Source organism: Cydia strobilella, chromosome 7, assembly GCF_947568885.1.
Source record: "Cydia strobilella chromosome 7, ilCydStro3.1, whole genome shotgun sequence".
NCBI lineage: Eukaryota > Metazoa > Arthropoda > Insecta > Lepidoptera > Tortricidae > Cydia > Cydia strobilella.
Window position 1 is genome coordinate 4,434,281 of NC_086047.1, and position 144,179 is coordinate 4,578,459.

General features: G+C 36.1%; 13 protein-coding genes across 13 annotated transcripts in view; 1 reads left to right on the forward strand and 12 right to left on the reverse strand.

Annotated features, from left to right (window-relative positions):
* Nucleotides 1-18,280: 18,280 nt before the first annotated feature.
* Nucleotides 18,281-20,508, reverse strand: LOC134742965 (endocuticle structural glycoprotein ABD-5-like). The gene is made up of 3 exons (XM_063676199.1): nt 20,381-20,508; nt 19,496-19,602; nt 18,281-18,874 (listed from the first exon to the last, which is right to left on the reverse strand). The coding sequence occupies exons 1-3, from the start codon at nt 20,390-20,392 to the stop codon at nt 18,691-18,693; spliced, it is 303 nt and encodes a 100-aa protein (XP_063532269.1). The 5' UTR covers nt 20,393-20,508; the 3' UTR covers nt 18,281-18,690.
* A 22,647-nt stretch (nt 20,509-43,155) lies between these two features.
* On the forward strand, nt 43,156-44,513 carry LOC134742962 (endocuticle structural glycoprotein ABD-5-like). Its single transcript, XM_063676195.1, has 3 exons — nt 43,156-43,182; nt 43,535-43,656; nt 44,202-44,513. The coding sequence occupies exons 1-3, from the start codon at nt 43,171-43,173 to the stop codon at nt 44,407-44,409; spliced, it is 342 nt and encodes a 113-aa protein (XP_063532265.1). The 5' UTR covers nt 43,156-43,170; the 3' UTR covers nt 44,410-44,513.
* Nucleotides 44,514-46,477: 1,964 nt separating this feature from the next.
* LOC134742710 (endocuticle structural glycoprotein SgAbd-5-like) lies at nt 46,478-48,280 on the reverse strand. Its single transcript, XM_063675900.1, has 3 exons — nt 48,198-48,280; nt 47,799-47,914; nt 46,478-46,687 (listed from the first exon to the last, which is right to left on the reverse strand). Exons 1-3 carry the CDS (start codon nt 48,207-48,209, stop codon nt 46,495-46,497), a joined length of 321 nt encoding a protein of 106 aa, XP_063531970.1. The 5' UTR covers nt 48,210-48,280; the 3' UTR covers nt 46,478-46,494.
* Nucleotides 48,281-48,971: 691 nt separating this feature from the next.
* Nucleotides 48,972-58,263, reverse strand: LOC134742711 (endocuticle structural protein SgAbd-6-like). The gene is made up of 3 exons (XM_063675901.1): nt 58,108-58,263; nt 56,550-56,668; nt 48,972-50,222 (listed from the first exon to the last, which is right to left on the reverse strand). The coding sequence occupies exons 1-3, from the start codon at nt 58,120-58,122 to the stop codon at nt 50,033-50,035; spliced, it is 324 nt and encodes a 107-aa protein (XP_063531971.1). The 5' UTR covers nt 58,123-58,263; the 3' UTR covers nt 48,972-50,032.
* An 11,567-nt stretch (nt 58,264-69,830) lies between these two features.
* LOC134742956 (uncharacterized) lies at nt 69,831-73,965 on the reverse strand. The gene is made up of 4 exons (XM_063676188.1): nt 73,806-73,965; nt 73,144-73,256; nt 70,941-71,187; nt 69,831-69,941 (listed from the first exon to the last, which is right to left on the reverse strand). Exons 1-4 carry the CDS (start codon nt 73,830-73,832, stop codon nt 69,870-69,872), a joined length of 459 nt encoding a protein of 152 aa, XP_063532258.1. The 5' UTR covers nt 73,833-73,965; the 3' UTR covers nt 69,831-69,869.
* A 3,004-nt stretch (nt 73,966-76,969) lies between these two features.
* LOC134742713 (endocuticle structural protein SgAbd-6-like) lies at nt 76,970-78,756 on the reverse strand. The gene is made up of 3 exons (XM_063675902.1): nt 78,628-78,756; nt 78,356-78,492; nt 76,970-77,248 (listed from the first exon to the last, which is right to left on the reverse strand). The coding sequence occupies exons 1-3, from the start codon at nt 78,634-78,636 to the stop codon at nt 77,023-77,025; spliced, it is 372 nt and encodes a 123-aa protein (XP_063531972.1). The 5' UTR covers nt 78,637-78,756; the 3' UTR covers nt 76,970-77,022.
* A 6,533-nt stretch (nt 78,757-85,289) lies between these two features.
* Nucleotides 85,290-90,911, reverse strand: LOC134742714 (cuticle protein CP14.6-like). Its single transcript, XM_063675903.1, has 3 exons — nt 90,903-90,911; nt 90,022-90,143; nt 85,290-85,519 (listed from the first exon to the last, which is right to left on the reverse strand). The coding sequence occupies exons 1-3, from the start codon at nt 90,909-90,911 to the stop codon at nt 85,300-85,302; spliced, it is 351 nt and encodes a 116-aa protein (XP_063531973.1). The 3' UTR covers nt 85,290-85,299.
* A 1,539-nt stretch (nt 90,912-92,450) lies between these two features.
* Nucleotides 92,451-93,169, reverse strand: LOC134742961 (endocuticle structural protein SgAbd-6-like). Its single transcript, XM_063676194.1, has 3 exons — nt 93,063-93,169; nt 92,863-92,978; nt 92,451-92,790 (listed from the first exon to the last, which is right to left on the reverse strand). Exons 1-3 carry the CDS (start codon nt 93,069-93,071, stop codon nt 92,565-92,567), a joined length of 351 nt encoding a protein of 116 aa, XP_063532264.1. The 5' UTR covers nt 93,072-93,169; the 3' UTR covers nt 92,451-92,564.
* Nucleotides 93,170-100,438: 7,269 nt separating this feature from the next.
* Nucleotides 100,439-107,385, reverse strand: LOC134742957 (uncharacterized). The gene is made up of 5 exons (XM_063676190.1): nt 107,303-107,385; nt 106,172-106,218; nt 105,567-105,648; nt 100,992-101,096; nt 100,439-100,604 (listed from the first exon to the last, which is right to left on the reverse strand). The coding sequence occupies exons 1-5, from the start codon at nt 107,336-107,338 to the stop codon at nt 100,449-100,451; spliced, it is 426 nt and encodes a 141-aa protein (XP_063532260.1). The 5' UTR covers nt 107,339-107,385; the 3' UTR covers nt 100,439-100,448.
* A 1,053-nt stretch (nt 107,386-108,438) lies between these two features.
* On the reverse strand, nt 108,439-110,939 carry LOC134742778 (endocuticle structural glycoprotein ABD-5-like). The gene is made up of 3 exons (XM_063675965.1): nt 110,677-110,939; nt 109,338-109,474; nt 108,439-108,640 (listed from the first exon to the last, which is right to left on the reverse strand). The coding sequence occupies exons 1-3, from the start codon at nt 110,677-110,679 to the stop codon at nt 108,439-108,441; spliced, it is 342 nt and encodes a 113-aa protein (XP_063532035.1). The 5' UTR covers nt 110,680-110,939.
* A 1,909-nt stretch (nt 110,940-112,848) lies between these two features.
* LOC134742779 (endocuticle structural protein SgAbd-6-like) lies at nt 112,849-115,510 on the reverse strand. Its single transcript, XM_063675966.1, has 4 exons — nt 115,487-115,510; nt 114,670-114,800; nt 113,882-114,077; nt 112,849-112,890 (listed from the first exon to the last, which is right to left on the reverse strand). The coding sequence occupies exons 1-4, from the start codon at nt 115,508-115,510 to the stop codon at nt 112,849-112,851; spliced, it is 393 nt and encodes a 130-aa protein (XP_063532036.1).
* A 9,026-nt stretch (nt 115,511-124,536) lies between these two features.
* On the reverse strand, nt 124,537-131,718 carry LOC134742949 (endocuticle structural glycoprotein SgAbd-2). Its single transcript, XM_063676170.1, has 4 exons — nt 131,561-131,718; nt 129,468-129,601; nt 126,766-126,920; nt 124,537-124,829 (listed from the first exon to the last, which is right to left on the reverse strand). Exons 1-4 carry the CDS (start codon nt 131,567-131,569, stop codon nt 124,687-124,689), a joined length of 441 nt encoding a protein of 146 aa, XP_063532240.1. The 5' UTR covers nt 131,570-131,718; the 3' UTR covers nt 124,537-124,686.
* An 8,478-nt stretch (nt 131,719-140,196) lies between these two features.
* LOC134742948 (endocuticle structural glycoprotein ABD-4-like) overlaps nt 140,197-144,179 on the reverse strand; it is an 11,267-nt gene continuing 7,284 nt past the window's right edge. Inside the window, exon 3 of the mRNA XM_063676169.1 lies at nt 140,197-141,412. Within this exon, the coding sequence (XP_063532239.1) occupies nt 141,275-141,412 (138 nt within the window). The 3' untranslated portion in view covers nt 140,197-141,274. The remainder of the gene's footprint in view (nt 141,413-144,179) is intronic.

Below are 144,179 nucleotides of genomic sequence, written 5' to 3' on the forward strand. Positions count from 1 at the left end.
TTAGGTTCGTCGTCTATAGGCAGACAAGTGGACGAGCTCTGCAAGTTTGTGTCTCCTAAGCATGAGACGTTACTTTCGTCTAATGACATATTTGTCTTCTCTAAAAGTTGTACCTGTCTGCAGGAGATGCAGGTGTGCCAACGTCACGGCGCCTGCGCGTAACGTTGTCACATTTAGATAGATGTATGTAATGTTACTTGAATGTTCATGTCAAATTTTTAAAACTGGTCGTTAATAAATTCATACCTGTTGATATAGTCGATGACTTGGTTCAACAACTGTCAGCCACTGGCAAAGGTGAAATAAGGTCCAAGCTGCCTGCCGCACCATGCCTCTCAAATCCTTGGAATCTTAGAAGTAAAAATATTTCACCTGATTGAAGTATTGGACAAAGAAGAATTATGTTACTTAGTAGGCCAAGCAATAAGGTATGGGAAATGCTTGGAACACAATTTTTGTCTCCGTAACTTTGTTTGGACTAGTTCGAGGTAAACATTAAAAGTCCCCAGCCGGTAGCCCTTAAACCGGGGGTGAGGGGGGTTTGAAGGTCCCATTTTTCGGTTTTTCAAATATCTTGTTATCTTTGCGTCTTAGATAATTTACGATATTATAACAGAAAACACTGGAAATTCTGATTTTTACGTGAGTCGTGAGAAAATTTTTGTTCACAATGTTGACATTTCTGTTCTGACGTATGAAATGTCAAGGATGCGTTTTGAAATTGCATCGACTCAACTTGTGCGTTCAGAATTATATTTAACATCTATAAAAAATCTAACCTTTCTTATGGAATTTGCAGGTTTATGACTTAAAATTATTAAATAAAGCTGAATTTGGTATTTTTTATTAGATTCTCAAACCATTTATTTAATGATCTATACATATAATAAAGCGGAAGAGGGTCGAAAGTCTGTACATGGAAGATATTCGAAAAAAAATTGGCTGGGGATACTTAGAATCGATAACAGAACACATTCCAACAGTTTTTAGAATTTTTGTCTGTTTATCTGTTTGTCTGTTTATCTGTTTATCTGTTTATCTGTTTATCTGTTTATCTGTTTGTCTGTTTATTTGACCGCGCTACAAATGAAAACGGCTGAACGGATTTTGATGCAAACTTTACTAATCTGTCCAAAAAATTCACGGCCAGGTTATAGGCTATAAAAATTTGAGTAATTTTACCCCTAAGGGGGTTAAAAAGGGGATGAAAGTTTGTATGGAGTTCAAGATTTATTTTAAGCTAGCAATTTGAAACTTCGTAAGAAGATATATTATTGAAATACAAGAAAACTAATTTCAGCGTTTTTGAAAATTCATCCCCTAAGGAGGTGAAATAGAGGTTGAAAGTTTGTATGGAGTTCATTTTTTTTGAGTGCGTTACTTGAAACTTTGTATAATGGGCATATTATTATAATACAGGAAAAGTAATTTTAGCGTTTTCAAGAATTCGTCCCCTAACAGGGTTAAAAGGGGGTTGAAAGTTTGAATCCATTACAAATGCTTTGAAACTTCTTAGAAATGTATGATAGACGATTACAAAAAAACTAATTTTGACGTTTTTGGAAATTTAACCCCTCAGGGGGTTGAAAAGGGGATGAAAGTTTGTCTTGGGGTGCAAATTTTATTTTAAGCCAGGAACTTAAAACTTTGCAAAACGTTAATTATATTAAAAAGCAAGATTTTTTTTTTTCAGCGTTTTTAAAAATTCATCCCCCATGGAAAAAACTTTATCTTGATAACTATATCATTTTAGCTACTAGGCCAAGTTAGGTATCGTTTTTGTATAAATCGGGTATGCCGAATTCATTTATGATATCAAAATGACACCATTCCCGAGTGAAAACACCAAAAATATGAAAAAAACTTTTTTTAATTTCTCTTTACGCTTAAACCGCTAAACCGATTTAGATAAAATTTGGTATAGAGATAGTTTGAGTCCCGTGGAAGAACATAGGGTAGTTTTTATCCAAAAAATGGAGACTGCGTTTGCATGGAGAAGCGGCCGTGCCCTTTCCTCTTAATAATGGTCACGAAGGTGGGTACTTTAAAAAAAAAAACATTTTTCAGTAAATGTCAAACGATTTGGGACTTATACGCGTTACCATGCCTTCTCGAAAAAAATCGAATCTTTCGCGAAAGTCTCGCAATGCATTGCGGCCACAAGGGGCACGGTCTCAGGAGTCTAAGAAAAACCACGGTGAGAGACTCAGTGGCGCTCTAGCCAGGCAGGTCGCTTCGCTTTCGGCTGAAACGGCAAGCCAGCGCGAGTCTCTATTGTGATCCCAAATACATCGTACGCAATACATATGTAGGCGCAGATCCTGACGGAGTGTGGCGCCGGAGAAGCCGTGTTCATCCTGCGTATCCCCCTCATTCCGAGCAACTTCCCGTTCCGCTTTAAGCGCCTACAGGTCCCCGTGAGCGTCTGTTTCGCTATGACTATCAACAAGTCGTAGGGGCAGACGCTACGCAGTTGCATTTCCCACTCCAAAAAACAAAAAAAAAGGGGCAGACACTGCCCCATGCATGCTTAGACTGATATCACTGGAGGACCGATTTGGATGACATGATTTTGATGGGAACACCCAAATATTCCGAAAAGCGGGTTAGGTTAGGTTAGAACTGCGACCCCCTAGAAAACGAACTGTTGCCAAAAAAGTGGAAATTTAAAAATTGGGATATTTAAAATAGGAATCACGTTAATTCGGAATAAGGGCAATTCCGAATTCGTGATTTTGAAAATCGTAAATGTTAAATTCGGTGTTTGCCACCATCGGAATTGTTATAGTCGGAATTATGTAGTTCGGAATTTACAAAATTCGGCTTTTTGGGTTTTCGGAAATATAAATCTTCGTGATTTTCATCATTCGTAATTATGACAGTCGGAATTTTGATGGGTCGAGCATTTAAAAATCGGAATGATAAAATTCGACATTCTAAAATTCGGAATAATTTTTTTTCGGAAATATGTAGTGTACCCGATTTGGATAGGTACAGTCAAGGACGTAAAAATACAAAAATGGTACTGTATCGTTCGATATACACCTACTATAGGTACTCTATGCCGTTTAAATCACGTCAAAAATTTGAATAAGGGAAAAAAAAAAAACATTTTGGAGTGTAATTTTATTTAGTGGTAGCAAAGAGGATGTAATATTATAGAGCGGTACTGTCATAGTAAATTTTGTAACCACACTAAATTCACTGCCATGTATCGACACACTTTAAAACTAAAAATGAAGATTTATAAAAATACGATAAAATGTATTTAAATATGGATAAATGTTTTTTATTTTATTTGCATTAATTATTTTTATTATTTTGACCCATGTTCTTTCACTGATATGCGTTAAAATTGTTAAATAATAACAAACGAAACCGTTAACGCCCTCTATACGAAAGTAGGCAAAAGGTAGTGGCGACATCTGATCGAGAATCAAATTTTCGTGATTTTCGAGGCACGTTTTTTCCTTAGACTGTATCCATCTATTACGGAGTTATATCTATCTTTGGTGGTAGGTACCTAATTGTAAAATATTTTATCTGGACTACAGTCCTCTAGCGTATCCATTTGTCAACTTTACTTTAAGTTCCGTCTCCAGGGGACAGGGAGATAAATTAGGGGTGAATTAGCCGCTTACTGACACAGACCGAATTCCACGCAGGCGAAGCCGCGGGCACAGCTAGTAATTAATATCGAACGAACCCTTATTATGAGCGTTTTACGTTTTGTTATCTGTCAAGCTACTTAAACACGCTCCATCCAAGGTCAAATTACTTTCCCCACTAGTGGATAAAATGCGTTTTTCCCCGCTTGTTTTAAAGGATAAAAGACGGCTTTCCGAGCTAGTGAGGGGAAAAAATCTTTGTGACACAACTTATGACCTGACTAAGTACACGCCAGGTACATGCATGTTACGATTCTGGATAGGTAGGTGGTTTAACTTTAGGAAGGGTAAGTAATTTTATTAGAGATAAATGATTAAATTGATTTTACATACCAATAGCTTCCAGAAATCTGTAAGGAGTTAGAAGTGAGCGCAAAAACATCGGCATGATCATAAGCAGCAAAAAAGTACCGTCGTCCTCGTCTACCTTTTGGATTATGTCACATATTCCTTCGTAGCAGTCACTGAGATGACAAATACTTACTCTTGGATGCACATTAGTTAGACCTGAGAGATACAAAAAACATTTTATGTATATCCTATTAGATAAAGTACCTACTCGTACCTCCTCAAATAAAAATAGTGCACACTGAACAGGTATTGAAATCCATACTAATATTATATAAATGCGAAAGTGTGTCTGTCTGTCTGTTTCCTCTTCACGCTTAAACCGCTGAACCGATTTAGTTGAAATTTGCTATAGAGATAGATTTGAGTCCCGGGGAAGGACATAGGGTAGTTTTTACCTCAGAAATCATCCTTTAAGGGGGTAGAAGTTTGTATGGAGAATCGATAAAAAGCAGATTGGATAATAAATTATTTACCCTAATTGCTAACTCCACGCAGACGAAGTCGCGGGCAAAAGCTAGTTACTTATAATAAAACAGGAATTAACGCATTAACTATGTGGAACAAGCTTAATAGTATAGTCTCTAGTTTTAGTGTAATACAGTAAATTATGTATCTACTGCCTGGCCCATAGAAATAATATGACCTTTTTCATGGCGCCTCCGGTAGGAGGCCAGCCAGTAGGCTCAGCTTAAAAACTAAATACTAAACTGCATTACCTTCTAAAGACGATGTTTTCACGTTAACTATATTGGTTTTCAAGTTTTGCCTAATGTGTGATATATTAGTGACAGTAGATGCTGAAAAAGAAAATTTCCGCCATAAATACATTCATAGTTTCTAAACTATCTATGCATTTTTGCGCAAATGTTATATGTATTACGTTTACTTTAACGTATTCACTGCCAACGTTTTCGTAGCGCTATGCTCGTAGCTAGGGGTCACAAAACCGTGCATACTTTTGAAAGCCGGTTTTTCTGTTTTTGTAGAACAGCAAAACCGGGTTTCCGGTAAACGTGACGTAACATCAGAAAAATTTGTCATGTAAATCAAATAAATCGCCTGATATTTACCATATAGGTATTCAGTTTTGTGTCCATAATAGGGATGTTGACATGAATCGTGAATATGTAAAATGTTATGTATAGCATAGCAGGTCATATTAGAATGCTGGAAATCATATTTTGTAAGTGTAAATATGCGTAATAAAATCATTAAAAATAATTAAAAGTATTTAAAGTAATGCCCAGCATCACGTGACTGCAAACGGAAATCGGAGCGCGTGACGTCACGGTGTGAGAAACAGGCACAGACAAGTTGTCAAACCTTGGTCCTCTGGCACTGACAGCAGTTTGTTCATCACATCTTTACGTCATCAAGGTCACGTGAGAGCTTGGAGCGTTTTTGCGCGAAATTTGAACACTAACTAATTAGTCGATTTTTTATTAAAAATTAATAAATAAAAATTTCAATGTTTTTTGCAATAATTACGTGACCACCTATAAAATGAAAACAATAAAAATTGTCAACATCCCTATTTCCAAATTAGTAAATAATTGTAAATTACTAAAACAAAATGTACATGGTAAATATCGGGTCTATTGTTTCCCATATAGTTTTAAATCATAATGTATTGTTTGTCCACATTTTCGTTAGTCATAATTTGGTTTTTCTCAGAAACGCGTAACTTTTCGGGATTGCCATAAAACAAACCTAACCTAACCTATCTTTAGGATAGCTTGAGGAAAATCCTGAATACTTAACGGTTTAAGAATTATGACTAATGATAATATGACAATCATTATATTATGAATTTTATTATAAGTACCATTAAATAAAACTAAAACGGGATGTAATTTAAATTCAATATAAGCTATATAATCCGTTTTCATAGTTTTATTTCATAAAACTAAAAGGTTGCTTCGAAATTCGAAAAACTCGAAAAAGCCGGTTTTATCAAACCTAACTCCGGTTTTTAGAATTGGCTGTTTAAAACCGGAAAAACCGGGTTTACCCGGTTTTTCCGGTATTTTCGAATTCGGTGAAACCGGGTTTGTGACGCCTACTCGTAGCCTATCCCAGCGTTTTCTCGCTTGGTGGAGGAAAGCGACTACGAAACAGAGAACCCGTCGAGACGGTATCCGGCACTCAATGTGTTAATAAAATTATTCTCCGAAATATGTACTTAAAGTGTCTCTGTAAAACTAGGTATAGATAGAGTCTGTGCGGAAAGAGAAGTCGTGGAATGTATGGGGCCCAATACATTCCACGACTTCTCCAGACTCTATAGACGGTGTTAAAATGTCGCAGAAAGAGTTGCGAACAGAACTGATGAACCCTGAGACCATAGCCTGAGACACTATCGTTGATCTGATCCGTGACGTGTACCAACGTGAATTCACGAAAGTGTATTCGTGGTAAGTAGTAAGGCGATTTCAATAATGACAGATTAATCAATTTTAAATCGGTTACAATTTTTTATAGTTAGGTACATATAAATAAATATTATACGACATTCTTACACAGATTGACCAAGTCCCATGGTAAGCTCAAGAAGGTTTGTGTGGGTACTCAGACAACGATATATATAATATATTGGTGGTGGTTTGTTATATTTATTTGCGTAAGGTACAGGGGGGCAATTTCGACTGCGGGAAATTTCAACTAATCGAAATATCTTCCATGTTTTACATCATTAACTAGAGAGTGCCATATATGTCCAGATAGCGGAAAAGATTGTTCAAAATTTCACCACAGATGGTGTTAATTGACCGAATGCTTTCCGAGTTACGTGACCATTTTGTTTTCGACGAAATTCGTTGTGGGCACGTGCGAGTTGGCTGTTCAAATATTCTATAAAAATAGTGGTTTTTAATGGGTCTTTACAAGTTTTTCAAAGGTGAGTCCAATATTTATAGCCTATTCTACGTTTGTGTCACTGAATCTATTGTAGTTTATGTTTTACTAGTAATTTGGCGATAGTTTAAATAAACCCGCTAAAATTGTGATGTCGGCTAACTTCGACTATTTGGTAGTTGAAATTACCCCTCCATATTTTATATAAAATTGAACAAACACTTGTGATGTACACGATTCAAGATTTTTATCGACGCAAATACCTCATTTAAAAATACTGACCCTGTAAAGGACTATATTTTTATTTTATTAATTTTAGTATGCATCAAAGGAGATCGTCGATTTTCTTTAGCATTTGCCCCCCTCGTCAAATTGTATGTATAGGTACATACTGTAATATACATATGGAATAAATCGTTGTAATTGCTCTTTCACCTTTCGACACATTTACATGACTGATCAGTCACCCGTGAACAAGATGCATGTAACTGCGTCGAAATATTGGGAGCTCATAAACAATACAAAAGGTAATCACGGTCTATATCCCGGTCAATATAAGTCTAGTAAAACCAAGATAACTAATCTACAATATGAAGGCAATCAATTGCCAGTAAACGTACTGTAAATAGTAGTTTTCGGTGGTCAAAGTTGCACTTTATAACTTACCAGTCGAAATTGACCCCCTGTACCTTATTTATTTTTGCGGTGGAAGAGTGGAAACATTAATTGCATGTAAAAAATACGCAAGTAAGAATAACGGGTTAGCATTGATTGACTAGCACATTACCTTTTCGCGGATTAGCAAAGTAATATTTTTGGTATTGTTAATCATTCTTTGTAGAAAGGCTACAAGTTTAACCCTTAAATGCATAATGATGTATATATGCATCGTATATTTGATGGTCCGTGGCTCAATATGCAGCTATCCAAAATATTATTCCCTCAATCTATACAACATGACACATCTATTTCAATTTATTAAAAAGTTATACAAAAAATCATGCATTTAAGGGTTAAGCAAGTTAGTATCATATTTTTCTCAAAAATGGACGGCAAAGTCGACGTTGCCGGTTAAAAAGTAGGTCGCGAAGTGCGTAGTTTATGGTCAGTCAAAAAATTAAAAAGTTAAAAACATTGCAGTCTCGATTTCGGGACTGCAATGTTGCATACAAATTCCATTATTTGTCGAGTTCCAAACTTTTTAAAAGTTGAAGTCGCATATCAAATGAAGGCATAGGTCCATGAAACAGCCAAACAGATGATCAGTACTTATTATTATAATGTTGGTACCGCGACTATTTAGGTGTCTAAAATAGGTTGGCGTATTTTCGGCAGAAAAATACACTTCTATTTTTAATTAAAAAAATAAAAAGGCGGCAGAGCAAATCTTTTCACTTTTTTCTGTGAAAATATATACATAAGAACGTTGCTTCTGTAAAATATTTCTATTATATTTGTATTTATTGCGCCATTTTTGAGAAAAGCACTATATATGACTCGGCTGGAAGGCTACTTGCTGGCTTCGGATTCAATTAAACGGACTCCCAAGGTCGTCCGTTTAAAAAGAATCCTCAGCCAGCAAGTAGCTACTTCCGAGCCTCGACAATAATGTACTATTAAGTATCTTATGATCGTACATAAATTCGATGTAAAATATTTAAGATGTGTTTTATATTACACTTACATTCAAGCCACGACTGAAGTTCGTCGTTGAGCATACTGAGCGTGGACTTTATTTCATAAATAATTAAACTCCATTGCAAAAGTGACAAATTGGTAACAAAATGTTGATACCAGATGACAGGCTCCATAGCATTTAATAACGCTGAAAGAACAAATACGCCAGTGATTATTTAAACCTTTTCCAGGTTGGTTTACATGAGTCTTATAGCAATATATTATTTCAGACTAATTTAAATAATAATTTCAAGTTTTTTACTTACAGTAATTGAACAAATTATTGACAAAAATCAAAATTATCGCTTGGATTAATTGCCATGCAATATATAGACATAGTAACCACATCTCTAGTCGTCTACTTTTTGTCACATAAGTGCATTTGAGACTTTTATTAATCTGGAAATAAAAACAATAAAATTGAGTCAAGAGTCATACTCGTACGAACCCGCCGCCAAAAAGACGCTCCCATACAATCGAAGTTACACTCTTATCCAATACGGGCAATACAAACCAGATATAGGAAGAATTTATCCGTGTACTCATTAATTAAGAAGTTTTCTTAAGTTACACTTAATTATGACCCCGTAATTATTTAATTTACCGAGCAGCAATACTGTACATTGCGAAGGCAAAAATATCTATCCAGACAAATGGCTCAAAAACATGTGAACACGACTTTATTGTCTAAGGTGTAAGAGCGTACACATATTTTTTTAAACTTTGGGAATTTATGCACTTGACTGTACCTACTGCAAGCATTACGAGACATAATATCAACTAATGAAAAGGCGCAGTTAAAGAGGTATTCCCCATTAGATATGAATATTACGTATCATTTGTGCCATTTTCAACCAAACTGGTACTTATTGTCGGTTGTCAATAATAATAATAATAATAAGCCCGCAGGGCAGCTTGTGGCGAGCTGTTGGGGAGTGACGACCCCACGGACCCGAGTGCTCCAGAGAGTCGGTCAGGGTCTCCGTCTCCGGCGTGTCTTCGTCGGTCGGAGTGGACCCCAAGGGGACCCGCATGACTCTCAGCTCTGGCTTGCCTTCATTGGCCGTCCAGAGGGGAGTCGTAAGAGCTATATGCTCCAGGGGTGGAAGTGAAAGATGCATAAGACGCGAGTTGGCACAGTGGCTGTTAACATCAGTCACTGGGTAGAAAGCGGCGCACACCTCTCGACACCCCTGAGCCGCTCACACCGGTGTTGCTCCTGGTCGTCTTCACGACGGCAGTTTCAGGGGCCCATCTAGTCAGCGGCAAGTCACCACCTGCCTCGATAACGTGTGTTAGCATTGTTATGGCAGGTGTCCGGACTTCTTTTCAATAGCCCAGTCTCATTATCCACCCAAACTTCAATCCATAGACCGGTATACTGTTCACTTTTTCTACAATAGTCCCAATGCCTGCTGCGACCGGTTCATGGGTGTCTATTGTTGCACCTGTGAACGGGTTCCAGCAGGCGTTCTACATGACATTAAAGCTCTCCAAGGGGCCTCTACGTGTTGGATCTATATCCCCACGCAAGCCTATTCAAAGACCGGGATTTATAGACCCGTGAAATCCGAGGAGATACAAATAATAATAATAATAATAATAATGCGCTATTTCCATAAAGCTTAAATTTGAAATCAACCTTATCGACAATCGACAATGTGGTACCTTTTAGTTGAAAACGTCGCATTTTATGATTAATGTGTACCTTATCTGCAGGACAGCACCTTATTGTGTCACTTTGTAATATAAAAAAAAAAAAACAAAAAAAAATGCTTTCTTGGGGTTAGATATGAGGATATCACGTATCATTTTGTGGTATATTGTACAAAAAAATCAGTCGTATCGTATCTGGAGGAGCCCGAACTTAAATTATTTTTGTTTTAATTGAAAAAAAAAATGGCTGAAATGTTATGATGTGGTATATTTTTAGAATCGTCTCAAAAAGCCCTATAGTATGATACCATACACGATAGGTTTATGAAAAAAAAATTGTTTTGATTTGAAATTGGGCCTTGTACGGCTTGAATGGTGCTTTCCATTGCCGATCGAATTATTTACTATGGCTATTTATCTCAATATAACTACCTACTTCTTAACCACCGTTTAATTATTCGCCCGTATTGAATTTACATATTGTATAATATATTGCATTGTATAAAAATATGTTCCGTAATATCAAAATCGAAAGAGGAAAATGAGGAATATGTTTGTATAGAGAAGCGGTCGTCCACTATCCTCTTAATGACTCAACCGATTATGTTCAAAATCATTTTCGTGGAAAGTAATGAAGTTATGCTCTAATTTCTTAATTAATTTGCAAGTTTTATAAAGCCAACGTTCAAAATTTAGAGAAGAGACGAACACAAATGAAATGAGACAATATTTCAATCGATTTTCAATCGAATTTCAATATTTATTCGAAGCGATTATTACAAAAAATATTCACTGATTCAAAAAACGCTAAAGCAACCTTAAGAGGATACATTACCTACTGGTAATTTTTCCATAAAAACGTTCTCGACATTTTCCTCTCTGGATTTTGGTCCTAGATAAAAAAATATACGAGTTCAATATTACCAGTATCTGTGTTTGTATGTTTTGCTTTTTTTGATATACTTGTTTTTATAAGAACTAGGTTTTATTTATTTTATTTTATTTTACTTTTTTAGGTAAGTAACTAAAATAAATAACATTACCTTTTGTATTTGCCGCAACAGCGTAATATGTCGCATAAGTTTTCCTGGTGAATAAAACATTGCAAGGCCATAGGCCAACATAGGGAGAATCACGAGGGAGAAAATAGCCATATTATTGCATAGTAGTGTTGCCTCTTCGTTCACTCGAAGATACTGATGAATTACTGTTGGCATCAATACAACAGCTGGAAAAGTAAAAAAAGTTTTTCATCAAAATGTTTTATTTTTGACGGCTTTAAACACCACTACAGCCTATTTTTCTAACTATAAAATACTACGCCATACATTTTCTATTCAAGAAAAACATTTTCTATGGACAGTAAAAAAAAAACTAGGTACTAAACTATAGGCATCGCTATGTCACGCGTGCTTTTTAACTGACTATGACTGCATTGCACAAAAGTGGCCATATAAATTGTGTCATTCCAGATCTAGAGTAGAGCCCAACTGGGGAAGTACCAAGTTCCTTGCAGAAAACCGCAGCCAAATAACACTAGACCCTAGTCATAGTGTTGTGTTTCTGCCGGTGAGTAAGTTTGGCAGAGCTCAACGAGGTTGTGAAGTGTTAGGGTCGGCAACGCGCATGTAACACCTTTGCTTACCATCAGGCGGGCCGTATACCTTGTTTACCGCCGACGTAGTTTAAAAAAAATAAGTATACTTACTACATAAAAAGACAAGTAGCCATTGGAACATGACTAGTCCAGGATGTATTTTAACCACTGCCCAGCGACCATAAGCTCTGCGCAGACGCACCGGCGCCAAAAATAACAGTTGTGAAAAACGTAGTACTATGCCGAGCATGTCTGGTATGACGTATTCTGTAATTTTAGGATGTACATAAATATAGTATTAGGACGAACCTCGAAATCTCTGGAACAGTCCTGAAATTTTGTATGTATGTTAATTAAAGGCACCTTTTTCATGTCCACACCATTTGACATTTGGGGACCATGAGGAACCGCCGCCATCTTGGAAAATGTGTACCATCTTGGAGCTCAAATTTTAAGAAACGTTATAACATGGATCCCAGAGATTATATGTGTCAAATTTGATTACTGTCTGTGTTGTTATTTGAACCCCATTATAAAGCCTAAAATCGGTTTTGCCATCACATTATTCAGCCCTATGTATTTCTCAATCATTAATTTTAGTAAATTTGTATTGCATAGTACTGGTGTATATTGGTACACCAGTACTATGCAATACAAATTTAATGATGTATCTTTTATTGAAATGCGCTCAATAGTTTAGGCAACAGAAGAAAAAATATGATTTCATATTCGGCGTCCTCCTAAGGCGGTCGTATTGTTTTTTCTTTAATAAAGCCAGAGTAAACATGCTGCGAAGGTCAAGAGGAATCTACCGATAGGTCATTTAAAGAAATCCATCCGAAATTCAAGGCTACAGGATGTAAGGAAACATCAGTTCTTAAGCCCATTACTCTTCTTTCTAGTTAAGTTGCAGTCAGTCGAGTAAAATGTTGATATTGGGGTAGATCATGTACAAATGTATAGACAAAAGTGTATTTCCTATTCTTCCAAGTTTAATATGAAGAGAATGTCCCCTGGAAGAGTATTTAGAGTATATACGCTAAATCTGTATCGAGCAACTATTTTCTATAACAAGATGTATTTTTGTCGTAAAGGTGTATAGAACTTTTTTGTGTGGAATTTAATAAGCTTTAATGTTGCCTTATACCATATTTCATTAGAGAACGTAGCTTCAGAGTAAAACGCGAATTTCTCCAAGATGGTACACATTTTCCTAGATGGCGGCGATTCCTAGAGGTCCCCAAATGTCAAATGGTGTGGACATGAAAAATAATGGTTGAAACTCTAGGTCCATGGGGTCCCAGCGCGCACAAGTTGTTTGCAGAAATCGCGAAGCGTCTGGTTGACGTAACTGGTGACCGAAGAGCTGGCGACTTCCTCGTACAAAGTATCAGCATTGCGATACAGCGAGGAAATGCCGCCAGCGTCCTTGGTACAATGCCTCAAGGGCCTATTTTAGATTTAAGCTAGTTATTAATTTCGTTTACGTAATACCACTGTATATATCTTGTATGTAAATAAAGAATAAGAACAGTAAAATTTCAGGACTGTTTCAAGGTTTTCGAGTTTAGTCCTAATACGATTGTACTAATATACACAGTGGCTAAAAAATAAGTGCATTCAGTGCGATTTCGTGGTTGGTCCCATAATAAAAGTTGCTCAGTATAATCCCAAAACCTCCCTGGCAACGGGAATGCACTTATTTTTTTGCCATCCGGTATATGTTACTAAAGAGGAATCAAGTTTGTTACAATACTTCTGAATATGTATTTTACACTACATAATATATGGTGCTTTGTCGTGCATATGTTGAACTATTAAAGGGCCATATGTACCGTAAAACGTTGTACGATACAAGTGCGAATAAGTAATTCGCAACTGGTGTCGATTTAAAACAACTACGTTCGGTCGTGTTATTAATAAATAGATAAATAAAATAAAATAATTAAACTCGTTGTGAATATCCTGTTTCCTGTAAATAACTATTACAGTAAGTAGGTACATATATAGGTATTATATGGTGCTACGTTACTTTACCGCACTAGTGGGGTAATTAACACTTTATTGTTTGTAGTATATGTAAGTACAATTAACCTAGTTTATAAGAAACTGAGTAAGAAATGTGGACTGTATTGTCTTAATAAAGAAATTATTTATTTATTATTATTTACATGTCTATTGCCGAATATTTAAAGGGCCACATGAACTGTAGAACGTTGTAGGTACAATACAACACGTCCTTCAATCGTATTGTTTTAATTTATTCGCACTTGTATCTTATTTTAAAGTTTGTCATGTACTTAATTGTAAACCCTTTTTCTAGATAATTCATATCGATTCTTAATCGATTATCAATTGATATATTTAAAAGTGGCTTATAGTCGGTTATTACATTAAATATTATAGAAAAGGCGTTTAGGTATACGTAGGTAAAGAATACCAGTTCCGCAATAATTATTATATGGCAAATAAATGTCATTAAAAACGTACATAAAACTTGGCATGTGAATCTGACTCATAAGTTTAAGTACGTGTTTTGTTTACCTTCTGTATTTTCTCCTGGGCTTTCGGCTTCGGAAACTCTTATCACCGGCATTTTAAACGTCTTAAAGAAAATGTTACGGCTAATCGGCTACATAAGCTAAAATGGAAAATTCTACCCAAATATTGATATTTTCTTATGATGCATAGTTTATGTGATGTCCATGTCGATAAAGGGGACACAAGTATTAATAATATGACTTTAACGACGAGTGTAAATAGCCATTAAGAGTACATTAAAGATCACAATTTTGGGGAAGCGGTGGTTTGAGTTATTATGGCTTTATTTATTTAAAATTTATTGCCATGCATGTTAATGCATGTTGAAACCAGTTTCACGAAAGTAGTTTCGATATATGCAAAAGTAATTTCGTGAAATAATTAGTGTCGAGAAATTCACAGTATCGCCACAGTATTACAATTATTATTCCCTACGCTACTGTAGCGCAACGCCTTTGATGTCGCGCGATACCGCCGCCAGTGTAGGTACTTACGCTGTCACATGCTAATATGCTAGGGTTGTCACAAAATCCATCCATACTTCCATACTAATATTATAAATGCGAAAGTCTGTCTGTCTGTCTGTCTGTGTGTTCCCTCTTCACGCTTAAACCGCTGAATCGATTTAGATGAAATTTGGCATAGAGATAGGTTGAGTCCCTGAGAAGGACATAGGATAGTTTTTATCCCGAAAATCATCCCTTAAGAAAGTAAAAAGCGGGGTGGAATTGAGATAATTAATGAAGTGTCTGCTAATTTGTGTGCATAATATGCTCAAATTGAATAATTGCTATAAGATTTTCTCCAGGCGCTATTCTTACTCTAGCTGGGGTTACTAAGTCCACGCAGACGAAGTCGCGGGCAAAAGCTAGTGGGAAATAAAACAATTGTGATTATTACTATTCTGATGTAATCAGTTATTCATATGTACATTCAAAATAATTAATTCATCGACTTAAAACAAAACAGCAAATATAATATCTTGACCTTGAAAAGCGCCACTTTGATCCCTCCTAGCACGGAAGAAAAAGTCCTTTTCCGGATAGGTGCTTGCGCATCTCACACTGATAATATGCGGCTTTTCACATTGTAACTGCGGATTATTACAATCTTTAAGCAACTAATGCCTGTGAAAGAGCCTCGCCATTTGACATGCACTAAAGGTTACAGGTTGCAACACGGTTTTGTGAGAATTTTAAACAAATCTGATATAAGTAAGGTCCTCAAACAGCTGCCACAATGCTCAGCATTGAGCAATATTTGTATAAACAAGCGTCATTCGGTCGTGCAAAAATATTAGCACGGTGTTTTAAGGATTATATTATCTGCAAAAGCCCGAGTCACTTATGGATCATTTAGAAATTTTTATTTATTTGTTTATTTTCAACTTTATTACAGTTAAACACATAAAAAAGTACAACAGGCGGACTTAATGCCTCTAGGCATTCTCTACCTACCAGTAACAAGTGTAAGGTACTTATGTAGCAATGTATTATGGCTGTAAGATTTTCGATTTGTCTGCTCAAATAACGACATGCGTATTTGATAAGAGATGAGCACTAAGCAGGCGGCACATGCGTGCGCATTGGCATTTGTGCGTTTACGATTCGTAAATTACGAAACATGCTTAACCCACCGCAGTGTGAAATTACTAATGCGTAGGTAACTGATAAACGTAAAATGGCCCTTAAATGGTTGAACTGTTAAAGACAGCCAAGCGTATTCTGATTTTAATAACAGGCTGTGAATTAGATCTGGATTAGTTATGGATTTGATCTGTCATTTCGCCTCAAGGTCTTAATACGACAAGCTTTAAATACGACTAAAATTGTACGGTTAGTACAAGACAGTAAGTATACGGTGATTTTATTATCTCTTGTAAAGCGATAGCTGGATTTTACAAGAAACACGTGGGCTACCGGCCATAGACTCCAAAATGGTACGCGCTTCAAGATTAATTCTCCATCCACTGCACACTACCATATTAGTTTACTATACATACATATAATAACTAGGGAACGTACAATTCATAAACACACGGAATGTTTTCAAATACGTAATGACAGATAAAGTCTAGAGTTAAACCAAGAAAAATTTGCAGCGCTCAATAAGAAGTAGTTTTGTACAATCAGGATGTGACAACACCACAGAAAATGGATCCAATGGTCTTGATACTTTCGAAAGTTTCTACCATATTTACCGTCTATGAAAAATGTAAGCTGCGCATTATGATTAAATAGATGTCACTGTTATTATTATTTTTGATAAATAATATTAGGAGAATAGGCCGCACACGAGGGGTTAAACGTCTTGTGCGTGACGTTTAATTTGACTTAAGTTGTTATGGTATAGGTTAACATGCATTTTATTCAGTTTTTATTTGACTACTTGTAAAGAAGTAAACGAATATTGAGTTCTGTCTGACTGACTTGAGTTTAAGACGCGTGCAAGCAAACCAATTGGGTCTTCTTCTTTGTCCTACCCTTATCCCAGTTTATCTGGGGTCGGGTCTTCCCGTACATTCAACGGCGGTCAACGGCGGCGCCCACATTTAGGAATAAATGAAGGCCTTGGCGTCAGGTGGCAACCGGCCGTAAAATCATATAGCCAAAACAACACTTCTCGTACAACATGAACCAAAGCAAACCAATTGGGTAGTTGACAAAAAAAAAAATTGTTTTGAGGATCAAATGTCTGTATGGGACTCATTGTCTTAAAGAAATACAAAAGTCACAAATGATGGTCAAAGTCTGGCACCCGAACTTTACTGAGCAAACGCTCTAATAAAATGGCAACACATCGTGACGTCACTGTGTCACCACTTTGCTTAGAAGCCGTTTCGATGTATGGAAAACAAGGAAATTGCGATTTTGTCAGTGAAATATTGCGTTTATGTATATTGTTGCGACACAATATTTTTTTTTAAATAAAATGCACGGAATCGAATGGTACCGTTATTTTTTCCTATTTGAAAGTTTAAAAAAAGTTTTTTTCGAAACTGAGGTATTTTTTATTATTCCCATATATTTTTCAAGTTTCTAATTTATTGTGATAAATTGTTCATTTTTACACACTTTTTATTATTACACACTTTTATTTAGCTTCACTGCGTATATACCTACCTTTGTATGTATATATATATATATATAGTGCTTCAAAACTTGTAACTAAAATTTGAACCACTTCCCGGTATCTGATTCAGTTGAAATTTTGAGTACTGTCGTAATTCCGGTGACAATGCAATAATATGCTAACATGGAGGTGTTCTGATGATGCAGCCGGTAGGTAGCCAAAGGAACTCCTCGATGGAAAAACACAAACACATCAAGTTTAAGCTCATTATAAAGGTCTCAAGAAGTACTCGATAGACATGCAAACGAGAAGAAGTACAGTCAGCATTAAAAGTGTGTCACAAATTTTTTTTTATATAGTTACTTGTCTATCTATTTAACTAGATTTAGTTATAAAATTCAACATGTATCAACTACCCTATTGCCACTACGAGTATTAAAATAATTTTTGCCGTGTCGCGGTCGCATAGCAGTTCCATCAAGCAATAGTTCACATGCAGTGATGAGTAGTGATGACCTTATAGTAATTGAATTCACGATTTGCCTTATTACTTACGTTTTGCTTGTGTATGTATGATTCAAGGATAATATGTATCCATTGTTGCTCCTAAAGGTCATCTAGAATGATGTTGTTCAATAACACTAGGTATTTTTATATTAACAATAATTTACGAGTTTTGAACGTTTGTTTGCTTAATGACTAAGATGATAATAAGATATGTTCATTATTTTAATTATGTTATTAAATGACATCGACGGGCGTTTTGTTTCTAATCAGGTAATTAAATACTTCTTAGTTAGTAACATACCTACTACACATTTCGGGTCTTATATTAGCAGAAATTTTAATGAATAAATACAACAAAACTGTTTAAACACTTTATTTTGAGCAAATATGCTCAAATACCGTGGTACAAAAATTAAAAAAGTACAAAAGATATCTTATGGCACAAGAATTTAGATTCAGCGATTCCTCATTCTTTATGCTTCAGCATGTATAAATGAGATCGAAAGTTCACGGCAACGTCGGCAACGTAATTATTGAGCGTTCGTTGATTGGATATTTGCTATTGCTATTTAAATTGTTGGCTTTTAAAAGGTAAAAGAGTATTTACATGGTGCTTATCTACTTACTGCAAAATCGTAAAAGAGTCATGATCAAAGAAAAGTATTCAGAATTTCAGTCACGACACTATTAAGATTTGCTGCTATCCTCAAAAGAAATGGCGGGTTTTTGCCTCCATCTAGTTTTAAGGACGACAATTTTAAAATCAGTTTACTGGCCAAGGGAAGTCTTAGGCTGGAAGCCGTTGGGTCCGGCGGTGAAGGTGACCTTGTAGTGTTTGCCGTCGGGGGCGATGTATGCGTACTCTCCGGTGACGGTGAGGGCGGCGTCTTCCGATTGCGGGTTGTCAAGTTTGCCTTGCTCCTGGCGGGAGGTGCCGTCGCTGGTTTCATACCTGAAGCAATGGAGAGTGCTTAAAGACGTCTTTTAATTTAGTCAAAAGTAAAAGTGTTACTATTTTTTGTCTTAATGAGCGTATTCAATAATTAACATGATGTGATGTGGACCCACTTCTTGGGTCTGTTTTTGCTTAAGTTTGGCGATTTACGAATTGTATGCTAATTATAATAGGTACAGTGATACCAGACCATTTTAAATTAAGTATTACGTGAGTCACTTGGATTAAATCGGTGAATGGTATCCTAAAACAATAAATAAATATGGATCACATCTGTTAGTAAGTAGTTTTTAATTTGTATCGAATAAAGAAGACTAAATAAAATACATTCTTAACAAAAAAACAAGACGCCTGTAACTTATAACGAGGTGATCCAATAAGAGAGCCGAATAATTTATATAGGACAAAAGTGCTTTTTAAATATTTAGATATTACTAGCAAAGCTTGAGTCGCTAATGAAATTGTAAACACTATAATAACTGACACTTGTTAAATAATTATTATGGTGTTTAAAAAAACAATTAAAAAAATGTTCGTCTTGTCTCGAGAAAAGTATAATTTCCCAGTTCCTGATAGAATCTTTGGCCACTAAGTACACAAACTTTTAAAGCCACTCACGCGAAGCTGTATCCATCGGGCTGTACGTCGCTGTCGAACCGCAGAATCTGCACGTCCTGCTGCGGCGCGGCGGCGCACACGGCGGCCAGCACGCAGGCAATGGTCAGCTGGAAACAGGACACTTGTTCCTTACTGTGCTTTGTGGGGTTTTCTTAGTCCAACATTCGATAAATTAATATTATAAGACAATCTTACACTAATCGACCCAGTCCAACAGGCCATCAATAAGGCTAGGAAGCCGTTAATGAGATTTTATTAATTACGAAAATCAAGAAGCACGGCAGAAGTTGGTTAAGTATCAAACCACAAGGCGTCCAGTTTTTTTTCTACTGTTAAATAAAGTAAAAGTGTAAGGGCTACTTGCACCATCCCACTAACCCGGGGTTAACCGGTTAAACCTGGAGTTACTATGGTTACCAGTACAATTAGACACTGGGTTAACGGTCTAACCGGTTAACCCCTGGTTAGTGGGATGGTGCAAGTGGCGCTGTCATTTTTTTTCTTAAATGTGTCGAGTTATACCATACCTTAGAAAATTTTCGTACAATTCACAAAAAATAAGTGGTTTTAGGAAAAATATAGGTATTATTCATTTGTTTTATAATTAATCATTTTCATTTTCCAAGTGGTATATATCTATAAGTTATTCATAAACACTTAGCTTTATACAAAATAGGTGGTAAGTACGTTATGTTTACATAGCAATTATCATAATTCATAAGTTTAGTGAGACATGCTTGAACTGCGTTGCAACTAAAATATTACGTTGTCCACATAGAATTCAAGAGTTAACAATTTAGCAATAACTAAATATTAATTATACATTTGAAACATCAAAGTGTGACCTTAGTGAATAATGATATGTCAAAAAATATTAAAACTCACGTATTTGATCATGATGCTTATTCGTGGTGAGTAGAGTAACGAATGAGTAACTAGTGTGAGATCGTTCAACTTATATATTCGGAGATGCTGCACTTGCAGGAGCTGACATCATACGTTGGGTGGTCGCTTCGTCTCACGTTAGATGTTGACTTGACACCTCACATTTCCATTTTTCAATTTTTTTCCATCCTTTCATCTGTGGGAGACCCGAATCGGGCATCAGTTTTTGCGCAATTTTAAATTCAAGATTTGAATTTCAAGGTCGCAATTTAAATAGCACATCTTCGACAAGCCACAGATGAGAGGAAGTGTTGAGTATTTAGTGAATCTATGAATTTTGCTACCAATTCCTAATACAAGATCGTTTTTTTTTTTGTAAATCATTTTTGATGGGTGATGGTTAGTTATTTTAGCATTACCTTGTTGTTGTCATAGGTACTTAAATATTGAAACGAAAATGAACTTAAGAACAAATGCAAAAATGTATGTTTTGTATTGAGTATATTTGGTATTGAGCAAAAATATTTAAAAAGGACCCCCCATACTTTGATTGGTCAAGGAGGAGTACGTGTTCAGCTAGAATTTCTATTCAAGTTATGTAACTCATTAAGGCGACATACGTTCAAGGGGACGAGTCAGAACCCCAACGACCTTGACCATAAAATCGCGTGAAAATATAACATTAAAATGTTTTCCACCAAAACAAAATATTCAAGCTAAATTATTTAGATACTAATGTTCCTGAAAATTTCACTTTGGCTTATTTATCCCGTACGAATTTCATTACCTTCTTATTTTAATTTTATTTAAAATAAAATAATACCTATGAAAACCCGGCAGTTTTAGAATATGGCGGCATATTGTTGTTTAATAATTATTAAGTAATTAATTATATACATTTTATTTATTTATTTAGGTTTGCCAACAGGTGCAATACTAAAAATACTTATAAATGACAAGTTATAAAATAAGAGTGCTTGAGTATTCACCTAATTACAGGCAAACACGGCATGCTTACATATAGACTTATATTGACCGGGATATAGACCGTGATTACCTTTTGTATTATTTGTGAGCTCCCGATATTTCGACGCAGTTACATGCATCATGTTCACGGGTGACTGAAGATAGCGGGTGGGTGTCCAAGTTGTGTAGACAGCGCTCACAGCTCACAGACAGGGAGCTCACAAATAATACAAAAGGTAATCACGGTCTATATCCCGGTCAATATAAGTCTAGTGAAAGTAACCGTGAATCATTCAAAACTCTAATAGTTGCTTACATATGTTTTTTTTATTATCCTAAGTACTAAATATAAATCAAAGTAATGCTGATATTAGGTAATGGAACACAGAAAATAACTAAGCATAGTAACTAGTGAGATTGATACTATCCATAGTCAAGATAGTATAAGTTTACAATTGTTACTTATAGTTTTAGGGAGCAAATAATGAATTCTAAACAATTACAACATAAGAAAAAAGTTACACAGATATTTTGGAATTAAGGTTTTATCTTGAATCTATGTAAATATGATTTAAATTGATTTTGTGTCATATTTAACATGTCGAGTCTGTTCTGTTTATATAATAAAATAAGTTATAATAATAATAATAATAGAGCCTTTTATTCCTTAAGTATACAATTCATTTTACTTATATTTATTTATTTATTTTTAATTTAAGGACCCCTTCTGGGTATAGGCCTCCTCCAACTTTTTCCAATGTGTTCTGTTTTGTGCTTTCTTCATCCAACTTTGTCCAGCTATTGGGACAATATCATCTATCCACCTGGTATTTGGTCTCCCTCTGTGTCTTTTTCCATGAGGTCCCTGCCATTCTGTCACCACTTTGGTCCATCTCTGGTCTTCTAATCTGGCTAAGTGGCCTGCCCACTTCCATTTTAAGGATCTTGAGTGGTCGAGTGCATCTATCACTTTAGTTGTGTTTCTTATTTCTGAGCATCTCTTCTTGTCTCTAAGTTTTATGTTGAGTACACTTCTCTCTATACTCCTTTGACACACCTGGATATTATTCTTTGTCTTTGCGTTGTAGATCCATGTTTGGCATCCGTAGGTGAGGCTGGGAAGTATACAAGTGTTAAGTACCTTGCGTTTCAATGTCATTGGTAGGTTTGATTTTAGAATTTCTTTATGACTCCAGTACTTTTTCCAAGTGATACCAACTCGTCTGTTTATTTCTTCAATATGCCTACTTTTTCTGAATGTTATTTGTTTTCCTAAGTATATATATTCTTCCACATACTCTAGGTCACTTTCGTTGACATGTATTGGATATTGGGCTCCGTTGCTCATAACTTTAGTTTTTGATGTATTCAGTTCCAGACCAATATTTTTGCTGACATTGTAGAGTTCGTTGATCATTTCTTGCAGTTGTTTCGGATTTTCAGACATAACTATGATATCATCTGCAAACCTCAAGTGGCTTAGATACTTTCCACCTATAAAAATTCCCTTTTTTGACCAATCCAGTTTTTCGAATATGTGTTGAAGTACAGATATGAACAGTTTGGGTGATAAAGGGTCGCCTTGCTTTACTCCTCGTCTTATTTTTATAGCAGTTCCTACTTTATCTAATTTCACTCTACTTGTACTTCTTTCGTATATATTTTTCAGTATGTCTATGTATGTTTGGTGAACTTTTTGGTGTTGTAGGGCTTCCCATATGCTATTGTGGCTAATTGAATCGAAAGCTTTCATGTAGTCAATGAAACACAGGTATAAGACTTTACTTTTTTCCACATATTTTTCGACTATTTGGTCCACTGCATGGATGTGGTCTATCGTGGAGAACCCTTTTCGGAATCCTGCTTGTTCAATCGGCTGTTTATCTTCTATTGTAGGTGCTATTCTTTTTTCTATGGCTGATGAGAATACTTTATACAGGGTTGGCAACAGGCTTATTGGACGATAGTTCCCTACGTCTGTGGGATCTCCTTTTTTATATAGCAATATAATGTTTGATTCTGTCCATGCATTGGGCACTGTCTTGTTTTGTATGATTTTGTTAAATAGAGACGTTAGGGGGTGGGTAAGTATTTTTTTCCCGTGCTTTATTACATTGTTTGTTATATTGTCAGGCCCAGGGCTCTTGTCGCTTTTCAACTGTTGGATTGTCTTTTCTATTTCGAAACATGTAAATGCCGGGATTTGTGCTTGGGATGTATTAAAAGAGCCGACACTTGATTTGTTTTTGTCAAGTGGGCAGGTATTGTGTTGATCCTGATCTTCTATATTTTCATACAGCGCTTTGTAGAAGTCCGTGGCTATATCTATGATGTCTCGTCTTGACTGTATTGGTTTGTCTATATTTGTCTGTTTCAGGTTTTTTATCCACTTTTTTCCAGTGTCTAGCTTTTTGTTGGCTTTTTTCAGACTCCCAGAGCTTAATAAGTTTTCTTCTATGACTTTTATCCTATGATCTGTATAGTCTCTTCTTATTTGTTTGTTGATTGTCTTGTATAAGTTAGTTAGTTCTCTCTTTTCGTCGTTATTTAATGGTTTTTTATTTAGTAGTATTTGGCGTCTTCTTAGGAGTTCATTTGTTTCTTCTTTGATGATTCTTTGATTTTTTGCAGTTTTTGGGTAATTTGCTGGGTTGAGACAGTTTGTAATCAGGTTTGTTATTTTTCCATAGTAGGTTTCAATATCATCTGTTTCCTGCAGGTTCAAATGTTTTTCTTCTTTGGATAGCATTTCCGAAAAGACTTCAAGTTCAGTTATATTTTCTATTCTTGTAAACCTTTGCCCATAATTTGCTCTACTTTTTTTGTTTTCGTTTAATATCATTGTTCCTCGTATGAGTCTATGATCTGATGGAAAAGTTAGGTTTAATATTTCTATGTTTGAAAAACGTCGGGGCTTGTTTGTGAGAATATAATCGATTTGGTTTTTGGTTTCTCTGTCAGGCGATAACCATGTCCACATGTTCTTTTGTTTCTTCTTGAAGATTGTGTTTAATATTGTAAGGTTGTTTTCTAATGCATATTTTACTAATGTTTCTCCACGATGGTTACGATTTCCATGGCAGTAGTTTCCCATCACAAGTTCTTCGCCTGGGTTGCGCTGTCCAATCTTTGCATTGAAGTCGCCCATCAGTATTATGTTTGTATCTAGTGTTTTTACTGCTTCCCTCAGTTTTGTATAGAAGTTTTCGATGTCCTCCTTGGAGGCTTGTAATGTGGGAGCGTGGACTTGGATGATGCTTACTTTTTCTTTGTTAAATTTTAGGGTTAAGATACATATTCTTTCTGAAATTCCGTAGTATTTTTCTATGTTGTTTTTTAATCCTTTTTTTATAAGGAAACCAACGCCATATTGTCCAGCTTTTTCACCTGTGTAGCAGAGTATGTGCCCTTCATCTTCTATTATGTGGCTTCCTGGTCGACGTACTTCTGATAGGCCAATTATATCGTAGTTAATGTGAGATAAGCTCTCTTTAAGTAGTATCAATCTTTCTGTAGAAAGAAGTGACCTGACATTATATGTGCAAACATGGATGTGTTCTAGGTTTCTTGTTTTGTTGGTTGGAGGGTGATAGTCGTACTTCTCCGCGGGGACCAACCGTACTGGAGAAAGGTTTTCTGTTGTAGTATTTGAGTGTTGTAGAGTTTTTTGCTGTAGTTTCCGTTCCGAGGGCTTAGTTGTCAATATGTGTGTTTTTGTCGGCCATGGAGTAGGATCTCTCACGCATAAGTTGAAAGGCATCGACCTTAGGGATTTTCTTTGCTGTGTTGTTGGGTCTGTCTCTCGGGCTTGGCGTCTCGGAGTCCCTCTTTCGTTTTTCGTTCTCACGAAAGTTAATTGCTTTAATTTTTCGTTTCTCTATAGCTTCTTTTGAGAGGTCGTGTGTAATATAACTATCCGGCTTCATTTTCTTTTTATTTTTCAAAATTTGGATTTTCTTTTGCAGGGTTGTTGTTGTTAGTAAAATGGGTCTTATTTTTTTACCGTCTGTCTTTTTGCCTAGACGCTGAGCTTTGTTAATTTCGCTGTTTTCAAGTGTTACACCCAATTCAGTAATTGTTTTCATGACTAACGTGTTTACATCTTCTGTTTTTACGCCGCGCGGGGGTTCTGGAATTCCGTGGATGAGGATGTTGTTGCGTCTGGCGTTTAAATCCATCACATATAACTTCGTATTTAATTCTTCCACAGCCAATTTTAATTTTTCATTCTCCTCTATTATGGGTTTCATCTTTTCATCCACACTTCGTAATACAGTAGTCGTTATATTTTCCGTTATTTGGATAGTTTGTTTCTCTAGTTCTTCTTTCATTTTGATAAACAGTAATGACATTTCATTTGACAATTGTGTTTCTGTAGCCATGGTGTGACGTTTGCGGAAATTACGTAGAACGGAACGGAACGCTCCTCGGTTTAATTTGGATCGCACGCAATGAACGTCGAAGTCCAAGCAGCAATGTACTTCGAAGTTGTTTCGGTTTTTATGTTGGCTAGCTTGATTTCACTTTAATATATTTGAAGCCGAAAATAACCTCAAAATTTTATTATGCGTAATGATTGTCTTTTCTTTTCACTTTTGTCTGCTTGGTAATTGCGTAAACTGATATTAGTTTTTGTTTATTGTCACTTCGCGGATATTGTTCACTGTTTTTTGTCACTGGTGCAGCGGTTTTTGCACACGAATACACTTTAAAATGTTGGAGCGGCCGACACTACGTCCATATTCTTTCGCACCGGAACCGGAAAAATGAACTTAAGAACAAATGCAAAAATGTATGTTTTGTATTGAGTATATTTGGTATTGAGCAAAAATATTTAAAAAGGACCCCCCATACTTTGATTGGTCAAGGAGGAGTACGTGTTCAGCTAGAATTTCTATTCAAGTTATGTAACTCATTAAGGCGACATACGTTCAAGGGGACGAGTCAGAACCCCAACGACCTTGACCATAAAATCGCGTGAAAATATAACATTAAAATGTTTTCCACCAAAACAAAATATTCAAGCTAAATTATTTAGATACTAATGTTCCTGAAAATTTCACTTTGGCTTATTTATCCCGTACGAATTTCATTACCTTCTTATTTTAATTTTATTTAAAATAAAATAATACCTATGAAAACCCGGCAGTTTTAGAATATGGCGGCATATTGTTGTTTAATAATTATTAAGTAATTAATTATATACATTTTATTTATTTATTTAGGTTTGCCAACAGGTGCAATACTAAAAATACTTATAAATGACAAGTTATAAAATAAGAGTGCTTGAGTATTCACCTAATTACAGGCAAACACGGCATGCTTACATATAGACTTATATTGACCGGGATATAGACCGTGATTACCTTTTGTATTATTTGTGAGCTCCCGATATTTCGACGCAGTTACATGCATCATGTTCACGGGTGACTGAAGATAGCGGGTGGGTGTCCAAGTTGTGTAGACAGCGCTCACAGCTCACAGACAGGGAGCTCACAAATAATACAAAAGGTAATCACGGTCTATATCCCGGTCAATATAAGTCTAGTGAAAGTAACCGTGAATCATTCAAAACTCTAATAGTTGCTTACATATGTTTTTTTTATTATCCTAAGTACTAAATATAAATCAAAGTAATGCTGATATTAGGTAATGGAACACAGAAAATAACTAAGCATAGTAACTAGTGAGATTGATACTATCCATAGTCAAGATAGTATAAGTTTACAATTGTTACTTATAGTTTTAGGGAGCAAATAATGAATTCTAAACAATTACAACATAAGAAAAAAGTTACACAGATATTTTGGAATTAAGGTTTTATCTTGAATCTATGTAAATATGATTTAAATTGATTTTGTGTCATATTTAACATGTCGAGTCTGTTCTGTTTATATAATAAAATAAGTTATGCTCTCTACAAATTCTAGTTATTAAACTATGAGAACCAACATTTGTTCTATAAGTATTACATAAGAAAGGCCGAAAATTAGCTAGTCGAGAATGCTTTCGCGGAACAGTCCAATATATTTTTTGCAAAAGCTGTGGGCAGTCAGTTTTAATCTAGCAGCGTATTATGGATGGCCATATGATGTACATCATATAAAAGGTCTTTTTAGGGTACCGTACCCAAAAGGTAAAAACGGGACCCTATTACTAAGACTCCACTGTCCGTCTGTCCGTCTATCTGGCACCAGGCTGTATCTCATGAACCGTGATAGCCATTAGACAGTTGAAATTTTCACAGATGATGTATTTCTGTTGCCGCTATAACAACAAATACTAAAAAGTACGGAACCCTCGGTGGGCGAGTCCGACTCGCAATTGTCCGGTTTTTTTAACACCACGCGATTGGAAGAGATGGACACTGTCATTATCACGCTTTTACGTAAAAAAATATTACCACCATATCCGTACAGATTATTATACAAAGACGCAGGGATCACACATTTTAACCCCCCAAAACAAACGTAGCATAACTGTATACGCCTTAATAAGCTATTTATTTCCTATAAATAAATGAGACATGATTATATTTACACTGTCGCCACTTTATAGTCTGTAATTTTTGGTATGTGCTAATAAGCATGTTAATATTTTAATATTCCACAACTTCCTGATTGGTGCATATGTAAAATATTATGATGTACCTACTTAGCCTATGACCAATTTAAAAAATAATTTTGATATTACCTTTTGATTATACCTAACTAGTCCAAACAAAGCTACGAAGTCAAAAATTGTGTTCCAAGCATTTCCCTCTATAACTTTTTTTGGTCATTCATTTCCTGGCCTATACGTTAAAGGTGTCATCATTGCCACACTCCAAGAACTGTACTTTAATAGTGTCCTGTTAATCGTATAATTGTAATGTTTACAACATACTGACCGCATAGCCTGAGTATTGCGTCACATGCATGACATGCATAGGTTATTGTAATTTTCAAGAAATTTTACTTGTTTCAATCATTACATTTCAATTGTCGCCGCCCTACCCTACTGGACTATTATATGTAGTTGGGTGGTTTTACGGTAGGTACTCAGTACTCTTTTACGAATATGTTTGTACGTAGAAACGATGCCGAGTTTGTAGTGTGTGCAGGTAAAATATTATGGTATTAGCTTATGTTAATGAATATTACATGTTTCACAAGAAATAATCTGCCGCATGATGAGCCTCTTCAACCAAGGGCTTTATTAAATAGTAGATTGTTAACCAAGGGATGAAAGGCAGTCATTTCTGCTGAGGTATTTTTGGCGCTCGAACGCAGTGAGAGCGCCAATAGTCCGAGGCTGAAATGATGCCTTTCACCCGAGTTAAACACTCTACTTTTCATTTCGAATACGAGGAAAGTAAAATGCATGTCTTTTTTAAAACATGACCAAGTATAATTTTTTATAGTATTTTTAGGTACCCTACCTTCAGTTAACAATTTAGGCAAAAGTGTCTCTATTTATAGAATGGAGAGTCAAATATCAGAATGGAAATTGTATAACAAATACATTTAAATTCAAATTTCAATTGCTTATCGTAAAAAAATTCAAAAAATCGTACTTCGAACGTAAAATGCTCTAGTGCAGACACGTATCATTTTCTGCACACCTTTTAGAACAACAATGACCCTCTTTCAGAGCATGAGAAATGAAAAAGTTTTTACGAATCAGTTCTAGTTTTATTACCAATCGTAGTTTCTTAGCCCGACAACCCACAACATAAACCTTATTCAGTTGTCTGTGGTAAGCTGATAAGTAGGTACCTACTAGGCTTAATGTAAGATTGTCCCGTGATTGTCCCATAATATTTAATTATTTATCACCAGTAAGAATTAGACAGTAACTTACGAGGCTGTGTTCTCTGAGGATAAGCTGAAATGATGGAATATAATAGGAAAGAGTCATTACAAGGGATCACATCTGACTCGGAACCACAACATTTAACAACATCTGCGCAGATAAAATCGCGATGACTAATAAAATTAAACTTATTGCTTAATATGTTTAACCGCCGCTTTTAGATTTAACTAACCAGGTATTAAAAGACCTGGACATTGGATTAGCGAATGCGGTTGAGCAACAGAACGAGTGTGAAAACACAATACACTCGTTTGGGCACTTCAAAATCTTGTCATGCTAAAACCATCTCTATTATTAGTGTCGTAGTCACATGGACGGTTTAAGATTGCATATGTACGTATTGCAGTGGGCGCGGCGCGGCGTTTGCTAAAGTATTTCTATTAGGGTTAGGGAAAACAGCCATATTGCTGTATGCCATTTATGGATGATGTCAATCCCTCGTTTAGTACCGATCCCTGATTTTACTGTCCTGCCAGACTACGCTAAATGTTTATCATAAACATATCGTATGATCAAATGTCGTATAATTTGATAAACAGATCTACCGCAATACTAACTACAACACTTTACTGAACACATATATAGAATATTTTTGCTAAATTTATTTTATTACCTTTATTTTCGACGTTTCGGCGCAGGTTACACTGGTCGTGGTCGCGGGTAACTAAAGTCCAAGCAAAATGTCTAAACAGACATTGGTTTAACGAGTAAAGTACTGCAAATATGTAATTTCATAAGGGGTAGTCAGTTTAACTTTAACCTTTGTTTAGCATAGTTAAATTCCAACGGTTAAATATGCATAATTTGATTAGTATTATACACTCATGGACAAATTTAGAGGAACGCAAAAAAAGTTTAATTACTAATTTTGAAATTACTTTAGGTGCTGTAATCCTAAAGTAATTTCAAAATTAGTAATTAAACTTTTTTTTGCGTTCCTCTAAATTTGTCCATGAGTGTAATCACTTTAGGTGCTGTAATCCGAAACGCTGGTGGCCTAGCGGTAAGAGCGTGCGACTTGCAATCCGGAGGTCGCGGGTTCAAACCCCGGCTCGTACCATTGAGTTTTTCGGAACTTATGTACGAAATATCATTTGATATTTACCAGTCGCTTTTCGGTGAAAGAAAACATCGTGAGGAAACCGGACTAATCCCAACAAGGCCTAGTTTCCCCTCTGGGTTGGAACGTCAGATGGCAGTCGCTTTCGTAAAAACTAGTGCCTACGCCAATTCTAGGGATTAGTTGCCAAGCGTACCCCAGGCTCCCATGAGCCGTGGCAAAAATGCCGGGACAACGCGAGAAGATGATGATGATGACTTTAGGTGCTGTAATCCAGTAATTAAACCCTTTTTGCGTTCCTTGAAATTTGTCCATGAGTATAGACATGTAAAAAAAGAGACTGACCCATTAGAAAGTTAGTTAGTTTTCTTATTCGTTGCAAGTCAAATCTATGAGCCATATATTTATTAAGACACTTTGGTAGTACATTTATAAGTTAACTATCATCATCACCAGGGCCAGGGGCCCGGTTTACTAAAGGTGTTTTTTTACTTCTTTTATTTATTTAGTTATTGTCTTTTCATTTGTTTTAAAACTTAAAAAAAATTCATTAAAACTGGCCCTTCCGCCTTCCTCCATATAACTAAAGCTCTGTTTTCCTAGGATAGCGGTGCCGGCGTCCTCATACACATAAATACGGCTAAATATGGACAAAGAGAAGAGGGTTACTGTCCTTTCCTTATTCCTGTCCTTCCAAATGTCAACTTCTTGAAATCTGTATAAAGCCCGGTTATTGCCTCAGTAAAATGTACCTAAATCGTTCACTTTCGTATTGTCCATAGGAAAGACGGAAGTTTTCCCAAACGTTTTCAACCCAATTGAACAGCGGTGATAATGAATGCGTGCTTTATTTTAATAAACTCTTTTCTGTTCTAAAGGAACCTGTACTATCTACTGTAAGTTATATGGGTTACCTCACGCAATGACGACAATAACGAGGAATGTGACTTAATAATGACGATTGTTAGTCTTTATAATTTTAATTATCTCTGTGATAACAAGCATATTTCGATATCCAAGGACATGTTTGGCATATCAAGATGAGGAGAACAAGATAATCTGCAGATTTACAATCATCATGCCATGCCGGTCATGATCACGACCACAATACTGAACACGCATTTCAACCGTAGCTACCGTAAGTGATGTTGGAGAATCAGTTTAAACTGGAAATGTATTGCATGAGAATACAGTAAACAATTGAATGAGTTTTCGAATGTCACTTAGAATTGTTGCGCGGCGGAATTGAATATAATATATTATGGGGTTTGCACTTGAGCACTAATTAGCCGGATAAACTGCGGTATTTACGTAAACCCTTTGCCCGTAATTATAATAGATCGTAGAACGTGTTATGACAATATTAATCTCATTGTTTACGGCAATAACTCATGAAAAGTTTTGCATACTCATTTGCATATATATCGTCGATGCGCTTTCTAAAGCTGATATGTGCTCGATTTTTGATTGACAAATAGTTACCTAACAAAAAATAAATTTGATTATTATTATTTATCCGTGAAAATATTATTATTGCGTAACGTCGGGTATCGATTTAATAATGGCATTCAAATTTCTTCGCCTAATGTAGATTAAGGAGGTAAGCAATGCAATTTAATTCCGTACAATATTTCATACTCAGATATAAGGTAGATGTAGAACTACTCAAATAAGAAGCTCTAGCAGCAATTTAGGATTTAGTAAAGTGACTCATATTAAGTTAAGTGATCGACGCAAGTGAGATACCGAAAAAAAAACGAATTACAACGAAGTGTTCTTACGACTGATGTAAGGCAAGTCACCTGCGCGGATCGTGTCACAAAGTGCACTTGACGTGGGTGTGTTAGGTATGTAGGTACTGTACTAGGCCAAGCAATAAGAAGGTATAGAGGGAAATGCTAGGAACACAATTTTTGACTTCGTAGCTTTGTTTGGACTAGTTAGGAGATGAACATATCAAAAGTCCCCGACCGTAACCCTGGTGCTGGGGGGCAGAGGGGGGTTTGAAGGTTCAATTTTTCGTTTTTTCGATTATATTTCGGAAACTGTGCGTCTGAGCGACATGGCCACTTATACAAAATGAAGTGATTTAATTTGTAGTCAATTTTTGTGATATCTTGTATAGTTTTTAAGATATCCGCTCTTGAAGGTTTATTTAGGGCTCTCATTTCTATCTTGATTATCTACATCAGTGAAGCTGCCAGGCCGGGTTTGGTTACGTTTTCGTATAAATCGGGGGTGCTGAATTCATTTACATTCAACATTGACACCTTTCCGAAGTAAAAACATATAAACTTTAAACAAATATGTTTTTAAGCTCCTCTTCACGCTTAAACCGCTGAACCGATTTAGTTGAAGTTTGGTTAATAAATGTTTTAAGTCCCGAGACAGGATATAATATAGTTTTTATCTCAAAAATCATACTTTGAAGGTGTGAAATTTGGTGTGAGGGAAATTCAGCTTCTTCGCCGAAGTTGGATTCCTGAGGTTAATACTGTTTAAATTTAGGTTTGAAGTCATGTTTGCTATCATTTTCAATTAAATCAAACATGTAGACCATCCCAAATATTATTTAAATAGGTTCAGCGGTTATTGATTCCCCATACAAATTTCCACCCCACTTTTCACACCCTTAAAAGATGATTTTGGTTATAAAAACTATGCTATGTACTGTCCCGGGACACAAACCATCTCTATACCAAATTTCAACGAAATCGGTTCAGCGGTTTAAGGGTTAAGAGGAGTTAAAAAAAAACATTTCTTTTAAATTTTGTTTTTACTTAGGAATGGTGTCAATGTTGATACCATAAATGAATTCAGCACCCCCGATTTATACGAAAACGATACCAAACCCGGCCTAGCAGCGTCACTGATGTAGATAACCAAGATAAAAATGAGAGCCCTAAATAAACCTTCAAGAGCGGATATCTCAAAAACTATACAAGATATCGAAAAACTTGACTTAATAAAACTTGTAACAAATTAAATCTCTTTTCATTTTGTATAAATGGCCATGTCGCTCAGACGCATAGTTTCCGTGATATAATCGAAAAACCGAAAATCGGAACCTTCAAACCCCCCTCTCTCCCCAGCACCAGGGTTACGGCCGGGGACTTTTGATATGTTCACCTCCTAACTAGTCCAAACAAAGCTACGAAGTCAAAAAATGTGTTCCAAGCATTTCCCTCTATAACTTTGTTTGGTCATTCATTTCCTGGCCTATACGTTTAAGGTGTAATCATTGCCACACTCCAAGAACTGTACTTTAATAGTGTCCTGTTAATCGTATAATTGGAATGTTTACAACATACACTCGAATAATTTTACTATGAGATAATAGCTAACTTTGATGTTGAGTTTCATTTTAGCTAGCTAATAGGGCTAATAACGCCTGCCATATGATAAGAAATTACTGTTAATTGCTTTAAGTTTAAGGCATTATAAGGTTTATAAGGATCAGCGGAGACGGATCGCTCCTTTTTTTGTTTGAAACGTTTCAATCGTGCCCAAGTACGTTGTTTCAACCGTCCCCAGGTCCCCACGTCACGTTTTACTTCAAGGACCAATATTCTTTACAAACAACACTCCATCGCTGTTTAATGGCAGTTAAAATATTTCATAATTCCCATCCAAAACACCAAAATAATTCAAGTCACTTAACTAACTTAGCGGTTTCCCTCACGTATTTTTAGTCACTCGCGCGACATGTTTCGGAGAGCCTAGGTCTCCATTTTCAAGCACTAACCTGCCTGAGTGAGTAGCGGTCACGACGGGTGGGCGCGTTGCGCGCGCAACGCGCGATGAAATAACCGGTTGAGGGACTTGAAGGAGGTCTTGCGCTGTTGTTGCACCAGCCAGCATGGAAGCTAGGGACGAAACTCCGATGCGTGTTGTGACATTGCAGGACATAGTGAGTTCGTGTTGTTCATCGCTACAAGTGTTGGGTGACCCAAACCGGCCATCGCGCCCGCCTACAGCAACAGCGCAAGACCTCCCTCAACCGGTTATCTCATTGCGCGCTGCGCGCGCGACGCGTCGCGCCGCCGTGCATGGCGCCCACTCGTCGTGACCGCTACTCACTCAGGCACTGTTAGTGCCTGAAAATGGAGACCTAGGCTCTCCGAAACATGTCGCGCGAGTGACTAAATATACGTAAGTGAAACCGCTAAGTTAGTTAAGTTAATATGTCTTACGATAGTTTAAATTCGAGAATTCAAGTAGTCAAAATACATAATAAGTAAAAAAATTAAACGAAAAAGTATGCGAGCACACCACTTTATACCGCGAAATTTTTGAAGCGCGGCTCCTCAAGACTACTGCGTTGCTCGCGCGCTGGAGTGCTATATTGGTTCAGGATTTAAGAATGACTGACCGCATAGCCTGAGTATTGCGTCACATGCATAGGTTATTGTAATTTTCAAGAAATTTTACTTGTTTCAATCATTACGTTTCAATTGTCGCCGCCCTACCCTACTGGACTATTATATGTAGTTGGGTGGTTTTACGGTAGGTACTCAGTACTCTCCTACGAATATGTTTGTACGTAGAAACGATGCCGAGTTTGTAGTGTGTGAAGGTAAAATATTATGGTATTAGCTTATGTTAATGAATATTACATGTTTCACAAGAAATAATCTGCCGCATGATGAGCCTCTTCAACCAAGGGCTTTATTAAAAAGTTTTTACGAATCAGTTTTTGCTGCGGAGATTATTTATTCGTTGGCGTTTCAATGTCATATGGGACTAATGTGCATAAGTAAATTTCCACTTAGAAAAGTGATTGCGGTAATGTCAAGGTGAATCTTAGTTATTATTAGATGCTCCCGTTGTATTGTGACCAAAATGTAACCTGTTGATCTAATTAGTTAATATCTCTATTTCAGGGGTTCCTAAACTGTACGTCGCGACGCCCATTATAATAAAAACCCATTATAGCGCCATTTAAAATGTACATGGTTCAAAAAAGTTAAAACTAGATGGCGATATTACATAATCTACCGAAAATGCTTTTATGAAGCTGTTAATAATTATTTTTTATTAATCATTCATCGATTCATTGTACAACAGTTACGAGCAGTAAGATGACAATTTTCATTCGCATAAAGCTAAAATGCTAGAATAATAAATAGCGCCCAACTAACTACAACAACGACGAGTTAGTAAGCTTACGAGTGCCCACTATATACCTACATAAATACAACTTACTTCATATTTCCTGTGGCGCTGTAGCGCTGCGAGGCTGTGGATTGTAACCCTTTGTCTCTGTGGGTCTTGGCCTCCACTTGCTCAGGTCCTTTTTGCCTCCCACCTCCTATTTTGAAACATACTCTTCCACGCAGTCTATCCATCATTTTTTGGCTTACCTTTTTGGTCTCTTTTCTTAGGGTTTCCCCTTATTTTATTATTTTAGTCGCCCTTTAACTCGGCATTATTTCTAGGTGGCCCACCCAATGCAGACGCTGTGCCTTACAGAACTTGACTATGGTCTCCCGCCGTATTACTGCATCTACTAGTTCGTGGTTCATCCGTTGGCGGTAGGTGCCGTCGGTCTCTGATTGGTCCGTAGATTTTTCGCAGCACTTTTCGTTCGAACACGGCTAGTTTTTTTTTCGCTATATTTTCTGAGTCAAGGCCCAGGTTAAAAATGGACCCAGGACTCCTTTGAGCCAGGAGATAAAAATCCATTAACTATACGTTTGACCATACCTCCCATACAACTAAATTATGAGTAAGGAAACTGATGTATGGAGTTGAGCACTAAGCTTAATTGCTTATTTCTCTATGATAGAGGTTAATTGACTTGGCTATTTTATTATTCTCTGGTATTCGCTTTATGACCGAATCACGTGGTTTTCTTTGTTTTGTTGTACCTAGATAAGTACTAAACAATAAATATGACGCAACAAGACACAAGGCAATAGCAATAGACAGAGCAATAAATATTATGACCACATAGCAAAGCGACTTTTTTGGGTACTTTTTTAATTTTATTTACCCACATTATCATAAATTTTCCATAAATTTCCGCGAGCTTTTCCAGCTTTTTGGAAACTTTCCACAACTTGCACTTTTGTAACTATTACGATCATTAGGGTGCGGCCACACGTATCGGGATTCGGCGAATATTCGTGATGGTGTCTCTCGCTACCCAAAGAAAATGAAAGAGACGCTGTTACAAATATTCGCTGAGTCCCTGCATGTCTGACCATCTAACCGCACCATAACGTATCATATTCGTCAGTTTGTGCAAATGCACATACTACCTATATATTTAGGTGATAGTCCCTTATCTGAAAAATCACAATTGTTTATTAGAATAGCATATTATGCAGACATTGTTGTTTAGCCATAATTAATTTAAATACAGACCGAAGCTTTGCGCGAATGACCAATTCTAAATGTTAAGTTAGTCTTTACTTATTGAGACATAGTATTAGTTTTTTATTTGTTAATAACATATTTTTTACTAATTAAAATAAAAAAACGGCAATGTTGCAAAAAAAAAAACAGACAAAATAGATAGTTAGAGACCTACCTAAATATAGTTAAATATCGTGGACGTAAGTAAAAATATTTAAGGTTTGATAATCGGGACGGGACCGATAATTAAAATTATGTGGCCTTTTGTGGATAACAAATATAAAAATATATGTATTTATGCTCACAGATCTGCCTTTTCATTAAAACTACACCCATTTTGTATCTACGTAAATGATAATAATACCTATGATGTTTGCCTTGGCAGACATCGGTCACGCAGCAGGGAATTAGATGCGCCCTAATGCCCGGGTCAGCAGCCAGTTTTGAAGGACCGGTTTCCTAGTACAGCAATTCACAAAGCTTAATGGCTCTTCTACACGATGGGCCATCATACTGGCCAACTAAGATGGGCCAGCGTGTAGAGAGGGTAGTGGTGTCGGATGACTTATGACTTATGGATGGCGATGGGATAGCCACGGTGTCGGTTTTTCGTCCGCACATCAAAGGTAGTGGGCCAGCGACGGTGCGTACGCATCTACACGTAGCCCATTTCATATTGCGCGCTCTGAACCATCACATTTAGAATCATTTAGAATCATTTATTCATCAATTGTGCATTACAGGTAATGAATACAGGTGTTATAAACAATTTGTTCTTTGTAATATGTCTTGCGACGTACAATGATTATCACCATCTCGCTGGTCCAGCGCTGCGCTGGGCCATCGTGTAGAGGAGCCATAACCATCGCATGGCCATCTCGCTGGTCCAGCGCTGGGCCATCGTGTAGGGGAGTCATTACGTCCAAAACCGTAGTGTCTAGGTTATTTCAATATATGTAATTTTAAAATGTATAGGTAGCTCCTCTGTATACACCTAAATAAACGAGAGCACTTCTTAAGTCCGTAGCGAATTATGTACACTTAAAAATTTCAAGCAAACAAGCAAAACGCCCTCTTTAAAAAATGCATTTACCATTACTGAGTGTATTTGGTTAGTATGTGTCAACTTGTCAATACACTCGTAAACACAAAGTAAATAGCACAATGTACGGTTGTTGTACAAGCCACCAATACAAAGTAACCATGACCAGAGACCAGATCGTTAGATTGCATCAAAACATGCTCTTCCTAAACGTCAGTTTAGTAAATTACTAATTAGCATATCGCTACTTTTATGCAATTTTTTGTGGTGGAGAAAAAATCAGCAAAATAAATAGTCAATAATAACTACTTTGCAGTTCGGTGTTAAAGTAAAGAAATCAAGAGTCATCATGTTACAAACTTCGGTTTGACAGGAGCAGAAATGCACTACTGCTAGTGCTTGATTAAATATTGACTCTTCTATCGACATCCATATAAAGCAATTTTTGAATGATGGTAATTATAAAATATTAACAGTGTCAATTCTATATAGATACTATATGGGTACTATTCCCATTACTTGCAAACCTCTTTCATTTATGCTCACTGTCATAAATTTATGTTAACGTGTCTCGTTTTCATTTCTTTTCAAGTACCTAAATCTCATAGGTAAAGTTATATTATTACTATATACTTAATACCTTTTTTTATAATTACGACCATTCAAAAATTATTTCATATGTCGATAGAAGAGCCGATATTTAACCAAGCACTGGCAGAAGTGCATTTTTTCTACCGTCAAACCGGGGTTTGCATGGCACATCATTCGATAGATCTTTATCCTATAACTCTAGCTCTTTACACACCAAAACCTGCCAAAACAAATGCAATTTTGATTAGTCAAAATAAAGATTCAAATAAAAATTTATCGAGAGACCTTTTTTTAGGCCTCTGGGCGGCTAAAGGTTAAAAGTGTCTTAAGTACGATAACTTTTCCTTATTTACTTATCATGATCCTTAAAAACAACACATGTACCATCGCCCACACTGTTAACTGTACATCGGTGGGCCTTATGCCTTTTGTGATAAGATCCACCAATGTACAGTTAGGAGTGTTTCTGTTTGTACATGTAATGTACCTACGATGCGTTGTATTTTTCCTAAGTCTTTTAAGCCTACTGTACTACCAGATTTAATGGTATCTAAAAATATATCCGGCACAAAGGTCTAATCAAAATGAACTCTGACACAAATGTGTCTATAAAATTGTCAACTTCATTATTAATGTCATTGTGATATTGAAAACAGAATTACAACGACATATGTTTGCACAGGCATGCACAGTTTTGTTACATAACAAGAATCAAAATTACAGTCAACTAAGTCTATTTTACAGCACACGCAATTATGCTCCTAATTTTAAGCATCACATGTCTTAAAATGCAGCAACATTCTGGTGGACTTGGGCCATAATGGGTCGCAGTGAGTAACTATTGTTGATGTTTACTCATTGCGCAACGCGCGTGGACCTTAACTTAGGATCGGCGTAGTCTAAAGTAGTCAGTAAATACTTTTTCAAAATACACACTTTAACATGGTACCTATTCTTTACCTCCCGTTAAACAGCAGGAGGATCTGTGAGGAGGATCACTTGCAGGCACTTGCAGGCTTGCTTTAAGGCGGTTCCCTGAGCCAGAAGGCGAAAAATCTCATTATATGATCATGTTTTTCTAAGAGGCGTTGATATTCGTAGACGTGGAAAAAATATATGTAGTTCTTGACTATATTATCTTTAACAACATAGCTTCCGATACACGAATTATGACACTTCGCTCGATACAATTAATTCCCAAAGTTTTTAATCCTACTTTACTCGGTTATTATAAACAAAAAAAGAAGAAAAAACAATCTTAACATAAATAGTAATTTGATAGCTTTAGAATTTCGATATTGTAAGGTAACGTTTTTAAAATAAATAAAAACCGACAAAATTCGATCAAAATTGACACTTGGCATGTATGTTCTTTCCCGTTCTTTCTTGCGAAATGTGACAAAGACAGCGGCAAACCGATGGAACGGCCTTAAGACACGCAAGTAAGCGAGCAAAGCGTCATCAACCCGACAGCTGTTCGCTACGGGCACATTTACACCTGCCAGGCTTGTGGTCGTGTATGCCGCTCCCGTATTGGCTTACACAGCTACGAACATCGTTGTCGCCCTACCTGACACTGCTTGTATAGTCTGTAATAGACTCCAAGGCCGATGATGATTCTTTACCTACTTCATTTTCAAATTTACCTTAACGTCATATTAGGTAGGGGATCGGACTATCCAGTCAAATTAGTTACTTTGTTTAACACATTCACTGCCAGGAACTGACATGGTGGGTGCTCGTGAACTTTGCTCAGATGCCGGATAACCCGCTGGGCGGGTTGTTTTATACGCAGCTATAGGCGAGCGGTTTCTGGAGTAGTGCGCCGTTTTTTGTCTAGCAGTGAATGTGTTAATAAGTCAAAACAATTAGTCAGTAATTGAAACAAACCGGGGAAATTGGGGAGTAACGACTCCATTGACCTGAATGCTTCACTCTTCAGAGAGTTGGTCTCCATCTTCAGCGAGTTCGACGGTCGGAGTGGAGGGCTCCTAAAGGGGAGCCGCAGGACTCTCAGAACTGGCTTGTTTTAATTGGCCGCCTAGAACAGTCGTCAGTGGAGTCGCTTCAGGGAAGGAAGTGTTAAAACGTACTTAGTAAATAACCGTGAGTTAATAAGGACCTCTCAATCAGGGCCTCATTTTAGTGATCGGCGTGTCACCACTCGCCGTGATAAGTTGTAAAAAGCAATCTCAAAGCAAGTTCCTGGACCTGCCATAGCCCAGTTTCATAATCCGCCCACTTCCACTTCCCATCGACTTTCCATTTTCTCTACAATAGCTTGTGGGCCTTGTGGCTCAACGCCTGCTGAAACCGATTCACGATTATTGATTGCTATACCCGTGAAAAGGTTTTAATAGGCGTTCCAATACTGATATATCAGTGATATCCCAAATTAGGAAGAGTAAGCTGACAGTAGTATACAATATTATGTAATGATAAAATATAATAAATAAATTATGTGTTTAAAAATATGATTGAGAAGGTATAGAGTCACATATGTAAATAAATACTTAATAGTAAATATAACAAATAAAAAGTGTAAGGCATAGGTAGTAGCCAAATAAATTTAAAACTAATACACGTATCTGTCATTTAATAGATAAAAGCTTATTGCAACAAAAATTGGTGAAATGTGAAGGCTGAAGTCGTTGATGTTTTTTGTTTTAATAAAAATCGGCAAAAATAATCTAGAGATGTCTAATTGTAATAACAAGTTATGAATTTGATCTATCCACATGTTATGGATATGATCTCAGTGTCAAAAGTTCTTCAACCAGAAACGTCACTTTTGACACTGACTGATTATAGTGATTATAGTTATTTCATTTGACATGAAAATAGGGAATTTTTTTTTTCAGGAACTACTTACCAACTAAGTTCTCCATTCCCAGCAATTGTTTGAAATTTTAGAATTCTTAATAATTATGACTTGATTGACGTCATGAGTAAGTAAACAAAATTAAATCTAACACTTTAATTTAAATTAAATCATCCGAAGCGTAGTTTAAATCGTAGAATCGGACCAAGCTAACTCTGCATGACATTTGCAATATTTTGCAATGACAAGGTGTGGCCATATCATGACCAATTTCAATTTTCTATAAAAATATTACGTTTGCAATGACACTCCCTTACTTTGTTCCGTTCAAGTCGGCATAAAGTTGCGAGTAGCTAGAGGGAGCAAGTGATATTGCTATCTCATTCCACTGCATAGCTGCGTCCCTTGGACTGACCTACGCTGGGCTATCGTGTAGAGGAGCCATTAGACGGAATTAGCAGCATTGGATAGGTCGATAGTAACGGAGCTGCGGTGTATTACATATTGATCGTTGCCACTGACATAGGTATTATACTGCGATCCCCACTTACTGACCTTCGTTTGTTGAGTGGTCACTGTCACTGGTCAGTTTAGCACATATTTTCCCAAGATTATTTAGTCACTAGATAACGCATTGAAATGACCTGTGCTCACTACGCAATATGCGCTCTCATATTTTGTTAGAACGACTTATCCTCTAGCCCACACGTCAAAACTTGCAGACAAATGCAATTTTGAATTGTCAAAATAAAGATTCAAAATGGAATGGAATGAGGCCTTTGAGAGCTTTTATGGGCCTCTGGGCGGCTAGGGGCTATACTAGTTCGCCCACTTAGTTGTGTTCATGTGCAATGAATGGGCCCTATCATTTAACTCAAGACGGTTCGTAATGAAGATAAAAACGCAGCTATTTCCTAGTAAAATGTAACTAAGGTTTGAAGCTAGACTTTCTTTCACTGAGCAAAAGTCAACAAAAAAATAGTGATCCGTAGTCAGCTATAATAATATCCCTCAACCATTTGATTTAATTTTAAACGGTAGAACTAATGGGACGACACATGACGTAATAATTTATGTATACATAGGTGTGACTCTTCGCGTATGCTTGATAATTCGGTGTCTACGAAAGGTAATCTAGATCCATTCACAATTATTGACTGCAGCATGTTTTATCTCTCTCTCTTGTATCGATATTATAGTACGTAAGAAAGAGAGGACTTTATTTACACGTCTTTATAATATTTTTTACATAGCTTGGGTACGGTGACAGCTGTCATCTTTATACAACTTATAACATTAAAATGCAAAATATGTATTGAGATGGCAGCTGTCACCGTGTCAGCTATGCGAAAAATTATATGCCTAGTATAATCTTCGTTCCGTTAACTAGAAACAAAGAGGTTGGCTTGTTCACAAAAACGTGCCCAATACTGGTCATTCATATTTTCCACAATTTAAAACAATAACATTAGGTACAAAGAAAGATTACACTTATATAGTCTCCATGGATTACACCTTACATAATGCGTTATAGTTTTTTTGCTTATAGCCCACTTTTGGGCCTACTATATTTTACGACTGTTAATTTATAACTTGAGTTTGAACAAGGAAATAAAAAAGTGCTTATTTTTTGGTCGGCTTTTTATCACATTTCGCCAAAAAGATATTAGAAAACGCGAGTTTTTTCTTTTCCCATAGGTATCTGTTTGACCGCTAGCATGCGCCTTGTATTTGATTTTGAACGGCAAGAATCGGGAATTTTCGATACCGGGATTATATTTGTATCGAAAACCATTAGTCATTTCTTTTAAAAATCCACTGAAAGCCACAAGCGATGTAGGTTAAGTGGATGCACGAGCCGCTGCAAACAATTTACACAATTGACAAAATCCTCGTAACGTTTTCATGGATCACCTTAAACAAACTGTTTGCGTGATTGTGATTAACACCTCGGCTTGCCAATGATGCTTCGAAACTTGCAATTGTCAATAATAAACTGACCATATTTATACGAGGAGGCGCACTCCGAACTTTAGACATTCGGGACTCACCGCACCGGCAACATATTGGTTGGGACATTTCAAAATATCATCACAATGATGAAGATTGTAAGTTCAAGTATTAAAACTTTTTGGTCAAGAACTGCTATAATTTATTACTGAATATTTTGATCCAGTGTCTATTGTAAGAAATATTAATTAAACTGGAATAAAACTTTATTCGATAGAGCTCAATACTCTAACGTGTACCTAGAGGTCTGATTCTGATGTATTTACAAAAAAAAGATGAAACAGCAGTTTGGTTATTCATCAAATCCTATTTATGCTAGTAAAGATAAAGACTGTATATGTACTTAATGTTACAGTTCTTGACCGTTTATACTCTTAGTACGTAGGTCTTATAGCTTGGAAATTGAAATAGAAATTGTACACTTCTTATAACAACTCTGCTTCTTCACAGACTTTGTTCGCTCTGGCCGCGCTGGCGCTCGTATGTGCTGTGCCTCAGGATAAGCCAGCAGCCGCGCCGGTTGAGATCGTGAAGCAGGACTCTGAAGTAGACATCAATGGATACAATTTTGAGTAAGTGGTTTAAGATTGTACCCATAAAATTCTGCATCTACATTCACTTCAGGTGTTAAGCTTTGAAATATCTTGTACTTAGATATCTACTTTCTTCTTATCAGATATCTCATTACAGTTTGAAAAATATAACTGATAACAGTGCAGCCATTTTCTGTCCTATTACCTATCTTCTATCTAGATACGCTGTTTTAACAGGGCAGTTTTAAGTGTACTTGGACTTCTTTTTCAATAACTCAAATAATGTTAACTTCTATAGATCATGAACAGTGCTAATAATACAAACAAGACCCAGCTCGGCTACTTTTTCAAGGATCATGACGGCGAAAAAATCTTGATAGTCTGCGGAAAGAGAAGAGTCGTGGAATGTATGAGACCCAATACAAACGAAGATTCTTCTCTTTCCGCACACTAGTAAAATAAGACCTTTTACATTGTCACTGTAATAGCCATTGTGGCGTTGCAAGCATGATCATAATTTATTAGGTTCATATATTATTAGGTATACGAGTGTATCTAAAATTCATATCGACCTTTTCTTCCAGCTTCGAAACAAGTGACGGCACTGCCCGACAGGAACAGGGTGAATACAAGAATGACACCAACCAACAAGGCCTGGCGGTAAAGGGCAGCTACAAGTACGTGGCTCCTGATGGCCAACACATCTCCGTGACTTTCGTGGCCGACAAGAACGGCTACCAGCCCACTCAGCACCTCGGCGACGAGCCTGCTCCTGCCCCAGCCCAACCCTAAAGACCACTTCAGAGTACTCTTCGTAACCAAATGTTTATTTTCTAAGAAATCCTATACTCATCTAGTCGCTATGGTGACGTTTTTCACTAAAATAAAAATCAACATCTTGATACCATGGATTTTACTTTTTTACTAAGTATTTTAATCCCTAAGAATATAGTAAATATCAAATAAGTGCTCGCCAGACCACGCTTGCTTTTCACGGTCTTAGACAGTGTGGTATTAATTGCCATCGCAAACATCAAATTTTCAAATTTACATAAAAATATGACGTTTATATAGTTGTACTAGCTTTTGCCCGCAACTTCGTCTGCGCGGAATTAGTAACAGCAGCTATAGAAAGTTTTGCGCCTGGATTAAGTGTAATAGCAATCATTCAATTTGAGCATAAGCTTATTTGCTTGACATAAATTATTAGGCAATACATTAAATCTCTCAATTTCACCCCCCTTTTCACTCTCTTTAGGGACGATTTCCGACATAAAAACTAATATCCTACTATGTCCTTCCCCGGGACTCAAACTATCTCTATGCCAAATTTCAACTAAATCGTTTCAGCGGTTTAAGTGTGAAGAGGTAATACACAGACAGACAGACTTTCGCATTTATAATATGGATGGATTATCAAACTTTGTTCTGTCGAAGTCGGTGAAGAGTTAGCTTAGACATACCAACTATATATGTCATCATTGAAACAATGGTGAAATAGTCTATATTCTAGTTGTTCTAAATGGTGGTTGGTTGGTTGATAAGAGTTTGTGTCGCTATCCAAATACTCCATAACTTTTTAAATATATACATACATAATTTGCTTGGTATACAGGCGGTATCAGTAATATCATAGCGGTATCATAGGCACAAATTAAATATTCGCTGGTCACAATACTCCAAACCATAGGTACATCTCTTAAGAGTCACACGAACCTGCCACCAAAAAGCTACTCCCATAAAATCGAAGTTACGTTCTCATTTTAAAGCGCCATGCTTAAATTACATGAGACATTAATATCTATGTCTGGTACTTTTTGGTCTGGTTTTCGTTGCTCGAAACTGTTATAAAAAGAAAATAGAGCGATCAGAAGTTCTGTTGTAAAACACTAACTCCGATAGTATGGCGTCGGCTAGGTTAGTGTGACTTAAGGCATAAACAAGATTCCTCCTGTTACATTATGTGGTCTGTGTTGTAGGCATTGTTTTACCTAAGTTCAGAAACAGAAGACACAAATTAGAACCTAAATCTAACCGAATTCATGATATAATTAATTTTGGCCTAATAATACTCGTAAGGCGTTCTTGAGCTTTACGTGACGACGTGAAGACGAGCTTACGGTTCTTTGTAATCAGTTATATATTATATTGTAAGAGTTATTAGATCATAGTTATCCTGTGAATCCCTTGACAACTGGCTGTAGGTATATAATCAGATATTAGATGCATCGTATGCATATGCGCACAACAGTATTTGAAATACACATTAAATTGTTTACTGTGTTCTCGTGCAATAAATTCTAAATGCACAATGGCTAGTTATTACAGCTCTTATTGCGAGTTAGACCATAATAGGCAGAGTTGTTATGTTATCGGAGTCAGAAGACGTTCCAAATACATGTTCATGCGCTACAGTCCTCAATTAGTTTCATGTTTTATCCCTTTCTTACACATGTATTATGTCCAAACGACAAACTAACGGCCTGATTCTAATTTTAAGATACGTCCAAAAATTGCTAAAGATACGATATGGATCGGATATGTCAGTGTCAAAAGTGACGTTTTTGTTTGAAGAAACGTCACTTTTGACAAATTGCGGGGATATTTTTTTTACACTCATTAAGACGTAAATTAGAGTGACAGAGAAAATGCTCGCAATTGACGAACTTCGATTTTCGCGGTTATAGCTCTGTGCTCTGGATCTCAGTTATTGATCCAAAAACATCGCCTATGTCTGTATTTTTAAACTTACTTCAGGTGGCTTTTGAACTTTTTGTCCATCACCAGTTGTTATCACACCATGAACGAAACACTGAGAGTGCAATCAGGAAAAATCCTTTATAAATAAGAAAGAAAATAAAAACGTTTTAAAATATTTTATTGTCCCTTAGCGGGTGAGGCGCGGATGACCGGATTGAAGCCTTTGTCATCAGCAGTGAAGGTGACCATGTACTCCTGGCCATCGGGAGCTACGTACGAGTACTGGCCGCGTACACCGATGCCCTGATGATCGCCTACTGTGATCACTGAACCTTCTTCTTGCCGGGAGACGCCGTTGCTTAACTTGTACCTGAAATGAGAAAAGTTTGTAAGGGATTGCTTATGACTTATGATCGTATAATCGTTTCTAGAATTTAACAGATGGCCCATAACTGACAATCTAACACCAATAATGTATGGAAATGATGACGTGACTACACATCGCATCTGTCATCCCGGTACAATTTACTTTTCGATTGGCTTTTAATTTACTTAATATCAATGATATTTATAGGTCCTTATCTCTTTGTAATAAGGCCTTGTGTACATCATTGAAGAAATAATATAAGGTTCTAAGAGGCCGCTTCTCTTTTAACCATTTGATATGGTTTTCATCTCCTTTTGATAAGATATTGAGTCGTGTGGCGTAAGAGCGTAGCTTTTACTTTGTATACATCTCGCTCGCACTAATATGCTAGTACGCGAGCGAGCCGCGAGCATTTTCCTCTATAACTGCGAGATGCACGAGTATGCATGAAAAATAAGTTACGCACACGTTAGCGAATATGTCAGTATCAAACTGGTGGTAGCGACGCCTCCTGATTATATTTCGTAACCACCAATCAGTGAGCCGCTAACGCTGATTGGTCGTATCAAAATAAGATGAAAATCATATCAAACTGTTCCAAGTCCCAAAACACAACATTTGCTTCTATAACTATGGGGGATCCGTTGTGTGACTTGTGTGCAATAATATAGCAGTCAATAGGGAAATGAAAATTAGGGTAAAACTATAAATTTTGATCAATTATATTGGATCTTCATGATATTTTTTTTATACTTCCAATATTATTTAAGTAAAGGTTACAGTTAATTTTGAAACAATGTTAAGTTATGCATATGCAGAAGAATTATAAAAAAAACCGGCCAAGTGCGAGTCGGACTCGCCCACCGAGGGTTCCGTACTTTTTAGTATTTGTTGTTATAGCGGCAACAGAAATACATCGTCTGTGAAAATATCAACTGTCTAGCTATCACGGTTCATGAGATACAGCCTGGTGACAGACCGACAGACGGACAGCGGAGTCTTAGTAATAGGGTCCCGTTTTTACCCTTTGGGTACGGAAACGCAATGGTACGGAACCCTTCGTGCGCGAGTCCGACTCGCACTTAGCCGGTTTTTTTATTAAAAAATAGCTTACTCGAAATTATACTCATCTTCTTTGACGAATGTGCTCTCAGTCAGGACTTCTACTTTTGGTTTAGATTCGTCTTCAGCAGCCAAGGTGGTTGCCAAAATGGCAAAAAACACAACTTTCTGAAAAATATAGCAATACACATAAGATAATGGATATACTGTTATGTAGATAATTGCGTGCCATTCATATCTAATATCATATCAGTTTTGATGAATCAGCAATGTAAATTGTTCTTAGATTTATTCTAAAGCGCCACTTGCACCATCCCACTAACCCGGGGTTAAGCGGTTAAACCTGGAGTTACCATGGTTACCAGTACAATTTGACACTGAGTTAACGGTTCAACCAGTTAACCCCGCGTTAGTGGGATGGTGCAAGTGGGCCTTAATGAAATAAACTTACCAAAGCAATCATTGTGAACTGAAGACGTGACGGTATACTGATTCAAAATTGAGAATGTGTTCTTTAAATAGGACTTTTGTTTGCAAATATTACAGCAATTTACAATGTGCAAATGTATGTATGTTGTAGGTGATAACTCGAATCAAGTGATGAAATGGCGCGGGCCTTATTCGTACCGAGTTGGCCAAGGATGTCAAAGTGACCAACATACATGTAACTGTTAAAGAGTGACTGTGGTGAGTGAGTGAGAGTGAGTGTACTAGATTGGAGTCATATTGTCAGCAAAGTTTATAAATCAGAACCAGTATAGTTAACACTACTTTAAGGGCCGATACAGACGGACTGCAATTTGTATGGGAACTGTACGCAGACTGCGTGACGTCAGCGACGTCATAATAACGTCATTTATACGTCATAATGACGTATAAATGCTACCTGGGCGCACGCCAACTGCAACGTCGGCGTGCAGTTCCCATACAAGTTGCAGTCTCTTTCTGTTAACCGATAAACGACTATATCAAATAACATATGTCTCAAAAATCTCATTGGTCACTGTCATGAGCACTTCGAACACGTGATCTCCGGTTTGAAAATCGCGCTCCTTGCCACTAATCTACTAATGGCTAGAACATTGTCGTTGAGTGTAAAATAATCGTACCCGTAATATATGTTTTTAGTTCAAACATTTTCGAAGAAGGTCGTGGTTACAGAAACCAAGATTAAACAAAGCCAGCAGTCTTTAAACCTAAATATAATGAACAGTAAAACAATAATATTGGTTATAAAAAATATAATGATAGATAGAAACATAACTGAATAAATAAAAAAGAAAATATAAATAACTTAAATATTCTTAAACTATAAATCACTTTGCTTACCTATTACATTTAACTTTTTGTGATCAATCAAAACCTACAAAAATCCAGTCTTGTTCCCGACACTATGCATCATATTATATTTTTGGCAAAATGACAATGCCACAAAATTGTCAAACAAATCAATTTTTAATTAGGTAAACCCTTACAAGATCCTTTCTGGCCCCGAGATAGTGACGCTACTACTAACTTACTTTGTGTCTAAAATGTATGTATGTACATCAAAATAATTCAAGTCAAATAAAATTTCAGTACGGGTCTTGTCAAAGATTCAGAATTTCTAAACATTTTTTATTCGAATACTCCGCAATCCTTCGTCCTTTCTTTGATGTATATTTGTTTATTGTATCCTTGCTTGCTTGCGAGCGATTCCTGGGAGGAAAGCGCGATGTGTAGAACGGCATGGCGCGCAACTGTTCATAAAAAAGTAGAGCAATACGAGCAGCAGCGCTTAGAAGATTTGGATGCTAAGCGCCATCTCCGTAAGACGCGCCCGAAGCCTTTGTACACCTACACCTACAATTCAGCCGGCCAGCTCCATTGCGTACCATGCAATCTTCAAAACCAAGTTTGGCTTCGCAAGCCACATTAGAGCGTTCCATGTTTCCCATTAAAAACGGTTGGAGTCGCCGTCGTCGGACACGGCGAGGAGGACATTATTAGTAGAACAAATTAGTAACACTGACAATCCGCAACATGGCCATACATGGTGAGGGACGAATATAATTTTGTCAGGCTTTACCTACCTATATTCATTGACAATTAATATTGTTTTAACTAACTTCATCAAAATTCATATACATACATAATTTGTTCATTTGAATTTGATTAGCACGAAAATTACCTGAATGTATGAAAAATTTAAAGTACCTATTAAACCTAATTTCTCTTTGCAGGAATTTGAAATCGGAATTGGTTTTAAAATTACACATTGACTAACACAAATATTTTTAAATTTCGTTAGCGTTGCTTCACTTTCTTGATAATCGTCCTGTAGCCTCTCTTTCCAGCCTTATAGGACATCTCGTAGAGCTGTCCCTTGTTGTCGTACCAGCGCACCGTGCCCAGCACGTCCAGCGCCGCCTCGTTAGTGCCTGGGTTCAGGATGACCCCGTGCTCCGTCCGGGACGAACCGTCACTTGTGTCGTAACTGGAAAAACCAAAAAAGAAACTTAAATAAGTAGGTCTACCTATAATATTATATAACAAATACTACGACTTGTAATACTCTCAGTACTCTCATAACTAAACTGTTTTTTTGTATCTTGATTAAGTTTTAGGAACCTTTAGTTTACTGCATAAATCTGGAAAAAAATAGATCTAATTAATCGGATTATATCGCGTATAATGAATTTAAAATACATCCCGACGTTTCGAACCCTAAAGGGTTCACAGCACAGGGGGTTGTAAACAGCGTTCCTGGTCAACTACCACCACGTCGTGGTGATATGATCAGTTTAATAGTTTCGTAGTTTTTGTATAAGTACCTTTCGTTTTGTATAGATCGGTTTTGTAGTTTTTGTATATATGTAATAAATATTAAAATACATTTAAATTGTGTATTTAGTATGTATTTATTCAAGGTCTTAAATACATATAGGTAAATTAAATACTTTCTTTTTTAAGCCATTTTGTACAGTGCGGATGGATGTCTACCGTCTCCAATTCTCCCTCAATTGCTCAAAGGTTAACTGGAAGAGATCCCTTAAAGGGCCAAGTTCGCCTTTGTACTTAATGACATTATTTTTCCTGTTTAATTATTATTTTTTGTAGAATAAAGTGTTTCTCTACTACTAATAAACTTATATATTTGAGATAATATAATTTTGTATTCACGACTACAATTATCTGACGTCATGAGTGAATATAGCTGATCTTCAAAATGTTATATATATATAACGGTTAAATAACTGAAATTATATCATAAGTTAGCGTATCCGTGAATATTGTCAGTAATGTTCAACTTTTTAGACAACGCATATCCATTTCAATGATTGGACATAATTACTATTCATGTCAAAATTACCAATTAATAATTTATAATGTAATTTAATATTATGAAATAAATAAATCTATATCTAAATCTACCATTCTTGATGATTTGACTATGATTTGGCTTAATACGAAGTTGCTACGTAAGCACGTCTCTTAAGACTTATATAAGGGTTTTGTACCGTAACATTGTTATTTAATTTGTTCAATGGGTATGCGATGGACGGGCATTCAACTGAGTGGAGGCGGTTGGTCATGTTTTTGTCACTTTGATCCTTACAACGACTCCACTGTTCTACTTTTTACGACACCATTGTGACACGCTGACACGTCATGTATCAAAGCGGTTTGATTTGTATATGAATAAGTATTTGACAGGTTACAAGATAAATCGACGTGTTACGAATATGTATATATCTATAACTGTTTTTAGGGTTCCGTCTGTACCCAAAGGGTAAAAACGGGACCCTATTGCTAAGACTCCACTGTCCGTCTGTCTGTCTGTCACCAAGCCGTATCTCATGCATGAACCGTGATGAGACCTAGACAGTTAAAATTTTCACAGATGATGTATTTCTGTTGCCGCTATAACATCAAATACTAAACATGTTATTTGTACGGAACCCTCGGTGGCCGCGTCCGACTCGCACTTGTCCGGTTTTTTGTATGTATGTATGTTTATACTACAAATTATGTTTAACCGTAATCGTACCTGATGTAGCTATGTTTAACCGAGGACCATATTTAGCTCTGCCAAATTAAGAATTAAAAAGGGTTTTTTTTTTTACAAACGCACCCATGTACCGAGACATCCTGGTACTCGTTAAGATTGAAGATAGTGATTTGGTTCGTTGCCCTACCGTCGTTAAAATAATTAATACTGTTTTTAGCAAGTATTCGCTACCCAAATAATTTTATGAATTTATTTGAATATTTGAGATCAAGAGGGATAACTGTGCCGAGCTGCCTATGAAAAAAAGGTCAAAAGTTAGAGTCGCCTGCACTTTCCTTAGTCATGTAGGTAAAAACAGTACGAGCATTATACAATTGGGACAGCTATGCAGCTATGGTGGAACCGTTAGCCAAATATAGCTCAAACTGGGGGTGTTTGTCGACAATCATACATACCATAACTATTTATTTTCTGAACTATTTCTAAATTGCACCCCTAGTTTTATGGCGCAGAAGACGGGACGCCGTGCTTGTTAAATTAGCCATTATCTTTAAATATCGGTCGCGATTGTGTAGAGAAGTTTCGTTTGGTAGTTTTATAGCATTCAACATAGCTGTCCGAACACATTGTGTAGGTACCTAATTACTTATTTCTAAATTTAAAAACACAATCCTACCATACGATGTCCTTACGCAGCGTACTACGTAGGCGAACAACACGCGAACGCGAAACGAAGCGATGCGGCGCGGGGTGAATCTATCCTTTGATATCTATAGTTAGAAGTGTCCTACGTGGGCGATCTCGTTGCGAACGCCGCGCTGCTTCGCTTCGCGTTCGCGAGTTGTTCGCTTACGTAAGACGCTGTGTTACGCTTACAGATAATATCATAATTTTAAGGAGACCAACCGAAACTTACATTTTGATTTTGATGATTTTGATAATTCGCCCGTGCGTCCCGTCAATATAGTAATTCAAATTGGCCTCAACGTGTTTTGATGGAACATATCGCCGCACCATGTTTTTCTAGTCGCGGCTAATTACATATCCATGCTTAATTTGCAAACAAATACAACTAATGCACATACAAATATTTAACAGCATTCGTTTGATATGCACTTATTTGTCCGGAATACAACGGGTTTATATGTTTTGAGAACGTTTGGCGAAGAGCCAGTGGAGTGAAGTACAATCTGACAAGAAATTGTAAAAAGATATTGAGGGCGCCACTTCCTACGTAACTGTCACATTTTTGACGTAAAATGTTTAAACATGGCAACAATTTAGTATGGAAATTTTTTAGTTCCATTTTATTAAATTTTCTACTATTTTATGTCGCACTATAAGGCAACTCTCAACAGATGATTGATTCCAAGCTTTGTGAAGAAATTATAATATAACGTAGCTACGTTGGACTTTTTAAATATTTATTGTGTTTTATATATAAAGTTTTTGTTCGTATTCTATTAACTTATTATTAATCCCGTTGTTATAATTAATTAGGTAGGTCTCACACATCACATCTCTAAAGCTTGATTTCATAAACATCCTATAAAATTGTATATCGCATAAAATAGAGACGTCGCTGATATGCGCATAAGTTAAGAGCATAAAAAATATAACTGATATTGATATTTTTGTTATGGTAGTTATAAAGTGAAAACACTGAATCTTAAAAAAACAAGTAATGGATGGGAAGGCTGGTTTTTAAATATATTAAATAGTTATTTACTTGCCAAAAACAATACAGGCCAAGGGCCAAACAATTCCCATGATTTAATGCGTACCTATTTGCCACGGAGATATCAGTTTGACCGTGAACCCCGTTTACGCACAATTGTTACGGTTAGCGAGAACACGATTATAATGGTTTACCTGACGTAAGACGAGTGCTCGGTAAAAGATGCGAAAAACCAGCCAAGTTTGGAAAGCACGTCGCTCGGTAATCGGGTTATGCAGCTGAGCACGTGAGGCTAATGAGGACAAATAAACGGAGACGGTTCACTGCATGTGTACCTAAAACTCGTTAAAACGCGGATCGAGGTGTATAAGAGTAATTTTTTTAAATCCGGCGCCTTTTCTGTGAACATTACAAACATTAACGATTTGAATATTTTGAATACGTTTTTCTCAGATTTTCATCATACAAATTTAAAGAAGTAGAAGTTTTTAACATGCCTCTAGGGTAAAAGTACGAAAATTAGGCTTTAGTCTGTTTATTATATGATATCACAGAAAAGACGTATAAACCTTAAGAGTGTACACCGCGGCCGCGCGAAGTCGCCTTTTCGTACAAACGTAGTCTTCATTTTTTTTGGCGCTAAGGGCCACTTGCACCATTCATTTATTTGACACTGGGTTAACGGTTTAACCGGTTAACCCCGAGTTAGCGGGATGGTGCAAGTGGTGCTTACATTGGTTTGCAGGAGAGCGAAAAGAAGCAAAAAAAATTTTTTTTGAAAGTTTTATATTCAACTTATTTATCATTTAGGCACATCTGTTTACTATTTATAGTACCATACAATACATACATTTATATTTATATATTAATACAATGAATATCACTGTATTACCACTGCAATCATGAAATAAAGGCGTTTTCCCCTCACTAGCTCGGAAAGCCGTCTTTTATCCTTTAAAACAAGCGGAGAAAAACGCATTTTATCCACTAGTGGGGAAAGTAATTTGACCTTGGATTGAGCGTGTTTTGACAGATAACAAAACGCTCATTATAATTGTTCGTTCGATATTAATTACCATTAAATAAATGGTTTGAGATTTAATAAAAAATACCAAATTTAGCTTTATTTAATGATTTTAAGTCATAAACCTTTAAATTCCATAAGAAACGTTTATTTTCTAATAATGATTTTAAATATAATTCTGAACGCACAAGTTGAGTCGATGCAATTTCAAAACGCATCTGACATTTCATACGTCAGAAATGTCAACATTGTCAACAAATTTTTTACTTTAAAACTTCTCACGTAAAAATACAGAAATTCCAGTTTTTTGTTATAATATCGTAAAAAAATTAGTGATTCCAGTAATGAAGATGATCTAACGCCTGTGGATGTTGCACTTTCCTCGCTATAGTGAGGTGAAAAGTTTTATGTTACACACGGGTGCAAATGTATTTTACTTCTCGTGTGTTGAAACACTCGCGGGTAAAATACAACTTTGCACCCTTGTATAACAAATAACTATTTCATTATCATTGCCATACTTATCCGTTTTTGATGAGTTATGGTTAAACGTACTAATGAATGACACAAAGTATTGGGTGTACAATTTTAGTGATAATTTTCTGTTAACAGAGTGTAAATCCCCCCCCCCCCCCCCCCCTAGATAGTTAGATAGGGGGATAGAGTGGTAAATCCTATAATAAAATGCGGATATGGCACAACATTTGAAGTCTTTTCAAAAGGCTTATTTCTTTATGAACACTATACAAAAATAAGTCCTTTTGAAAAGACAGTCCTCATTTGTGAAAAAGATTTACCGTATTTTTTGTAATTTTAGGAATCATTAAAAAACTATTTTGATCAAAAATGGATATATCACAAACGTATTCTCAGCCGACGAAACGCTAAAGTATTAAATACGATTTATCTGGGCGTATTTCAAATATAAAAAAAGCCGGCCATGTGCGAGTCGGACTCGCAAGGGTTCCGTACCATTACGCTAAAAAACGCCAAAAAAATCACGTTTGTTGTATGGGAGCACCACTTAAATATTTATTTTATTATTCTGTTTTTAGTATTTGTTGTTATAGCGGCAACAGAAATACATCATCTGTGAAAATTTCAACTGTCTAGCTATCACGGTTCATGAGGCCTGGTGACAGACGGACAGACAGACAGACAGACAGCGGAGTCTTAGTAATAGGGTCCCGTTTTTACGCTTTGGGTACGGAACCCTAAAAAACATAAATGCACCACAACGCGGATATAACCCAATAACTTCATTGATTCATCATAGAAAAACCATAGCCTGATAACTAATAACAACAATGATTTTGGCGCAATAGTTGTTGATAATTTGATAAACATCAGTATTCTAAGTTGCATTTCGGACTTGGGTATATTACGTCATCATATTCATCATAGTGGACGTGACTGCATCTTGTCAATTGATTTTTAGAATTATCACATTTATCGTGTTTATTAACTTGTCTTAAAATGGTTTCTCATGAGATGATTTCCTGATAACATTATGTTTGAATGAATTGGTTATTTGAACTTCTAATGCATTAACTTTTATGTATCTATTGGCAATTCTTTATATTTATGGTGAACGGGATGGCAATTTAATGAGTCGGCATGTGTTAAGAAAATGCCGTAATTATACTAAGATTTTTTATAAAAGTAGCATTCTAAATGTCAGATATTGTAACTGAATAGCAAATAACTTGTGTTTTATTTAAAATTTAAAGGCGTTCTTAGCATTGAGGCAAATAAGGCACAAAAACAAAAATATGTTTGCAATTTTTCTTGTGTTACTAACTTAAATATGTTTAGTACTTAAAATTCTATTTAATTTGTCTAGACACTAAAGATCGAAAGTGATCGCCCTTGTATTGTTTGTAGTTACCACCGAGAATCCGTTACTCATTTATCCTTGGTTTATTCTCGAGGTCACCGTATTTCTGTTTATCTGAGGTTAACGCGTGACTATTCTAGGTCCTGGACATTCTGATGGACAAGGATTATCACTTCTTCGTAATAGGTATGTAAAGCGGTTTGTAGCAGATCTTCAATTAGTCTGAAACAAAATGTCTTTTTTAAACTATAAATATGGTAAAAGTGCACTCACTAGAAATTGTAGGAGTTGGGCATATCGGCAGTTTCCATCTCATAGTGTAGAACCTGCGGTTTGGCCTGTCCGTCGACTGCGGGGCTCGCCGAGCATTGCGTCAGCACTACTCCAAGAACCTTAAAAATAATAACAATGTTTATTTACATCTTCTAGTCAAACTACTTGTGGTTATTTTTATATTTAAAACTGATCATTACTAAATTTAAGACAAAATTAATTTTTTAACAAGCAGAAACGTCTGCGAGCGACCAGAGGCCGTGAGTTCAAGTCTCACCTTTTTCCACTTTTAAATTGATTCTGAGCTTAATTTAAGACGTCAATTCAAGATAATATTTGTATTGTTTGGACAAATTGTATTTGTTCTACAGTGTTTCAACTCTATTACTTTCTTGTCCGTATTTTTGTCGTTATCTCTGCTATTTTAATGTGATTCTTACGAAACAACCAAAAACACACTCAGACGAAACGAATTGAAGAGAAACTAAGCACATCTAGAGATTTTGTCAGAAATGCACTTAGAAGTTGAATGAAGTTACATACTCGTATATACCTCGTAGCTGAAAAAACTAAACCTCAGTTAAGGCTAGGGTAGGGTAGAATTACAGTACGATTCCTTGTCACTCATCCATCACTCCGTTCTCTCATAATACCTTAGTGTATGCTAGAACCCAGGATTCGCATAACTTATTCTTGATGCTGGGACATATTGGGATACTTGGGACACATCCGGTAGAAAAAAATATTCTAACCTTTTACTTACTGAGGTAAGTAAAAGGTTAGAATATTTAAAGCTTTAAAGGGTGAGCCCTTTAAACAGTAAGTACCTAGGTACATCTATAAATCTATAACATATACGTGTTAATATTATTTAAGTAAAGGCTACAGCAGGTACATTGACTATCTAAATCTACGGAGAGCAATTTATGTAAGAGGCAGTAAAAGTTATAAAAAATATAATATGTAACTATATGTAATATGTATACACGGTGACAAAAAAAATAAGTGCATTCCCGTTGCCAGGGAGGTTTTGGGATTATACTGAGCAACTTTTACTATAGGACCAACCACGAAATCGCGAAAAGAAATTTATTTTAAGCCAGCCTGTATATCTTGAGAGATCTTCAGTATAATTTTCAGTACAGGATTCCTGCTCCGTCTTCGCATTCGAACGCTTTGATATGTCGTCTCGTGCCTCTGACTCTTATGGAGGCAGCTCTTGTAACAGAAATTTAGACTTTAACTTTGTGTTAATTGCTGTTCACCATTTTAATTTGCCTAGTGATTTTATAAGTAGGTACTTGACCTCATATTACTCGCAACTTTGACACCAAAATATTAAAGAGTTATTGAATAGACAAGTGGGACCTATGACATTACCTCGTATACCCGAAGCTAGAACTAAGGACAGCCTAAAGGCCACATACTGTATACTAAAGATTGGCACAAGCGTTAAATATTCACACACTAATCCCAATCATTGCGACATCACGTTTTGTCTGATGACAGATACAATAAACAAACTTTTCGGCACTAGAAATAAACAAAGCGTACCTACCAGAAATAAAAACATGATGTGTGAATGAATTGCAAAAGGATGACTTCCTGGACAGGTTGATGTTCGAATGTGCGACGATTTTGCAAGATCTGCTTATATAGGAGGACGCGCGCCGCGGGTGCACGTCGCTCGGGCTTAGCTGAAACTGAGTCAATTACCTGGTGATCGACATATGAATGGATTGATAGTACCGGCCCATTACGTCACTACGTGTAGGGATCTCGATTGATACATGTGCGATTAAGTGAAAATGGTCATGCGTGTCCGTTGAAGTTCTTATGTTAATATAATTTTATTTTATTAAATTCTATACATATTTACAAATGCAACAATTTTAATTGTGTGGCAGTGTTAAGGTGACACCGACTGCATCTATATGTTTGCCACTGTCCTAGTATTGTCATTGCCAATAGAGGTGATAATCTTAGTAAAAAGTACCAAACAATTTTTTTATTTGAGTAGGTAGGTTATATTGCAAGCGCCCTTAGTCCTAAGTATACTTACTTTGCAGGAAAGTCAATAGGTATATACGAAAGTGTGTATAGGTGACACATATGCGTTGCCGACTCTGTTCATATCGTACCTTGCCATTAGTAGAACGTCGTACTTACTCTTAATCGCCATCATGAAACTCATTACTACATATATTTATTATACTTACCTAAGTAGGTATCTGATTAAGTCAGGAACACTAAGTTGTAGGTTGTATAGTGTTGTTTTCTTAAATTCGCGCCTCGTGTCAAATCTAGCCCAAGTATGAGAGATTAGCCAACAACAAGCCCAAATATCGTAATTTGTAGGCGCTTAGCGTACGTTTTATAGCTGTAGCGCCAGGACAACAACTAAACGTAACAGCCGGAACTAGTGTCACGATTCTCGGCTCGGAATAACAATTTGCCAGGATTGAGTAAGATTTTTATTCGCTTTAAGGTGACTATTAGCCTTACCACGACTGCCTTAATAGCAGTATCAAACAGATATATTCGCTAACGTCTGCGTAACTTACTTTCTATACATCTCGCTCGCAGTAATATGCGATTACGAGCGAGATGCATAGAATATAAGTTACGCACACGTTAGCGAATATGTCAGTATCAAACTGGTGGTAGCCGTAGGTACACCTACGGACTTGAACCGGGCGAAAATTGTACGTGCTCACAGGCTTCGGTCCGGTCACATTCCATTGAATATGTTTGCTCATCTGATGAGGAAAGCAGAGTCGCCCAACTGCGATATTTGCGACTCTGTCGAGGATGTACAGCACTTCCTAATGGAATCTGTTCGGACTTGAGACAAGAGGGCGCAACTATTTGAAGCTAGGGGTTATGCAGTAACTGACATTGGGGTTTTTCACACGATATTGGCGGAACCCCTGTCTAAAACTGCGAAATTCGTGTACAGTTTTTTTGAAGTATACTAACACTTATTGAAACTGTAATGTAGAGGCCCAACGGAGCCGACATGTCTCAGTGATAAAGGCTCCTTTTAAATATGTAGATTAAAAAAAAAAAAAAAGGTACACCTATTCCTAAACACCTATACAGGTTAACTGTTCTAAGCTGACCATCGATGTCGCTCCAAAATTAGACGAGGTTCTTAAACGAACAAACAATAGAACCTCTGGCACTTCTCTGATAATTTGCTCTTTGACTTTTTATTGTTAATCAAAAACTATCATAACAGTAAACTACTGACTTCTGTTAGCATTAAAATTTACCCTATTGCACAGCTACTTCGAAATAAAATCGGTAGGTATCGGTAATACGGTATAAATGTGTACTGATTTACTTTTATTTTAATATATTCTCATGAAGTGAAATGTACAATTTCTTTTGAGGAAAATAAAATTCTTTAAACATAATGTGTACGATACAAAAAAGCCTACTTTAAAGTGTTGCCACCACGCAACCCTACACTGAGCAATGAGCATGGTCCGACATAATCTTGGTTACTTTTAACACAATATGAATATTCGCATCCACAATGGACCTATGTGGAACAATTGCATCTAAATAAGAGTTTCAAATTGTAATGTTATTCGCAAGTTATGATATATCCTAACTTGAAATATTTTTTACTATCACATATAGCAAATTTCGAAGAAAACTGTAAAGGCTTGTTCAGATATCAGATGAAGGAGGAATTTTCCTTTAACTTTCTACTTGGAAAGTTCAGTGAAAGTGTATTTATAACCACCCAGTTTTTGTGTAAACTTGGCACTTGAAACATGCAAAAGAATTTGGCACTACACCAACGTACATTCCACATAAGTAAAAGGTACCTAGTTTAGTTAATCTGTACAAAAGCAACCTACTCGTTTACGCTTTCAAAGTTCCATTCGCCCGTAATCCGTTTTTGGCAATCCCAAGTACGTATAGTATGAATCTACTTAAAGGATTTTTACTTCTAAGACCCTAACCTGTTAAACAAAAGCCATTGTTTCCTTTGTGCGATCGGTCGGCTATAGTGTGGATTTGTGTCTGAGCGCGTGCCATTGTGTCTAAGCGCGTGCCACGCATTTAACATGTATTTTTTTTAAAGGTACGAAAATGAAACAAAAATTTTTTTTACAGATTATGACACATTTACTGCCACGAACTTGGTAGGTCGGTTCATTTTGTATTGGGGCACTTGGCACTGAAAGATTTATAGGTGTAGTGACTTAATCGGTTTTCCGCTTGTAAAACCCATCGATTGTTTCTTAGATTGAATATCCTATCTGGTTATGATTGAATCATGATTCTTCATTAGATTTGCATGATTTTATTAGCTACACTTTTGTCACGACTTTCATGGACGAGTTTATACGGCAATATTGTCAGATACAGAAGTTGATAACCAAATAAAGTTATCTTTTGCAGTTTAGGTAGACTCTTATTTACTCGTAAGTATTTAATTACTTTTAGATTGATAAAGAAAACACAATATTCTTATATCGTATTAATTATGCTTTGATCCAATTATTTCTGCATGTTCCTATTATTTTAAAAATTTAAAATTATGTTTTAAACTAATAATGTCGGCCACTAAAGCCATGTAATAATAAGATGAATAAGATGAAGAATATGCGAAGGAGATGAATAAAGTTTTTTCAGTTCTCATGCTCTGAAAGAGGGTCATTGTTGTTCTAAAAGGTGTGCAGAAAATGATACGTGTCTGAACCTGAACTAGAGCATTTTCCGTTCGAAGTACGATTTTTTTAATTTTTTACTATAAGCAATTGAAATTTGAGTTTAATTAAATGGATTTGTTATACAATTTCCATTCTGATATTTGACTCTCCATTCCATAAATAACGATACATTTGCCTAAATTGTTAACTTAAAGTACCCTTAAGAAATACTATTATAAATTTATACTTGGTCATGTTTAAAAAAAAAACATGTATTTTACTTTCCTTGTATTCGAAATGAAAAATAGTGTTTAACTCGGGTGAAAGGCATCATTTCAGCTTGGACAATACCTCGACAGAAATGAGTGTCTTTCATCCCTTGGTTAACAATCTACTATTTATCTATCTTCAGTAAAAACTCGTCAATAGTTGTAAAAATAACGCTTGGAACATAAAATACATCTTTACCGACATTGACAGTTTTCTTTTTCAGGATTTTTGTATTTAGCTTGATAATTGTTCCTGCAGATGACAATGATCTTATTATTACTCATTTGGACTTTACTTATTGATTACGGACACTCAAGAGAAAGCAGATATGAAACTGTCCCATTCACTCAAAGATATTATAGGAACAATCTTGGAACTCTAGAATTACTTCCTCTTCACGGAAAACCTTATCCAGAATGGGAATGTAACTCAAGAAAAAGAAATACCAGAAGAAAATCTAGAAAAAGAAAATGTAAAGATTATTCAAGAGAAGTGTGTCTGCAATATTCTGAGCATGACCAATATGGTCGCACAAGGTATTCGTCGGTATTGTGTAGTCTCAGAGATGTAGCAAAGCTATTCAAAGACAGATTTGACAATGTAGAAGTTGTATCGGATTGATTTTTTTTCTCAAATATATTATTATTAACAGGCGGTATTATTGCTAAAAAGCGATATATTCCAGACAACCTTTAGGTAGCGAAAATTAATAAATTTATGTCATGTCAGTAGGCAATATAATTTATCACAATAAATATTCACTAAAAGTAACGCCTACATATATACTCGTAGCTATTACAAATACTTGAGCTTACCTGAGTGTTATCTGACAGGCTTTGGTAAGAGGATACTCGAAAGTGGACGGCTTTTTGGCCACTTCTCATCGCTCGTAAAAAATCATTAATATAGGGACATTCTTACACAAATTACATTACGTACAAACAAACTACATTTACATAATTTTTAAATTTTGTCATATATTTATGTTTATGTTGACATAGCATAACAAATAAAAAATTAAACACACTAAAATATTTTTACCTTTACGACGCCGTGTCAAACACAAAAGCTATCGCACGGACGCCATGTCACCGAAGTGTCAAACTGAAATTGAACTTTATGCACATGCACGTAGGTTTATGTTACTCTGTGGTCTTTGACCGATTAATCCGTCTTTGGCGTTGGACCTGCAGTGCCGATATATCCGTCATTGGCGTCCAAAAGGTTAAATACTAAATTAATTGATGAATACCTAGTTAAAATTAAGAATAAGAATATACATATACAATTACTTGTAAGCCTAATAAAATTTATTATTAATCCTCAATTAAATATCTTTATTTAAAATTAATTTTATAAGTAGGTATATTAGTTTTGTGATGATTATGAAGGCCTAGCTAATGTCGGCCACAGCTACTGCGTGTTGTGGACTTGGCTATAATAGTTATTTACAACGTTTTACAGTACATACGGTCCTTTAAATTTTCAACGTAGTTACGTAATGTGCTCATTATAGCACAGGGTCTCGTAATGGAGCACCAGATGTACTGTAAATACTATTATAAAACTAATTTGAAATTACATATTATGTTACTATAGAGTGAAGCCGCTCCAATAGTGTTGCTTCCACGTTTAACCAAGGAGCGAGGCTACTACTGCAGGCGATACACCGACACGATTCACCAGAATATCGGTTGTCGTCTGAAAAAATTAACTTAGTGTAAACTGCTGTCTCAATTTCAACATAAAAGTAGGATTTACCGGTGCCATTTAAATAGGTTATATTATCTTAGGGCTTATAATTAATAGAATCAGACGTTATTTTGCGGAAATCCATATTAATTAAAACAAAAATATTACTTTGCTAATCCGCGAAATAATAACTTGCTCGTCAATCAGTGCTAATGCTAACCCGTTATACTTACTCGCGTATCACTACGCGGGTAACTATAACGGGTTTTTTTTTTTTTAAACAATCCTAGTTGCTCTGAAAACTATCGTTAAAGCACCACTTATTGTGTTAGCCATGAGAAAACGGCGGTTCGAATCTGGCTCTGTAGGCCTAGCACAGGAGCGGCGCGGCGCGACAGTACCTCGCCCGCGAGATAAATTACCAGTCTTAACAGTTACCTGTATTAATCAGAAAGGGACGGGTATAGTCTATCTCGCGGGCGAACTGTTGCGCCGCTCCTGTGCTTGGCCTACTGGCATTAGAGTGCGTGCAATGATCGTTTTTCCTTAAGAACCGTGTTTTTGAACCTTTTTGATTACGTGACCCCCTTAGCATGTACAACATTTTTCGCTTATGTATTGCTTTGTAGCCGGTAGAGGCTGCGCGATCCCTTAGGCCCCTAAGCCCCTATAGGCGGTCGCGACCGACAGTTTGAAAAACTGCTTTACGCAGTGTACTACGTAGGCGAATAACACGCGAACGCGAAGCGGCGCAGCGCGGAGCGGGGTGAATCAATCCTTTGATACCTACGAGTATGAAGTGTCCTAGTTACGTGGGCGATTTACCTCATATTCAGATGTTTCCGTAGTATAATCAGTGCCAGTTTCCGACCAGCCGAATGTGTAGCTATCGGAATCCTGTTCCGATCCTGTTTTCTGATTAGTTTCCACGGGCAATGACTCAGGAACTTTCTCACTATTATTAGGGCCATGGTCATCTTTAATTGGTATGCGGGTGTCAGAGAACTGGTCGTTTTCTTGAGTTAGTTTATTAATCTCTGAATGTTGTTGTGGTTTAATCCTGTAAAAAATGCGAAGACACATTCTTTTACTTTGAGCCTTAGTATGCTTTGCTTAAGTTGCTTTGTAACAAAAATAGATTCCGCTGTAGATATCTATAGATAAATACTCACGATGTAAAGTAAATTGAAAATATTACATAATTAGTTATACTCGAAAATCGGACCAAAGGTAACGTGGTAATTTACTACTACTGTCATATTGAGTTTATTTTATTTATATGATTGTAACATCATATCCTGTCACATTTTTGAGTCGCATTGAATCCCTGTACTTATCATCACCATTGGCCTTTGCGTCTATTGCAGGCGCTTTATGGTGTAACACACCGACACACCGTTTTTGGTGTCTGAATATACCGATTCGAGACCGACAAGAGAGATTTGCGGAAAACGGTACTGAGACGCCTTGTCGTCGTTTTTGCCTCTTGTCAGCGAGTGCGGCGAACCAGGTCTCGCTGTAAACTATTGGTACAGTATCTGTATACCTACCTAACCTACACTTATAACATTTGAAAAGCAGAGAAGCTAATAGACTATCGTTACGTCGTTAAAGTCTCTGTTGAACTTGCGTGAGTTGTACTGTTGAATAACCTTATAAATTACTTACTTTTTAAATACTGGACCTGGGTAAACGAAGTCCTCGTTTTGGTCGCTGTCATCATTAGAAAAACGATTGTTTCTACCAAAAGGAAAGTCTGTATATTGCGTCTTTTGGGTCTTAAATACTTGTGAACTGGGGAGAAACATGCAGTTAAGAAACAATAATTACTAGAAGAAACCGAATGTTTGGCTTAAAATTAAAGATGGCCCCATATAAAAAAAAAAACTGCCAAGTGCGAGTCGGACTTGCCTACCGAGGGTTCCGTACAAATTTAACTTTAAATTTAATTTTTTTTACGAATTTATAGTTTCAGATTTTTCCCACTACTTAAGTGTAAGACAATATTACTTGCCAAATTTCTTAGTTCTAGGTTTTTGATTCCCTTGAGATTGTCGAAATACCTATACGTTTTTTGCGGCATAAACGGCCGTATCTTTTTTAGGGTTCCGTACCCTAAAAACGGGTAAAAGCGGGACCCTATTACTAAGACTCCGCTGTCCGTCTGTCCGTCTGTCTGTCACCAGACTGTATCTTATGAACCGTGATAGCTAGACAGTTGAAATTTGTAATGTATTTCTGTTGCCGCTATAACAACTAATACTAAAAAGTACGGAACCCTCGGTGGGCGAGTTCGACTCGCACTAGGCCGGTTTTAATTTACGTTTACTTGAAAGTTTGATTTTTTCACAGCCTCAAGGGGCTGTAAACCTATATGGTTTTAATTTCAACTCGATACCTCCACACGTTCCCGAGATAAAGGATCTCGACAGACAGACATACGGACGGATGGACAACAAAGTGATCCTATAAGGGTTCCGTTTTTTTCTTTTGAGGTACGAAACCCTAAAACAAGAGATTTTTGTCTAGCCGTTCACGGTTACTATTTAAAATTACTCTTGAGATATTTTGATCCCTATGCAAAATTATAAAAAAAACCTATTATTAAAAAAGTAACAAATATATGCAGCATGTATGTATAAGTCTTCTAGTACTTTTACACCTATTAATAGTTAAACACTATCACATTAGATAAGCGTTTTGTATTCATCTTATTTTCTACTCTTAATAAATCTCAAATAATTGTCACACGTAGAGCATTTAAGAGCAAGTTCGGCCTGGCCAGCCACATTAGGGCTCACGCTAGACAACGTCCATAATGTTTAACGATGAGGAGGACTGTAGTATAAATCTCAAAACTCTAATCTATTCACAATCGGCAATAGAGCTACCGTAAAATGTGTCTACTTTGCTCCACAATTTGAAATTTATTAAAAATTTTAAAATTATTATATGTATTGTTATACGTACCTAGGTGTTGCAATATAATAATAGCCTACAATTCTACATCGGCAAATATATAGGTACATACGTATGAAACTACTATTATGTTGCAAACACTTTGATAAGGTTGTGATAATTATAGTTTGAGCACCCAGCGGGGAGCAAACTAGGCACATTTTAATGTAGGTACGTGTAGGGCTGTTTGACTTGTCAAAATCTGACGTGTCACACTTATCCATATCAATTCTTACCACGTTCGAAAGGCAGCATAACTCCCCATATTTAAAATATATATCCTATATAAATTAATGAAGTACGGCTTTACTTACCCCGGTATTTCCCCGATTCCAGTTTTTGCAACCTTTGCAGGTGCCGATGTACCGAACCCATAAAGAGGAACACTGTATACCAAACCGAGCAAACTACTCGTTATTATTACAAATTGCACCTGCAATAAAAAAACATAATTAATTATTTTCTTATCAAATCGGTTTTTAAAGGGTACCGAAGAAGTTATGTAAATTACTATCTTACTCTACTCAATTTTCAATTTAATGCTTTGTTGATTTATGTAAAACAAAACGGATGACCTTTCCAACTGATAAATACCTATCATTAAACATCGATTAATAACATCAAATATTATAATATCATTCATATTTTGTACAGTTAAATGGCACCTACTTACACCTCATGTAGTACCTATACAATAGAGTAAATCAGAAATAAAAGAACAACCAATGGAGAGTGCGCAGACTTTATAAAATTATGACTTTATCTACATCAAAGTTTTTGACAATAGGTACATTAAGAAAAGCTCTCACTTACCATAATATTTATACGGGACGCCTTATTCATTTTCCTGGATTAAAATTTCATCAAATCCACAAACACAAAATGAAATCAGATGCGTCAGAAGCTCACGACCGACTAGTGACGCTTTTTAACCTTCTTATGAACTACGTATACTTCTTAGCACGTTTTGTACTTTTTGTCATACCTAATGACTAGGTATACCCGTAGGGGAGACCTAGGACAGTCGAAACTAATTTTACTTTTTGGTCTTGACTGTATTAGAAGCTAGATTTGCGAAATCTGTGTTATCATATGACAGCAAATTTTATAACCATTTACCACCCATAATAGATGATACACCAGTGTACTTGGAACTATTTAAAAACATTATTTTTTTGAGCGTCATTCCAGTCTGTTTTAACTCTCCTAATACCAAGGTATGTAACTTGAAATATGTATTGTGACGAGGTAAAGTGACACATCCGTAATTTATGAATTGAAACAATTAACAGCAAACTAGTATCAATGAAACATTTACATATTTAACCACAGTTCAATTTAGAGTTTTAGTTTTCAATTTCGTCTTTTAGCTGGTTATAGTTTTGCGGCAGCGTAACCTAAAATTATGCTAAGTAGTTTAATCAATATTTTTGTTGAGAAAACTAGTTACTAGTGATCGACTGAAGCATTACGAAATACACGTATTTTTTTAAAGCTTACAATTGGTAACCAAAATGCTGAAATAAAAAATTATATTGATAATATTGAAATAGTTATTTACGATACAAGTGCGGGAAAGAGGAAATTCGAAACTGCGGTCGTGTTTTAAATCGACACGAGTTGCGAATTACCTATTCGCACGTGTATCGTACAACGTTTTACAGTACATATGGCCCTTTAAACTTTCGACACATGCACGAAAAGTGCTCCTTTACTCACTAGTGCGAGAAAGTAGCACCATATGTAAGTGTAAAATATAATTTCAGCAGCCTGATATGAACAGCCTCTTACAAATTCAAACATAATTAACGAGGTGAGATGCAACAAGGTCTTTCAACCTACCTCACCCTTGTATTTTTCAGATGTTTGTTTACATTTCTTTGCACTTTTAGTTTAACTTTAGAATATTGATAAATCCAAAAATATGATAAATATCACTGCCAGAATTCTCTAAACATATAGCAAAATAATGCCAAAACAGATAAGGAAACGGCCTTGTAAAAATGTCGAGAGACCTACTTTTTGTAATATTTTTTAGCCCTAACCGCTTTAAAACCTCAACAACTGCTTATCTGAGGCTTACATGCCAATTCCCGTTTTAGTTATTCGATCTGTTTCCGATATAATACTGATCTGTCAGTCAAAAGTGACATTTCTTCAACCAAAAACGTCACATTCTAACCAACTCCATAAATCATGCATAATGGAGTTGGTTAGAATGGTAAATTAACTATTTGTTTTTGTTAATAATAATATTTTTTGCGTCTATAGTTGGCGAGATATGGACGCTGTGTCTTGTCCTAAGTACCTTTGTGTCAACTCACCTCGGTCTCTCCCAATGATTTTCCGACCCGCGTCTACGTTTGTATTCAAACAGGTTAACATTTATATTAAAGTAGGTATATTTCGTGATTGTTTTGTAGTAAAAATGATTCACTCAGTCGGTAACCGTAAAATTTAAGCATCCATTGAAAAAGCTTACCACAATGATGTTTTATATTGAGTGTGACGCGTACCATACCCCGTACCTACGTGTGACCAAGTACAGTGTGGTTGCAGTGAGAATAAATAAGATGGTTTTAGTTGTAGAGTTAAACCAAGAACAGTCTTGCAGAGATTTTGAGAGCACACATGATTTTGCAGGTGTTATTTTAAACGTCACACATGAAATATGACGTATAAATAGCACTGGCGCTGCGTGTCCTGTCAAAATCTCTGCAGACTTTTCTTGGTCTAACTAATCAGTGGTTAGTGCTCACAGTTAACAGCAGAGACAAGTAAATGTAGTCTGTCAATTGACAAAAAAATGCTACAAAATAACGACTGACCTGCAGGCGTAGCCAACTTGCCAATCGCTTACGCTCCGTAACGATCGAAACGCAACTGTCACTGTCGCACTAATATGGAAGAGTGATAGAGAGACACAAAGCGTTTCATTGTCGAAGCGATAGCGATTGTCACCTTGGCTAGGCCTGCTGACAACAACTATATATTTATGTAATGTGTCACGTTATATGGCTGCGTCACTTTTGTTTACGAATTTAAAACGCTGGAGTTTAAATTTACCTATAACTTTTTCATTTTCAATATTTTTATCATTCAATATATATAAATTGTATTAAAAAACGATAGAGGGACCAATATAAATCAATATTTAGTTACTACAGACTTAAGATAGGCGGGTAAGTTTTATTTATTTATTTTATTAGTTTTAATTTACTAAGTGTATACTTAATTTTAATAATAGTTTGTAAGTTTTTTTATTGTGTTTATATCTTATTCCATTGTAAACTACAATTAGAATATTACATAAATTACAAAAAAATATAACGATTAAATAATGATTTAATTGCAACATTTGCCTAAATAAATACAATACAAAAGCGTTTGCCAAGCAATACTATAATACGTTTCCTATTCCTGAGCCTCAAATAAAACATGGGCATCCAAAAGTAAGATATTTATTATTTAAATACAGAGCAGAAATATGCATGTTTTAATTACATAAAAAATATATTTTTTAAACTGGGTCATGTAAATAACCCTTACAATAAATACAAAATAAAGGTTCCTATGATATGTTTTATGTTTAAATTAAACTGAATAATATTAGTGTACAGTCGAAGTCAAAAATATCGATCCAGACAAAGGGCTCAAAAATATGTGAACACGACTTTATTGTCTAAGGTGTAAGTGTACATATATTTATGGCCTTGACTGTACGCATGTTTCAACCACTGCCAAGAAGCGAGGCTAGGACCGCAGGCGGGGGACCTCCGATGCTGTTTATATCAGTTGTTGTCTGAAAATATAAATAGTGTTAAGAGCGACATATAGTTTAAATGAGATAGCGATAGGTAAAGTCAGCATCAATAGTAGAGGACCGAACAACTTCATTATCCTCTTGACGATGGGGTTTCAAAATTTGCCAGCTTAAATTGAACTCTGTCAAAATGACAAAAAGTCAAATCTTACTTGAGCATAGGCCTACGGCCTAGGCCCATCGATATACAATACAATAATAATCAATCTACAATATTTTATATCTATGCCTAGGCCACGTATAGGACGCCGGTCGTCAGGAGGGTATGTAGAAGCAGACACAAGTACAGTAAGTGATATAATTTAGAAATCATATATTATATCAAAGATAGATATAACTCCGTAATAGATGGATACAGTCTAAGGAAACAAACTTGCCTCGAAAATCAAGAAAATTTGATTCTCGAACAGATGGCGCCACTACCTTTGGCCTACTCTCGATTAGATGGCGTTGACGGTTTCGTTTGTTCTTTAACAACTTTAACGCATATACTGAAAGAACATTGGTCAAAATCATATAAAAATAATTAATGCAAATAAAAAAATAATTTATCCATATATAAATACATTTTATCGCATTTTTATACATCTTCATTTTTAGTTTTAATCGTGTGTCGATAGATGGCAGTGAATTTATTGTGGCTATACAAAATTTACTATGATAGTACTGCTCTATCCTATTATGTCCTCTTTGATTATATTATACAGATACAGATAGATATAGTTCGTGTTTAATTCACATATGTATGCAGATCCACTTTTGTAAAGCAGTTATAGAACGGTACTTACTTATACTTTTCGTGTGTAGTCTCATCCGGTACTATTGATGTTGGCTGTATTTATGTTAACTAATCTTGGGAGATATCATATTATCTTAAATTACCATAAAATATGGTTTAATTAAGGTCAATGTAGGTCCCATAAACGGACGGCAGGTCTGGCCTAGTGAGTAGTCACTTGAGTAAGAAAACTACTTTACCTCAGTATCTGTCTCAGTAGTGTAATCAACGCCAGTTTCCGACCAACCAAGTGTGTCAACAACGAACTCCAGTTTTGACCCATTGTTCTGACTAGATTCTACGGGTCTGGGAACTTTCTGAGTGTCACTAGGACTATGGTCATCTTTGATTGGCTTGCGGGTAGAGTTGTTTTCCCGAGTTAACTTATTAGTCGTTGAAGATTGTAGTGTAGGTTGTAGTGTTGAAGGTGGATGTAGTGGTTTCGTTCTGTAAAAAAAAGTTATATTACCACAATGTTTTAGGCATGGAGAGACGTGTGTCCATATTTTATTCCACTTAACAGAAGATTACATACTAATTATAGTAATGGTGAACATAATTTGCTTATGGTACCTAATCAGAATCAGAATCAGAATGCATTTATTCGTTATAACATAGGTACATTGTATTGGTCTTATAGTTAGAGCATATTGCGAACGCTATGTTTTGCCGCTAGGCGTACGAATTTGTTTACCTATATAAACTAAGTTAAACATGCGCTAGTCTAAGGTATTCATGCTTCAATAATCAAATCAATTACAAAAATAATAAATAAGAACAGAAAGATAATTCACAATAATAATAAAATTTAAAACAATAAATATTAAAGAATGTCAACAATGAAAATTTCAAAGATATTGAATATTGATATGAATTTCAAAGATAAGAATAAATGATTACTTTAGTAGCTTAAAGGATGACTCACGTTAGACCGGGCCGTGTCCGGGCCGGAGCTTCCGGCGCTTACTTTTCTATGACATGACAGGTGATCACGTGATGCTTTCCATAGAAAACGAAGTGCCGGAAGCTCCGGCCCGGACACGGCCCGGTCTAACGTGAGTCATCTTTAATGGTTGCGATGTCACGGTCGAACTGTCAAATATTTCTAATTTTCCGAATTGTCGAATTACAAAATTGATCAATTTAGCCGTGACACGGCCACTTAATTATGAAAATAGCAATTTATTGGCAGTCATACAACTACTCGTATCTATAGCCAGCACGAAATATAAAATACTGTAAAATTATAAAATCCAAGCCTTACCTGGAATTACCAAATCTCAGAAGTTAGTCGGAAAGTCTGTTGGACGCTGCGTAATCTCTACAAATTTAAGAATTTTCTCCCAGTAGGTACCAAAAAACTCCTAGTGCAGGCTCTAGTTTTGCCAGTCATTGACTATGCGGACGTATGCATGACTAATATCTCGCAGGAGTACCTCAATAAACTTGACCGTCTCATTAATAATGGCATACGTTTTATTTTCGGCCTTCGCAAATACGACCATGTTTCTTTTTATCGACGTCAGCTCAACTGGCTTTCTATCCGTCGGCGTAGGTCCCTTAGAATCCTGAGTATATTATTTTCCATCTTGTTCGAGCCTTCTACACCAGGATATCTTAAATGTAAATTCACTTTTGTCGCCCCCCGTCCAGGCTGTGAACTGCGTTCCTCCCGCTCACTCAAACTCTCCATCCCTTCTCACCGTACTGGTTTTATGTCCAACTCTTTCGCCGTTGAGGCAATCCGTCTCTGGAATTCCCTCCCTCTCTCGATTCGACAAGCCCCAAGCAAGCCTGTTTTTAAGCGTCTACTCCGCAAGCATCTTCTGTCAGAAGAATTTAAATAATGTTCTCCATCTTGTATGTACTAATATGTATTAGTTTATCTTTAGTATATCATATAAGTATTAGTATTTAATCATAATTTTGTTAGTTTACGTTATTATGTTTATATATATATACATAATATTTGATTTTTTTTTGGTTCTATTTCTCGTTATAATTTATGAATCTATCCTGCACCAACATTTATGTCTCTGTTTGACCTAATGGTTGACTGGTAGAGAATGCCTTTTGGCATTAAGTCCGCCATTTGTACATTTTTCTTTGCTTGTGCAATAAAGTTTAAATAAATAAAATAAATAAATAAAATCGATGAAAACAAAAAAAAAAAACATCGGGTCTTTAAAGTAATGTAAGAACTCTGCGTACATAATATAAGCGAAGTACTTACTACCTTTTGTTCGATTATTTAAAAATATACATTACCCTTATATAAGCCACGTTACCTTTACGAGGAAAATGAGTCCCCTGGTATTTTGATAATGAAAAATATTTTTTTTTATGTAATCAGGGTAATACCCCTGTCATTTTAAGTAGGTAGTAAGTTTTAGTTATACTTACATTTGTCCGATTCCAGTTTTCACAATTTTTACTGGTGCTGTTAAATCGACACCAAAAAGAGAAACACTGTATGCGGAGCCGAGCAAACCGCACGTTATCATTAGAAGTAGGATCTGAAAAGGAAAAAAAGGAAAATTATACGTGTTTACTTATTTTATCATTGAATCTGTTTGTAATGGGCAAGAACACAATTTATTGCCTACTCAATAATTTTAGTAAGTATACATATACCCGGGCGGAAAGCGTCCGTCTTGGGCGTCCCAGATACCGCTGGAGTGCCGAAGCCCTAAAAGACCTGTCCGCCCTCGGAATACCCAACTGGCGTGAGGTGGCGCAGAATAGGCCAGAGTGGCGCTCTCTTGTGTCGGAGGCCAAAATCCTTTTTGGGTCACTGAGCCAGTGAAGTAGTAGTATACATAATTTAATGACTTGTTGATTGATACCAGTATAATATAACTCAAAAAATGTGTAAATATTGAAAATAGGTTCATCGTAACATGAAAAAGGAATTAAGATATATATACTAGGTAAAATAATAGAATATAAGTATAAAAACAACAAGAAATTGGACATTAAGTAGTGCTAAGTAAATGATTAAAAGACACATTGTATTTAATCAAAGCGCTCACGCAAGCTCGATTAAAAATAAAACTGTCACTTACCTTGACACTTTTTAAAAAAACTTTCATTTTTCTGAATTAATATTATCAAACTCACAAACTCCTCCTCCCCCTCGTATACGATATGGCCTCTATCGTTAAGTTAGTACAACGCCTGACTGAGTACTCTGTGTGGTTGCAGTACCTATTGAAAATAAATAGTTTAAAGTGGCCACTCGCTCTCTACTTAGGGCTGGTTTTATAGTTAGCGTCAGAGACCAATTAAAAGCCTGTCAATCTCCGTGCAAGAACTGTTTTTTCGTACCGTTTTATGAGAACTAGGATTCGTATAGTTTTTGCAACTCTTTTTACTCCCGTCTAGTGACTACGGAGCGTTCATTTCTGGGAGCCTAATGCCTCGGTCACGGAACGTACGTTCCGACCGTCACGAGCTCACGAGCGTGCATAATCGCTGGCATACTCGCCGATCGCCATATAATAATATGACACCACTGTACTGCCCCCCATTCTTATTGTCCGTAAGGCCCGTCTTTAGATATATGCCAATAATTCAAATATATATCACTCGTAATAAATACATTTTGAGTCGATGTTTTGAAATATAAGTACTTTTTAAATGGATGCCGTCTGTTGAATACTAATAAAAATCGGACAAGTGCGAATCGTACTTTTTAGTATTTGTTATAGCGGCAACAGAAATACATATTCTGTGAAAATTTCAACTGTCTAGCTATCACGGTTCATGAGATACAGCCTGGTGACAGATAGACAGACAGACGGACAGACGGAGTCTTAGTAATAGGGTCCCGTTTTTACCCTTTGGGTACGGAACGTTAATAACTTTGTTGAAAAAATCCAATAGGTATTCATTTTAGTCCGGCGGTGCCAATTTTTTGGTAATGTGCTCTTAAAGGCTTAAATATTGGTCGATGAAATATTTAAGGGTGTAAAATTAGGGTTACAAAATGTATGAAACTAACTAGAATTCGCTGAAGTAATGCCATCTACAGCAATGATCCCTAAACTCATCCTAAACTTTACAGCGATTACCAGTCTTTATTATTTACTTTACTTGGTTTGCTTAGGGTATAATGCACTGAGTGCAAGGACACTTACTATATATAACCGGTTGAAATGAAACAGGTGCAAGTAGCAGGCCAATTCGAACGTACACTGACATCAGAATGATATCATTTAGTAATCATGCGGCTCGCTCGCGCCGATAATGAACGTCAAGTACGAGCTAAATGCACGATAACTGAATGACATCATTTAAATATCATTTTGATATCAGTGTGCGTTCGAATTGGGCAGTAAGCAAGTTTGAAAACATATAGGTAAATAACTGAAACCATAGAGAAATAAGTAAACTTGCGCAGCGTCTTACGTAAGCGAACAACTCGCGAACGCGAAGCAACGCAGCGCGGCGCGGCGTGCCCACGGCGTTTGCGTTCGCAACGAGATCGCCCACGTAGGACACTTTTATAGGTATCAAAGGATTGATTCACCCCGCGCCGCATCGCTTCGCTTCGCGTTCGCGTGTTGTTCGCCAACATAGTACGCTGCGTTAAAGTGCTCACTCCATACATTACTACATAGTATAAAACAGTCACTTTCCGCTGTCTGTATGTCTGTCCCTGTCCCTATGTATGCTTAGATCTTTAAAATTACGCAACGGATTTTGATGCGGTTTCTTTAATAGATAGTGATTCAAGAGGACGGTTTATAATTATGTATAATTTGTAAAGGTTTTGTGTAAATTAGTTGAACTACCCGTGCGAAGCCGGGGCGGGTCGCTAGTAGACAATGAAACCCGGGCAAGAGCGTGGTGGGCCATGCTCAGTGTAGAGTTCCGTAGTTATCTGTCTCTCAAAGTGGGAAGCCTAGAAAATGGGTTATTAGTTTATATTATTTATGTATATAACATGTATATGACCTAGACACCTTTCTCAACAACTGGCCGGAGGAGGCACTATATCGGGAGTCGTGGAAGACAAGGGGGGAGGCCCTTGCCCAGCAGTGGGACACCATAATAGGCTAGTAAAAAAAAATGTATATAACAACAAATAATGGGGTATCTTTGCAGCACTTGTAAGTATTCTACTCAAAATCGACAGCATTCTCCATACTGCCATTAAAAAAAAGAGTCCCAAAATGTCCATTCCTCTACGTCACGTTTTAGGTGAATTTTTTTTCACTTGTATATGCGTGACGTAGATGTATAATTTTCATACAAATTTTTGGTACATTTTTTTATCATCAGGATTGAATATGCTAGTGATTCTAAGTTGAAAGATCCCAAAAACACCAGGATCTATGAGAATCAGGTTTTTAATATTTATTTTAGAAAAACGCCTATTTTCAAGATTGATGGAACTGCTTACGAGACATTAGTGAACTTGTTACCTCAGTACAAGTACCTACTTAAAATGCTCTTCTAAGGATAACCTAATTGTCAAAGAGCCTGTGCGAAGAATAGCCGCAATGTTGCAGCATCAACAGCATGGTGTTGTACTACATTAGGCGGTTGATTTGAGGAAAGTAAGACTGATACAAATAAAATAAAGCGAGTAGAATAAACGTGCCTTGACCATGACTATTCTCCCAAAGAAGATAAAACAAACTTAATGAGACTACGTTGTTTAACTATAGTTGCATAGTTATTATGGTCACTTCACTCACTTCTGGGGCCCGTTTATCAAAAGCTTGTAATACAAGTGGAAGTCCCTTTTTGACAGCTTTTGTTAGAAAGGGACTTCCACTTGTATTACAAGCTACAAGCTTTTGATAAACGGGCCCTTGGTCTCCATCATCAGATCAGGACAGGAGCCCGATTATGATTTAAATTTCTTGTTCTAAAACGGTTATGGATTTGATCTGTCAGCAATAACATTTTGGAACCAGAAATGGCACTTTTTAGGTACCCAAAGGGTAAAAACGGGACCCTATTACTAAGACTCCACTGTCCGTCTGTCCGTCTGTATGTCTGACTGTCTGTATGTCCGTCTGTCACCAGGCTGTATCTCTTGAACCGTGATAGCTAGACAGTGGGGCTCCCATAACAACAAACGTGTTTTTTTGCCTTTTTTGCGTAATGGTACGGAACCCTTCGTGCGCGAGTCCGACTCGCACTTGGCCGGTTTTGATTTTGTTTGGTTGGGGATTAATACAATTTATAATAGGTACAAAAACAACAAATGCGTTAAGTAGAATATGTTATTAGAGATTGGACTAGTTTTGACTTTTTTTGTATAACGGCTTAACCCAGCAGCGACGCGACAACACCGGGGGGCACGGCACCTCCGGGACCCTGCTCGATGGTGGGCTGGTAACCGTTCTCGTCAGCGACGTAGTTGACGTTGTAGGTCACGCCATCGGGACCCACCCACGCGTATTGGCCCTTTACGGAGAGCGCCTCGTTGTCTGTTCCAACGTTCTTCAATGTACCCTGCTCTTGCTGTTTCTGTCCGTTGTCTTGCTCATATCTGAGGAAAATTCATATTTTTTAATGTACGCATATCTCGCAAATAAATACAAAAACCGGACAAGTGCGAGTCGGACTCGCCTACCGAGGGTTCCGCACTTTTTAGTACCTATTTGTTATGGCGGCAACAGAAATAACATCATCTGTGAAAATTTCAACTGTCTAGCTTTCACGGTTCATGAGATACAGCCTGGTGACAGACAGACAGACAGACGGACAACGGAGTCTTAGCAATAGGGTCCCGTTTTTACCCTTTGGGTACGGAACCCTAAAAAACTAAAGTATGTTCTGTTTCCGGCTGCAGCGATCGCACGTTCTGTAGCGCTCCAAATTTAACCGGTAGTAGTGGTAATTATAAAACTAAAAGGCTAAATTTGAAATGACCGGCGAAGTGTTGCGATCGTACTCGTATTGGGGCACTTCAAATTAAAGGCTATATTAGAACGAGGCGGAACCTGCAGTTTTTTCTTGTCAAAAAAAGAATAATTCTATTTAACCTATGGCACACACTCGTATCCTTTCGCGGGGCACTTTCTGCTGCTAAGCGTGACAGGGAATGAAAGCGTAATGGAAACGTTAAGGGTATTGTTAGCTGGTCAACCTAAAGCAAAACTCTATAGCTGACTAAAATGAATATCCAAGTTACATGCGGCCTTCATGGCTGACCAACCTTGTTGAGGAATATTATATTCAGCCCATTCATAACCGTGGGATTTTTTTGTTTTTAATCTAAACGAGTTTTAATAAACAAAGGATAATTAATATATAATATTTAGTTGACAGGGCAGGGGCACTTACTAAAATTGTTATATGTTTTTTTTTATGATGGATAGGCAGGCGTTTGACCACGATCCATGTATTGTGTAATGTAATTTTCTGAATCCACTTTAAATAGCGAAATTGCAACTGTGTGTTTCACTTCCAACACTTCTGATAAAGCTTGTCATTGCTAACATAATTTATCTATATTTCTCTTGTGGAGTCAGCAACAGGAGTTTATCGGACTAGATGGCCAAAATGCTACACCTTTTTTGCTATGAGAATAAAACGTGTGAAGATCATTTTGAGCCATTTCAACAAGTTAGTAGGTTTTGAAACGGTTTCTTACGAGAAGGCATAGTTTCCGAGTCCATCGTTATCCGAAGAAAACCGCAAAAGGTTGATAACAGATCGAACAATGTTTTGTCGTGGGTCCCTTTGCTGCGCCGCTGCGCCCGCCACGGCTACCAGAGCGAAGACAACGAACTGAAAACAATACAATCCATGAGGAACTAGTTTCACAAAACACACGCACTTTTCACTGTTAAATATCAAAACCCGCCGTCCTTTAGCCATGGAATTTTATAAAGAATAGCATTTATATTCAACAAGGTAACTAACCAGTTTCATTTTAGATCTGATAGTAAGGCGAGCCAATCTCAACTGTGCTTGTTTGCTGGATCAAACCATGTTATATAGTGGATGTATTTATTGCAACATAGTTATTTGTTGAGGTTTATCCATGCACAAGGTTTTGTATATTTGACTACTCCTACGAAGCAACTTCTTTGTATCATCTAAGGACAACGTTGATGGCGTTGGCCAATTAATTAAAATACATATTGTAACAACAAATTTTGTTACAATTAATGAAGGACTTAAGATTCTCTGGATATGAAAGTTCAGTAACGTCAAGTTGTTTGTTTTATTATTGTGTACAGTCAAGTGACTGTAAGGTGGTCGTCACACTGCTCCGCCTCCCGCAGCGGCGTCCGTTGATGCGTTTTTTAACTTTGTATGTAGAATCTTGATTTTGTATAGAAAAATCGCATGGTACTGGCTCCGTCTCGACGCGCGGAGGAGCGAGACGCACGACGACTCGCGCGTTCGGACGGAGACGCGGTGCGTGCCGCGCCGCAGGGTATGTCACACCGAGCTCCGCACCCGCAGTGCCGTACGGATTTTAGTGCAAGAAGGATGTAGGCGCAATGGATATCGACGTCGATAAGTTTATTTTTGAAATCCCAAAATTAATTCCAAATCTATTTAGTTTATAGTATCGATTTTAATCATAATCTAAATATAAGGAATTCTTATAAAAGTATAATTGAAGTAGTAAATTATTACCTATACTTGAGTGTAAGCCAAAGTTTTTCTTCCGCTGTAATATATAGAACGTCGAAAATTTGTGTCCGCGCCAGTAATAATCACTCCGATTTTGTTTAGCAAATAATCAAATGACGCGGTTGACATACGGGTGCAATTAAAATAATTTTCTTCGTGTTGCCTTTAAATCTCGGTAATCTCTAGCAAAAGACCCATTTATAGGTCTGGTTTGTAAATAGGGATGTACCCAGTGTCTTCTGCGTTTTATGACTCGTTGTACAAAAACCAAACTGAAAGTATCACCGCAGCGTTCTGAATAATTTCCGTTTCCATTTTATCGACAAAATATAGGAACGGTTTTCACCTTAACGTTCGAATGTGAAATGAACGCGAGACGGAAGTAACGCGGGACGTCGCGCATCGCAGCTCCGGACGGAGATGCGGAGAAAACTCGGACGTTGGTGCGTTGTCTCCGCATGCGAGTCCGTTGCTCCGCGTCTCGCAACGAGACGCGGCGGCAGTGTGACAACCACCTAAGCTTGCAAGTGCAATAATACGTTACCCTCCGAAGGCCGCAAAAATATGTGACGTGCTCTTATGGCTCTAAAAATAAGATCGTGTCAGATATTTTTGCGGCCTTTGTTGTGTAACCTATTATTGCAGGTGACTGATCCACCTATTTGTGTTCCTAATGTGTTCTATAATAAAGTAATTATTAGTATCAGTATCTTTTAAAAATATTTTTTGTTTGTAAATTATTTGGTTTGAATTTTTAAAATATCTACCTAAATATCATACCTAAATTTATGTTACGGTTATCCTCAAAATGATGTTTTTATGTATGTGAAAATTATGTTTTTCTATTCGTTGACTGTAATAGTTGAATTAAGATTTCGTATACCAAACCCCACACCCCCGACACAGGCAATTTTTTGCTTACCGGGCGGCTCCATCACCTAAATCATGGCAATTTGTGTTTAAAACAAATAAAGATTTTTGTATTTTTTTTTGTATTTTGTAAACTGTTATTGGATACTTTTCATGTATGGGCCCCCAAATCAACTATAATATTCATTTCGAAACAGTTTAGTAAACTATAATGAATTTGAACAGTCACGTGGCGCCGCGGTCCAGTGGAAAAGACACCAACGCGCGACTATTTCATAAGCAATACCTATTCATATATTATGCACTACGACGAATACCTATACAAATTTTTGAATCGTAATATGTTTTAATTATTAAGATATTTTTAAAAGAAATCTACCGAAAAAACCTACTTTTGATGCAATAAATACAGTGTACCCAACTGCATGCGCATGTAACGCGTGGGGGCGCAGCATTGCCTATAATCATGTTGATGGCTAGAAACCGCTCCTCTTTCCTCTTGAAAGCCTCACTGCTGTAGATAGTTTCGGAAATATTCGTGCTGTTTCAACTGTACCCATCGTCCCCCACTTACTTGAAGTTAACGTACTTAACTAAGTTCAACACCATATATAAACTCTTGATTTATTTTATGATGAAACATTATTTATATTATATTAAACTTTGATGATGGACACAATATAAATGTCAAAGTTTGTTTGATGGTTGATATTTAACGAAAACGGATGATCTTGATATGAACATTATATTTACATTAACCCCTTTTCGATTTATGTAGCTAACTTCTTGAATTAATGATTTAAGGTAGCATCATGACTTTTGAGGCCGGTCCTGACTCGGCTGTAAGGAATTGGTGCAGCATTTTAGTACTCTGCTACCTGATTGATGTCAATATACACCGCTCCCGCTTTCCGTGCCAATAAAGAAAAAACCGGCCAAGTGCGAGTCGGACTCGCGCACGAAGGGTTCCGTACCATTACGCAAAAAAACGGCAAAAAATCACGTTTGTTGTACGGGAGCCCCACATAAATATTTAATTTATATCATTCTATTTTTAGTATTTATTGTTATAGCGGCAACAGAAATCAATTTTTTTTTCCTTACTGACAGGCCGATATCGTCCGGCGGACTGATGTTCAGTGGGTCTTTTTAAACAGGTACGGTTAAGTACGTGTTTAGTGCCGTACCCAATAGGCGCCAAACACATAAACTATATATACATATACAGTTAAATTTCCATAGAATGCGTATTCCTAATAAAGGCATAAAGGGTCATATAAAAATACAATTAATAATCCAGGTTTTTATTGTAGGAAATTTTAAATGCGTATGCATTCGGTCGTTTTTTTAATAAACAGCTTAGATCCATCTAACTACAAATCATAATCGCCTTAATGTGCTTTTAATGTGCTGTATTAAGCTTTTCAATGTTTTTTAGAGAAAACGCTCCTCTGGTATAGAAAAAACGCTCTTCTAAAAAAGTTTGGACAGGTCAGATAAATATTTACATTCATTTAAAATGCATAGATATGAATTTATGAAATCAACAAGCAAATGAATATGTCACTTGCTTTAAGGTCACATCAGATTCTAATGTGTCTAGATTATGCAAACACTAACTTCACCGTTTTAATAAAGTCTGTGCGGATTGAGAAGCGTCGTAGAATGTATTGGATCCCATACATTTCACGACTCTTCTCTGTCCGCACAGACTCTATGACATTTATGCGATTCGACAAACATTTCATATACTGGATGTGGTTATACGGCTAACAAGGTCCGGAATATTTTGCAAATGGTGCCAGAGTAGGTATGTATGCAAAGTACACGTTTCGCAATACTGATAAATACCACAGTAGACATATCTAGACAGAGTAGTCAATTTGCTTCAGGTAAAAGGTAACAGTCGCCTGATGAGAAATTGTTATCATCGCATATAAACTATCATACATTACCGTGCTTCAAGAACCCTTTAAACTTGGTTCTTGAACAACCACATGCGCAATGAAAACACATCAGCGTTTTCGCTAGTCCCGGGCATCCCGGCCCGTTTTCCGATAGCAAGCCCGACTGAGCTGATAATTTCTCTCAGCCAACTAGCCAACTACACACCAACCCCCCTCCCCTCCCCTTGTTATTTAGCCGCAGTGGGTACATATTCTGTAAACGTAAACACCTAAACAATGCTAAAAGGGTACAAATGGCTTAGATATGGATAGCCACACGATGGATAACGGATAATATGGATAACTGGTCAGTCGTTAATAGGTATTTGGAGTGAAGTAATAAGTGTTTGGAGATATTTTCTTTTCTTTTCTTTATTGGGGAAAAAAACAGATACAGGCCAGTAACAATACACAGATAAGATTATAAAATGATAAATTTAGCATGCATCCTAACACAATTCCCACTAGGAGTTTAGACATTAATTTTAGGACAGCATTGTAATCGGAACTTAAACAGATATCCTACTAAAACTTAACAATAACGATATTTACTCGTATCACAACTTAAGCAGCTAAACCTACATAAACACAAAAATAATTATGTTTATCGAGTTCAAATTTTTGTACATATTCCAAAATTGCTTTTGAGCTTTTTTTGAATCGATTTTGAACTTTATTGCTGCAACTGCCACGCTGCAGCGTGAGTAACCTTTAGAATGTTAGTTTAGGTCGAAACTTAAAAATTAAATTAAAATCATTTCCTGTGTTTGTGTTTACTTATTTCGTAATAAGGTTAATGTGGTGAAGAGCGTCTATCAGGTAAGACCATCTACAAGCTCTTTCGTCGCTTCTAATACTAACTCTTGCGTATGTACATAATTGTACTCCACTTAAGGGGTCCACTGATTACCAGACCGCCGGACGATATCGGGTTGTCAGTTGTTCGGAACTGAACGGCTGATATCGTCCGGCGAACTGACAATCATTGGGCCCCTTTGTAGAAGGTCGGTTGAGCAGACTTCCTTTCTGACTGTGTACTCGTATGAGCAAAGTTTTAGAGAATTTTAAGAAACAAAAGGTTAATATGCTGCCAAAACATGTTATTTAAGTGTCATGATTGCGCAATTGAGCAGCTGCAGAATAAATGTGGTGAATTTTTATTTTTACGTAAAAACGATTTTTCACCCCACGTTTTGAATTCCCTTTTATTTCTGATGCAAGCGAAATGAGGGAGACACCTAAAAACCAAAGCCTACCGGACATTCATGGCGTTGAACCATCACTAGAGCGGGTCGATAGAAACACTCCATGATGGTTATATTGGATGTCAATGTCGGAGTCGTCGTATAAGTAACATGCCATATTCTCTAAAAGGCCACTATGCACAGATCCCAAAAAAAATGTTCCATGCCCAGATGTTTCGCTTTACGAATCATATGTAATTGCGGTTCGCATAGTACGATTTTTTTGTGTAATATCATTTTGTTCGCACACCGTACAATTTTCTTGTAGTATTTGTCCGAAATCGTTATTGTTACTCGGGAGGATTGCATATATGACCACTAGCATGTGACGTCATGATCAAATTACCTATTCTTCATAATTTTATACGGGTTTTAAAATAAATATTGTGTCTAAAAATAACTGGTGTCTACGTTTCTCTATGAATCTTCTGGTGCTTTATTTCAAGCATGGTGTAAAAAAAATTATTTTAAAAACAGTCAAACACCCTATTCAACAAATCTAGCTGAGCCAGAAATGTAAATTTTTAAGGTGTGACAAATGGTAAAGTTTAAGGTCTACGACATTTTGCATATCCGGGTAGTATTATTATCATTTGGTAGTGCTCTTGTATAACATAAACATAATTTATTTAAAAAAAAACCGGCCAAGTGCGAGTCGGACTCCCCCACCGAGGGCGTGCGTGACACCACTGTAGTGCCCCCCATTTTTATTGCCCGTAAGGCCCGTCTTTAGATATATGTCAATGATTCAAATATAATTCTGATATCAGGGCACATTCGGAATGGACTATTAGTCTCAAAAAATGGCACTACCACATGTCAATAACTGTATGTTAGATTGCTTATGTTATATGTATATCACTCGTAATAAATACATTTTGAGTCGATGTTGAAATATAAGTACTTTTTAAACATGCCGTCTGTTTAAATACTAATAATAATCGGACAAGTGCGAGTCGGACTCACCCACCGAGGATTCTGTGCTTTTTAGTATTTGTTGTTATAGCGAATATAGCGGCAACAGAAATACATCATCTGTGAAAATTTCAACTGACTATAGCTATCACGGTTCATGAGATACAGCCTGGTGGCAGACAGACGGACAGCGGAGTCTTAGTAATAGGGTCCCGTTTTTACCCTTTGGGTACGGAACCCTAAAAACACATGGCATGCAGCATGCTTACATTCATACAAAGCAAAGACTTACAAAATAGTAATGTTTTGAGTTTTACATGTGCCTGAACTAGGGTACCCTGTGTTTCAGGCGAGAAGTATGGCAAACATTGTTAATGGAAATTAACTTTCACTTACAAAATACACAGCAATAATACTATAATTTAGCAACTTAATACATACATCATCATACTATAATAATGGAATACTTATCATATCTATCCTATTATAAATCTAGTCATACATAATCTAGTCATAGTATAAATTGGCAATGTTAAATAAATATATAGACTACGATATTTCATGTTCGAGTAATCCTACCCTTACAATAGTACCTTGTCTGTGTCTTTACTTTAGGGTGGTTATGGTGCTATGCGCGAAGTGTTGCTGGTGGGTGACGAACACGATAAAAATGTGAAATATTGGTATGGGCATATATTTTCGTATACGGATACAGGTAATGAGTACAAGTATACGGTTTCAGCAGTAGCGACCGCCATGTCAAACGTACCCGATTGACAAGCTAGAATTAATTTAGCTTGTTCCTCTTGCTTCTTGGAAATTCGTACTCGACGAGCAAAAAGACGCGTGGGTGTCGTCGAGTGAGCTAATCTGGTGATTATGCTTATTTTTCTAGGTGCAACCCTAGCCAAAGATAAGTACTACGAACGTATCGACGTAACGGTCAAATGGTTCCCTAAATTCAGCTCAGTTTCTTAGCCAAGCAGAGAAGCAACGACTCCCGGAGGGACGCCGCCTCCAGGGCCTTGTTCAATAGTGGACTGGTATCCGTTCTCGGTGGCCGTGTAGTTGACATTGTAGGTGATGCCATTGATGACGAATGAGAACATCCCCTTGACGGGCAACGCCACTTCCTCGCCGGCTTTGGCGAGCGTTCCTTGGGTCTCGTTCCTGTAGCCGTCGGATTGCTCGACCCTGTAATATAAATGTTATTTAAAAACATTGATTGAAATATTCAGTGGACATGCATAAAAAAAGATTACGACCAATTGAGACCCTCCTACATTTTCGTTGTTTCAAAAATTTAGAGTTTGCTCTCGCCGCACACGCTACGATCGTAATCTGTCCGATGCGTTATCGTAGACAAAGAGCAATAGGTACCGGAAAATTGGTAGAGCAATGAAACTTGACAGTTAATTAGGCCTCCTAGCCTAGTCGGCAGTGACCCAGCCTACGAAGCAGGAGGTCCCGGGTTCGAATCCCAGTAAGGGCATTTATTTGTGTGTTCATCACGATTATTTGTTCCTGAGTTATGGGTGTCATCTATGTATTTAAGTATGTATTTACCTATATATAGTAAAAGCTTTGCTTCGTTTGGGACTAGGTTGATCTGTGTAAAATTGTCCCTAATTATTTATTTATTTATTATTAGTTTCTCTCTTCTCAACTGTTCATCTTCGGACGTCAGAGAATGCAGGTCACTTGAAAGATACAGTTTTAGAATTCTGGGTAGTAGTATTAAGAAAGTTATGAATTTAGTTTGAATAACTATAACATTGCTAGACCATTAGCAGTTCAAATTCATATTTTAGCAATTTTTATCTATAGATCTACTGATAATATATTTATATACTTATTCAATTCCTATATGAGTAAATTCCTTGCCTAATAAAAATAAATGCAAGGAGGACCAGTAATTCAGCAGGCCACTGTCCCACCTGCTAAGCAGAGAAGCAACGGCTTCCGGAGGAACGCCGCCTCCAGGGTCTTGTTTAATAGTGGGCTGGTATCCGTTCTGGTTGGCCGTGTAGTTGACGTTGTAGGTGACGCCATTGATGACGAATGAGAACATCCCCTTGACGGGCAATGGCACTTGCTCGCCGGCTTTGACGAGCGTTCCTTGGGTCTCGTTCACAGGAACAGGAATGGCTACAGAGCCGTTGGATTGCTCGACCCTGTAATATAAATGTTATTTGAAAATCTGGGGTCGAGTACAATGCAATAATAATTGAAATCATTAGTGGACATGCATAAAAAAAAGATTACGACGAATAGAGACCCTCCTACATTTTCGTTGTTTCAAAAATTTAGAGTTTGCTCTCGCCGCACACGTACGATCGTAATCTGTCCGATCCGTTATTGTAGACAAAGAGGAATACCGGATAATTGGTAGAGCAATGAAACTTGACAGTTAGTAAGGCCTCCTAGCCTAGTCGGCAGTGACCCAGCCTACAAAGCAGGAGGTCCTGGGTTCGAATCCCGGTAAGGGCATTTATTTGTGTGTTCATCACGATTATTTGTTCCTGAGTTATGGGTGTTATCTATGTATTTAAGTATGGATTTATCTATATATAGTACAAGCTTTGCTTAGTTAGGGACTAGGTTGATCTGTGCAAGATTGTCCCCAAATATTTATTTATTTATTATTAGTTTATCTGTTCTAAACTGTTCATCGGCGGAGGTTAGAGAATGCAGATCACTTGAAAGAAAAACATTTTAGAGTTCTGGGTTTGATGTAGTATTAAGGAAGTTATGAATTTAATTTGAATAACTAATAACATTGCTAGACCATTAGCAGTTCAAATTCATATTTTAGCAGTTTCTATGTACAGATCTACTGATAATATATTTATATACTTATTCAATTCCTACATCAAAAAATTCCTTGCCTAATAAAAATAAATGTAAGGAGGACCAGTATTTCAGCAGGCCACTGTCCCACCTGCTAAGCAGAGAAGCAACGGCTCCCGGAGGAACGCCGCCTCCAGGGTCTTGATTAATAGTGGGCTGGTATCCGGTCTCGTTGGCCGTGTAGTTGACGTTGTAGGTGACGCCATTGATGACGAATGAGAACATCCCCTTGACGGGCAATGCCACTTCCTTGCCGGCTTTGACGAGCGTTCCTTGGGTCTCATTCCTGTAGACGTCGGATGGCTCGATCCTTTAATATAAATGTTATTTGAAAACCTGGGGTCGAATACAATGCAATAATGATTGAAATAATCAGTGGACATGCATAAAAATATCAAATAGACTACATTATAGCTAGAGCAAACAGCAAAAAACACATACGTTCCAGCCAAGCGTACCCAGGCCCAAACATCGATAGCAACCACAACGAGAAATTGAATGGCCCAAAAACTACAAGAAGAAGACCAAAAAGCTAAACAACATAATTTTAGAAAAGCTAAAAAACCTAGTGCACATAAAATAATATAGAGAAACGACGGATCGGATATTACAAGAATGGCCAACACCAGAAGAGACTTTGGAAGGTCAATGGAAAACTATTACACAAACAATAGATAAATCCTCATCCGCCGCACTAAAAGGGCACCCAGGAAAAATTGGATCACTCGGGAAATTCTGGATTTAATACTACGAAATAAATATAGATACATTCCAACGGCTCCTCCGTTCTGTCAAAATCTGTATAGGAAGTATAAAAACAGAATACAAACCTTATGTGTCCAGCAGAAAGAAAAGTGGTTAGACGCATAGTGCAGCAAAATAGATTTCTGTATGCAGAGAGGTTTTCTGGAAAGGGGTTATAATTTAGTCAAAACATTGCAAGACAAAAAGAAAACAAAGAGCAAGGTCATAAGCAATAAAGAAGGTAAACTGCTATACGATACAAACGATGTAGCCGGCAGGTGGGCTGAATGTCTCCGTTAAGATTTGTTTCTTCGTATAGTTCCTCTACACAGAGGAACTATACGAAGGAACAAATCTTAGTTATATTGGAGGAAGAAGAAAAAGTCCTGGATGATCTCAAAGGCCCGAACATACTTTGGAGAGAATTCGAGAATGCACTGGAAGCATTTGCAGATAAGAAAGCGCCAGGAAAGGAGAATGTGCCAGCGGAGCTCCTAAAATGTTGCGGTTCGGAAGCGAAAAAAAATTACATTCTTTTTTGAGTGTTAGATTTTACATTAAGTGGGTGCCCCGTCGAAAAATATAACTTCGACAAATAATGCATGTTTCTCTAAAGAGTTGTTAATCGATTAGCTTGTACGAGCGGGTATAGAAAATGTATAGGGATGTATTCAATTAAAAAAAATTCTTGTTCTCCAACAGATAAAATTAAGTAAATACATTCATTTTGTAGCTCATTAAAGAGGCTAGCTTTGATGAAAAACTTGAAGCGGTCTCTGACCTGAAAGTACTTTAAAGTAAAAAAATTAATTTTTATTTTTGTATTTGTTTTATTTTTTTGTATAGCAATATATCCATTAATTGATGTCATATAATTGTCATTACTATACGCACAACATACGTGACGCACGTCAAAATCGGCAGGCTAAAAAAAAAAACAAAGCAAGATCATATTTCGTTTTTCTTTTTACAAAAACTATAAAGTTTTGGGGTCTGAAATTTTGCATACTTGTTACTAATAGAAAGCCACATGGTCAAAAAAAATTGCAAGCCAAAACTCGCTGGGGGCTTTGGTATCATTTGTACTATTTTTTGATGACTAGGACCCATTAGCTTGAAAGAACTCTTCCACGCTAATGCTCTAATTTCTTCTTCTGGACTCTTTTGAATAATGAAAATTGGCAAAATAATGACCATGTTGTTTTCTCCCAAGCCATACTCAAATTAAGACAGCAAGTCACTAATATTATATAAATAACATATAAATAGCTTAATATATGCTCCTTTAACTAAAATAAATATTTTTTTATACTTTAGAGCTCGTTTCAGGAATATATGACCTGCAATCAACAAGTTTTTAATGGAAAATTGGCTTGTGTACAGCATCGTGTACACAAGCCGCAATCGTGGACTTTGGTCTATTAGTTTACAAATAAATAATGCACCAAAATGAAAATATATTCACTGGCTACACAAGTATTTTACTTAATTTCGATTTAGGACATATGAATGACTCACGGCGCGATTCGAGAAATTAATTAGAGATTCACTAGATATGAAATAGTAAAGATATGTGACATATCATGGCTAAAGTTAGCGCAAATTATTGCGGCGCTATGCGACGTAAGCGCCATACAATATTAATTGGAGCGGCGTTAATAATAGCGTAAGCTTCAACCGCCATAAGGTTTACTCGTGGGACGTCACATATCTTTACTATTTCATATCTAGTGAATCTCTAATTCATTTCCCGAATCTCGCCGTAAAGCTGACCTGTAACGTCTGGACTTTTTTAGCCAACCCCTGAACCAATGTGCGCGGCGACGCCTGCGGTGCGGGGCGTGGAAATCGTCTACGCTCGCGTCCGCAAACATTCCGGACGCGCGGACCGGCACCCGCAGCAAAACCCTGAAAGCATCGTTATACTGTATTCGCAAAGCGTTTATCGATCGCTGGGTGTATCTTGTAATTGTAATAAAAGTAATTGTAATAAAATTTAACTTAATTCTAACAAAACATTAAATTAGATTTTGATGTCTGACAGCTTTTCCTATGCCAACCCTTATTCAAAATAATTAAATAGGTAACAACAGGGATCTTACGCGTATCTAAAGCCATCCGGACTGACATCATTGTCGTATCGCAAGACCTGCACGTCTGCGGGGTTGAATCTTGGAGCGCCGGGTGCGGCGAAGGCCGTTGCCACCAAACAGCAGAGGGCTAACTGAAAATTAAGACAATAAACTTTAGTTTTCTAATTTTATTCTATGAAATATAATATAACAAATATTAAGTTTTCCTTGTTAAATATAGTATTTAGGGCCGGCAGTTAAACATGGAAAATAATGTCAGACAAATGTCCACCTCTAGCAGCATGGCAGATGTGAACCCTTTTCATCGTGTTTCTCATCACATTTTCACACATTTCCTGCGTTATCTCAGTGACTGTGTCTCGAATATCTTGTTTTAATTGCTGAAGGTTCATTGGCCTGTAGCATAGACACGTCCCTTTAGATAGCCCCACAGAAAAAGTCAGGAGCTGTTAAATCAGGCGATTTTGGTGGCCAATCAATGTCACCGTTTCTCGAATTTTCCGCAATTTTCTTAGTTTCCGCAATTATACATGATTGGGTTGAGTAATACGTTTTAATAAGTAAAACACGTTGTTCCGTCATAAAACGCACCAAAACAAATTTCTCGTATCTACAAAAAGTAATTTTCATGCAACAACTGTCATATTTACCGCCAAAACAAAATGGCGGCAAAAAAAAGTTGTATGCCTCCAAGTTGGCCATCCTGTACTATGTAATGTGGCCCTTGGCTGCTAAATGGTTGCCGACCGCTGGACTAGATACAATGTGGACAATTATGATTCATCTAAATAAAATAAACAATTGCGAGTCGGACTCGCCCACCGAGGATTCCGTACTTTTTAGTATTTTTGTTATAGCAGCAACAGAAATACCGATTGTGTTACACTCACCAGTTTCATCTTAATGTGTTTGTTTGTATGGTCGGACACGACCAAATGTCAATAAAAATATAAATAAGATCCTTTATATATTTGCAATGAAATCGAATTAATTAGTAGCGAATATTCAAAATGGTAGCTAATCTGGATAATTATTCACATTTCAAGATGAATATCTCGTTATAAAATTAGGGTACCTTAGTAATATGTAACACGATACCTTTAACACATAAATATTTGTGTAATACTTTCAGCAGCAGTCGTTCTCTTAATAAAATATCCAACAACAGTAGGAAAGGGTACGAACACTTCTCCATACAAACGTAGTCCCCATTTTTCCTCTCTGGAAAATATATTTATGCAATGTGTATCAACCATAGCTATGCTATTTCGTTTGATTTTTTCGATTTTTTGATTATTATAAGAGCACATTTTTAAAAGCTTAAAAGGTAGAGAGGAAAATGGGGACGTTTGTATGGTGAAGCGGTCGTCCACTATCCTCTTATCTACTTTATTTATTGGATCTCCAACTTAAGATATAGATGCGACTATGCGTCAAAAGTATCGGCAATTCTTGGATAGCTTAACAGAAATATATATGTGATATATATATATATATATATATATATATATATATATGTGATAGTCAACAAACGAGCAGACGAGCCGCCTGATGGGAAGCGGTCATCGTCGCCCATGGACATAATAGGAAAATCTCATCATCAATCAATCAATCATGGATCTAATAGGGTTTTTGACGAGAAAACAAAATGTATAATGTTTTAATTAAAATTCAAACTTTTCAAATTATAACATGACAATATTTTTTTGGGTTCCGTACCCAAAGGGTAAAAACGGGACCCTATTACTAAGACTCCTCTGTCCGTCTGTCTGTCTGTCACCAGGCTGTATCTCATGAACCGTGATAGCTAGACAATTGACATTTTCACATATGATGTATTTCTGTTGCTGCTATAACAGCAAATACTAAAAAGTACGAAACCCTCGGTGGGCGAGTCCGACTCGCACTTGTCCGGTTTTTTATTTATATCTCTACACTCAAGATCAATGAAAACGGATTACCTACTTTATGAATATTCTTGAATGTAGTTTTTGGAACCATCAGATCCAAAACGGTATTCATACTTTACTGGAGCAAGCTATAAAACACATAATCAAACCAGGTAATTATAGCAGACAAGCCTAATGGGCAATAGACCTTGGAAAATACTTCCCTAGTCTTCGTGAGGTCAAAAGATGACATTTAAGTGAGTGCGCAGCCGATTAAGTACACTAGAAAAGCATATGTTCCTGACGACCAAGACATGCTTTTAGGGTGAAAGGTTATTTGTTTGCGTGTTTGTTTATTTATTTTAACACACGACGAAATGTTTCCAAAATATCAAATGGACTGACCATTTTAGTTGTGGTATAGGTTTTAACTCATAAGTTGGCACTGTTGCAAATTTTTTGGGGGTTTTAAATTTTATTTCCATGGAAAAATAATTAAAAATATAATTATGAATAAAAATTTATTCATGTTAAGTAAAACCAATGTACATTTATAATACTTTATTATTTATTAAACTATTGAATCAGTATATAAATATTATATACAGCTTCATAATTGGTGCTATGTACAGAACTGTTAAAACAGTTTATTGACTTAAACATTTAGCCCAAAAGGGAGGCGACAACGCCTGGGGGGACTGCTCCGCCGGGCCCTTGCTCGATGGTTGGCTGGAAGCCATTTTCGTCGGCGATGTATGACACGACGTATGTCACACCGTCAGGGCCTACCCAGGAGTACTGCCCACGGACTGCGATGGCCTCATTCTCGGTGCCTTGGTTCTTTAGCTCTCCTTGCTCTTCATGCTTGCTTCCATCAGATAATTCGTATCTGCATTAAAAATAATAATGATTAATGTTCGTTTTAAATGTGGATACAGTCTTTTAGGTTGTGATAACTTACACGAATTGGTATCCACCCAACCCAGAGTTGTCGGACTCCTGACGGAGAATCTGCACTTCCTGGGGGTTCTGCTGAGGAGCTGCCCAGCAAGCAGCGACGAGAGCTAATAACACCACCTGAAATCAATCAGGTAACTTGGTATCGAGATCCAAATAAATATCACTAACACTTCACTATTCAAATCACTTCACACAACTAACCGATTTCATTTTGGCTTCTGTTTTTGGCGACTGCGTGCTACGAAGATCTGCAAGTTTATGGGATGCTGGTATGTCCTAACGGTTCTCTTATATATTTCTTCTAATGCCGGGTTACAACACAGCGCGATTCGATTGCCCTACGGCCCGACGGCGCATCTGTCGCGGTGGGTGAACGGCCATACATACAAGCATTGTTCATCTGTGTAACCATGTGTATGGACATGGCATGACCCGTGAATATTTTGTTAAGTAACGTTTAATAAGAGTACAAATGTCAATGTTAATAGGAATTTCAAAAGGTTGTAATTTACTCTGCTGCAGAGAAATATTTCATTACTAGACGTTTATCAGGCTGTATAATTTTATGAGCGATGTGATAGACAACAGAGTTACTAGCATGTGTACGAGTTTCGTTTACAACTTTAATTGTGATGTAGGTAATATAATTGGTACTTTTACGTAGCATTAATCAAAATTGTTAATAATTGCTTATAACAAGGCGTTTGATAAAACGGATGTTATGAAATGAAGCTGAAGTATTTTTCGTTATTGCTTTTATGTAACAAAGGATTTGATAACTCCATGCAAAAAATACGCAAGCAAAGTTGGAATTCGTATGTCAACTGCATCTGCATTACTTTAGCGACATTACTGCGGCGGCTTTAATACCGCCGCTGAACGCTGTATCTGTCAATTTCCTTGACAAAATGAGTGACGGATTGAACTTCATGATCGCGACAGTAAGCGCCATTCCACTAACCCGGGGTCAACCCGTTAAACCGTTAACCCAGTGTCAAATTGTACTGGTAACCATTGTAACTCCAGGTTGGGATGATGGTGCAACTGGCGCTAAGTAATTTAATTGTGGATATCGCAAAATTATCAACTTTTTGAAAGATTTTAATGTGGGCTGAGGTAAGATTGAAAGGGTTTTTCATGAGGGTAAGACATAATATCGTCCGTAACCCGAAGCATTACCGGCGACTTTAAATCTTACCTCTTTCAATCTTATTCCAACCTTACCTCAAAAGAGTACCTACACTGCATGTTTTAAAAAGTTTTCGTAACCGTAACATCCGACCTCTCACATCGTTCTACAACCCCCATTATCTATTTCAAAAATATAGTCGTATAATCGATTCCGTATCAATAATGACGTATGTTAGTAACAAATTGGCACTCATTACATCCTTCCGTGTCCAAGCGGGTTACTTTCGTTGACGTGTACTACGTGTAGTCACGTTCAGACGAAATCGGCAGACATCAATAAGGTGGCCCCACCTGACAGCACTAGTATTATGGGATGACTAGTTCATGTCGTCGGTCTTGTTACACGGTACGATAACTTGATCACTTATTCGCTCAGTCAGTTACATAATTGTGTGTTTTTAGTTTTAAGATATATTTTATAATAATATTTATGCTAGTTTTAAGGTATTTATCTATGGGCCAATAGTTGATCGAAAATAAAGATTTTCATTTCATTTCATAATTTGATTTCAAGTTTTTATTGCCGATTCGTTCCGAGTCGATTTTAATATGCTTAAACTCGATAGATTACATTTTGTACTAAACAGTCTTCCTGTAACCAAATTCCATTCTCCTTATCAAACTTTGGCAATATTATAATCCAATTTATAAAAGTTAAATTACAAAAGCTCAAATTGAAAGTCTGAAACTGGTTTGTAATCAACTGCCATTGTTTCCTTATTTTACCTTGTGGAATAAAATCAACCGTTTAAATGATTTTGAGTATAACTTTTATCGGGTATTATCAGGAAACTGACAACTTTAATTGATTCTTTATGTTTCAACTGACCCCGAGTAAGAGTCAATTGTACCAGACATTCTGAAGTCAATATAACCCAGCGTAATGTGTTAATTAGAGAGTGTTTATTGTTCCTTGTGTCTAAGAGGATTTAATAGCAAATTATAAGAAAACATAATTTTGTGATAATTGTGACTTGTAATTAATCCCGCTTTTTTGTTACTTAAGTTAGTTTTTAATTTATTTTAAAGTGTGTATTTTATGTAGGCATGTGTAATCTAAGAATATAATTAAAAATAATATTACAGATTCAAATAGATAAGGCAAAACATGACTTGTACCTAATTATTTACTTTGGTCGCTCGACAACTGAAATACCTACGTGTCCGAGTAGCGTAGTTATTTAACTCCGCGTTGCCGTTTCACCAAGCGGGTGCCCGGTGAGCACGTCGAGACCGTCGAGTCGACACAAACAAATGTTAAAATAGTGTTATTTACCAAAATATGGACGATAACTTAATTTCTCCGTGGTTCTATCAACCCCTCAGAGAGATGCCTCAGTCAGCTGCAATAGCATATAATTAGACATGTCTTTTTATACGACCATTAGAATGTGGTAGATACTTCCAGGCACATGCTGTACGAGTATTTATACACTTATTTGTAAAACTACATACATATTATAGAAGTGCCGCTTCTTTCCGCTATCGCTCTACGCGACAATATTTCACATCATCACAATTTAGATGGTTGGCAGGCCTAAACTGTGCTTTTCTCCAGAAACTTCCTGCATCGCGAAGCTAGACTGTGGTATGAACTGACGCTCGCGGTATTTCCGGACCGATACGACCTTCAAATCTTCAAGAAAAGAGCGTAATCCCTCCGGTGTTGCGGGTGTCTATTGGCGACGGTAATTGCTTACCAACTTACCATCACGTGATTCGTCTGCTCGTTTGCCTCCTGTATCATAAAAAAGTGGCAAATACTTTTGATTTTACGTATCAATTAATAATATTTATATATTTTATTTATTGGGTATTAAGTCATCACGTCTGCAAAAAAATATGTTTAGGTACTTATTAAATTCATAAATTGAATGTCGATGACGATGTTAATATACATTCTCATAAGGCTATGGGAACTTCAATCGGTTCAAGTAAATATTTCGGCCTTTAACATTTTCTATCGACTAGTTATTCGGAAGATGATGCATTTTCTTACAGAATCCGGGCGATATTGACGCTTCCTTAGTTCGAAATAAATCTTATAATCCGTTGCGCGAGATTCTCGGAAATTAATACGCGCACCGACCGCAACGTGAAGTCGGTAATCAAGTGAAAAAGGTCAAGGTTTGACGTTTGGCGCTGAATAATTTGTGTCCAATTGGTTTTTGATGGGATGGGTGTTTTTAAAGCTGCGCTCATTATACATTCCTAAGTTCTTGTATAGTAATGGGCGGCCTGTACCAGGCTCACAACGCAGGTATTCATCCTATAATTAATATTTAGCACAGATGTTCCCGAATAAAAATAAAACATTAAGTATTGTTTAATTGCTCTTATGAAGGACCTACTTTAAATACATTTTAATAATTTGACTGAGTCTTAAAGTAGATAACTGTTATTGGAAGAAGGTATTTATTTTGAAATACGTAGAAACATTCGTTGCAAATAAACTAAATATACATAAACTGTAATAAACAGTTTATCGACCAATTATGCTATTAATATGCAATATTGTATTATTATACTACTGTTTAGGTATACAAATTATATATTTATAGAACCAGTTTAGTTTAGCTTTGCACAACCGGTTTAACCGATTCTTAGATCCGAAAAAATGACTGGAAGTAATTTGTTATTTATAGTTGTTTGCTTATGTTTTGCTTTCATTTGATATTATTTGTCTTTTTTTGTAATTTTACTGATCTGAATGCATGTTGTTAATCAGCAACATATTCATTATGATGTTGATTAAAAATTATCGGAAAGTTGAATTCTTAACCAAACCTAAAATAATGAATCGAAAACCCGTACGTACCATAAATACATCAATTATGCAAATGAACATAATTCCCCGGGAACAATTTAAATGGAATTTACATTACCACAACAGATTATTTTACCGATTTTATTTCCCAGACTGAACTTATCGACATCTTACAAAATTTTGCGAACGCTTATTGATGGTTCTATCATCACCATATTGCGCCGGCGACGGGTCGCCCGACCGGTCGAGTTACGTCAACCGAAGCCTCCATCGAAGTCGCCTGGTGACCTCCGACACCCATACGAACGACCATAACAGAAGAACGTACTAATAGCAATTTAATCACCACATACTTGCGATCAATCTACTTCGAACAGCACCAAAGCTATAACCTGCCTTACGATCTGTTTTTTTCAGGTCAATTCGGGGCCTTTTGATAAGTTCTGACAAAGTCAAGATAGCTAACTAATTAACAATGTAAATAACATTATATATTACAAGGTTCACAAGGTTACGCGACACAGATGTCGATGACATCGGCTTATGTAACATTCGCGTCGAGAAATTAAGTAGCAAGTTCAATTCATCGCTTATTTCGTTTATAAACTGTTGCAACATGTATCATAAACTGTATTGCTTTCATTCGGCATAAAAATAACAGTATTCATATCCACGTGCCAATCAAATCATCCGAATTTGCAGATTTGTTAACAATTCTTATGAACTTTAGCTAAGTGTGTTGTCGTGTTTTTATGATGATTGAAAAACTTAACGTTGTCTGAATTCAATTAGCAAATATTTAAACGCCGTTCGGATTAAGTAATTCAATCTAACACCGCTTTTACTGTGTGGATTTCTATGAATTTCACAATTGTTTTAAAATTGAGAATGTAAATTTTAGAAGGTACGAGTCGGAACCCCCATACATTTATGTATATAGTTAGCCCCTATACATTTAACCCCTTTGAAATATGTAAGTATAAGTTTTAAAACCATTAAATCGCTGTCATTTTTATTAGTTAGTTTAGTTACACATTATCCTTATTTAAACGGACAATGTTCCAAAATTACACAATTACGTAACATGAGATTAAAACATCATAAATAATTCAAGTTGCCTCGCAAGACGTGACTAAGGATGATTCCAACATCGATCTGCCTCGCCATCATGGGAACGAATGCTAACATTTACGATCAGATATCCGAATAACTAAACGAATGTCCGGGTGAAACCATACGACGCCGTGTGATTAGCTTATGCAACCTATTGTCTGGGGACCCATTCTATCAATGGGGCGTCGATAAGCAATGAGTATCAAACCCAAAATAGGCTGTAATCAGGTGGACCTGTCTTGTTGTCGGCGATCGCGAACTTGATTGTTGTGTGCATTTGCATAACTATTGGATTATGAATTGCATTGTTATACGACAAGTATCAAGATCTTTATAACTGCTGCGTTTAAATAATGAGACAAGTTAGATCAGGTCAGTCAGATCTATTTAGGATCATACAATTAAAAGGTTTCTAAAGCTGAAATCCTCTAGATTAGATATGTATTGCATTATTTATTATTATTATTATTGGGGTGTTTTGGGCCTTTGAGTGCCACGTCGACCAAGCACCAGTGATCTATTGTGACGGCCCTTTAAAGTTCTTTACTAAATAAAATAAAAATAGCCTTTATTTCTGAAGTTTTGTAACAAACTTGGGCACTTACGAAAAAACAAGAAAAAAGGCTCGCTACATGTCAAAACAACATGGAAAGAAGCGTGTTAAACATTAAACTCAAGGATAGAGTGAAATTGTCCATAATTAGAGCCAGATCAAAGTGTGGGAGAGTAGTTAAAAAGGTCAAGCAACAGAAGTGGCGGTGGACCGGTCACATCATCAGAGAAGGGCTAGAAAAGTGGACAAGAGACCTTATAGAGTGGTACCCAGGTGGGCACAAAAGGAAGAGAGGAAAGCCTACTCGTAGATGGTCGGATGACTTAAAAAGGATAGGCGGAGTGGACTGGACCAGGAAAGCAAGAGACCGGGATACCTGGAAGGACTTGGAAGAGGCCTATGTCGGAGGAAAGTTCATTACTAATGCCCGTTTAATCCAAGAAATTTCAGATTCTATGGGCCGTAATGCCTCACAGTGTTGCAATACATGTCGCCCTAAGTAGGTACTTCTTTTTGACATTAGTGGTCCACAGGAACAGAAATTGTGCATAGCAGTCTCCTCTGACTCCTGGCAGAACCTGCATGTCGCATCGTGTTTTCCAATTTGAGACATGTGTTTGTTGTATTGAATTTATGACTGGCTTTCTACACGTTGTATATAAGTACGTATTAGGCACGTACGTATGAAGTATTAACTTTTTGTCAATTTGATGAGATAAATAAAAATGTTCCCCTCACTAGCTCGGAAAACCGTCTTTTATCCTTTAAAACAAGCGGGTAAAAACTCATTTTATTCACTAGTGGGGAAAGTAATTTGACCTTGGAGCGTGTTTTAGTAGTTTTTGACAGATAACAAAACGTAAAACGCTCATAATAATGGTTCGTTCTATATTCATTATCATTAAATAAATGATTTGAAAATTTAATAAAAAATACCAAATTTAGCTTTAGTTAATGATTTTAAGTCAAACCTTTAAACTGCATAAGAACCATTTTTTTTTTATAATGATGTTGAATATAATTCATAATTCTGAACGCACAAGTTGAGTCGATGCAAAACGCATCGTCAGAAATGTCAACATCGTCAACAAAAAATTTACTTTTATTGATCATGATTATAATTAACCTGATGATGATTATAAAATGTACAAATGAAGACTTATTTTTTATGAGCTGTTTTTTGTATGTTGCACTTTCCTCGCTATAGTGAGGTGAAAAGTTTTGTCATTATTATTTACAACGATGATGCAGCATTTACTAGAGTCAGGGCCAAACCACTGGATTGAGCTTCACAACCCTAGAATACTTTCTACAGATCGTGGGTTTTATAGTAGAAAAATCCGTGAAGCCATTGAAATCAAGAAACATAGAAATTTCAATCGAGACGAAGGTTTTAAGATCTCATCCACATGGAACCCAGTCATTAGTAAGTGTAAGCGAAACCAAATATCGAAAGTTGAAAAATCGAATATTGTGAGTGTTGTGTGTCGACCCGGTAACATCCCTAGTGCGCAAAACGTTCAAGTTAATAAACAAGACCAAGTGCGGGTAGTTCGAAAAACTCGCGCGCCTAGAAGATGTTGATGTCAACTTTAGCCAGTCTTCTCCGAGACCACGGGGACAACGCCGTCCTCGAAACGTCGGAGGTGGGTTTAATACTTATTTTACGCGATTAAGTCCCGTCGTTGTAAATAATAATGAGTAAAAATCGTGAAAGTTTAAATCAGTGTGTTGTGAAAAGTTTTGTGTTACACACGGGTGCAAATGTATTTTACTTCTCGTGTGTACTTTAATTCCACACTCGCGGGTAAAATACAACTTTCCACCCTTCTATAAAAAATAACTATTGACACATTAATAAAAGGTAATAAACATATTGTTTTCCAACTTAAACCAAATACATATTAAAAATCAATCTAAAGCGTTTAGTAAAAAAATAATTCATTAAATGATAAAGTTTATTCTAAAATGTCGTAACAACTTTATCTAGTTCCTCGAGAGTAAAGCAGATTAGAAATATACAGTACACTCTTCGATGATCCATGTGACTTTCTTGTTTCTGAGACATGACGTATGCGCTCTCTGCTGAGGAAAATCGGTTCACGTCTATGTTGCACATCTGCAATATAGTATATTAATGTATAAATGATTCATGCATCAATGTACTAACAGCAAAACTGTTAAGAGGTGGTAATAATATTACTACTTACTGAAAATTCACATGTAAAATGTCAATACAAAAACAAAAAAATTGCGTGACACTACTGAAGCCTACATAGGACGTGGAACTTAACTTTTATTTATTTATTTGTTCATAATTTTATTAGAACTAACCTAAAAGGAATTGCGCCATATGCATATATTTAATAAATTGACAAAACTTAGTGTAAGATTGTCCCATGACGTAACACTTCTTCTTTTTCAACATCATGCAATTTGGTGGTATGAACTTAATTGATATTCATATATGTAATGTTTTTGAAAGCAAATATCATAATAATATTACCCTTTTTCCTAGTTCGCCGTAGCAAACCAATTCTTCAAAAGGGCTGTTTAGTGCAGACTTCGGATGCAGAAAGTAATGTCGGAGTTCAGCATAACGACCCAAGTGCTTAAACATTGATGTTATATGTAAATAATAATATGTACGAGTACATGTATTGGTTTTTGTAATGTGAGATACACGTTGTGTGCGATGGTACACCATTGAAGTGGGTACTAGATGTTCTATCAACCTATAAGCCATATCTGGGGGCACGGCAGTGCCCCCGCCAAGACGAGCAAAGCGAACCGCAAGGGCACTACCTACCTTTTCTCGAAGCGCTTTATCGTTTTTTTGAACCCTCATAACTTGGGTTTGGATTATATCAGAATTATCAGATAAACAAATTTGTCGTGATATGATGTAATTAGTGGACTTATTAAGCTTAAAATTTTTCAATAACATTACAAATTATTCTTATTCTTAACCTTTAGGGTATTTCCTGAAATCCTAGGAAACTGAAATTTGGTATGTAAGATGGAAACGGCCAAGCCACATATTTTGACTAAGGTGTAGTTTGTGAAGTTTGGTCTTGTAGAGTTAGAAGCTTGGCTTTACAAGAGATCTGATAACTTTTTAACAGTGCGAGCCTTATGGTTTCGTCTTAGCAACATTTTACATGAAAATGTTTTTGGTTCTACCTTACTTCAACATTAATCTTACAAATACCTACATGGATTAAACACATTTTGTAAACTGCATAGTGTACTTATGAAAAATATTATTATTTTCTGCCGCTGCCATTTCAGCACCACCTACCTAGTAATATTTTTATTTAACCTCTCGTATCCGCGGATCCGTGATAGTCATACTTGTTATGGCCATTTTTTGCCCGGATGCTGCACTTCATGATAAAAGCAAGCCGCTTTGCACAGTGAAAGGAGGGACCAAACTGAGTGATTTGACCCGCAGCAGCGCAAGTTTCACCCCTTAGGAACAGAGATGGCGCCACTTCTTTAAAAATATTTCAAAAAATTCTACAAGCTAAACCAATGAACCGATCTAAATGTTTAATATCTCAAATGAAAGCTTATTATATACGTTACTTTTAAAAAAATACTCAAAAAATATATACTGAATACTTTTGACAAAAAACGGCATCTTAAGTTTTTTTTTTACTAGATTGATAGTTTTTACTTGATTTCTTAAAAAAAATGTATGGAACATGAATAGTTTAATACATGTGCATATTACTGAATAAACAACAAGTATTATACAAAAAACTTGACACCGATACCTCTCATACTTCACGAAATATGAAGGTTTGAATGTGAGTGTAAATTTCTTCAAAATATATTTCAAAAAATTCTACAAGCTAAACTATTTGACCGATTTCAATATTTAATATCTAAAATAAAAGCTCATTATATACATGACTTATAAAAAAATACTCAAAAAACATATACTGAATACTTTTGGCAAAAAACGGCATCTTAAGTTTTTTTTTCTTACTCAATTGATAGTTTTTACTTGATTTCTTAAAAAAAATTATGCAACATGAATAGTTTAATACATGTATATATTACTGAATAAATTACAAGTATTATAAAAAAAACCCGATACCGATACCTTTTATTCTTCACGAAATATTTAAGTTCAATTATGCATGCTCTTACAAATAAATTTATTTAAAAGAAATCTTCAACTGCAGTAAGTGCACTGATTTTAATATGAAATGTGTCATATGAAAAGAAATCACCCAATTTATTTTAATAAATAAAAAATAAATAAATTAAAACTGAATAAAGTTTTTTCCTGGTGCTGAATTACAAAAAAAATAACAAAATAGAGATAAAACTATGAAAACGGATTATATCGCGTATATTGAATTTATAATACATCCCGACGTTTCGAAACGTCGGGATGTATTATAAATTCAATATACGCGATATAATCCGTTTTCATAGTTTTATTTCATGAGTAACTATCGCGGTAACCGAAGACAATATTAACAAAATAGAGATTATTTTTATTTAAAGTGACTACATTTGTAAACAAAAAACTTAAATGTCCTCTTCGGTAGATGTAGAACTGAAAAAGAAAAGTCGTTTTGAAGCACTCGTACCATTTCAATACTCAAAATCACCGATCATACATGAACTGGTTGCTGTAGATTACTGTTGAATTATATTTGTGCCTAGCTGATTACCATTAAACCTATAATTTTGTGCCAGACCTATAATCAGTGGTCAGCATGCAAAATAACCCTGGATTGAGAACTACATTAACTTACTTTTGATTTGTACAGCCACCTTTGCATGATTTACACTTGGCCGTACATGGTATGCTGACGCGATGACACCCATAACGCATAGTTTCGCAGCCAGATTTACAGCCACAATGGTCCAAGAATCTTAATTGCGACCAAATCGCTGTAACTGCCGACCATTCTGGAGTCCAACTCTCTTTTTCCTTAATCCATCCCCAAGAAGATGGACATGGTATGGAAACTTCTGGTTTCAGAGCGTTTCCCCATATATTGCCCGCTTGGTAAGCTGCTCGAAGTGCATGATGTAGGTGGCAGGGTAGGCAGGTTCCAATTTCTCGGCCAAATCATCTGCTTTAAAATTGGCCGAGAGATTTGTTCCCTGAACGAAGCCCTCCATTAACTGACAACGAACGTGGACAAATTTGGTTTTCGTACTGGAAGAATTCGTTCAGATCAAGCTGCCTTTCTCTGGCCACTATAAAAAGACGGGAAAATAGGAGTACGTCAACTTTTAAGTTTTTGATTTTGTCAGTTGTTAGGTGTGTACCTACATATTTTAATTTTAGTATAAAGTAACCCTAGATTTGTGTTATTGTTTTGCTATAGTTACAATTTCAAAAAACAAGCTTGTTACAAGCCTGCCACCTACATCAGCTGCTCTCTATAAACATGCACTTCGAGCAGCTTATCAAGCGGGCCATATATGGGGAAACGCTCCTCTGGAACCAGAAGTTTCCATACCATGTACATCTTCTTAGGGATGGACTAAGGAAAAAGAGAGTTGCACTGCAGAATTGTCTGCAGTTACAGCGATTTGGTCGCAATTAAGCCTCTTGGACCATTGTGGCTCCCAATCTGGCTGCTAAACTATGCGTTGTGGGTGTCGACTGTCGTCGCGTCAGCTTACCATGCACAGCCCAGTGTAAGTCATGCAAAGGTGGCTGTACAAATCAAAATTAAGTTAATGTAATTTTCAATCCAGGGTTATATTTTGCATGCTGAGTTGCTGACCACTGATTATAGGTTTGGCACAAAATTATAGGTTTAATGGTAATCAGCTAGGCACAAAAATAATTCAACAGTAATCTACAGCAACCAGTTCATGTATGATCGGTGATTTTGTAGTATTGGAATGGTACGAGTCCTTCAAAACGACTTTTCTTTTTCAGTTCTACATCTACCGGTGAACCCGAAGAGGACATTTGTTTTTTTTTACGAATGTAGTCACTTTAAATAAAAATAATTTCTATTTTGTTATATTTTTTTTTTGTAATTCAGCACCAGGAAAAAACTTTATTCAGGTTTTATTTATTTATTTTTTATTTAGTAAACTAAATTGGGTGATTTCTTTTCATATGACACATTTCATATTAAAATCAGTGCACTTACTGCGGTTGAAGATTTCTAATAAATAAATTTATTTGTAAGAGCGTGCATAATTGAACTTAAATATTTCGTGAAGAATAAAAGGTATCGGTGTCGGGTTTATTTTATAATACTTGTTATTTATTCAGTAATATATACATGTATTAAACTATTCATGTTCCATAATTTTTTTTTAAGAAATTAAGTAAAAACTATCGATCGAGTAAGAAAAAAAAACTTAAGATGCCGTTTTTTGCCAAAAGTATTCAGAATATGTTTTTTGAGTATTTTTTTATAAGTAATGTATATAATGAGCTTTTATTTTAGATATTAAATATTGAAATCGGTCAAGTAGTTTACCTTGTAGAATTTTTTGAAATATATTTTGTAGAAATTTACACTCACATTCAAACATTCATATTTCGTGAAGTATGAGAGGTATCGGTGTCGAGTTTTTTTTATAATACTTGATATTTATTCAGTAATATATACATGCATTAAACTATTCATGTTCCATACATTTTTTTTTGAGAAATCAAGTAAAAACTATCAATCGAGAAAAAAAAAAACTTAAGATGCCGTTTTTTGTCAAAAGTATTCAGTATATATTTTTTATGTATTTTTTTAAATGTAATGTATATCATGAGCTTTCATTTGAGATATTAAATATTTAAATCGGTTTATTGGTTTAGTTTGTAGAATTTTTTGAAATATTTTTTAAAGAAGTGGCGCCATCTCTGTTCCTAAGGGGTGAAACTGCCGCTGCTGCGGGTCAAATCGCTTAGTTTGGTCCCTACTATCACTGTGCAAAGCGGCTTGCTTTTATCATGAAGTGCAGCATTTTGTTCATAACAAGTATGGCTATGAAGTAATTATTGAATTCGAATTAATTTTTAATTAGAGCTGCCTATGCCGCGTTTCAGCATGCGAAAGGTTAACGACCCCATATAAATAAATATTCTTACTTCAGCATCAAAGCGCCCAGTTTTCCGGACAGTATCTTGTGGAAACTCGTTCGGGAAAATTCTTCTTAACTCGACATCCTCGCTAAAGTAGAAACAAGTGACTGTTGACCTTTACATGCACTAGACACTAACGAGTAAGAGGAAAGAGGACGGCCGCTTCTCTATAAAAACGCAGTCCCCATTTTCCTCTCTGGATATTGACATTACGGAAAATATTTATACTTAATTTGATGTATATTAACCATAGCTATGCCCATACGTTTGACTTTTTTTAGATTTTTGATTATTGTAAAAATTAGGAGCGAAAAACAGATTTCATACAAATTTTTAAATGCTCCTAATTTTTATAATAAATAAAAAAAAAAACAAAGGCATAGCTGCAAAAAATTGTGTCAGAACATTTTCAATAATTTTAATTTCCAGAGAGGAAAGTGAGGACTACGTTTGTATGAAAATGCGATTTCACGCGGGTCCTCCACTTACGTCTTAACTTAGCATTTTAAGACCTTATTATAATCGGAATAAGGTCTTGACAGACAGTTAAACATGTTCGTACAAAAACAAACTCGCTCGACGCGATATTTAGCAATAAGTATACCACTTACTATGTGTAAATGACAGCACCGGCCGGCTCTAAAAGGTTGTGATGAACCTAAAATAGCACGATGATTATGGTTAGATTATTGCAATTATTTATTCTGATACATAATATCTAGCCTTTAAGATTCAAAATTGTAGTTATTTAAAGTAACATGATGAGTACCGCAAAATGTGTGATGTTAATTAGATGGCTTATGAAATAGTAAATTTGAGCGGTTATTTTTTAATATAGTTATTATTACTGTATAAATCAAATGTGGCCAGTAATCATTTGATGTTTGTATTTATGATGCACTCCAATAATATTTGCTCTTAAATGTCAGAACTAATTTGTTGAAGGTTAAGGTGGTTTTATAATTATAAATATACATGAATATGTTAAAAATATCTTAACTAGTCAATTCGCCTGTTTTAATTCAATTAATGACATTCTTATAATATTAATTGTGACCTCTCTTTTCATCTATTTATGAAATCAATTCCGGTATATTATCCATTCTGGAATGTGATGAGATGATTGGGTATAAAACCTCAAGACATACAAACTAACACAAATATGATATAGTTTACGACCACTGTACATACACTGTACAGACACTGTACCTACCGATACTTATGATAATATTGATAATACACTAATACATAATACTGTCATATAATAACGTTGATGTATTAAATACTGTTTATGGAGCATTTCTTCAGGTACGGGTTTTAAGTACTTACCCTTTGCAACATACTATTTAACAACTTTAAGTGCCATACTTATAGCCCTACCTAAAATTATGACAACTGCTAACGTATTTTGGGATTTCTATACACGACTTTAAGGTATAGTTTTCTGTGAAATTTGAATATCCCTACTCTTAATGAGGATACAGAGATAAACAACTATTTGCAGACAAACTGCCGCACCCTCATTCATAGACCGACGCATGAACCTTATCTATTTTTTTTCGTATTCTAGGACAGCACGATCCATCGCTGTCGGTTGCGTTCGCAAAAGCGGTTTGACATACGTGGAACATTTTTTCAAAGTATTAGTCAACTCACGATCGTTTCAAGCCGAATGTAAAAAGAGTTTTGATATAGCTTAATACTTTCTGCATTTACTCACATATACAATACACTTGACTTACCATTAGAGCAATAAGATGAATCGCTGTTTTCATCATTTTTAGTTAGTTATCTGAAAAAACGGTCAATCATTTAAATGTTAGTCCGTGCCATCCGTTATGGTAGTAAAACTGTTTTTCTCAGTCAGTTTTTCTCAAGTACTTGTTTTATACCATAAATATTTTTGTATTCAAAATTTAAATACAAAACGTTTTCACAGTCTTGTGTGATAAAAAACAATAACTTAAAGTTATAAGTACAATAAACCAAATGTTATTGTGAAACGTACCTACTATAAAACCATGAATTGAAATGCGACGAAAGGTTATCGATTGTAATAAAAATTTCTATTGTATCATCTAAAACAAAAGTGAAATTTAGCTCAAGTATTTGGGTGAATCATTTTGTTTATTACGGCCCACTTGCAACATTCCACTAACCCAAGGTTAACCGATTAAACCTGGGATTATCATGGTATTTCATTGTCATTTACGGACATTTTGATAATATCAGTGTCGGTCTCTTATTAGTAGCATAAGTTTTTGGCAAAAAAAATAACAAGAAATAAAACTATGAAAACGTATTATATCGCTTATATTGAATTTATAATACATCTCGGCGTTTCGAACCCTTTACAGCATTCGTGGTCAACGGGTGACTGGAGAAAAACTACAAAGTACAATAAAAATATATTTTCAGTACAATCTTTAATCGCTGACTGTACTTTTCTTTCCACATTAGGTTGCTTTGTTTTATCACAGTTACTATGGCCACCTCCTGTCTCCATCATAGATCAGCTCGATGGTACCATAATATTGCATTGTCACCCGACTTACATAATGACATGTATGCAAATTTTCAGCTTCATCGGAAACCGGGAAGTAACTGAAATTTAACTTGCAAGATTTGATCACAGACAACAGGACAGGTGAGCTTGTAAAAATAACGTTTGCTTAATCACGTTCATCGCGTGGATGCGTTCATCATACACTTAAGTAGGCCCGTCGGTCCTAGAAAACGCATATTTGTATCATGGCATGGACGTTTTCTGTTATAAGTATTTATTACACTATGTACTTACTCGTAGTTTTTAATATCAAAATATTTAATCACTGACCAGTTTGTTTAACAACAATATTCATTAATAATAATAAAGATTTCAAAAGATCCTTCTATCGTTGAATCTCGTGTCATCGTGTAGCAGGGGTTGGAAACCGTTGGCGTCAGCAATGTACAGCATGGCGAAGGGGCGGCCACTTGCGTCTATGTAACCGTATTCGCCCCGGACCACGAGAGATCCATCTGGTCCCTTCATCAAGCCGCCATCTTCCCTTCTGTATGTGCCGTCTTGAGTTTCGTATCTGAAATAAAATATTTAGTCAAAAAAATAAGAATTAGAGAGAAATTGGTACAGTCACAACATGTGTATGAAAATTCGGTAGCTATAACGCCCTCTATCTTTTCCCTTGAATCTGTTCATAATTAAATAATTATAAGGCTTATATTGGAAAACGTGATTGGCAATTGAACATAAATCAAATTATTTCATGAGGGTGAACGTACTTATGCAAACAAAATGCGTGTTTATGCAGAACAAATATAATATTTATACGAGCGTATTTAACTTCCTAATGTACATAAGTGTTTTACGTAAATATTTTGTGCTCCATTCATAGTTTTAAACTCCATTGTATACCTACATGAAAATAATTGTCATTCTATGATAATGTTCAGTGCAAATGTCAGTTGTACTCTGGGCATAACATTTGTTTAAGTTTTTGATATACGATAGAGTTCAGGGTAATTACGTGAACAGGGGTTTAAAATACACTCAATAATACCATTGTAATTAATTTGAGTCTTTTCCTAGAGGCTGATTGTGATTTAACAATTTGTTAAAGTTTCGATTTTGTTGTGATACAACCTTAATACGACTCAGTGCTTATTCGCACCCAACAATCAAACGTAAGCTATCGTCAAGGTCGTTCGATCGATCATAACAACATAAATAACCTCAACAAATTATTAAATTAGAATCGCCCCCTGATTAATACTTACTCGAAGCTGTATGTTCCAAGTCCATTGTTGTTAAATACATATTTTTTTAATTGTCCCTCGAGGCCGCGGCAGGTTGGTATTATAATGAATATTATAATAGAGGAGGCTACCGCGCCGATGAAGACGCTCGCTTTTACCTGTACGTTCAACATATGTCAAGGTCAACGGCTTAACAAATAAGCTTATTACATGAATGACTATCAAAATTTGTTTATCGGTACAATGAAATGGCATGTTGCATGATTATGCAGATTCCGGGTTTAAAGGCGAGTTTGACTGCATATGCATATTTGTAATAAAATTGTGTAGGATAGGTGATAGATCGATAGGGTTTTGCTGATATCTTTTGTATATTACGCCATAGTCTCTAGTCAGAAATAAAACTTATTTATTCCATTTAGCTTATCTAAATAAGCTCTTTCATGATGGTTTAATGAAACCGCATCATACCTAGAGCGCAATCAAAAGGATTCTGATGTTACATTGTTACGAAGTCTCTTCTTTTCACGCTGTTTAAAAAAACCCGGCCAAGTGCGAGTCGGACTCGCGCACCGAGGGTTCCGTACATTACACAATTTAAACAATGTATTTTTTATGTGAAACGTGAGTGAAAGGTACATTGCGGTTTACGATTTATGACGTATTAAAAAAAACTACTTACTAGACCTCGTTCAAACCAATTTTCGGTGGAAGTTTGCAAAGTTATGTACATATATTTTTATATATATTTTTTGTTTTATCATTCTCTTATTTTAGAAATTACAGGGGGGGGGACACACGTTTTATCACTTTGGAAGTGTCTCGCGCAAACTATTCAGTTTAGAAAAAAATTATATTAGAAACCTCAATATCATTTTTGAAGACCTATCCATAGATATCCCACACGTACGGGTTTGATGAAAAAAATTTTTTTGAGATTCAGTTCTAAGTACGGGGAACAAAATGTATTGTTTTTTTTTTCTATTTTTGTGTGAAAATCTCAATGCGGTTCGCAAAATACATCTACTTACCAAGTTTTAACAGTATAGTCCTAGTTTCGGAAAAAAATGGCTGTGACATACGGACGGACAGACAGACAGACAGACAGACAGACATGACGAACCCATAAGGGTTCCGTTTTTGCCATTTGGCTACGTAACCCTAAAAACAACAACAACGTGTAAAAAGCTATAGAATGCGACAACATATCTATTTCGATAACATCAGCATAATAATTATAACATTTATTTAATATATTAATGCATTGCTAATCGGAGCTAACATAAACTAAAAGCCTATAATCACCTAATTTGTTTAAAAAACTTGTACCGCCCAACGAGATTATGAATGAGTGACTTACCATTTCGGTCAAGGTTTTTCTTCTGTGGTTGCCGACTTGAACTGCGATCACAAAACCTCTACCTACTGTTTATATCCACATCCAGTTCCTTAAGAATGTCACGTATGGACTTCATTCCTGAGATACAAAGACCTGTCCATGTTCATGTCATTGACACTACAACACAATTCAACTATTCGCATCCTTGGTGAAAAAATGTTCATCTTATCATAAACATTGTATGTGGATACGCCTTTGTATTAATGAGAATACGTTATGGTATGACAAGCTTAAATTGTATAATGATGCTAAAAATAAAATATGATCGGAAGGATGATATATGATTACGCGTGACTTTTTGTGTTTTACATAAATTAGTAGAGCCGGCGTAGATAAACGTTTCATTAAAAAAGTATATAATTTATTTAGTATTTTTTATTATTTCTTTATTAAAATATATGTCAAGGTAGGAATATAGGTACCTACTTTTGTGTCTTATTAAAACCTAAATGCTATTTTTTGCACAATCCACATACAACAACAACTATCGTCCGCAAAAGAAATTTAAAAGACTTAGGGAGCTCGAGTATAAAAAATAAAAACAAAAGTAGATATCATTTTTATTGAAATCAAAATACAAAAATAAGACGAGTAAGTTGAGCTAGCCTTAGTTTTTTAAAATTGCTATAAGCGCACCTGTTATACATGTAAAACCCATTTCGATATAAGCTTTGGCTAATATTAACCGATGGAGCCACCTAGTAGACTTATAAATATGGGTTGAGGTACTACATGCAAAAGAAAAACAAGGAATAAGGTTTATGTGGAGCATGTACCACTAATGGGGCACATTCGTGCTTCTCATACTTATTAAAAGCATACAATGTAGCTAACTTAATGAGTTTAAGGAAAAAGTTACGTTCTCACTGGAATGAGCCGGGGCTCTAATCCACAGCCATCAGTTTGCAACCCGCGCGACTTATGTACCTCGAGGATGCAAAGTTATTTTTCTTAACCAACCCAGAAAATAACCCGAAAGAAGCTTTATAGTTATTTAGTAAACCCACATGAGTAGGTAACTTCCGACAGTTCCGACTGACGGTTTGGCACGTCTATTAATCGTCATTGCTGTACGAAGTGTACGGTACAAATGGATCTGAATGGATGGATGGAAATGGATGGATGGATGGTCTGATTGTATAGGTTACTGTCCGGAACTGTTGTTGAGATTTCATATGGTATTTTATACGGGACTTTTGCCGGAATTTTACCGGCATCTGATGACTCATGTGGTTTTTCCTGCGGCTTGGTGACCGGTACGGCTGTCAGTATTTCCAGGTTATGGGTTTGCACAGCTGATGATATTTCCGTCTGATGAGACGGTAAAGCTGATTGCTTTGTCGGCTGATGGAACAGCATGAATATTTGAATTCCCGGTTGATGAAACATAACAAATGGTGAGATAATAGGCTGACGGAATCACACAAACGGTGGAATGTGATAGCACAATTGATGGAGTTTTCGGCTGCAAGGAATCTTTATAAATTTAAAAAATATGTTATGTAAACGTGCAAGTCTAACCGACTAGCTGTGACACTACACGTTCGCTTCAAGTTGGCCGTTACCCTGCTGCCCGCTTCCCGCAACACTTTTTTGTGCGTCCATCCTTCGTATCGGCCAGCATTCAGTTACGTAGTAAAACGCAGGTCTTACTGCTTTTATTATACAAGTTGCCTTTATTTTTTATGAAGTACGTGGGTCGCATAAGACGCCAGACAATATACCTAGGTACTAGCACATATTTAAATTCGATATCACAACGTTAAAAACTTTTTCATTTTTACATATCAATGCCCCAATAAGATTGCCCCTATTACTATGCATATACTCGTAAGTTTTGATGTATGTAATGTAAGTGTAACCTGTGCTTAAAACGTCAACCTTTTTTTCTGTGCAATAATTAATTGTTAATAGTAAAACATCGTAATAGAAAAATAAACTTTAATTCCATACAAATAAATTTCATTAGGACGTCAAACGATGACCATTTCGATAAAACCAGAAGCGGATAGTATTTTTGTTATAATTAGGTAAATTTTAGATTTAGGGGTTGATAAATATTACAATCTTGTAAAGTAGGTATTCGAGCTTGGTTGAATGTAGGTATAAAATGTAAAACTGATAGTGATAAACTTAGCCTAGTAAAGACGCCAAAAGGGGCCCTGAAACTCCTACCTGAAATAAACAAAATAAATAGTAAGGCATATTAGTTCGGAGCGGCATTGAGATTGTAAGATTTCAACTGGATTTTGTTAAAATTATAATCGTATAGGTATTAAATTATAATAATAGCCCGGGTTTCCGGGGATTAAAAACGTACCAGTGCTAGAGATTTATTAAATATCGATATCAAGCCATTTCTAAATCATGATTACAAATGTGACTCATCCTTAAACAATATTAATTAAGTGTTCGAGTTCCCTTATAATACATTTGCAAACCTCTTTGATTTATTATTATTTCTACTGTAAATATCTGACATTGACTAGTAATTCTGATTATAATTATAATACGATCGAAATTAATTCAGTTCATTTTGTTGTAAAGGGGCCCACTGACTATCAGTCCGCCGGACAATATCGGCCTGCCAGTTAGAACAAAAATTTGGCAGTTCCGAACAACTGACAGGCCGATATCGTCTTACGGACTGATAGTCAGCGGGCTCCTTAAAAGCGATAATAATATTTAAAAATTACATTTATAAATGTACTGTCTTACGTCAAAAATTTTATCGACATCGACTTATAATGGTAATTTTCACCTGTCCTCGCACTTTTTCAAGCGTCAAACCAGATTGTAGCTGTCAAACCGGGGTATTAATATTACACGACTCGCAGTGCATAACGCTCGTTGACTAAATATTTACGACAAACCCTAGCCTTATACTCGACGACCGGTCTGGCCTAGTGGGTAGTGACCCTGCCTGTGAAGCCGATGGTCCTGGGTTCGAATCCCGGTAAGGGCATTTATTTGTGTGATGAACACAGATATTTGTTCCTGAGTCATGGGTGTTTTCTATGTATTTAAGTATTTATATATTATATATATCGTTGTCTGAGTACCCATAACACAAGCCTCCTTGGGCTTACCGTGGGACTTACTCAATCTGTGTAAGAATGTCATATAATATTTATTTATTTATTATTTATTTATTTATTATACTTACAGATATTACATCTGATGGAACGGCTGGTTTCACAATGACGTAACCATTTTCATCGGCTATGTAATGAACGACCACTTCGTTGCCGTCCGGATTGATATAAGAATAAGAGCCTCGCACAATATATTTCTGGCTTGAATCATAATCAGTTCTCAGCTGACCAGTTTCCGTCCTATATAGTCCGTTTGAAGTTTTGAAGCTGCGAAATAAAAATATTATTACTTAGCTTCAATTTTATTGTAGCTTCAAGTGCTCAAGGGATATCAATAAATGTGGATGTGGTGTTTATTGATGATTTAATTGAGGTATACCTACTTCATATTTTTAAGTCAGCAAACATGTTTTAAATTGCTTTAAAATTAAGCTGGTTAATCAAATAATTATGGCGATTAATGTGGTCCTTTTATTAAAAATGTGCAAATTAGCGTTTTATTATCTGCAAAGAAATGTATAGCCCGGTGCAAACTGATACAATGACAGCACAGTCATGTGCCAATGATCCGCTCGCACACCGGCAAACCATACAAAATCTGCTACAGTATGATAACCGTTTTAACTTAATAAAACGATGAAATAAAACTATCAAAACGGATTATATCGCGTATATTGAATTTATAATACATCCCGACAGCATTTCGAACCCTTTACAGCGTTCGTGGTTAACGTGGTGGTGGTGGTGGGAGGATGTATTATAAATTAAATATACGCGATATAATCCGTTTTCATAGTTTTATTTCATGAGTAACTATCGCGGTAACCGAAGACAATATTAATAAAAAGATGTTGTTTACCTGAAACGATAATTACCGCTTCCATCATTAAAGTTACTTTCTTCTAATATTTCTGATTCAGCATCTTGTTTTTCAAGGGCTGTAGCAGCTCCTACTATCAAAAGCCATATTAACGTCGAATTGAGAATCATCTGTAACATTAAAACAATTGATTGCTGTGTTTACATTTGTTTTTTCTGTACCCGAAAATTAATAACATTGATGTTATAAATACCAAACTCTTGCCCACGACTATACGTTCGTGTGGATTTTTGTAATGCTAAAGAAACCAGATGATAACATCATATGTATGTCATACATGTGGTCACAATGTCATCTTCCAAAGTTTCATCGAAAAAAGAATGGTTCTCGATACAATCTCCTCTCAACCCTCTTACAGGAAGAATTTTCCAAAACTCACTCGGAAACAAACATAGCTCTGTCTTGTACAAAATTGTAACACCTGTTCACTAAGTGAAAACTACGTTGGGATTGAGACCGGATTTCAGCGATTTAATTCTTTCAGATACAGGAGAGACAGTCATATATTTCGTCTTTCTGTCTATATATGACCCTACGCTTAGTTCAATTATATAACTTGTATAAAATTGACCATGAACCGTGATTATAAGATTGACGTATACCTACAAGGTTTTATAACATTCAATCGAAATATAATAAAATAAGCTAATTAGGAACACTATTGCGAAACATGTATCATAAAATTTGCTTTTAGATTTTTCTTTCACAGCCTATTTTACCTAGCTTAAATAATATCAAGTATACAAGTAAAGCCAATTATAAAATTAAATTAAAATCAATAACGTGTACTACTTACCATGTATTTAAAAATTCCACCCATTTTTAGAACATATAGGTATTCACTAACATCTGGTTACAAACTGGTACTTTTTTATACTTTTACTGGATTACTTGGTTCAAGAAACATGAAATAGCAACTGGTAAGATTCTGCTGATTTGCATAGTATTTAAATAGGTAAACAACTTTGTATTTTATAAAGGTGGGCAAAAAAAGACAATACAAGCAGAGTAAGAATGTTGGAATCAGAGCTTTGTGACCCAGTAAAAAAGTCGAAGTTTATATGGCTGTTTTTTTGTAGAACGCATATTTTTCTGTGTGCTAAATACCTGTTTAATATGCTATTTTACATATCTCACGCTCTGAAAGAGGGTCGTTCATTAGTACACCAAACGAAGCCCAAAATTTGCCATTTAGGGAAAGTAATTCGTGTATAAGCGAATTTTGGCATAATTATAGAGAATGGTGTATTAAACAAAACAACATACTAAAAGTACTGATGGATGGGGGTGGCGCTAACGGGTAACTTTCCTCCTTTAATACGTCATTAAATATTGATAGTAGCAAAAATGTGTAAAGAACCTTTTTTGTAGAGAATTTTATGTTTAGGCCACCGTTTATGAGTTATTTACGAAAAACTAAAAAAGTGACCTGTGAATTGATTGTTATTAACTTTCTTCCTTTAATATACCGTAAGATCGGGGTACTTTAGACCTCCAAGGTTACTTTGCACACCCATGAACCCCTATTTTAGTATTTTATTGAATTGATAAATTCCTAAAAATGACATTACGTGATTAATCTGTTTTTGTGTAAGTGTCGTTTTTAAGAATTTATTAATTCAATAAATGGGTTTTCATGGGTGGACAAAGTAACCTTATAAGGGCTAAAGTACCCCGACCTTACGGTAGTTCTAAATATTGATCCTAGAGAAAAGTGTTCGAAATATTTTTTGTACAAAATTTTAGTTATGTAGATTATTTATTTAGAGGAACCTATTTTTAAATTTCACTTGAGTGATATACGAATGCATACAATAACATGTTACTCAAGGTTTTCTTCCTTTAAGAAGATTGTCAATAGATTTTCACTTTTATTAGGACTTTGAACTGCTCGCAAAGCTAGTTTGGCTACCAGACCCCTACGAATATATAAAACAAGACAGCTTAACAATTAATTAAATAACATAAATGCATTTTGGTGTCACGTGACATTATACTCACATTTTCCTAGTTGAAGGTGATTACTTTGTTTTCAGGCCTATGACTGCGTATCGATATACGAATTCAATATTTATACCTGCTGGCCTTGTTCCACGGTATTATTACATGCTTCGTGTAATTATATCGCATTTAGTATAAACATAAATCACGACACTGCAAGGTCCCTCCTTTAGCCGTCTAGGCATCGTTTAGGCATCTAGATGTCTAAGTTTTGCGTTCCGTTCTTTTTCGATAAGCACAATCCATATATCGTCAGGTAACAAGCAAAACTCACTAATTACTGAAATATAATTAAACAAAAATCAACCTTATTCGGATAACGATACGGTTTACTGTGGCTATGAATTTGTGGTGGTACTTCACTCGGATCTGACACTGACACCTTGTGTGATTTGTAAAAACAGGACGCTAAAAGATATCTTCAAACAAAATTTGGCTACGGAAACTTTATGCTTATTCTTAATTCGAAAAATGGTACGGTCCAGTTGGGAGTAGCTTAACTTGTTGACTGCAAAGCGCCATACTTGACTAGCACTTGACATGAAAACTTGGCGTGGTTGGACTACATTTTTAAATACAATTCAGGAAAGGATTAAATTATTATTTTATTATTTGATTAAAGGAAAAGTGGGCAGTATGGAAAGCTCTTAACAGTTGGTCGATCAAAAGATAATCTTCTGAGATGGGGAATTGGGCGACAAGGAGATACATTATGTGTGTGGAGTCCCCCAAACAATAATATACAGTCATATTAAGACAGTGTCCCTTATGCTCTACTACGTGCACTGAGGAAGATCTCCTGAGGGCTACACCCCAAAAAATAGTTTTAAGATGTTTGATCCCTTCACACGAAGAAGAAGAATACAATTAAAAAAATAAGTAAATATTATAGGACATCTTACACAAATCGACCCAGTCCCACATGACATGACACACGCCTTGTGTACGACGATATCTATAACATATAGAAATATATAAATACTTAAATATGCTATACAATAGGTGAACATCCATAACTCAGGAACAAATATTTGTGATAAACACATAAATTAATGCCCTTACCAGGATTCGAACCCGGGACCTCCTGCTTCGTAGGCAGGGTCACTACCAACTAGGCTAAGAGGCCATTGCTACATAAGTGCGGGTCATATAAGCAAGTATACATATAATTTTAGTATTTGCTTCAGTGGTGGATTTGCACAGCAGTATTGGCCGCCCTAGGCCCTGAAATAACTAACAGCCGTCCGACGCTCAAGGTTGTTTTTGTTGACATTCTAATCACTGTTGCGCAGTTTGTTAAAGTTTGCAAGTTAGTTCAAATCTGTAAATATAGCGAGTTGTATAAGGATTTTTACTTCTCTTTTAATGTATATACAAATAATTAGGATTAATCTGTAAATTTAGTCTAAAATTAGTTTTAGGGAAGCTAATCATAATAATTATTTAGGGTAAAGAGAAATAGGGCCGGGAAATTGTCCGGCCGACTCTAATTCCTGTTATAAAAAAAAAAAAACTCAGCACGCATCTTATAGACTGCCGCTTTACTGCCGCCCCTAATATCTTGCCGCCCTAGACCCGGGCCTAGTTGTCATCACTCATAAGATCAAGAAATTAGGGCCTGGTTTCTAATCTTTAAATAACTTACAAATGTCATCGTCTAAACGAAATCCAATCTATTAATCATCTCGTACGAAATAACCGTCTCGTTGCATGCTCATTTCAGTGTTGCAATGTGATTGTCATCCGGCGGATACACCAATCAACTACGACGTGTTCTGTAATTAATCTACATCCAATAATTATTATATTTTTGAATCCATATTTATTCCAACTTTATTGCATAACACATTGAATTACAAAACACGGACTCAATATATGAGGGTATTCTCTTTCAGGAAACAAGGAGAATAAATAATAGAAGAATTATTATTGTTTCAAGTACATTAATCATGTTACATAATTGAAATCAATCACTATATATAACCTATGAGTTCCAAGATTTCTATACATAAGACGTCTGGTTCACGTAACTGGTGACCGAAGAGCTGGCGGCTTCCTTGCACAACGTATCAGCATTGGGATACAGCGAGGAAATGCCGCCAGCATCTTTGGTACAATGCCTCAAGGGCCTATTTTAGATTTAAGCTAGTTATTAATTTCGTTAAGTAGTAGCGCAGTATATATCTTGTATGTAAATAAAGGGTTAAAACAAAGAACTTAAACAATTTCAAGAGGAATCCCTTCTGTTTTGTTGTCTTTCTAATAAATTGAAAGGAACATTATATTTTTAACCAAGTCTGATTGCTCCAAACTTATTTCGAAATTACATTGCAATTGGGAGTGGTATTAAATAAACAGTTTATTGGTAGGTATTGCTTATTTCTATTCCATTACAACTACCGTCATTGACTGGTCTAAGAACAAAAACATCATGTGCGATGAATGAAATGAAAACCGCGTTACTAACAATATACCATTAACGCGTCATTTCACTCGTCGTCTGCTAACTATGACGAAACAATGCGATATGTAGGTCAGTCCCAATTATTGAAATCGTAGACAAATAGTTACTTGTCCTAATTTGACACTTCATTGTTTTCCAACGGGTGCCAGAAAATTATCTCTTGTAACTTTTCTTACTTTGACACTTCATTGTTTTCCAATGGGTGTCAGAAAATTATCTCTTGTAACTTTACTATGCGATTATGATGCAGTTATTCACTGATCGATGTTTATTTATTTATTTTGACAGTACACAAACTATATTTAGATTCATGTTTCAGCAACAACAAATTATAAAATAATTTTTCTCTGCTATTTTAACACAACGACATAAAGTTTAGTCACCTGCTCGTTCAAGCAATATATCACCATCCTGCGGCCCAGCCATACAATAAAGAAATGCAACCTTTCCAATTGAATATGATTTAATTTCATCAAACTGAATAAGGTACGTACTAGCTATAATATAGCTAGGACCGTGAGCCTTAAGGGGCCCACTGACTATCAGTCCCCGGACGATATCGGCCTGTCAGTTGTTCGGAACTGTCAAATTTTTGTTCTAACTGACAGGCCGATATCGTCCGGCGGACTGACAGTCAGTGGACCCCTTAAGGAGGATATTACCAATTATTAATTTTTGGTGCTAGGAAAAGCCTGTAAATATTTAATTACAGTGATGAGGAATTAGGGAACACTCAACCTAAACCACCCAAAACCTAACTAACCTTTTGGTGCTTTGGGTACACTTAGTACCCACGTCGAAAGTAACGCAAGAGACAAAACTTGCGATTCTTATTTATTATTGACACGTAGTTTTTATGATTTTGATTTTCCACTTTTGAAATATTGTCGATTCTATTCTTATATTATCATGCTTTTAATATAAAATTTATGCTTATTATAATAAGGCTGAAATTCAAATGTCATAAACATCGGGCAGTCAGATTATGGTAACCAAGGTGTAGATGGAGGATTGCGCGGTTGACAGACGGACCAGCGGGCGGTCAGAATGTATGTTGACGAATAATGAGTATAATTAAATTGCCATTGTTATGTAACCATCGAAAGTGAAATTAAATTTGTAATCAACAATACTAGTACAGTCGAGTTCACACAAAATTCTTTATAAGCCTACTTTCCATAATAGTACATTTCGATGCTAGTGCGGAAAAAATGTCATTACTTCACGAATACCGAGATATCTTGCCACGAGCCTAAGAATGACATTTCCGCACGTGTATCGAACGTTTTTTAATACAGTTGCGGAAAAATAAGAAAAACAACAAGTAAGCAATAAAAAACAATATCGAATGTTGCCTTTGGAAACTTAGCTTGCAGTAAGAAAAAAACGCCTCTTCTTTGACAGGCGTTTGGGCAGCTATTCCTACCTCTACCTTCCTTCGCTATTCCGTTCCATTCAGACAACTTTGGGTAATCTTAGGGTAAATAACCCTAAAAAGAAGTGTCGTCCATTAAGAATGCAATAGCAATGCATAGTAGCAATAATTTCCATTTACTCTGTGTGCGATTATCACGCCCTCTCACGATGTTCTTAGGAACGGCATTGATACAATCACACGAGATTTTAACCTCGTTAATACCGCGCCGCTGAAGATCCTTGATAGTACTCGTATACTCGTATTCGCTAGTGCAGCTAGATCACCCGAGATGGCGCTCTAGATTAATATCAAAAATCTTGTTCCGTTAGTCCATAGAACATTTATTTATTTAAAATAAAACCTTTATTGCAAAATAGAAAAACCTTACAATACAAAAGGCGGACTTAATAGCAAAAGATTAGGCATTCTCTACCAGTCACTATCTCGGTAGTTTGATACATAAATTAAGTATTTGTACCAAAGTTCTATATTTGTTTCTACATTTATTTTATTATTTAGTCGAAAAGCTACTTAATTAAAGATAAAAGGGTTTGGTCGATTTTAATGTTTCTGTTTAAGTGTTTATGATAAAGCAGCGAGGGTTCTTACATAGATGTGTTGGTGCTACCCTGGTTACTCGCTAGGGGCGGTCCAGAACCCTTTTTTATTCGTTGATACCTATAACGTGAACGATTATAAATGTGTGTGTTGTTATGTTTTTCTAAATTATAATTTTTTTTTTTTTATTGGTTCAAAAAATTACACAGCATGCATTACAGTGCATAATATTTGGAGTGCAACCTGTTTGGAGTCATATGGTGGCTAACTAGACTGTTTAATGGTTGGTATGGCTGCCACCAGTTTTACAGTCACATATTCGCTAGCGTGTGCGTAACTTACTTTCTGTGCATCTCGCTCGTACTCGCATATTAGTGCGAGCGAGGTGTATTGAAAGAAAGTCACGCAGAGTCGTAGACGTTAGCGAATATGTATATATCAGTTTGACACTGCTAAGGCAGCCGTGGTAAGCAGTAAACTTGAGCTTTAAGTTGATAAACCCACTACACTACACACTCAACAAATATACAGGGTGGCCAACTTGGAGGTATATAACTTTTTTTTTCCGCCATTTTGTGTTGGCGGTAAATATGACAGTTGATGCTTGAAAATTACTTTGTATAGATACGGCAAATTTGTTATGGAGCGTTTTACGACGGAACAACGTGTGAACAACAAAATACTGCCTTGGGTGAGACGAACTCACGGCCTTTGCCGCTCTGCTCGTGCTCGGTTGGCAGAGCGCTGGAGTATCGATCCAGAGGCCGTGAGTTCAAGTCTCACCCAAGGCAGTATTTTTCCACTTTAAAATTTATTCTAAGCTTAATAGCATCGTTCGTAGACGTTTCTGCCTGTTAAAAATTAATTTGGAACAACGTGTTTTAATTATTAAAACGTTTTACTCAACCCAATCATGTATTGAGGAAACTATAAAAAAATTGCAGCCAATTTCGAGAAACGGTGACATTGACTGGCCCCCAAGATCTCCTGAATTAACAGCTCCTGACTTTTTTCTCTGGGGCTATCTAAAGGGACGTGTCTATGCTAACAGGCCAATGAACAATTAAAACAAACTATTCGAGACAGAGTCACTGAGATAACGCAGGAAATGTGTGAAAATGTGATGAAAAACACGATGAAAAGGGTTCACACCTGCCATGCTGCTAGAGGTGGACATTTGTCTGACATTATTTTCCATGTTTAACTGCCGACCCTAAATACTATATTTAACAAGGAATACTTCATATTTTTATATTTCATAGAATACAATTACAAAACTAAAGTGTTTACCTGTTATTTGGCCTCCCTGTATATACAAAATATACTGCTAAATATTTGACCTAATTTTAATGCAAAAATATACCAACGAGTACCTATATTTCATTTATACTACTATAACGTGACTATATATAACTAACCACCGTAATTATGTATTTAGATATTCGCTACCTATATAAACGCGTTTCGCGTCAACATTCAAAATCCCAGTAATTTGTAAAGACAAATAGATGCCAAAATATCAACTAGACAATTTCCTGAGGGCAGACGTGAGATACAGCTTGTAAAATGTTTAAACATGTTGTTTCATTCCAGTCGCTTGGGATCGTTGTTTGGCGCAGCCATTTTAAAAGATTGTTCTCATTTACTACAAGCAGTTCTACAAAAGCGGAAGGAAACTGTTAGCTAGAGCGACATGGTAATACCTACCTATATTACATATTCCAAATCAGTAGATAGCTGCCTCCTCTTGTTGCAGCAGACTTTAAGGTCCCGTTTCACTGGCTTTCCCAAGAACTCTGCTTTACCTCGTTTTTAATCTGAATAGTCGTACTATGCCTTTTGTTGAGGGAAACGCTCGCTCTAGCATTGTAAGCGTTAAGAATTGCAAACACTTAGAAACATTTGTTAGAAATTGTAGGCTTATTTATAGTGGTTAGATAAATCCTCCTAGATCGTAGATGCCAAAACTAATTAAATGATTTCAACGGAATTTAGTAAGCTAGGTATACCAGCTCAGAGCAACAATACTATAAAAGCGACAAGGGGAGATAAGGGAGATGATCGAATGAGATGGTCTTATGGAAATTTCAGTAAGAGTAACAGTTTAGTGTGAAGTATGTAAGAGCGCCTGAAGCGCACTGAATGTCGGGCTTCGCCCGACCCTTTAGTGTGATGGGCGCCGGAGGCGTCCAGCATGTAAGAGCGCGCGTAGCGTGCTGAATCGCCCGACCTTTTAGTGTGGAGGGCGCCGATCGGGTTATCGGGTATAATGCAGTGATCACGTGATCACCGTTCTTTCACTAATAAAGTGCCGACTAATCAGCCATTTTTACTGACTTGTCGACGACTAATCGCCGACGACAAATGAGGCCGGATAGTCGGCTTTCCCGACTAATCGGTACATTAAAATGGAGTTTCAATTTTGGTAATCATTTACTATTTTTGGGTTAACAATTATTAGTTTGGTTTTGGCTTTAATAGGATAGCAAGATGTAAAAATTTGGTTATAGGTAATTTACTATTTCTGGTTTAACAATGATTAGTTTGGTTTGGTGTCATTTGCTTTAATAGGATAGCAAAATGTAACAAATTTGGTTATCATTTCACATTAAAATAGTCTGAATTTACTATTTTTGTCAGGTTGGTGGTGTTGCTTTAACGTTACATTTTGCTATATCTGGTGATCAGTTAAATACCAGCCACATAAAAATACTGCAGGCTCTCTGTTGGGATGTAAATCGTACGCCATGCAATATTTTGGTAAAATGAAGCTTGACCAAGTAATTATTTGTTAAACAATAACTTGCCAAAAAAGTTTTGCTAGCTGTAAAATTGCGATAAGTTGTTTTGGCAAATATTTTTCTGGGAAACGATAATTTGGGTAAAATAGTTTGGGGTGTGATACTTTGGGAAGTTTTTGGCCCATTCATTAGTAAACATAATGTGATATATACCGTAAAATGGGGTAAGTAGAAGCAAAACTGACATTCAAACCTCGATAACATTTTATTTTTAATTACATATGTAAACTGAATGGTGTATATAATAAGTATTCCGGACGTTTGTATTTTAGTTTTTATTTTATTTTGGGTAGTTTAATTTCATAACTTTGACGATAAACAGGAAATCCCACTTCACCCGGTAGTTTCTCGTAATTGGGGTGAGATGGGTATTCATACAAAGGTGATTTTGGAAGATTGTTGGATCGATTTTTTTTATTAAGAGTATTACTATTTTAAATACTCCATTTTAAATTAGAATACATTATTTTTGTAGCAGTAGCCTTAAAATCCCATCTCTACCCCCTTTCATCCCTTCTCCCCCCATTCATAACCCAACTCTCCCCGCGAACCCTACTCACCCCATTTTACGGTATTGAAAACTCCAGTCGTAAAATAAAGTAGACTTATTAATATTTATGTCATTTAATATAGAAAATTCATTTAATAATATAAAAAATAAATCACAGTAACAATACCTACTATTAAATTACATATATTGAGTATGATCTAGGTACACGTGTGTTTCTATGAGTATCGGTTCGGTACGGTCGGAGTTAGCCTCGGAAGTTCTGCTGCTGGAAGGGTTGCTGTTGGAACTGCTGCTGGGGCTGGGCCTGCTGGATCTGCTGGAGGGAGCGGAGGATGGCCTCTGGGATCGGGGGAGGGGTGGGCAGATGGGCACCCTCAGCACGGAAACCTGGCAACGGACAAAGTGAAGAATGTACTTAAAGCCTCGTAATTCAGATTTTTAAATTAAAGAAACTGGAAAAATTCACCTCTTTGGGCAAGATTTAAACTTGAGACCTTTCGAAACACCGTTCCGATCGCTCTTAATCAACTGAGCTACCGAAGTTTACCAGAAGGGTATGAATTTCTCCATTGGTTCCTTCACGTTCTTTTTTTGTTTACACGCCGTAGAGACCCGCATAGCCGTGATTACTCGTAAGATGCTCTAAATTGATCAAAATTATTATGTCGAGCTAAATTTTACTATAAGTGACTCGCACCAATATAAGTTATATTGAAGACAAGTCCTAAAACCTTAAAATTTATTTAAAGCATTTAATCTCGATGACCCCAAAGTTTTGGTAACCTTGACGAAAGGTTGATTGTTTAAATTATAACCGGTGTCGCAATTAGACAATAGCTGCAGGTACAAACGAATAATGGCTTCATCAATCTCAAGATCTTAACGCTTTAGTAAGCATTATTATGAGTTATGACAGATCAAATATAATTAGCCTCATGCATGAAGTTTATATTTGAACGAAATATGTTTTATTCGGATGTTTGTTACCGTTATATCATGTTACAAATGCATTTCCGTTTTTAAATTACCATTTAATTACTTAAAATTATAAATAAAAAGTACAAAAATTTGCCCGCGAAAAGCTAGTGAGCGAAACGCTCGAAACGCCACGTGACGTCACGCGTTCGACAGATTAGTGTCATTAGTAGCAAACGTCAGTTGGGCCGCCCAACGTGTGACGTCATCACGCTCTGTCGAATTCGCGCCAAAAATTATGAGCGTTTCAATCGCTCAAAAATTTTCAACATTTTAAATATTTTTTATATAAAATAATGTTAAGGTTTACAAAAGTATTTTTATCATTTCCGGTGTTCCAACGATATAAATTATGAATCCAAAAATAAAAATAAATTCATGCATGGAGCTAATTATAAAATTTATTTGCATGAACGTAACAAGTGATAAATTAGGTACCTTCAACAACTAGGTATTTCAATCAGTGACGGGTTTTAAAGATGTCAATCGTTGGCGAAGATGTCAAATAAATGTCAGGCAATCACAATAAAACGAGTAGGCAACATTAATAGCAAAGCTCTCAACTACTAATTTTAATGTGATTGTTCATGGCTTTACATGGGCATTGGGCAGAACCTACTCATCTGTGTATTGCGCACACGTTATTTGTATGGTACAACTTTACGCGAATATATCAAAAGTTCAAATAATGCTCCTCCTTTCTAGTCAGATGTTATTTGCCTGGCATGATGGAACCGCTAGTCTAGTGAGGATAAATTACGATATTTATCTAAGCAAGTAGGTGTATATGTCAAGTCTGCCATTAATTACTGTAAATAGCTGTCATTTAAATATATTTAATTTTAAATATAATATATATTGTCGAAAATACAGACATAACCTACTGCAGCTAACTTGACTAACAAAATAAAGGCTTTTAGTTGTGCTTCAAAGTCCTTTAGTATTTTTAATTCTTAATTACCGATAAGCGGGTCAAAAGCGCTCGGAAAAACGGGCATTAAAAGTTAACGATTTGGGTACATTTGATTAGTCATTAATTTTATGATGTCCATAGAAAAGACGCATACCTAACAACAAACATAAATAAACATTTTTTTGACTGACTATAGTCGTCTAAGAAAAATGTCATACACTTTTTCGTATATGACTTAAAAGGACTTAAAAACGTACCGTTCTCGTCAGCGACGTATGTGATGATGATGGGGATGCCCTCAGGTGACGTGTAGGTGAAGGAGCCCTGCGCGACCTGATCATCCGCGTCTTTGACGCCCGCTTTCTTCAGGTAGCCCTGCTCCTATGCTGCGATCCTGTTGCCGGTCTCATAGTTTAGTGACTGTTAGAAACGTACCATTCTCATCAGCGATGTATGTGAGGGTGATGGGGATGCCCTCAGGTGACGTATAGCTAAAGGACCCCTGCGCGACCTGCGCCTCCGCGTCTTTGACGCCCGCGTTCTTCAGGTAGCCCTGCTCCTGCGCCGCGATCCCGTTGCCGGTCTCATAGCTGCGACAAAAGATAAAGCACTGCAGTTAATCAAATACTGCTGTGACCGTTTTGAGTAAAATTGTAGCCTATACATGCCCTAAACTAGAGTCCAAGTTAACTTTGCACCGACTTGAATAGGAAAAAGGAGGTAGTGTCATTTAACCGTAATATTTTCATATGAATTTGACATTAACAATGACAAATTACTACACTTTTTTTATTGCAAATGCCATTCAGGTTTAGCTTGCTCTGACTCTAGTTTAATGATCTGAACTCTTTGAGGATATTACAATTTCTCTCCTACTTACTCATTTTAAAGAGTTGAAGATTATTCCAATGGAAACTACCCAATGGGCATGTAAGTAAAATGAAATAGATTGGATTGGACGTTTGGAATTGTAGAATAAAACTGTTATTAATTGGATTTGTAAAATTTAATTTTTTTTTAAATTAATATGTTACATAACAGTATCATCTCTATACCTATTACCTTGTATTTGTATAACCCGTTATTTTATTTTTTTACATTTAGTATACCTAGTAAACCGAAGCGAAATTTTAGTTACATATTATTTATACTTTTTAAAAACACAATCAACTTCGTTAACCAAATGTATATTAGCTGTTAAAAAAAGGCTACAAATAGAGCATGGAAAATGCTGCTTTAATAAACTACGGGAGAATTATCCGCTTCGCGCTTAAAAAGTAGATCTTAGTAAGGAATTTCATATCGTTTTTGTTTTCAGAAGCTTTAAACGCCTCGGGCGCCCTCCACACGCCGCAAAGATCAAATCTAATGACAGAGCAAAGCTTCTATTTTAAAACCGAAACCACGACTGTGGTACTGACTGCACTGCATTACAAGGAAATATTGATAAGCAAGATGCAATATTACCTAGCTATGTAAGGCACTAAGAATATGAGGAACAGACAGAGCAGTTTTGAGCTATGCAATACTCGGTAAAGCCCTTTGTTTCACTTTACGTAATGTCTGTGAAACATTCGCGTTCTTGAAAATTATATCCTTTCCTGTCGTAAATACTTAATTTGACAAAATTCATGTATAATAATTTGCTTTCCACTGTAAAAATAAAACCATTTTTTTAATTCCAGGATTACGTATGAAGATTTGATCTAGAAGAAATTCATTACTTGGTATATTTAAATGTATTTATTTAAATGACAAAATATACGCAAATTAATGCTTCTGTTATGTATGTTGTTAGATGTATGCCTAATCCTATATTTGAAAGCCTAACATAATGATTTCCTAATCCGATCAAGAAAATTAACATTTACGAATATTTTTGGAAACATCAATGCCACTACTTTGACGCAACCTCATTATGTATATGGACCTGGTTATCAGGTGGTTTTCCTACAGTTTTGTAATCAGGTGAATCACCAATATATTTTGCGCCCAGGCCAGGCCGGTTGCGTAAAATGGGCTGGGCGTACGTTGTAGATGACTCCTACAAAACCTCACATTTAATGTTCTTGACACCGACGGTATTCTGATTTGATCGCACCGTCGTCGCAAATCTTTCGTAATATGTTCTTTACTTCATTGACAATGAAAATATTGAATAAAGATATAATATAAAAATTTCATAATTTTAAAAAGCTGCTGAACAAATGTTGGTCAGCTTGAGGCGTACAGCCTCCAGTTTAATTTATTGCTCCTGTTACAGGAAACACCCGCTATATCAAATTTAAGCTACCGTCCATAGTTACCGCCATCTGTAACTTTCATTAGTTTTCATAAGCCTTATTTTTACAATAAAATAAAAAAGGCAATATGCAATTGACCTCTCATTTTCAGTCTTAGGTATTTATGAATTTTATCTCAACACTTTTTATATCTTTTTAAGTAGGTAATTTATTCTTAAACAATAAAACTAAACTAACACATATAGTGTCAGATTATAGCGAAACCAATCCCATTTATTAGACACTTAATTTGATAGGTATGTATGGGAAAACTCGTAGCCCTTTAGTTCGCTGAAACATAAGTATACTTCACGTTTTATGTTCGTTGCCTAACTGACATTAAGAAGAAATTACACGTGGAAGAAACGTTATTAGGTCCTTAGTTGAAAGTTCGTAGCTTTAAAGAATTATGACTGCGATGAAGTAACTATTGTTAGCTTTCATGTCATGCCTATTGACTTAGTCATTAATTCTTAGTAATAATCCTCTCTAATGCCAACAAATGCAATAATCGATTCATAGTACATTAATATGTTATAAGAATATGTTAGTTTTGACACTGTCAGTGACTCATGGTACGGGTAAAGAAGAAGCGGCTCTATTACAGATTGGTAGATAATTTTATCGCGCAGTTTCATCCGCTACTATTTGTTACTGACACCGATGGTTTTGACATATTACATACAGCATTTTATCTCCAAATGTTACTAAGGTAATGCTCAGACAGGTAAATATTAGCTATTTTTCTAAGATTTAAGATTTTGTTTACAAAGTAGGTAGAAAGAGTTCGTAAAAAAGCCAAAATTTTATAAACAGAAACGAGGTTAAGTATTACATTATCGCTAATGAACATACCTGTACTGGTACGATCCGTCGAAGTTAACTTCCTGGCTTTGCCTGACGATCGGTATCACCTGGTTTTGTTGGTATTGTGGCTGGAATTGAGGAGCTGCGCAGGCCACAGCGAACAGGGCGGACAGAGCGATGAACTACAATAAAAAAAATGTTTAGTCCTATAAACAGTTTTTCGGTAGATGAAGAAAACTTTATTTGCTTTTGGGAATATTTTTACCTTATATACATAATTGACATAACATTGTTTTGAAATTAAGGCTATATCTGAATGGTAGGTCTTTAATTTAGGGTTGATACAAAGGTTTTTAATTTTCATGGACTATTTGACTGATTTTACCTTGAAAATATACTTTTAATGATCAAATTCAGTACCGGTATAATTTTGGAATTCCGGTATTGAGGGTCAAAATCGGATTTCAATATTGAGATTATTATGAATCGTCCTATATTGTATGCCCTAGATTCACCGATGTCGTCCGATATTCAGTTACGAGTTCTGCTGTTAGTGCATAGTATATGACACTTCAGAGTTCGTACATTATATTGCAGAAAGCTACGTTTTTGGTCTAACATTCAAACTATGTTGCAAACCTTTTTACATTACTTTGCGATAGGTATCGACTTAAATGGTAGGTGTTACAAATTTATTTATTGACGTAAGGTCATGTAGGGTATGAGGATTTCCTACAAGTGTTACGCTGCCCCAGTGTTTGTCTTACCCGATCAGATGGTCAGATTCTGACCTTGACAGTTAAACATTGCGGTATGTTAATGGAGTAATGACACTTTATATAAGTTAACAAAGTTTTAAAATATGTTTTAAATATGCCTGTATCAAACGATATATTTTTATACTTTGGCAAAAGTCCCTTCGTTCGTCAGTGGAGCATATACAGAGTAACATACTTTCTTATGCTAGTTTTTGAACCCCATAAAACGGATGAATATGGTATTTTATGAGTATTCTACTGTTACTGACAAAATTTTTGACAAACACAGACTACTTACAGATTGACACAGGTTTATAAACCTCTGTCAATTTTCGCCCAGATTAATATGGTTTATGAATTTTTATTAATGTATCTACTAGATTACGCCAATCAATTCTGTAATTGTATGCAATAAAAAACAAAAAAAAAACATTTTAGCGTCGGTACATCTCATAGCAAAAATCAATATGGTGGGAAAACGCAGCAAGATAGTATTGTAGTTCGTACAATGTTACAAAGGACGCGGTATCGTGGCATCGGGCATTGTTCCACGTGGTAAGAGGACGGGCCACGGGAACGGCTTCGCGCCGGAAACAAGGTGAAATACATATGAAATTGTGTTCAAAGACTTCAAAGTGACAAAAGATAAATATCACGTTGAAAAATATCTGTAAATTTATTTTGTAAAAATATTAGATTCAAACCAAGCCTTTGGTAAGATAATTTAATGCACCGCCCGAAAAAGTACCTACTGGTAAGTTTTGTGAACTAAACGAAAAAATTATATACTTACATAATATTTTGCTTATATAACAATTAACAGTTAATTTGTATCACTTTTAATTAAATTATTGATTATATCAATTGTTTCTCAGTTATTATTACGGGTACGGTGAATGATGGGGTCGCTGTTTTTTTTATAGTTTAAACTAAACGTAATACCTTTTACTAATTAACTAATCATCTAATCCTATAAAATTGTTATTGAACTTTTAAAACATAACAATGTCTAGTGCCACCAGTTCATGCACCGGTCTATTATAGTTTTGTAATATTTTGAAATAGTTAATTATTGTAAAATTATTAAGTCAAAAGAAAAGAAATGAAGGATTTTTTGTAGTTAACGACTTTTAAATATCGTATAAGTTTATGTCTAAATAAACACTTAAATAAAATAATTCTGTTTTCATTCAATAAACTGTTTTGTTTTGTTATTCAAAAAATATTTAAAAAAATATTTGTGCCCAATTTTAAAAATCCCCAAATTTCAAAAGTGATTAACATATTGCCAATATTATCATATGAAGGAAGAATAAATATCTAATTAATCAGGATCCTTTGACAGGAACTGATAAAAGCAATATTTTCAATGAATCGACTCACCGATTTCATTTTTATTTTTAATACAGCTTTTTCGGTGGTCCTCGGAGGATGTGTGAGACGGGAATGATTTTTCAGATCGGCAACCTCAGCTTTTATACGAGCGGTGGAGCTCGTGAAATTGGAGTATACTGCGCGCCGGCACAACACTTCAAAGTTGGCGCCCGCCCGATGCACCGACGCTCCTGCGAACGAAAAGACGTAAGTCACCAACGATATTGTCACAACTTGCCCTTTTGTAACTAGCTAAATAATAATCCGTTGTTTATTACTATACAGCGTTTAGTAACTTTGAGATTCTTGATATACGTATCCGTTTCTGCCAGTCGATATCTTGTTGACGTTGAAATAACATGGTGACAGTTATGAAAAAAAATGGCAGTGATCTTGAAACTGTTTGTAGCTTGGATTTTGAATAGGCAGGGAAATCTGATTATGATTTACGATACAATTTGGTGTCAAATACGTATAAGTTGTCATATTTAGCCAGATTTTGTATTTCCAAATGGACTAAGAGTTACAAAAATGTTACGGTAAAAATAATAACTCTTTAAATATTAGCAAGGATATCTCTAAGTTTAACCCCCTCATTCATAAAACTTTACAAGCCTCACTTAATTAATTTATGTTTTATCCATTTCTTTCAAATACATAAGTTAAAATGGCAGATAAAGACAAACGATTAATGAATAACTCCATTAGGCTTTACCTTGTTTTATAAAAATTATAAAATATGACTGGTTATTGAACTAATAAAAACTCATCAAATATGTATTTAGTTATAAAGGTCTTAACATTTAGCTGAACTTTACTAGTCATGTCACTCAAAATCGATGTTGTACGGATCCATTGTCTTCTGACTTGTAAAACATCACATATAAGCGGAGCTAACGGCGGAGAAAAATTATTCCCTAATATTGATGTGAATCACATTTATAGTACTTTTACTACTGTCAAGTCAAATGACGTTAATTGTCACATAACTTACATGTTTGTGTCACTTTACAATATTCCAATTTATTCTAGGTATAATCTTATGTATCGATTTATTTTATACATAGGGGTAATCCATTAAACTACATCACACAAATTTGAAGATTTTTTGATCCCTCCCCCCCCTCCTTGTCACACCTGGTCACATTTGGCTAACTACCCCCTGGTGTGACGTCACATATTTGGCAATTATGTTTTCAACGTAATCAACAATTTCAATTACTTAGTTTTTATTATTTTAACAAAAAAAAAATTTTCACAAAATCATTGATAGAAATTTATAACACGAGGCCGATTAGGAACAAAATACACCCGAAAAACGATGATCATTGCAAAAATTAGTTATTTAACTGTTAATAGTGAATAAAAAAACCATTTTCGGTTACAGATGTAGTTAAAGGACGTCACAAAGTTTGTCACATTTTCTTGACCCCCTCCCTACCCCTAAACGAGTGACGTCATTATTGGACGAGTCTGTTTTTTGACTATAAAGTACTGCCCATAATAAATAGCATGCAACACTTATTTATGTCGTCCTCAAGTAAAAGGTACTACATTGTCGCTTACCACAAGGACGCTCTGACAGGTTATTCGTATAGAGATGCAAGCAAATTTCACCCTTATGGTAAGCGACAATGTGGTACCTTTTACTTGAGAACGACACATTTGTTTATTGCGTAGAAAATGGATGGCGTAGTACTTTATAATTAAATAGAACAGACTATAGGGGCCCACTGACTATAAGTACGGACGATATAATATAATATATATATATATATATATATATATATATATATAATATCGGCCTGTCAGTTAGAACAAAAATTTGACAGTTCCGAACAACTGACAGGCCGATATCGTCCGGCGGACTGATAGTCAGTGGGCTCCTTAAGTTAAGATAAGTTATTCAGTAGGGTAGGGTAGTAAGGTCCATTTGATATTTATCATTGAAGGTTGGCGCCATGTTGTCTCGTTGTTCTGCCCCGCCACACATAAACAGCCATTGGAAAACTAGTTCTGTGATACTATGAATAAAAACTAAAAAAATAATTATTATAAAAAAAAACAAAAAACCCGACTGCACACTAAAAAGAGGAAATGAAGCTTCACAAGAAATATTGTTTAATCAAATGCTAAAACCAAGCTATGGAATACCGTTTAAACAATATAAAAAATGCACCATGAAATGTGTATGTAATCGATAGTTAAATAAATAAAAACTTATTCTAAATGCTAACTAAATAATTATAATTTATAAATGTTGATGGTAAGTATCGCAGGCGGGGACCAACACAGGGTTACTTATAGTGAGTTTGGTTGTTGGTTGTTAAGTTCACTATTTAGCAGAATGTTACTTAGGTAGGTATTTTCGTTGGCGGCGGTCAAGTTGGTCCCACCCAACTATAAACTAATAGCTGTATTGTATTGCAAATGTATGTAAAGTCGAGTTCACAGATACATACATATTTACAAACCAACGTTCCAAAATAGTACATTACGATACAAGTGCGAAAAATTGTAAGTTCACAACGAGTGGCGATAAACGACAGAAGGGAGTGTTTTAAGTCGACACGAGTTGGGGATTACCTATTCGCACATGTATCGTACAACGTTTTACAGTACATAATTATGGCCCTTATATTTTTCGATATAGTTGCGTAATGAGCTTATTATCGCACTAGTGCGGTAAGGTAGTAAGTATGTCATCACTAGGCACGTAGGCTAGTGGCAAGACTCGGGACGAGTGAAGAATGACATATCTGCACGTGTATCGAACGACTTTTTTTAATACAGTTGCGAAAAAATAAGAAAAGCAACAAGTATTAAATTTTGTTATTATTATTGAACCCACTTCAATGAAACTTTTTTTTTCAAATGCATGTTCTATAAGTGTAAATATTATAATTGTAAATATTAAAACATTGTACTATTATTACCTAAATATCGTTATTTACGATTATTTGTGTATCGTATATGTATAAAAACAATATCGAATGTTGCCTTTGGAAACTTAAAACATTCTTGCAGTAAGAAAATACGCCTCTTCTTTGACAGGCGTTCCGTTTCATTCAGACAACTTATTAAGAACGGTTTTTCGACATTAAAAAATAAACGTGTTATAATACTTACAATGATGAAGAGGTAAGTAATAAAATATGAAATATGCATATTTTTCGTATTCTTACTTTAACAGTAGGTTTTTATGTTGATTACGACGTTTAAAGGAAACTAATATAAACACTCATCAATAAGTAGTCATGAATTGGAACAAGTATAAATTAAAAAAAAATTGGAAAAGTAAAAAGCACTAGTTCGCGAAAACCAACTTTCCGCACGCTAAACAGCCACGAAAAGTAGGACTTTTTGAGCAACTGTATTAAAAATATATTATCAACACACTTGCTCGTAACATGCAGGTTATTGAACCGCCATTAGGCTCATAATCCTAGCGCATAAACACGCGTGCTTTTTCATTATATTATTTATAGAACTTGTTAGGCAATGAATGATAATCCGACTGACTTAATTTTTCAATGTTTTGAATAATAAATGACAAATGACATTGAATTTAAAACTTTCGACACGAAGTCTGTATTTTTGACATAAATTTAATTTTTATTTTAAGGTTGCTTCTAACTTATAATTATTGTTTATTAAGATAATTAATCACAAATTCTCCTCTACTTGAAATTGTAAATAGTATATTGCAGTGCCCAACAGGGTTCACAAAGACGTAGCTTATCAGTTTACCACCTGTACAACTACTTTGTGAATTTGTAATAAAATATTGCGTATTGCCTTAAGAAGGTAACTGATTGCTAATAATATATATGGAAACGGAGCCTTCTTAAATTTGTCGAGTAGATTTTACAGTTTTAAAAGTTTTCTTTTTTCCTCGCAGTTGTATTGAAAAACGTCGTATGAAACGCGTGTGCATTGGTACACACATCGGCTTTCTTACTGCGCGCTCGCTTACAGCTCGCGCTCACAATATTGCTTCGGCTGTAATGATCAACGTAGCACAATTGTATTACAATGTACTATTACATATATCTATATCTCTAAGAGACTCACAATAAGGTCATGTTAATATATACTTTTTGGTGCATTGGTTTGTAGATTATTGTGAAGTAGACAGTATCTGTATTTGAAGGACTAAATTATATATATTTTTTTCAAAAAGCGCTATCAAAGTTTACGGCTTGGCATATTTGTTAGAATCCTTACAGCCTAACATATTTTCTTTCATAAAATATAAGTTTCATCCGTCAGACATACTGGTGAAGGTCGACCATATTATAACGTATCTTCTACTATTACTTTACGCGTTTAACTTTTCAATATGTATGTGGTGGTCAAAAATCGTGCTGTACAGAGCAGAAAAGTTGCTCTAAAAAATGCAAAATTACTAAAGATTCGGTTAGGATCCTTATCATACACATACAAGAGGTTTAAAGAGAGTCCAATAAGGATTGGCTGATGTTGCTAGTATTAAAGAAGACGGAAAGCCTGAAGCGGTTTCCGCAGTTTGAACGGGATACTCTATAGACGTGAAAAATTGCTGTCTCACTCGCACGTCGGCAGGTCGTACAGAAACTGCATTGAAAATGCTTGATCCATGCCGTAGGTCACGTAGGTGTTTAATTGTATGTTGTTTTATTACTGGATCTTTAGTATTCAATTATTTCTCAAGTCTTATGGCACACTGATAAAAACAGTTCCTAAGAAAAACAAACAGTAAGCTTTTTTATGTTTAATTGTTTATAAAATAGTAGGTACCTACGCGTTATTAAAAACAGTTCTGAGAGGAGGGAGAGGGGAGCGTAGGATAATTGGAGCGGGCGGGTAATAGAAGCGGTGTCAATATAGATTTACTCAATGATCGTATTTATACTAATGTCATTTAGGATTTGGGACCAGGATATAGACCGTCATCACGGTCTATATCCCGGTCAATATGTCAGGTAATCGGTGATCACGTGACACTTTCTATAGAAAAGTGAAGTGTCAGGCGCCTCGGCCCGTGCCCAGACCGTTGTAGTGTGTCATCCTTAAGCAGCGTCATTGTTGACTAGAAACCACAGAAAACCGATAAAGGGGGTGGTCTGTGCTAGAAACACAATGGATTAAAATTTAATGTGTTATAAATTTAATTGCAAATTAATTGCAATAACACCGCGTGAAATCCTTCAAGTTAGATACCTTAACAATAATACAAGACGCGTATGTTGATTGCCAATCATTCATAAAGGTTGGCATGCCTCCCGGCTATGAATCTAACTGATTTCTAGTGGATATTAATGTAGGTACGCTGCAAACAATGCATTTGAGAATTAAATATCGTAAATCCGTTAAATATGATAAATACGTAAATTACGAACTCCAATCTCCATCGAATTGACTCACCTGTAGGAATGTTTTATATCAAGACAGTGGCTACCAAGCGTGCGGCTCGACTGATATTAGGCGGCTTCCGCAGCCTATGGACATTGGCAATTCTAAGGACGTAGTGGAGTCACACGCGCGTTGCCAATGCTTTAACCCTCTAAACGCCATGCCTAGATTGGGTTAAGATTGGCTTAGATTGGATTATTATATTTAAGGATCCCCGGAAAGCTCGGTTCTCCATACAAACGTAGTTCCGCTCTCATTTTAAAACGACTAGCTAGATTGCTCTGAAACTTTGTACTTACAATAGGATTAGGTATATCTATGTCTGTAATTAGTTTATGTAACTTCAGATACCATAGTAAAACAAATACATCAAATTTAAGTTTTTCATACAAAACTTGTTTTTGCTCTATTTCGTTTGTTTTATAAACTGGAGCTATATAAACTAATTAGTCTAATTACAGACCTATATATACCTCATGTCTTTGTATGTGCAAAGTTTCATTACAATCCAACCACGTAGTTTTAAAATGAGAGCAGAACTATGTTTGTATGGGAAGGTATAATTCGACCGAGCTTGCCGGGGACTCAAGATTACAAGGATTAACAAGTTAGGGACATATAACCAATACTATGCATTCTTGGGAGTAGGTACTAAAAACCTAGCACTACTTATAGGTATAGGTATCCGGAGTATCCGTGTAAGTAGCAGTGACATTTATTGCAGTTGGGCATTTATTTCCTGGCCTAAAAAGTGGCCCCCCATCTTTAAAATTCATTTGTTTACGCTACATATCCGTCTTTGGGTTACAAACTTACATATGTGTACCAAATTTCAACTTAATGGGGGTAGTTTTAGAGAAAATGGGTTGTGACAGACGTACAGACAGACAGACGCACACGTGATTCTATAAGGGTTCCGTTTTTTCCTTCTGAGGTACGAAACCCTAAAAAACAAACAAGGTCTATTTTAATTAAATTGTTTCTCTAAGAAGAGAAAATTGCATGGTAAACTAAACGTAAAAATCATAGGACTGATACTATTTTAGCGTCTGTTTTTTAACATTTAGGTATAGAACTTTAACTTAACTTTTAACCTATTAAATATGTCCTTCCGCATTTAAACATGCCCATCATTGAAGTTTGTTCTTACAATAGTTATCAGGAAGTGTTATACCAAATGTGTTCTATCTCTAATGAAATGAGGACATATCGGTTCAAGTCCACGATTAAGGTTAACGTCCACTTATCCAATAGGCGGTCGATCGACACGACAATCGTATCATGACATGTGTTCATTTGAAAACTCAAAAGACACTTTATTCAAACTTCATGTATGTGTATGGCACGAAATTCCTAAAGAAAAAATCAATTTCAGCCCAAAGTAAATAAATAGTGACGAAATAATTAACATTAATTCTTATTTCAAGAAACTAGGTTTTACATTTCATTGGAAAAATAAATATAATCTTAAAAGTTTTGAATTAAGAGCGAAGTAATAGATACTAAGGCGTTTAATATAAAATTTCCTACACTAATGCCGATGACGGATAAAGAAGAAGGGTTGCCGGGTCGGCATATGTACGACAACCTTTATCTATAGATTATAAACGATATTAAAATCACTGCATACAAGGCACGGTAAATATCACGATGAATCAATTTGTTCATTCCTCATTATCATAATTGTATCATTATAACTTTATAGCATACACAAATCATTTATACTCCAATAAACGAAAGAGTAAATATTCCTTTACTGTAGCATAGTTATTTTTCTCCTTGGATATCACGGGCCTATAAATCCCGGTCTTTTGATAGGCTTGCGTGGGGATATAGATCCAACACGTAGAGGCCCCTTGGAGAGCTTTAATTTCATGTAGATTGGTTATTTTATTATTTAGATTTTAAAATAATAAATAAATATTCTGCTTCTTTTGGGTAGAAAGCTCATGTCTGAATTTCGTTGATGTCTTTTACTCTTAGGTAAGTACGAATTTTACACATTGAAATGAAAGGGGCAAACAAATTTTTTTTACGTTTTTTTTTTTCAGCGAAGTTTGTGTGCTTAAACGACTTTGCTAACTACGGTGATGCTCTCCTGACCGATTTCGGCCACAGCGACTGTGTGCTTTGGAGTATTTTTAATTCGCGTTATTAGAGCTGATCCGCTCTGGTGCACCTAAGGTGCTTCACGTACCCTATCTTCTTGCTAAATACTCGAGCGCATTTTGGGCACGTCAGCGCACCACCTACATAGTTGTAGCTAACTTAACTGCTAACTATATTGCTACAATATTAGGATTGCGAGTAAAGATGATGGAAATAAACTCTCTACTCATTGGACTACAAATTCCACGAACGTTGCATCTGTCCTTCAACTATGCATTTTATAATATCAGTAGTATCACACAATACTCTATATATTTTAGTTTTTGTGTGCTTGCATATTTGACCTTTAAATTGTGTTGGATTTTTTCTGCTATTGATTTGTTTACTTTTCATATGAAATAAAGATAGTGTCATCGGAATCATTATTAATGATAGGACCATTAACAAGAACATGGGAAACATTGACAAGAGATTAATGATAAACGATGTAGTGACTGTTTGAGAATAATAAAAATATAATTAAATACATCCTCATTTTTACAATAACATCAATTCTGGAATTTGTCTTTTAATAGAATTCGTTTATTTTGTTGTTCTCTTGAGATTGAATCTTGTCAATTTAGAGTTATGAGATCTGTCAATCAGAACAATTTAAAAACGCATTTTTCTATGGACTATCTAATGATTACAGGTATTTTTTTCATAATGGCATGAACGTTCCAAGCGCATACAATAACTACTTACTTATAAATAAATTTATACAAGCATTAATTATACTTAATTAAAAATAATAATCCCAAGTTTTACACATCAATTTAGTAAAAGACATAGAAATAAGTTTAATGGCAATCGATAACATGAAAAAAAAACAACAAATCATATTCGTTCTTTAAAACGATGACACTAATTTTACGGAAAATAGTGTGTTGATACTTTTTTACAATTCTATTGGTATTAGGTACTTTTTATGCCTGTCTTAGCAGTAGGCCTAGCACATGATTGGCGCGACAGTATCTCGCGGCGAGATAGACTACCCGTCTTTTTCTAAGTATGTTAATTAAAGAGGAACGGGAAGTCTATCTCGCGGCGAGATACTGTCGCGCCAATCATGTGCTACTTGTGCTAGCCCGGCTGGTCCGAATATGAAATATTTTTAAAATCTGTTTTAAGTTAAAAAATAAACATTGTTTTTAATAACATAAATATGTTTTACTTTTGTCAGTTAATATTTTTCAAAGACTAACAATAGGACCTACATCTTTATCAATCTAACAGTATCTACACGCTGTGAACTCTAAAAAACATTCTTTTTCTTTTAATAAGCGCTGGAAATTAATATGTGGACGAAGTTGTAGTCAGTTGCTGGTTTTCTTACAATTAACTTTGAATTTCAATGTAGTGTTTCTAACTTATTTTAATAGACTCTATTGCATTGTACAATACAAAACTTGTGTTACCTACGTGTAATCAAAAATATAATCTACCGTCGTATTATGGATGATTTTATCCACGTGATAAAATAACTGTCACTTTTTAACACCGCGGGATAGAAAGTGACGAACACCGTTTTATCACGCTGTCACGTAGACAAGAACGACCATCATATCCGTCCAGCTTGACATATTCCTATGCGATAAATAACTGTCAGTGCCAAGTTAATGTTGATGATTTAATTTACAGGGTGATTGCGAAACTGACAGCGACGACGCCGGTTGGTTTTATTTTTGATATTCGGCACAATGTGTGCAAACGAATCGGCCGATGTCAGACGGCGTTGTTAAGCTATCACCCTGTATTAAATTTTTTGTGTTTTCCAATACTGTTCTAAATATCACCGAAAAACATAATGATGCAAATAATGTAATGTAAAGTTTGATATCCTAATTGTAACATTTTTAAACCCTGTTTTTCTTCTCTATTTTAATAACAACTGGGGCTTATTCGACTCGTTAAGGTTCCGTTCGGATTCAGACTGCACAAGCATTGCTGCTGCCGCAAATTTCGAAATACCGGGCGGCGATATCGATTTTGACATTTGCGATAGTAATTCTGTCGGGAGTAATGTTGCGCTGCATTACTGCTGCAGTCTGAATCCAAACGGTACCTTTTAATTTATAACAGCGCCCTAGCAAGATAATGATGTATGAGCTGAACATATCTTACACTTATGTACATTAATAATATACGTTTTTGTCTATGCGATGGAATGTAAATGCTTATTCAGAATCTTCTGAAAGGCGCCGCTTGGTACTGAGGCTGCAGGTTAGTTGAGGCTGGCGTTGGCGGTAAGGTCTTGAGGAAATCCAGGGCCTTTTGTATGGCTGGCGGGATCGGCGGTGGGGTCGGGAGGTGATCGCCCTGGAAATAATAAAAAAAAAGTTATTAAAAATATAGTGATTGATTTTATTTAACAGAAACTAATTATAGTCTTACTGGTTGCGATATCGGTCATATTTCAAAGTTTGTCAGTAATACTCAGTAATATCTTAGTGTGTCGTAGTAGTAGTGACCCTGCTAAAAAGCAGGAGACCCATACCCAAAGTTAGAAAACATCCATAACTCGTGAACAAATATTTGAACCCGGGTTTGATAGGCAGATTTACTACCTAGAAAATAAAAATATCAACAAAAAATACTATTGTAGTTTGTTAAATTACTTTAGGATGTAGCCGTATGGTGAGATCTGTGACAAAATACTTTACCAGTACCAGTGGGGGTGTGTTTTAGCAATGAGGATATAATAAGATAGAGCGGTACTATCATAGTAAATTTTGTAACCACTGTAAATTCACTGTCATGATTCAAATGATTTTTTTATTTGCATTAATTATTTTAAATTATTAATTATTTTATATTAATTATTTTGCGTTAAAATTATAAATAAAAAACGAAACAGTCAACGCCCTCTATACGAGAGTAGGCCAAAACTAGTGGCGCCATCTGATCGAGAATCAAATTTTCGTGATTTTCGAGGTACGTTTTTTCCTTAAGACTGTATCCATCTATTACGGAGTTACATCTATCTTTGGTTTTAGAAAACAAAGTTTGTGAGATGTACATAAGAGTTCATCAAAGGTCAAGTTACGCTTTAAAAAAAACTCAAATTTCTCCAAGCCTATTATATCCACACGCGTAATGCAATAGGCGAAAGATCAGCCTTACCCACTGCTTAAAGAGCCGGTTACAAAACAAATTTAAAATTAGTCCCCATTATTGTCACCATCTGTCACCGATTTATAGCAGATACAATTTAAATTAACCTATTCGATTAGCATAACGGACAATTTGCCAATAAGTTACGACAGGTGATAATGGGACGTCTCGACTAACGAATAGGTTTACGCGGTTTTCTTGCGAATATCGTGTCCTGCAATATATACGTGAACCCAAAAAAAGGTTTAATTACTGGATTGCACCACGTTAAGTAATTTCAAAATTAGTTTTTTTGCGTTCCTCTTGATTTGTCCATGAGTGTATGTTACGGTGTAATCGTATCTCATGAAAAAAGTCGGTGTGACACAGTCGTGAATAATGATCAATTTAGACCCTTAGGCTCATTAGAAAAAGTCATTGGTACCCATCATTTTAATAGCTTTATATTCTTGAAAAATTAAGTATCATGCTAAAGAAATTGAAAGAGGTTCTTTTTTTACATAGGTACTTATAAAACATAATAAATAAATGATTTAATTTAAGAACATGATTGTTTTGAAATTCTTGACGGAAAATATGTTCATATGCTCATTGCATGGCATGGCTCTTCAATGTATGTATGTTTATCATTTTAACATAAAAGCCGTTTTAATTTTAAATACATAAATATTTATTGTCGTGCAAGTACTGTAGGAGATGGCGGGACGACTTGGACGCATTCTACCCCAAATGGTGGGAAAATGCCGATGACAGGGTCGAGTGGAAAAAACGAGGGGAGGCCGTTACCCAGCAGTGGGACACTAAAATAGGCTAATTCAAAAAAAAGTACTGTAGGTACGTACTGAATATATCAAATAAATATATTGGTTCGAGTGGGATGCGCTTCGAGGCTGCGAGTGAGGTCAAAATTAGATCAATTTATAAAACTATAATTCCACTCCTGGCCTTTATTTGCACTCGCCTATAGAATTGATGTGGCATTAATTAACTATAAATAATTTGCATTTGGACAGAATTAAGACGATATTGACCGATCTCTTCTCCATACAAACGTAGTCCTCGTTTTCCTTGCTGAATTAACATTGTGGAATAGCTATTTATGCAACAAGTGCGGAAAGTGTATTCCGACTCGTATTCCTTTATACACTCGCTCGCTTTGCTCGCTCGTGAACAAAATTCCGCTCGTCGGCAATCATCTTTACGCGCGTGTATCATACAACGTTTTACTATGCATTGTGCGAGTAAATAAAAAAACATATCATGGCAAATAAGTTTAATTATTAAAAAATTGAAAACAAAAAGCACTAGTGCGGAAAAGTAGTACTTTCCGCATGATATGGCTCCGTAGGAAACGCACTTTTCGAGCACATGCGATTTAAAATGTTTTTTACTCAATATTGTATATTGACCATAGCTATTTTTTGATTATTATAAGTTAGGTTTTGAAAATTTAGTTTTGGCCCCTAACTCTTACAATAATAAAATAAAACCGGCCAAGTGAAAAAACTGCAAAAAATAACGTTTGTTGTACTTAAATATTTATTTTATTCTGTTTTTATTTTTATTTTTTTCTGTTGGACCCGGGTATGTCCTTAAATGGACCCGGGTATGTCCTTAAACTGCGTCCGGACCCGGATATGTCCTTAAACTACGTCCAAAAGAGAGGTATGGGCACTGTGAATGACATCTCGCTTTGTGTGGTAGGGCATAGGACAGCGGATGTCATTCCAGATCTAGAGCAGAGCCCAACTGGGGAAGTACCTCCACCTTACAGAAAACCGCAGCCAAATAACACTAGACCCTACTCATAGTGTTGTGTTCCTGCCGGTAAGTAAGGTTGCCAGAGCTCAACGAGGGAGAGGAGTGTTAGGGTCGGCAACGCGCGTGTAATATCTCCGGTGTTGCAGGCGTCCATAGGCTACGGTAACTGCTTACCATCAGGCGGGCCGTATGCTTGATTGCCACCGACGTG

Bases quoted from the DNA above. Each gene is read 5' to 3' on its own strand.
- LOC134742965 (XM_063676199.1), bottom strand. The intron at 18,875-19,495 runs GTGAGTGGCTTT...CCATTGCTTCAG, and splicing joins CCCGATGGATACAGCTTCGC to GTATGAAACCAGCGACGGCA.
- LOC134742962 (XM_063676195.1), top strand. The intron at 43,657-44,201 runs GTAAGTGGTTTA...CTTTTCTTCCAG, and splicing joins ATCAATGGATACAATTTTGA to CTTCGAAACAAGTGACGGCA.
- LOC134742710 (XM_063675900.1), bottom strand. The intron at 46,688-47,798 runs GTAAGCTATTTT...TTCTCATTTCAG, and splicing joins GAAGATGAGTATAATTTCGA to GTACAAGTTAAGCAACGGCG.
- LOC134742711 (XM_063675901.1), bottom strand. The intron at 50,223-56,549 runs GTGAGTGCACTT...TGGTTTTTCCAG, and splicing joins CCCAACTCCTACAATTTCTA to TTACGACACAAGTGACGGTT.
- LOC134742956 (XM_063676188.1), bottom strand. From the start codon at position 73,832: ATGAAAGTTTTTTTAAAAAGTGTCAAG. The intron at 73,257-73,805 runs GTAAGTGACAGT...TTTCCTTTTCAG, and splicing joins TTTTTTTAAAAAGTGTCAAG to ATCCTACTTCTAATGATAAC. The intron at 71,188-73,143 runs GTAAGTATAACT...TTTTTTTTACAG, and splicing joins AAAACTGGAATCGGACAAAT to AACGAAACCACTACATCCAC.
- LOC134742713 (XM_063675902.1), bottom strand. The intron at 77,249-78,355 runs GTAAGAAACCGT...AATTTTCCTCAG, and splicing joins CTCGGAAACTATGCCTTCTC to ATATGAGCAAGACAACGGAC.
- LOC134742714 (XM_063675903.1), bottom strand. The intron at 85,520-90,021 runs GTAAGATCCCTG...TTTATATTACAG, and splicing joins CCGGATGGCTTTAGATACGC to GGTCGAGCAATCCGACGGCT.
- LOC134742961 (XM_063676194.1), bottom strand. The intron at 92,791-92,862 runs GTAAGTTATCAC...TTTTTAATGCAG, and splicing joins TTGGGTGGATACCAATTCGT to ATACGAATTATCTGATGGAA.
- LOC134742957 (XM_063676190.1), bottom strand. From the start codon at position 107,338: ATGATGAAAACAGCGATTCATCTTATTGCTCTAATG. The intron at 106,219-107,302 runs GTAAGTCAAGTG...GTGCTATTTTAG, and splicing joins TTCATCTTATTGCTCTAATG to GTTCATCACAACCTTTTAGA. The intron at 101,097-105,566 runs GTAAGAATATTT...TCAATGTTTAAG, and splicing joins CTGGGCGCTTTGATGCTGAA to CACTTGGGTCGTTATGCTGA.
- LOC134742778 (XM_063675965.1), bottom strand. The intron at 108,641-109,337 runs GTAAGTATTAAT...ATTTTATTTCAG, and splicing joins CTTGGAACATACAGCTTCGA to ATACGAAACTCAAGACGGCA.
- LOC134742779 (XM_063675966.1), bottom strand. From the start codon at position 115,510: ATGGGTGGAATTTTTAAATACATG. The intron at 114,801-115,486 runs GTAAGTAGTACA...TTAATGTTACAG, and splicing joins GTGGAATTTTTAAATACATG to ATGATTCTCAATTCGACGTT. The intron at 114,078-114,669 runs GTAAACAACATC...TTTATTTCGCAG, and splicing joins AGCGGTAATTATCGTTTCAG to CTTCAAAACTTCAAACGGAC.
- LOC134742949 (XM_063676170.1), bottom strand. The intron at 126,921-129,467 runs GTATGTTCATTA...CTTTTGTCGCAG, and splicing joins GACGGATCGTACCAGTACAG to CTATGAGACCGGCAACGGGA. The intron at 124,830-126,765 runs GTACGTTTCTAA...GTCCGTTGCCAG, and splicing joins ATACATCGCTGATGAGAATG to GTTTCCGTGCTGAGGGTGCC.